Source organism: Cinclus cinclus, chromosome 2 (assembly GCF_963662255.1).
Source record: "Cinclus cinclus chromosome 2, bCinCin1.1, whole genome shotgun sequence".
NCBI lineage: Eukaryota > Metazoa > Chordata > Aves > Passeriformes > Cinclidae > Cinclus > Cinclus cinclus.
The window spans coordinates 28,054,956-28,173,654 of record NC_085047.1 but is presented as its reverse complement, the minus strand read 5'-3'; the positions used below and the strand labels follow the sequence as shown (position 1 = coordinate 28,173,654).

Genomic DNA, 118,699 nt, shown 5'->3' with positions numbered 1-118,699 from the left:
CTCAACATTGATTGGACTATGCAAACCTCATCCCCAGCTGGTGAATTCCACAGGGTGGAGGCAGCAAGCAAAGCCCCAAGTAGAATGTGAACCAGGAGCACAGCCCAGGCATCCCACATTTCAGGCCTGTACTCTTAACACATACCCACGTGAAAGTTTCTAAACTTGGTGCCACCAGATCTATGTTTCTTACTTCCCCAGAGAAGCAATTTCCCCAAAGAGAGAAAATGTAGACCTGTGACACACAGTTACAGTCAATTACATCCATCATCAGTTTTGTATCTGCACCAGGTCCTTGGGGAAAAAAACAAGGCATCAGCTTTGGGAAAACTATTGGGAAAAGTACATAAAATCTACATGGAGATGTTTACTCTAAAATAGCAAATTCAGAAAAGGACATTTGGGAGAATCTATTTGCCAGAGAAGCTGATTTAATCAGACTGATCCAGGGATAAATAAGGTCTAAATGTTTCACAGGCAGAGGAGAAGAGCTTGTTTCCTGTTTGGGACCTAAATTATCACCTAGTGACCTACAGGCTTGAACTTCTCAGGTACAGATGCATCACAAAAGTATACATGGGTGGTAACACATCAGTCAAGGGTAAAATTCCACAAGGCACATTCACTTTTCTACCTCTGCCCTAAAAACGTGAAGGGCAACTTTTCTTTCCCTCCTCACTGCACCCAGCACCACTGCCTCAAACACCAACCCCACCTCCAGCAGCACAGCATGCTCATTCTTAGCAAAGAACCAGCTTGGAGAGTTCTGGAAAAAACGAGAGAAAAGTAGGACAGCCTTTCCCCAAGCACCATGCTCAAATCTGCAGGGATGTAGCACCAGAAACTCAGGGCTGGAAAAGGCTGGAAACAAAGGGCTGTGGCAGGTGCCATGAGTATCAATCCAAGGCTGGCCTAAAAGAGCAGAGGTGCTGTGCTCATCCACAACCCATCCTGAAGCATTTGCTCAGCTGGCCTGAAACAAATATAGCTGCAAGGGAGAATATACATGTGCGGCAACTGAAGTTCCAATTCCCTGAGGAAATGGGTCCTGGGAGATCAAATTAGTTTGTGGCAACAAGAATAGCTAATTTAGCATGCTCAGACAAGCAATTATTTCTTTCCCTAAATACCACTCTCTCCATGCACTGATGCCTCTCTGCACTGATCCACAGCCCCATCTTGTAATATCATTTGTGACAGTCTTTTAGGAGCTATTCTGCAGAGAATAATACGGGTTTGTTTTAGTTAAACTAGCAGAACAAGCTGCAGAAACTGGTTCAAAAGGGTTTCTGGGAGCACATATGGGATTGCAAAACCAGGGCACTGACTAGTCCAATTTCTGCACACAGCATTAGTGCCAAGCTCCACACAACCTGAATGTTTCATGGCCCACACAGGAAGAGCTGCAATAAGAAACACTTAAAATATTTTAAAAAAAACACCATGAAAAAAAAAATACAGTGAGTGATTTTGAGAGGGTGACTGATCATGCGCATAGGCTGCCCAGGGAAGTTATGGACTCTTCATCTCTAGACATACTCAAAAGCCACCTGTACATACGAGGTCCTCGACAACCCACCTTAGATAGCCCTAACTGAGCAGAGGGTAGGACCCAGATGACCTCCAGAGGTCCCTTGCAACCTCAGCCACTTTGTGATTATGTGCAAAAGTTCATCGACTCACTCTGCTGAAGAGTGACTGCAAATGGCCCATATTTACATCTTTATCATACAGGAAAAGAAAGGATGCAGTAGACCTGTTTTTGCTGACTTCACACTGACTGCTTTCCCAGCAGGCAGAGGGAAGTTTTCAACTTCTGTACCAGACTGAGCTTCTGGCATGAAACTCAGTGCCTGGGAAGAAACCACCCCCATTGTCCCTGAAGAATGAGAGTTGTCTGGATCATGAAAGCACGTGCAGGCCATGAAAAAATTCAAGTATGCATCAAAAACATCTTCTTTGCACTCACATCTCAGTACACTGGCAGTAACAACTCCAGAGTCCTCTATACCAGTTGATCTGGGCAGGAAAAACTTGTGCTCTTATAAGAATAAACAGAAAAGGCATCTTAACAGGCATAAGATTCAGTTATGCTTGGTGGTAGATTTTTTTTTTTATTTGGCCCTCTTACAGCAATGAATTTTCCTATACTGCACAATAGTCAGTGTCAAAAATCTTTATCTTACACTTCTTGTCTCTCAGTCACAGGAACCACAGAGTGAAGTGGAAATTCTAGTTACATATATTATAACAACATTCAGCTGACTATTTCCAAATCTGGTACTATTTAAAAAAATAGAAGTTTATTGTAATAAACAAACACATGGTTTAGGCTTGTAGCTCATTAGGGAAAAGAAAAATTAACTTATTGAGAGCAGTCATGCAGACTCCTAAGTTAAATTGTATCATAAAACTTGCCTATTATCCAGTTAGGGCAAATCACACTAGTGGTTTGTAAAAGTGACACCTGCAGCCGAAGTGACACCAAGAAGAAATATCTGTAAGGCAAGCAGTAGTTCCTTTATGGAACTGCTTTGGCCTTGTTTAGCATTTTGTCTTGCTAGTAATTTTAAACCTCAGCCTTCTTGGACAGCAGCACCTTCCATGGTTTAAAAGGATCCTCTGTATGTACACCAAAAGAGTACAGTGGCTGAGTTCCACACACCTTCTCTGTATCCATCTGGTTTAGATATAAAGATCCTACATTTTTGCACTTCCCATGATTTTTAAAGATACAAGACAACCAACAAGTAATTAAGATTTATTCCTGTGACAGAGAAATGTCATCACATAATGCATCTTATTTTATTTATATATCCCATGAACATCACTGCAATTCCAGGAACTTAGAAGAATACACTGAATGGCTGCTTGATTTTACCTTCCTGGATACGCTTCTCTTTACGATCCTGTGGAAGAAAGAACATTTATCATTATCCTACTAGAGAAGGACTTTCCATCAGCCTGGGATAACAGAACAGAAGTTCTATTATTTCAGCATAGACTATACGAAGGTAGCACCATATAGGATTTTAAAGGTCTTTTCCACCCCAAATGATTCTATGAGCACAAGCTGTTTAAAAGATAATAAGGCACTTAAGTTTCACCTACTAAATACCTGCTCAGATTGACCTCATATCCAGGTACTCTCACAGGCCAGCAGAGACCAATTCCTGTAAGGCATTTTTCACCAAACTAGTTGTGTCTCAATTTGTACCTTAGTTTCTACCCCCTCCTTCCGGCTAAATAATCCACCTTAGAGATCCAATTATGGAGAAACTTCCTAATAACTTGCCTAAAAGTGCCTGTGCTCACTTTCTACCCATTTGTACCTCACTCTGCAGTCATGTACCTTTCTGACTGGTACTATTACAGTACACACTACGCTGCAGATCCAGAGTACACTATGGATAATGGCCAGATTCCTTCTGCCGGATAAAAACATAAGATTTACTTAAAACCAGGTAATTTCTCTCCTCCTTACCCAGACACAAAGCACACATTCCTCAGAGAAAAGACTATGACTACCAGGAAAACAAGAAAAATCCCCAAACATCACTAAAGGAATTGTAATAAAGGAAAGTGAATTATCCTGGACACTAATTAAAAGATTTCAGCATGGCAAAATACTGCAGAGGTACTGAAGTCTCAAGAACATTTATATTGACAGGCTCAGCATGTTTCCTAAAACCTGAATTTTCAATTCACCCTAGCAAACAACATTCCCTACAAATATTCTATTAATTTATGTTTGTGCATTGTGGTTTATGACTCTATCTGAAATGCTACTTCTGTGCAAAAGAGGGAAATAAGTCTTTTACAACAGCTACAAATTGTTTATTAAAAGCACCCTCTGTCTGCCTGCTAGCATTTTTTTATGTATGTATATAGCTAAGTTTTTTCATAATGATCTACCATTGCCCAGATTCTGATACTCATAGTTAAGGAGTAACAATGGAAGCAAGATAAACCTTCCAAAATATTAAAACATCCAGCTGAGACTAGACACTGCAATTAATGTAATTACTCTTCCCCATTTGCTTCACTAAATTAGACAAATGACCAAGCAATTGCACAGAGAGATTGCTAGGTCTGTCACCCATCCACTTCCTGTGTATTTTAAGTTCAAAAAACATAGTTAATGCATGTCAGCAGATGAAAACAAGGGTAATTTAGGATTAATTTTCACTCAGTGCTACAGAGAACTTTGTGACCAGGCCAAATAGCCTGATCAGGCAAACTGTGACTGCCGTACCCCCAAGGGTACAACGAAGGGCTCTTAGAAACACAAGACTCTGCAACCAGTAACAGTCTTTGAGACAGCAGGCTCGCTATCAGCCTTCCTTCCCTCGCTACTTTAATGATATTCATCATTCTTAGGTGCATGAGGATCCCACAAATTGAGACTCCAAGCAGATCTACATTTTGCAAGCTGGCGTTTGTGGTGTTCCCTGACGTTCAGCGTTGTGGGCAGACTTACCCTGTCAGCTTTCAAGACAAAGATCCAGAAGAGGAGGGGGCCTAACGCACAAGCAGCTCCTAGAAAGGACGTCTTGGGTGTCGGGCGGAAAGTAGGGTAGACGTTCTGCGACTTCGCATAGGCCCAGCGGATCAAGGCGGGATTTTCCTGGGGCGCAAAGAGAACGGCGGTGAGGCCCGTGGGGCTCTGCCATGGCCCCTACAGCCGAGGACTGAGGCCAAGGCACACCGGGAAGGGCACTAAGGTCACGGGGAGGGCAGGCAGTGTCCTAGCAGCTCGGCCCCGGCCGCAAGCACGGCCTAAGGCGCGGGCCCCGATCCGGGACGCCGCCGGCTGAGGCTGACGAGCCCCGCGCTTCCTCCGCCACCCCCTCGCCCCTCTCCGTCCCCACTCACGATGACGGCGGGAGGGCTGGGGTTGTTGAGCTGCAGCAGGTACTGCCGCTTGAGCCGGGAGCGGATCTCCAGGCGTTCGGCCACGGCGCGGCGCTTCTCCGGAGATGTGTCGTAGGTGTAGGGGTCAAGCTCGGCCGGCAGCGAGACGAAGCGGTTCGGCCGGTACAGCTTGGCCGCCGATGGAGGCGGCGCTGACGCCATCTTGGAGAGCCGGCCGTGGCACCGGCGAGGGGCGGTGCCGGCTCCGCCCCCGCCGCGCGGTCGGCGAGAGCAGCGGCCTCCGGTTACGGCAGCGCAGCGGATCGGGCTGAGGGCACGGTAGAGTTCGTTCTGGTCCGACCCCTCTGCCGTGAGCAGGGACAGTTTCCACTAGACCGGGTTTATGAGAGCCCCGTCCAGGCTGGCCTTGAATACCTCGAAGGTATGGGGCATTCGCACCTTGTCTGTGCTGTACCACGCTCAGGGTAAAGGATTTTTTCCATAATGCCCAACCTAAACCTACTCTTTCGATTTGAACCCATTCCCCCTCCTCCTGACACTACCTTCTCTTGTAAATAACCTTTCCCCATCTTTACTGTGAGTTCCCTTCAGGTACTGGAAGGCCACAATTAAGTCACCTCAAAGCCTTCTCTTTCCCAGGCTGAACAAAGCCAATTCTCTCAGGTTTTCCTCGTGGGAGAGGTGCTCCATCCCCGCGGTCATCTTGTCCTCCTCTGCACTCACTCCAACACCTGGATGTCCTTCCTGTGCTGGAGGCCCCAGAGCCAGATGCAGTGTTCCAGGTGGGGTGTTGTAGAGCAGAGGGGCAGAACCCCCTTCCTTGCCCTGCTTTGGATAAAGCCCAGGACACATTTGGCTTTATGGGCTGTGAGTGCCTACGGCCAGCCATTCATCCACCAGCACACCCCAAGTCCTTCTGAGCAGAGCTGCTCTCGATCTGTTCATCCCCCAGCCTGTGTTGATACCAGGGTTGCCCTGACCCGGGTGCAGCACTTTGCACTTGGCCTTGTTAAGCCTCACGAGATTCCCAGGTGCCCACTTCTCCAACCTGTCTTGGTCTTACGCAGCCTCACCTGCGGTGGCTCAGGGCATGCCAGGGGAAGGTTTTGGTCTCACAAGAACAACAGTCCCAGCAGGTCTATTTTTCCTCTCCCCTGCAATTAAAATGGCCTTCAGGATGAATTATAGGTCAGGAGAGTTGACTTCTTTTGAGTCTGCTGGCACAAGGGGTTGCCATTGCTGTGGGGGTGTTTACCGCCCTTTTGGACAGTATTTCTATGTTCTAAGAAGTGTAGTTAATATATGTCAAACTACTGAAAAAAAGTCTATTAAAATTACAAATAAGTCTATTAAATTACAGGATCACAGAATCACAGAATATTCTGTGTTGGAAGTGACCCACAAGGATCATCAAGTCCAACTTAGCCCTGCACAGAAGCATCCCCAGGACTCACACCCTGTGCCTGAGACCATTGTCGAAACACTTGAACTCTGTCAGGCTTGGTGCTATGACTGCTTCCCTTGGGAGCCTGTTCCAGTGCCCAACCACCTTCTGGGTGAAGAACCTTTTCCTAATACCCAACCTAAACCTCTCCATGCTCAACTTTAGGCTATTTCCTTGGGTCCTGTCATTGTTTGCCAGGGAGAAGAGATCAGTACCTGTCCCTCCACCTTCCTTCATGAGGAAGGACTGCAATTAATTTACACTGTCAGTGCTACAGAGAGCTTTGTTATAGCTATGTTTGAACATATTAATTCATTTTTGAACTGAATAAAAAAATCCCTACATCTGAACAGTATTCCATGTTACACAAGACATGTTGCAGGCAGACTGGTATTTGCAAAATTCTACAGTTTCAAATTGTCTCTTCGATTCTTTAACCAAGGCTGAGCTGACTGGACAAGCTGCCAGGTAACCTCCAGGATTCTCAAGAGGTGACTCAGCACCCCGACAGACGTTATTGACAGGTTCAGGAATCACCCTCTGCTTGGTGAACGTTGGGCAAAGAAAACAGGGGTTTTACCTTGCACTGCTTTTGACCAGCTCTGCTTTTGGCCAGCATGTGCCCAGGTGGCCAAGAAGGCCAGTGGCACCCTGGGTAATAGTAATAGTGTGGCCAGCAGGACCAGGGCAGAGATTGTCCTCCTGTACTTGGCACTGGTGAGGCCACATCTTGATAGCTGTGAACAGTTCTGGGGCCCTCTCTACAAGAAAGACATTGAGGTGCTGGAGCAAGTCCAGAGAAGGGCAGTGGGGCTGGTAAAGCATCCAGAGCACAAGTCCTGTGAGGAGGAGCTGGGGTTGTTTGTCCTGGAGAAGTGGAGGCTCAGGGGAGACCTTATTGCTCTCCACAACTATCTGAAAGGAGGCTGTAGCCAGATGTGGAATTGGTCTCTGGTCCCTTATAACAAGTGATTAGACAAGAGAAAATGGCCTTAAGTTGTGCCAGGGGAGGTTTAGATTAGATATTAAGAAATTTTTTTTCACCAAAAAGATTATCCAGCACTGGAACAGGCTGCTCCAGGAAGTGGTGCAGTCACCTTCTTTGTAGATACTCAAAAGATATGGCATGTGGGGACACTGTTTAGTGACGGACTTGGCAGTGCTGGGTTAATTACTGTACCTGATGATCTAAGAGTTATTTTGCAACCTTAATGATTCTTAGGCTTTGGCGTTAAGAAGTTTCTATCCATATTAAGAACTTTGGTCTCCAGTGATGCAAAGAAATACATGGAAGTTTTCTTTCTGGAAACAAAGTAGCCAGTAAACAAGTTTACTCTTGTGTTTTCTTCTTCCAGTATACAAAATGGTAATAGTTATGCTGATTGGGACCCAGTTAAGTTAGTGTCTGTGCATATATAATTATGGCCTGATTTACACTGTGGTAACTGCAGACTCAGGTAATGTTGGATGAGGGATTACAGTTTCCTCCTAAGCACACACAAAATAATACTGCTGACTTTATTTAAGGTGCTGTGCTTTGGCAATGCAATAATAGAACAAAAGCTCTTCCTTACATCCTACAATTTCACTCTTTTTCCTAAGCACTTGGAAAATAAATTACTTCCTTTTGACCTGAACAGCTAATTAGGAGCTGTGACGTGTTTTCAGCAGGATGAAATACAAGTTGAATATTTCTGCAGTTTGTGTGCCTTGAGCACCCCCACCACAACACACAGCATTAGGTACATTTCCTTCTCTCAAGTGCAAGCCTTCAGTCCTCTCAGAAATCTTACCACCTTTTCCACCCTTATTTTCTTCACGAACACGTGTCTGCAAGTCCAAATGAGCACCAAACTGCTTCATTCATAGTCAGTTCCCAGGGAAGTACTTATATATTCTGTTGCTTTTACTCCCAGGGCTTTCAGCTTGGGTCAGTGGCTCCTATAGCATGGAAAAATATACTCCCTTCCCATTTTGTAATGACTGGATTTAGTGAGCTGGGTCTCCAGCTCCATGATTTCTGTCTCTTCATAACTGGTATGTAGACAGCTGCTTTAGCAGCACAGTACCTATACCAGCAGCACTGCCACGTGGCACTCCTGTGGTACTTCCACCTCAGTGTTCCAAAGGACTTGGCAGCCTATGTCTCCCAGCCCCTGAATGGCTTGCTGCTTCTCAAGTTGCTCCTCCCTGCTCTCTCTTATATCTTAATAAAATGACACGTGCAGCCTTGAAACAGATTGTTTCCTGGCAGAAGCAGGAGTGCAGATTGGATTAACAAACTGGGAAGGGTTAGCTGCTCTGTGGGAAATGGTGGGTCTTTGCTGCATCACAGAGTGGAACAGAAGACTCCTGTTCCTGCAGCTCTCCCAAAGGACTTCAAAACAATCAGATGTCTTTGCCTCAGTCTGCTGACTCCCAAGGCCTGTCTGTAGTGATGTGTTACAGTTCCCATGGGCAGGAGCAGGGATGGTCTTGTGGTGAAGTCACTTGGCAAAGGTAGTGGATTCAGCTCCCAGCCCTGTTGCAGAATCTTTGTGATCTTATCAGTGGAGGTCCAAGCTGTGCCTTCTCCCTTTCCCCAGAGCACATAGCTCTGAGTGTGCATGCTTGGCATGCAAACAGTGCTGGAATTAATTCTACTGGGAGAAAAACAGAAGGTACAAAGCAGCATTTCCATTAACGATGTAATGTACTGTATTAGAAAACTGAGCAGCAAGCTGCTATGCTGAAAACACTGCATTTCATGTCTAACCTCTAACTCATCCTCCTTCCCAAAGGATCAATCCTCCCAGGGAGTCTTTTCTGAGATATGGCGCTTGTTTCATGGGGTAAGAAAATAACTAAATCCCTTCCAGGGAAGCATATTCTCTGACACTGAAGCCTGTGCATTGCAATTTGTTGTTTTCACTCCTCCACGGGTGAATTTGTGCACTTTATTTGTTTTGTAACAGACATGTTTCTAAGTTTTAAACATCCTTCAGCAAAAGCCTGAGTCACTAATAGCGTCTAAACCTTGCATAAAGCAATGTAGGACAAAGATGGAAATGCTGCAGACAAAGCACTTGACTGAAATGAGTGATTGTTTATTTCTCCTGCTGACAAGAACTGCTGCACACAGGGAGAAATGCTGCGGTGACAAACTGTCCTCCTGTGCAGACCTCCTGCATTATCTGCTCCTCCTGGACCTCCCTGTGACAGCCTCTGAACACAGTCTTGCTGCTACTGCAAACTACCTCTGAAACAAAAGATTTTGTAAGAATTAACAAGACCCTTCTTGTCTCTCTTTTGTTAGACAGATCTTGAAGCTCGTTTGGCTCTCCTTCTGTCTGCTAGTGTTGTCCTAAGGCTAGCAGCAGGAATAAAATAGGCTCCAATAAGGGTGGGGCCAGCCTCAGTAGGGCAGCACACACTTGAACTAGAATATGCTGGTCATAAAACCACATCCTTGTCGGCTCACACACCAAGGCTTAACAGGTAAGATCCCAAATGGTTTTTCTTCTTTTTAATCAGGACTGATGTTTATTGACTGTTCAAGGTTAGCAGTATTAAGTGAAATTGACAATTCTCCCATGAAAATGCCTTTGAAGTTTACATAATCTGTTTTCTTTGCCATCAGCAGTAACCAAAATGGAAAGAACAGTCAAGAAAATTAATCTTTGTCCAGAACCCCATGGAGGGTTGGTCTTGACTGACTGCTAGACATCCACCCAGCTGCTTTCTCACTCCTCTCCTTGAAAGAACGGGGGGAGAAAATTGCATAGAAAATCTCATGGTTTGGTAAAAGTGCAGTTGTTAAGAAAAGCAAAAGTACATGGAAGCAAAGTAAAAAGAAATTCACTGCAATCCATCAGCAGGCAGATGTCCAGCTTGGGACAGCACGGCCTCTATTGGCACAGCACTAGCTTGGGAAGACAGATGACGTCACCACAGATGTCCTCACATCGTTCTCCTTTCCTTCAGCTTTTTTTCCTAAGGAGGACATCATATGGCATGGGATATCTCTTTGGTTATTTGGGTCAGCTGTCCCAGTTATTCCCCCTCCCAGTCTCTTGCCCATCTCCAGCCTACAGACCTTCAAATCTGTTGGTGGGGTGTTGGAGAAAAAGCCCTTACACCATGCTAGCGCTGCTCAGCAATACCCAAACTCATGTGCTATCAGTGCTGTTTTAACCACAGATGAAATGCACAGACCCTATAGACTGCTGTGAAGAAAGTTAAGTCCATCCAAACCAAATCCAGTACAAAGGTAGTTTGAAAACTGCCTGACAATGCTGAATTTCAGACCATTCTCATACAAGGTAGCCTGAAATCAGACACACTTCTATGGCACTCTTTGATTGAAGTTGCAAATAACTCCCACCTAGAATTTTAAGTAACCCAAGATACCTTCAGTTTAGAGCTATGTGATTTTGCTAGTGGCTTTTCAGTCATGCCCTGAAATACATAGACTGGATTTTTTGGCTGTATATACAAAGTCACTCTTTTCAGTGTGACCAGACTAAGTGATTCTGTGCTTCAAGTGAATGAGAGAAAAATTAACCTAAATCACTGACCTGTCTACCTACCTGCAAGGTGACTGACCATGCATAATGTTTTAAGAAGAGACAGGTTAAATATGCTGTGACCTCCAAAAATGCTGGTGCCTGTCAAACTTGTGCTGAGTGCTTGCAGTTGCCCTGTTTGAATCAGTTGCCAGGCTGGGTCAACATGTTGCTTGGCTCTGTTGTAAGTTCTCACTGACCTTTTGCAAAGAAAGCAAGCTGGAAAATGGGGGAATCTGACAAAATCACTCATATCACAAGAAGGATCCTGAAGAGAGGCCCCTTACTTCTAATTCCCACTGGTAATGACCAAGAAGGGTAATTTGGCTCCTGTTCCCATTCTATACAAGTGAATAAATATTGCTAAGTGTGTTGGTGACCTTCTTTTAAAAGGGCATCAATATCAAGCATCCATATACATGGATATATCCATGGTAAAAGCCAAATGGATACAGAAGGGGAGCAGTGTAAGAAGCATTAGGATCCAGCATAGTTTATTTGAACTCAGAACGAGTGCATCTAACTGCAGCATAGAGCTATATTAATAAATTGTCCAGATACATGTAATTCATTCTGTGTTAAGAATTGAAGTTCCCAGTATCTTTATCTTATAGTTGTTTAAAGGAAGCCTAGCATGCAAAGGAAGGAGTTAAGATGGTTAGGGGAATTATGAATTGTTAGTACAGCCAACAGGCCACCCGTAAATGTGTATCAAATGTTGAGCTCAGCAGTTCGTTACAACTGCTAGTACTTTTAATGAGTCATGGAGTGCCAGGAATAATGAGACGTGGCATTAAACAAACCATTCCTGCCTCTCCTTGGCTTGTCCAGAGACGATGGCAAGAAGCCCTCTGCTGTTTCAGCTTTTCCTGTCAAAATAAAACTTTTGACTCACATTATATTATAGCCGTGGCTCAGCTGCCTCAGCCAGGGAGCTGGTGCTGCCTGGGTAGCCCTGGTAAGAGAAGGATAAGATGGCAGCCAGCATCTCTTCTCCACTCCTTTCCAGGTCATTGACTGTAGCATGTAGTAGTGTTATATTCTTAGCTCTTCCTCTGCTTCCAGCTCCTTGCACAAGAAACTATTAATAGTCATGTATCAATGAAGAGTGGGAGAGGAAGATGTCTTGGAGTAGGGTGGGAATTTGAAACATACCCTGTGTGTCTGAGGGTAAATCCTGTTGTTGGTTAAGTATTAGAAGTGTTTAGCCAGTTCAGGGCTAATGCTGTTCCTGGACTTCCCCTCACAGTGGCTGTTAGGAACTGGAGTACTCCAGCAAGCTGTCATTGCTCCAACCACCCTCCACCTGGCCCAGGTGCAGCATAAAGTTGAGATCCTTGCCTTAGAGCTGGCCTGAACTGTGTGAGATGTATGTTGTATCTAGGCTTGGCTTGAGTTCCTAGTTGACCTCAGGCCTTCCTTATTAATTTGGTTTTGCCTGGACAACTCTGGACTGCAACTGGTTATGGTTATTGGACTGGACCTGCCCTCATCACCTTGTCTGGCTCCCAGTTCAGTCCAGTCTTGCCATTCCTGGACTGCACTGTCACTCATGGTGAAGTTTTCAACCTCGTGGCTGTGGGGATTCTATCTGGTGCCAAGGGTGAACTCAGATGGCTGCCAGTAAAAATTCACAAAGCAGTTGCTAAAAGGAGTCAGTGAGAAGAAACTCAAGTCTTGCAGGAAATGGCTCACACAGCATAAGGTGAGGCATCTTTTATGGCCTGCTGCTTCTGACACAGACCACCACCAGAAGCTGATGATTCGTTTTGTCCCCATTCCTCTGCAGGTGTTTTGCTCTGGCCACAAAAGAAATTATAGGTCTGCCTCATTCAGTTTGGGTATCAGAAAATTTGGGTGGCAGTGCCTGCTGTGTTCTTTGCCTGCTTCTCTCTGATGTGATGGGGAGAGTTTCAGAGGGTGAGTCCTCTTATCCCAAAACATGTCTGAGAGACTGTGAATCATCCCTCGGAGATTCAGTTTTTCTCCATGTGTTGTGGAAAGAGTTTAGTGTAGCTCAGATACTTCCCAGCTACCTGAGTATCCACTGTGTAACAGAGTGCCATGGCTTGTGTAGCTTGGAGAAAAATGTTACACAGCCTTTATTGCACATGGAGGATGCTCTTGTATGTTCTTCCCAGACCCATGGGTGAAATGCTGGACTTGCTGACAGCAAAGGAGAGCCCTATGAAAAATGGCTCTGGCCCACACAACTTTCAGATTCCCTGCAATGTCTTATTTGATGTTACCTGATGGGTTTAGCTGGACTTTCTTTCACAAACAGAATCAGAATGTAAAGAAAAGCCTGCTGTGTGAAGATCCAACCAGGCGGGGCCAGGAAAACTTTAATCTCCAACAGATATGGCCACTCCTGCTTGTCAAGGCAGAAATACAGTGCCCCAAGAGTTGGTTTGGTGTTAGAGACTTTCACTGTCAAGGTAGAGTCCACTTAAGAACATTATCTTGGAGGAAGCCTCACTTTATGGTATCATCTGGTCCAAAACTTATCGACAGCCTGAAATTAATTTTTAACTCAAAAAAGAAGTAGGACTTTATAGACAATGACTTTTAGAAGTCACAGATTTCTCCTTCATACAGGAAGACACTCCAACCCTGTGTGGGGAAAAAAGCCTCCTGCCTGAAATCTGTGATAGATGAGCCTTGAAGGAGAAGCAGCTCTGTTGTACTGCTATGTAGAAAAAGATACTTTGTTTTTCTTTATATATTTTGTTAGAAGTCTGGAGCTTAAATTTTAAATCAAGTCTTTGGGAACGCACTGTGAAGCAGACCATCACTATGAATAAAATTGGTTAGTAGGAACATGTTGAATTTAGCGTGACTGTTTGGTAATCTCTGTATTGCAGTGGGGAAGGACTTAGTTGTGGCAATGCAGAGTGGTTTTTTACTTTGCTCAAGTAAAAGACAGAATACAAATGAGGCTGTTGCTGCAGAATGCCAGCTAGTGGGAAAGATACACCATGTCCAGACTGGGTATTTCAGTGTTTAAAAAAAAAATTATGGCAATACTAGAACTTTAAACTTCTGACCCGTAGAGATAGAAAGGCAGAGCAGTGATGTCCCTGGACTCTTGTTATCGTTGTATAAATCAGGAACATTCATTAAACAAGAAGCATGCCTTAGCATTGCAGAACCCTGTATCCATCAGGCTTCACCTGCCTTTTTGGGGGGACAGGGTAAGGCAGCTGCCAAGGTTAAAAACTGTTTCCTAAATTAATATTTTCATACTTCTCTAGATAACCTCTTATCAGAGGGGATTGCTCTTTGTGTAAATCACTTCTATTTACAGTGCCATTACTTCCTCATTCAACCAGTGTAATTGTGATTTCAGTCCTTAAAGGGAAGATTTCTACCTGTGGTGTTACCCTTTAGACAGGGTGCAGGACTCTTTAGACACAGTGCTTTTCCTGCTTTCCTACTGCCCCCCACTCCATCCCCTTACATGCATCTGCTTCCTCCCTACTCACCTGCATGTGTTTTAGCCCTACCCAATCCTGTTCTCCCACACTCAGCATTGCTGAGGGGTTCTTTGCTCCCTCAACCTACTTCAATTTCTTCTGCCTCCTTCACTTGCTGCTCAGTCTTTTCCTTGCTCTCTTCTGGACATACCTCACTCACTTTCATCCAAACATCTTTAAAAGTAGATCCATTTGTGGTGGCAGCCACTTGAAAAATGCTTGACAGATGGCAACTGACAACTTTTTGGTACTCTGCTCCCCCATTCTTCTCATCTTTGATTCAAGAAATGTGTACACAGCACATTGGGAGCAGGAGCATTCAAAGTTCTTTCTCCTTTGTTCTTGAATTATTTCAGAATCTTCCTGAGCCTGAAGCTAAGGGAAGTGCAAGCAGTCATCATACTGCGTGCTGGTTCTCCTCAGCACAGGGGGGCTGATCAAACTCAGTTTCTACAACCAGCCTTTTAATTTTACACACCAGTATTATGGTGAAGGGTATGGAGAAGGGCTCATCCATCTCTGTACTAATGCTTTTCATGGTGAATCCTTCCTTTCTTTGTGTGCAACTTACTGTAAGGAAAGAGTTCATCGTGACTCAGGTGTCCCCACCTTCTGTTGCTGTGTTGGTCTTGCTGCAAGCTCCAGGGAGGCAGCCCTCTCCTGTTCCAAACATAGTCCACCAGTCTCTGCAGTGACCAGAGATGCCCACAGCACAAATGGAATGACTCCAAGGGAAATTGTTAAACCTGGTGCTGTTATGTCTGTATCAGTCTTCCACAGCTGGCTGAGATGCCTCTTCTGCTGGACCAGTTAATAGGGAGGCTGCATTTCTCCATAATTTCCCTGAGGACTGAACACTTCTTAGCAACTGAAAGAAAAAGAGTGGTGACTCACCTCTCAACCTGCTTAATTCTTTGCAGGATAGTCCTTCTCATGAAGAATTGAGAATGTGTGGGATATACTCATGAGACAAACTAATATGCTAAAATCTGTCTCAAATCCAAATGAAAGTTTGAAATATGATAAAACACTCACAGCACAACAGTCATCAAAGTTAAAGTGCTTTTTCTTTACAGTTATATTACTTCTCCTCAACCCGGGGCAAGACCCCATTTCCCATCCCTTTGCTTTGCCTTGTGGGGCTGTGTTGACTCCTTGACCCTTCCTTGTTATACTTCACTATAGAAAGAGCTTGAACAAAGCAGGAAAACTGAGCCCCTTATCTTAAAAATCTCCTGCATATTTTTTAAGATCAGCAAAATTAGGAAGCTTTGATTTCCTTGTTCTTAGATATAGTTTTTGCAGAGGCATCACAAGGGTGAGATCTGCTCCTGACAGCAATGCTGCCTTTTTTTCAGGTAATGATAGAAAAAGTCTTGCTGACTTGCAGAGCAGTCTCAGAGCAGAATTACCTCTGGCTCTATCATCCCACCTCTGACATTTGTCATGCAGTTGACAACTTCGGCTGACAGCTTATGGATTTTTATCCTATTTTCTTGCAGCACAACCTCTTCTCTGAGTGGACCTATATTGCATCTGGCACCAGCTTTTGTCTCGATTTTTGACTCTGTTTTGGACAAATTTGGGACAAATTGCCTATCATGTAGCATACTGCTCACATATACTTTTTAGATGTGCTATGCAATGTGCACAGGAGCATGACTGCAAGATGCAATGAGAGATCTCTTCCCTGGGACCTCTTGGAGGGAGAAGTTGTCACTCATTGTATTATCTTGACCTTGTTCAGAAGCAAAGGTGCAAAAGTATTTATTGGTCCCAGAGTCTAGACAGTCACAGGTTTTATCAGGACTGAATTTAAACAGTTTCTCATAGAGGGTACTGCTGTTCTCATGGCCCTAGGGTGACCTTGGGGCACAGCATGCAGAGTGATGTCCCTAGGAGTTTAGGGCTGACAATGTTGTTAGCATCTACTTGTCCTTGCCTAATACGTTATTCTTGGAAGAATGGAAAAGTCAAGATTGGATGTCCCTTGGACAGGACATTAGTTGATCAGAACATAGATATTTCGAGGTGATTTCTTCTGGTAAAGATTACTTTCTTGCTTAAGAATTGCTTGTTGTTTATGCTCTGTGGCAGTGAAAGGCCAGTATGTGATGCAGAAAAGGTGATCTTTAGTTTAGGACTGGAGAAGTGAATCAATAACCCAACAGCTGGAACTGTATTAGCAATATTGCTCAGCACCCTTCTGCTCTTATGGCTTGACCCCGTCTCAGGATTTCAAATCTTTGCATCCAGTTCAGGATTTCTGTAGAAGTCATCAATCTTTCCCAGCAATAAGAAGTAGTGCTGAAAGCACAGTGGGTTAATGATGATGGTGATAAAAATACCAATAAAAACAGTCTGACAAAATTTCCCTCAACAACAATTTTCACATATTTGCTATTTTGATGCAGTATTTCTGGGTTTTTTGAAAGAAACAGAAGTACTTTCTTATCCTTTCATTAAAAAACATTGTTTGTTTATTTTTCACCTTCTTTTCTCCTCTTTATACCAGTTGCTAAGGGAAACAGAGAAGTAAACTAGAGAGGAAAAGTGAGAGGGATAAAGGAAAATAAAACAATTCAGGTTTTGTTATTTTGAATAAATTTTTTCAACCAAACCCAGATATATCATCATGATGAAAATAAAAAAAACCTCCTTTCAGCAAATGCTGCTATTTTTCTGTGCTTTCTCAAATCAATTCCTAATGCATTGTGTCTCCCTGAGTGTAGCAAAGGCTAGCATGAGGTATCCAGAAAATGCTGGCTCCTGACAACATGGTTGGTTTGGTTTTAGAACTGCAGAAATGCAATGGTAAACAGCAAATCTCACCTGTTTTCTTAACAATTATCCATAGCTGCTGCTTCACTTTACAAAGTAATTTTAGGTTGCTCCTTTCTGCACCAGTGAATAAAGCCTCCTGAGACTCTGCACATGCCAGTCTGGTAAGTGTGCTGGATGATGATGATGATGATGATTATTATGATGATGATGATGATGATAACTATTACTATTACTATTACTATTACTATTACTATTACTATTACTATTACTGAGAAACTTCAGCTGCTATTCTTGAGCTGAAATCAGTGAAGCTCAGCAGAAAGCAGGAGGTGAATAGCAGTGATGCAGCAAAACGGTTTCCTAGAAAAAAATATTTTCTGTAAGGTTTCGCACTCTTCTGCAGAGACCAAAAGAGTCAAAACAAGTTTTGTACATTTTTAGGCAGTATCACACATATTTTAGCAAAACTGATGCTCTTTATTGAGTTCTAGACTACTTCTCCACTAGGTAGCAAACAATTATGCTTAGCTGAATGGGGAAGGAGGTTTGAGCAATACTAGTCAAACTAGTAAAATAGCAAAGGGTTCATAAAGAAAGGGATCTCTGATCTAATGCAAAACTTTATATTTTCAAGATATGTATTGGCTCAGCAGTAAAGTAGATAGGATCAGAAATAATTCTGACTAGTATGCTGGGGTCCAGCACAAAGAGAAGTTTCTAAAAGGAAGAAATAAAGTTAATAAAAGAATACACTGAGCAAAATGGAGCTGTGGTAAGTAATGCTTCTTCTACACCTTAATTCTTAACCCTGAGCTGCATTCTGTGGGTAAAAATAGCTGCTGCCAAAAATACTTGTTGCTTTAAAGAAGTGATAGTGCTGTTACTTCTAAAGGAACTTCCTGTTATTAGTGGGTAAAGTGTTAGAATAAGCATCTGGTTCAGAAAATAGTATTGGGGTTGCAATAGAACTCTTCCAGTTGTTGTTAACTTTCCCAAAGAAAACAACAAAGGGGGGAAAAAATAAAACACACAAGCCTTATTTACACAGAGCCCAGTGTAGCAATACTGAATACTTAAGATCTCAAGCCTAGATTAGAGAGAGCTTCAGGGATCTGTTCAGAGGGATTCCTGTCAGAGGGCTCTCAGATGTCTCACTGGGAGTGAAATTAAGGATTCTTCCCCAGAAAGGACAAGCTGGTGTGTTGGCCCTGCACAAAGGCAGGAAGGGCAAAAGGAAGAAGGACAAAAGCAACCATTTGGTCTGGTAGCCAACACAGTTTAAAAAGGAGAGAGAAAGGGAGAAAGAAAAAGAGAGAAGAAAATACACTGCCAGGCCCAAGTTGTGGTGGATTATTAAAAGTCAAAACACCTTGCCATCTGATAAAGGGATTGAAACTCATTCTTACGGCTTCTTCAAAAGGTCCATGCACAACATGTAATGCTACAAAAGGGTGAGTAAGAGCTCTGGGCTGAAGCAAAAACTTATCATGGTAAGCTCAATTAAGGTTCCTCTCTGGTCACTGCAAAAGGATCACAAAGCAGATTCTCACAGGATACAATTCTGGGTAAAAAGAAAGTTTGGCATCTGAGTTATCTAGGTCCTTAGTTCACAAGGTCAAGAGTCAGTCCAGCTTTTTCTGAGTACCTGATTCAGAAGTTTTGTCTAGGGATGCTACAGACCGCTCACATTACCTGTTATTTGGAAATATATACAGAAGCATTTATAGCAAATTTTCACCCAAGGTCAATGCAGTGGTGCTGCAGTGCTGCCAGATCAGAGTCCCTCAGTACCACTCAGTTCTCTGTGCCATTGGCAGAGAAGGATAAGAGCCATTTAGCACTGAAGGACGTAGGTTTAAGAAGGGACAGAGCAAACTTTTTTAGCTGTTTTATGCTGGGCAGGAGACATTGAAAGAAACCATAGATCATATCACAGGGGTTTTACCATGATGATGATGATGCGTTCTCATTGTTCCTGCTTCTTGTGGCAGCACTGTCACAGCCAGGCTGGAGATTGAGCCTGGAGGAAGAGCAGTAGCTGTATTGCATCATGGGCACCTGCCCACCATTTCCTTGGAGACCTTGCATTGGGCTTTGCAGCCCACAGTTTTAGTACCTAAATCTTTTGTGTCCTGTGGGAGGAACTACACCATTCTCCTGGGAAGGCATACCTCATCCATGTTGTACTCTTCACTGAAGATATTTGACTTTCCCTTTCTGAATCTCCTGGGCTGACCTCTCTGGCAGCTCTGCAGCCTTGGAAGGTGCATGTAGAGAGACAACTTGTGAGGGAAAAAGGGTGAAAGCAGATGTAAACAACCTGCTGGTGCCTGCCGGTGAGCCTCATGGAATGGTAATTTGTATGTATTTCTGCTTATATAAAGCTGCTTCTTTCAATTGCCTGGTATTTTTAGTAGCCTAATCATTTGCATAAGAATACAATCTTGGTTGCTTGGGAAAATTATATGTCCTATATCACTGCTTTCAAACTCCTAACCTTTTCCAGCACAACAGGCTCTGATACTTGGCATTTACACATAGCAATACCTTAGGCTGTCTTTTATTTTTGCTTCCAACACTGAATTGCTAGACTCCAATTCAGAGTCTCTTCCAATATCCATTTCTATCTTCAAAAAATAAAAGTAAGTTTTACTATATTTCTTCCGTAATAATATGTGGCTGCTGTGGTAAGATCATGTATGTCTATTTTGCATAGGCTCCATATGAACATAGTTCATACGGATGGCAAATTATAGTTATTTATCTCTCCATACATATTTGCATTTGAGCAATTGTACCGATCTTGTTCTAGCATTAACTAAGGAGAAACAAAAATCTTAGTTCATCAAACTAAACCAAAAAGTTTCACTAAGTTTTGTTGCTTCTGAATTTTAATGTCCAAAAGCAGGGTTTGGTTAATCTAATAATCAAGCTAGAAAATATACCACGGTTGGAGACCAAGCATAGGTGTCTTATGAAGAAGCACAAGCAATTTCCCAGCACTTCACAACCTAAAATGAATTTGCATAAATTCCTGAATGAACACTCATCAGTGAGAAATTCCTCTAGGAAATTAGTCCTGAGTCCTCATACAGCATCAAAAAGGCCATGCTTGTTTGGAAGTGCTTTTCTTAGAGAAAAGGTTAACAGCTTTGCTTCAAGCTAATTTTTTTGCTTCCCAATGGCTGTTGGAAAGCCTCACTGTAAATTGACTTGGTCTGAACCTCAGCTTAGTGCAAATTAGCAGGCATTCAGTGTTTCTTCTTTGTTTTACTGTCAGTGATCCTGATCTCGCCTTGCTCTGACTTCCCAAAGGCATCACTAATATCCTGTATTTTAGTAATATTTTATTTATGGTGAAAAAAAAAGGATTAAAAAGGTTCAAATCTGTGGCTGCTCTGGTTAGATTTCTATTGTCACATTAAAGGAGAGGATATGCTGGTTGTCACACTGTGTTGGAAGTGACTATTGGAGAAGAAATAAAGCAGAATGTGCTATTTACTGAATGGTCATTGCAGAAAAAAGTCGCTGTCCTATTACTCTCTGCCCTGCATCTTGTAGTTCTGAAATGGCTGTGAAGGAGGAGGAAGCATCTGGTTCTCTACCCAGCTTGCTTAGCACAGGTCAAGAGCTGCAGGAAATCTCACCCTCGTGTGCCCAGGCTTTGCTGGATGCCTCAGCGGCTCTGAGGCAGGGCTGTGGCTGCTGCACAAATCTGTAGCACAGTGCAAATGAGGCAGAGCTGAAATAGGAAAACAGGGCCTGTTGGCAGAGCTGCTTCTGAATGGGCTCAACGGAGGAACGAGGCGTGTCAGATGCTTTCTCAAGCCATGCAAAGTGGCTGCCGGCTGCCTTCCCTTCTGCCTCGTCTAAAGTTATCGGGGTATTTTCTTCTTAGACCGGGATTCAGGACCAGCCAAGAGTGTGAAATGCAGGTATAGGGAAGGTGGGAGAAAAGGACATCAAACTTCTGCAGCAGGCAATCCCCTTCTCCCTGCAGGCTGATGTGTCACCTGGCAGGGAGGGCAGCTGTGCCCTCTGGTGGCAGAACAGGAGAGGGAGAAGTTTAAAACCTTTTGAAATATCTAGTCCAAGGATATCAAAGCAGCCTATACGCTCTGACCCCTGCCGAAATATTCGGCCTCTGATTAGGCTTGTACTGCCCTCGAATTTCAGGCAGCTCCCGTGTGAGATGGGGTCTCTCTTTGCAGCCAGGATTCCCTTACTGCAGCCAGAGGCTCGCCTGTGCTCGGGATGCCATTGTCCAAGTGGGATCGCAGATTTTGGAGGAGTCCTCCAGCTCCTCAATGAGAGCATGTTCCCTGCCAAGCACAGCTATTGAAGCTCAAAGTATGCAGCCAGGGCTGCCAGAATTTGAGTGCTTCAATACCTGATCTGTCTCTCAGAGCTTTATAATGAGTCCATCACATGGCAGACTTAGGAAGATCCTAATAGTTAATACTAAAAGATTGGGTTGATTCAGATTCAGATATGTGAGAAAACCAAGCAGAAGATTTTTTTTTCCTGCTTGCAGGGAGAGCACAATCCAGATAGATTTTGACAAAAACACCTGTGATTAGGGTGAGTGAGCTGTTTATCAAACTGTGAATGTGTTGTCCTTGAAGAATGAGTTTCTTACAGTTGCTCTTAACCTAGAGGAGTGTGGCAAAAGCACTTTGTGAGCTACCTCAGTACAGCACCTGTATGATGGTTGAGCAACTGACCATCCCTTTCCATCATGCTACAGATGCAGCGCAGCATAGGTTCATCTACCCCTGTTGGTGATCTTGCAATGGAAATTAGGGCATCCTCAGTTTGCAGACTTCTTGAATCCTGAATAAAGTGATGTTGCTGCTCCTAGGCACACACAGACTCCACAAAAATCCTGCTAACTTCTCATTCTTAATAAGCTTTGCCACTAGAAGAGGTCAGCAACATCCTTTCTCTTGCAAAACTTAGTCTGTTGGACTCTCCCCTCCTTCATCATTATTCTCCTGCATCTTCACGTGCACATGGTTTGGTGCTGGCCACACCAGAGTCGTGCCAGGAATCAGTGTGTGGAACTGGGAAGAGATAGAGAGAGGAAAGTAATTCCTGAGCATCAGATACCCAGGCCTGTTTCCTTATCAGTACAGTGGCAAGTTACCATTAGCTGTAGTTCATTACCTTAAAACCTGCCAACTTTAAGAGGACTTTACAAGTAAAAACTTCACACAGTTTCCTCCTTTTCTGCCTCACCTTCAGCCTTTCACCAGAATGGAGCATTAGTGTGAGGATGCTTTCATCACAAGGCATCTCTCTGCCTTGGTCTCCATTTTCTACCAAAACAAGCCCAGAGCTCAGTACTTGGGATAACTCTTGTTACTGATGCTGGAAGAACATGGAACATATTCATAGATAGCTGAAAAAGCTTGCATATGGCTGTGGTTGAAAAGATATCTCACCAAGTGGACCTGTATGTGCTTGGATATTGTATTTAGGTGCTTGTGAGGATTTTCTATTGTGGAGAGCTCAGGAGAGCTTAGATATGTGTACAGCAATCTTTGAAACAATTAAAACAGCTTGTGTGAAGAGTCTCTATGGTTAGTCACACCTAAAATGAATTACCAAAGAAGGGTGGTACAATACTCTGTTGGCTAAGAAATTATTTCTTTAGCTCTGTGCATACAAGGATGCTCAGTTCACTAAACCCAGTGGACCTGGAAACAATGGTTTCAAATTACAAAAGAATAGATTGAGATTTGTTTTATAAGTGTGCCAGAAACAGTAACAGAGTACACAATCACGGCCATTTTGTTTCTTCACAAGTATAATAAGAGCCTAAAACTGTTGACTTGTTGTCTTAATGGAGTTTTTTATGCTTTATTTTTGCTTTCAAGTGTGATTGCAAAGCCTGACATTTCATCAGGTTCATAAAGGATTTGCCAAAGTTCCAGCAGTGAAATAAGAATGAAATAGGATTTTCAGATCCAAACTGAAAGACCTGAAGTATTCCTTTACTGAAGGAATATAAGAAAAATTATATTCCCCTAATTGTTTGCTTGGCATTAAAAAAAAACTTTTTTAACAGCAAGCAAACAAAAATTATTTTAACAAACTAATAACAATAGAAATTACTTTGCAATTGAAATTTGTGCTCACTGGTATATTACCTGTATAATAGTACTGCTAATTTTTCTGTTGCTTACAGAAATTTTAAGAAATCAAAAATTAGGAAATTCAGAATCATGTAAGCACTAACAGGACAAAAATACTACTCTTTGGAAGATGGCTTTCAGCTTTTCTTTATGCACAAGAAGCAAAAGCTATTTTTGCCATTTGGAAGCAATTTTTATGGATTCTGAATTACTAGAAAAATGTATTCTCAGTTTCTAGTCTACAGTTTTGCATAAATGTTTCCTGTTTAGAGACTGTCTTTTTGTGACATGCATTCAGTACGTTAATCCCTTAAATTATTTATCTATTTCATGATATATTTAAAGCCAGCCTTTTCCACCCAAATAGAATCTGGCCTATGTAGATTCAACTTGCAAAGGGATTTTTTTATAACTACATATTAAAATACTGTCTCAGTTCATTGGTCCCTCCCTGTATTTTCATAACAACAATGCAGTGGCAAAAGATATGGAAAGTCTGTTTCCCTGCAGCTGATGGGGAAACATGGTTTTGTAGATGATGCTTCATTTCTATGCAGTGGAGTGGAGACTACAAGCAGCAGCCTGATGCTGGGAGGGTTTTTTGTCTGAGAGGTGACATGGCTGAGGGTTTTAATATCTTAGAATTCATTTACTTGTAGCTCCCATTTCAGCCACACTAAAACACTCAGTTTAGTGTCAGACTAGTCACTCATGGACAGTCTATTGTATATCAGAAGGTGGTTTAATAAACAATATCTGCACTTCAGGAAAGATTCATGTATTTCCATAGTGTCTGATAGACTATAGGCTCATATAAACTCCTGTATTTTAATGTCCTCATCAGACAAGAGCAAAATGCAAAACTGCTCATCTCAGGTAGCTTTAAATCCTTATTATTTAGTGGATGTTGCAATGTTATGTCATGTTCTCATTCTCAAAAAACACCCTCAAGTATTGGAAGAAACGTCACACAACAGTCTAGCTGAACTATTAGAAGAAACTTCACGTAGCAGTCTAGCTGTTTTCATGTGCTTCAGCTGTAAAAAGGCAAATATTGCACTGGAAACATCAGCTTCAGTCCTTTGCACTGTGTAAATTCCCTTCATGGTTCTTTAGGAATCCTAGTCTAGTGGAAAGTGTCCTTCCCATAGCGGAAGAATTGGAACTGGATGGTCTTTAAGGTCCCTTGCATCCTGAGCCATTCAATGATACTGTGATTCTAAGGGTGAAGTACCTCTTCTTTAAGGACTGTCTTCTGCAGTGCAACAGGATGGTGAGGAGAGGTGTGCAGTGCCAAGAGAGCCCCACCTGCAAGTTCCTCCATCTCCCAGACTGCTTGGCTGGAGGAAAGAGAGAAGTTGTGACTGCTGCACTGGCGTGAGTCTCAGCAATACCAGTGTGCTTCCACCTTTCATCTGCCTCTGTAGTGGAGGAGTGGGCTTAGCAGAGCTGAGGGCTGAAATGCATTGGCAGAGGTTGGTAAAGGAATCTACAAAAGGTCCACCTCTCCTATGCCTCTGCATGAGCAGCTCTTCACATCCCTCAGAGGAGAAGTACATGTACTTCCTGAGTATGGCAAAAGCACTTCTTTTGTTTCCCGAACCAACACTGACTGTGAGGGGAAAGATAAAATTTGAAGGAAAAAGACATCTTTTTGGAGTTGTTCCTTATTTCAAATGTTCTATCTCACTTCCAGTCTTAAACAATGCTGTTGTTCACAAAGCTAGGACATTTCCCTTGCCCAGGAGGGCACTTAGACACTTAAATTTGCAGCTAGTGCTTGGAATATGGTTTTCCTGCTGCATGCAGAAGAATGAATGAAATGAGCTTCGGGCGTCCAGGAGATTTCATGGCATCTCAGCCAGGGATGTTTGTTGTGCCTTCCCTGTGCTGAGTGATCCTGGTTGACACACACATAGCCCTACATTATAAGTTTTAAATTGAGTTAGTTTTCTTTTAAACATGTTTTCTGTTCATTGTTATGGCTTGCTTCCAGGGACATGGTTCTCCCTTAGCTGAATGATCTGAGCTACTAGTCAGTCAGAGCCCCTGCGGAAGTGCACCAGCTGTGTTAGCGGAGGCTTTGTCTATAATGACAGAGTTCAACTTCTGTATGACTTAATGGATATGTTCCCTGGCAACCTTTTTGGCCTGTGACAGTCAGGTCCAGCCTGGAAAAGGACTGGATACCATTTAAATGCGAACTTGGGAAGGAGCAGTCCCCAGTTATTTCCTTATGAATTGATTAACCCTGAGTCTGGTGTCAGTTTCTGTTCACATCAGAGCCCCCTAGACAGGTCTGAGATCAAGACCAGGATTCACTTTTAAGACTCTGAAAAACTTATTGCATGAATATAGGAAGCATCTTTCCTGGTGTTTGGCAGCATCTCTAAGTCTACGGACATACCAATGGGCAAGAGGTGTTTGAATACAGCCACCCTGTTCTGGTGGACAATTTAGCTGGCTTGATATGACTGATGCCCATGTTCTACAGCCCTTGAATCTTTCATACTGTTTTGTTTAATAACAGAGATGCAACCTGACCTGGGGTGGGCCATTGCTTGGCTAAAGCATTGGTGAGGACAACAGGCAGTTCTGTGGCTGAGAGAGACACAACCCTCCTGTAAACTGAGGGACAGTGATGTCCTTTGTTCACCATCACAGAGGCAATGTGGGTTGAGGTAGAAGCCTGGGGTTGAGACAGGAGCCTCATCTGCCTGCCATGCAACAGCTTCCAGCAAGTGTCCTTTCACTCTGTAGTGCCACTAGCAGACATCTTTTGTGGTGGTTTTTGGAAGATACTTTTATTTTGATAACCCTTTGGCCTCCCCAGTACAGATGCAAGTCTCCATGAACCAAACTCTTTATGGTCTGAGCAGAATAAGTTTACACAGGTGACATTTCAAAAAAAAAAGAATCTGCAGCAGATTATGGGATTAGCATTCACCCTGAAGACAAGGGCCAATGATCTTTTCAATGAGAAAAATGGGGGGAAAAGGTGAAATGGAGATCAGATTATGTAAATAATTTCTGCTTCACCCAACTAGAAAAATCAAGCCAGGTAAACCTGCAAGGATGGAGAGCATTCAAGCATAGTAAAGGTTCTTGCTATTGACTGGTCCCAGCTCTCTAACAACCTTAACAAGTAGCGCAGCCTGGAGAAGAGGCTGGTGACAAGGAGCAGTCAGGTGCCATGGTCAGTGGCCTGCCCTCACTAGAGCCAAAGCTGGATGTCTCTGACTGTGGTAGGAAGGCAGGCAGGAAGAGAGCCAGGAGTGAACTGCTGATGTAAGAAGGCTCTCTCTTTCTCCTGCCCCTGTCTTGTTTGGACTTGCTCTTGTTTGAGCACAGTTAATGTTTGCTCTTGTCCCATCTTTTCTTCACAGAGCTTTCAGTAGTGAATCCAGCTATAGCAGCCTGATACTGCTTCACAAAATTAGCCCTCAAAAGTCCCTGGAATAGCTGCTGAAGTGAGAGTCACACCTCAAAGAATGGTACAAAACTTCCAATAAATGAGGTGGAATTGCTACCCATCCACAACATAAGGACACATTGGCCACAGGCTTCCTTGACACAGAGTGGATGCTCTCAGCTCCCAGCAGAAACCATAAGCAGGGGTTCTGTCCTTTGAGCAGCATCCAGCCCAACAGGATCCTGGTTCTCAATTGCATTTCTCAGTTGCATGGTGGCACATAACCAGAGCTTTCTTTATCTGTCTTCTATTAAATGAGATGTTTGAAAGACTCAGAACTGATTTCTTGGTGACTTCTCTTGCATCCTGCCCATGGGGTAGTCCACTGATCTTCACCTGTGCCACTCAGTTTTTTGAGTTTCAAGGTTGTAGCTACTACCACAGTGTTATCTCCCTTGCCTCCAGCTGTTCTGGGCTGTCAGGATCAGATGTGGAGCATAGCATAGCATAGAAGCATGGCACTCTGCCCATTCATACCTTCAAATTCTTCCTCAATCAAGATAAGCATTATGTTGAAACCTGGGTGCCCCAAGAGAGCTATTATCTGCATATTACTTCAGCAAGCACTTGAAGAGCTATTCTATTTTCATTCTACAAGGGTACCTATACTAATCTGCTCCTGGGATGAGCCTTCAGGGATTTCAGTATGCAGTCTGAATTCCTTTCCTTCTGGATACCTTTAGAGATAAAATTTGTCTCTTTTCTTAGTCATGTTTTACCTTGTTTTTATTTTATATTTGGAGGTTGGTTACCTTCCTTTTTGCTGAGATCTCCCTTACAATGCAAATACTTTATTCTGCTTAATGGCCATACTTCTTTCAAAAACACCTCCTAAAGTCTTACAGTGTCTTCAAGGGTGACATCCATTCTAGATGGGACTTTCAAGGAGAGACAAATGCTTCTCTTTATTCAACTCAACACAGAGTAGATGCACCAAATTCCTCACACACTCCCATTTCTTCTGTGGAGGGATGAGCAGATGAAAGAGAATACCTCCCTGAGGATGAACTGATGCTTCCCAGCAGACCAGCATGGTGTAGCAAGGCTGCGCAGTGCCTGTGTGGTACCCAACCCATATTGCAGAAGCTATTCCTGGAGCTTCTGTTCTGAAAGATGAGGAAGGTATTCCTGCCTGTCTCCTGGTATAGACCTGATGTCAACCACTGGCCATGCTCTTATACTAATCCCTAGGTCAGAGATACTTTCTGCTGTACCAGCCAGTCTCTGCAGTGCAGTATTTGTGCAGCAACAGTTCCCCTGTCCCCCCAGGGCTACTACAACTTCAGTGTCCTTTGTCAGGGCTTCTAGGATGGATGTAGTGTGCTGGTCATCCTGCCCCCACCTACCACATTCTCTCTAAGCATCTTTTATAAGAATTCTTCCATTTCTTCCAAGCTAGGGATAAGGGCATAATTTAAACAAACAGACCAGTTTTCATCTATTGCCAGGAGATTTCTATCCTGCTTTACCTGCATGGAGGATTGCAGACCATGTCATCTCGGAAGAAAGCCTTTGCTCTTGAACTGGCTTGGATCTACTGCAAACTGGCCGACCTTCACTGCCCACAAACTTTTCAGATACTGGGCTTCTATCAGCTGTCAAAAGGGTGTGTTGAAGCAGATGAGATTGACCCAGATTTACACAGGTAGGACAGGAAATATCTTGCTTAGGATTTTCAGATTGCTAACTTGACTTTGTGGTTTCAGATCAACCTGCCAGAGAATGACAGATGCAGTGGAGAGAAGGCAAATTTTATACTGGGATGTCACTTCGCCAATCAATTGATCTCCAGTTTAAGAGCAAAGCAATAGAAAGGAGTTTGGAAAGAGGAGAAAGGATAAGTAATCTCTTTGGACTGTGTACAGACTTTTATTAGTATGATAAGCAAGATAAGTTCTAATTCTCCTCCTCCCTTTCCAGTGTCCTTTGAACAAAACCTTGAGATAAAAATGCTTTGGTTCTGTTATCATGAAAATTGCTGCCACTTTTGCTCTGCCTCAGCACTATTGGTGCTGAGCACTCCAGGCTTTTTGGCCTCACATCTGTTTAGTCCCACTGCACATTCTGGCTGTCTGGGTCCTTGATTCCCTGTTGAAACCCAAAGGGAAACCTGCACAGGCGCCCACAGTGGTACAGAGATGTAGGCAATGGCAGATGTGCCTCCTGCTATCATAGCCCTGCTATGGAAAAAGCCACTCAGTGGAAAAACACAAGCCTACAAAGTTGTGGCAGAAGCATGGTAGGTCTCATTTGCTGGACTGGGCCTTTGAGAGCTGGAAACTTTTCTCACTGCAGCCTTTGAATGCTGCTTTCACCTAGCTTTCCAGCCTTACTCCCTCCTAGGGCACAATTTACTCAGCAGGAGTGCTTTGGCCCATACAGGTTATGCTGTTTCCCCAAAGAGAGCGCAGATTTCTGGCCAAAAGGATTTTGTGGCCAGCATAATTCACATTTACCTGAAGGCTTCGCCAGCTTTGCTATATTGGTTGGGACTAGAGAATATTCTGAGGGTAAATTATACTCTTGGAGATAGAGCTTTGACAGAAAAAGTTCTAGTGCCTTACTCTTAACACCTGCCCTCCTGGTTCTGTATTTATGATTATTTTTAGCTTGCCTTTGCAATAGATAAACCCATACCTTTCTCATGAATAATGTGAAATTTGCCAAATTCAGAGTGCACATTTTAATTAAGTCAGTGTTTGCTTGAAAGAAAATTATATTGCTGCACTTTCGTTTGATAATTCAAGTAATACTCGCTGAGTGTTCACTCCTGACCTGTAAGCCCTCATATTTAAAACAAGACTGGAGGTGGGGGATGGGGGGGGGGGGGGGTGGAGGGGGAAGAAAGGCTTTTTTTGGCAAGGAAACTGCTGCCCTCAGGCTATTAATGCATCTTAATCCCAAGCAGAAGATGAAATCACTTTGGGCAGGTGCCAAGCAATACAATGACTTTCCTCTGATTTTAGAGAGCTCTTGGACAGCCTGTCCTGCATAGAGTAAGAACCATATTCTTCATTTTGCTCTGACTTTACACCCATTTTATACCTCCACCAATGCAGTGTTCCATCAGAGTTCCCCCAGATTAACAAAAGAGAAGCAGTCCTCATTGCTGCTGTTATTCATTACTTTTATTATGGCTCAGGGTCTGTGTTACTGTTGCTGACACTGGACTTTCATGCCTGCAGAGCCAGTGGGCACATTTTTTCTTCTGATTGTACTTTTGAGCATAATTACCTCTATATGGCATTTTCTGGTCCCCTGATAGTGTTACTTAGAAAGAAAAATGTCTAAACATCTTCCTGCAAAGCAACAGACCTGTGATAGTCATCAGGCTGCTCAAAGAAGCCAAATAGCACCTCCTTGTCACTGATTTGTTCCAGGGCATGATTCAAGGTCCTGTTTAGCTACCCTGATGCTGTAGTGCTGACAAGAGGGGCTGTCCCACATTTTTTCTGCTCCCTTGATGGCTTCTGGTTACCTCTTAACAAATTTGACCTGGCATGAGAATCTGTGATCTGAATCAGATGAGCTATTTATCTGGAGGTTACCCCAGGAAAATGTCTGTGGGATGAGTATGCTGAGCTGAGTGACTGCCCAGCCATGCATTGATGGGGAGGTGCAGGAACAGGATGGTTTCAGTTGCTGGCAACCGACATCTAAATGTCCTCTGAGTAGTAGCTGGTAGATGTTGATTCCCTCCTTGATGTGGGCAGAAATGCAAACATTGGATAAAAGAAAAGCAGGACATGAGGGAAGGAGCAGATGGGAGCAGAGCAGGGACATGAGGGGCTTCTGGAAAGACAGAAAAGAAGGTTGGCTGGAGGTGGATGTTTTGTGGTAACTGGTGAGAAACTCAGGACAAATGAAAAAAGAGACAAAGCTCAGCAAAGGAAAACATTTCTGCAGAAACAAATATTGTAAAGGAAAAAACCCAAACCTAGGCAGGAAGAGCCCAGTAGTGAGTGGAGAATTGAGGCTTTAAGGAAAATTCTGCTTTGACAGAGAGGAATAGTGTACTGAAGGAGAAGGTTTTAACAGGGCCAAACCAGAAAGGGGCACAAAGAAAATTAGCAATGAAGATCCATTTAGCACTTGAACAGAGGGGACCCAAAGAGCACAGGCATCATCCAGAGGAAGAAGTTGGGATGCTATTACCTCATAAGACGAAGACACAAAGACAACAGAGTGCTACAGGCACTGAGGGAGGAGGGAGGTAGCAGAGGAGGGCCTGAGCCACATCCAGCAGTTAAAGTGGAGAAAGCAGCAGAGGCACATCAGCTGGACATTGGTGTGATGCATTGCACTGTGCAAAGCAGCAAGCAGACCTGGCTCTCCACAGTCCAGGTGAGATCTTGTCATTTGAGCAGATGGAAAGGTGCCTGCCCACACCCACAGGTGTGACTGCAGAGCACCTCCAAGGACAGCAATTCAGCAGCTGTGACATTGCACTCTTGCTGTAGGGCCACTTGATGATTTTGATGGTCCGTTCCAACTTAGCATATTCCATGACTGTATGAAATTCCATTATATGTAAGGCCTAGGAGACACACTAGTGACACTGGATCTTCTCATGGCTCTACTAGCCAGTTACCACCCTAGGATAAAGGAGAAGCACAGCTTGAGCTGTCCTATGAACACTGTTGTGAGGCTGGCAGGATGCAGAGACCTACATTTGGCACAGCAGAGAAATGCAGTGTTTCAGACACACATACATCAAGGTGTCAAGTATCTCCAGTGCTATGCCAGAAAAACTGATCCTGGGACAAAGAACCTTAAGTCCCCAAAATTTGTTAAAAAATTTCAAAATCTGCCTAAGAGAAGAAAAAAACAAATGCTTTCCTGGAATTTGAAGGCATGGGATTGAGAGTTTGTCAGGAACCTAAGTGCACTCTCCCTCTCCTTTTGGTTGGCATCTTCAGATCAGCTAGCTGGTCAGAGCTGGTGAGGAAAAAAGAGCTGGAAGAAGCTTTTGTAGACAATTCCCTGTGAATATCTGCTGAGATATTTTCATGGGGGAGACCCCCCCTCCTTATCCTGGGAACTGTTTGAAGTCACATCTCTCTCATGCTTGGCTCCTGCCTGAGCTGCACTCTGGCCATGTTCCTGCCAGGCTGGTACCCTGCTGATGGGAGCCCTGATCCTGCCACGGGCTCTCAATTTTCTGCCTGAACCTCAGGCTTGCCTCTTCACTTGGGCATTGCTGCTCTCTGCTGTGGCTTTGTTGTGCCTACCAGGCTGGGATGGGGCACTTGTCCAGCAGTGGAGCTGTGCTGCAGCAGATAATGATGGATTTCTCCACTGCTGAAGGAGAATTGAATCAGGAGGAATCATTGAGGATGATATCCCAGGCTTCCTTGGGATTCAAACACAATCCCTCCCTGTTAAGAGAGCAGCTACTGCCTAAAATTATGAACATACACCATGACATCCACCAACAGCAAAACTCAGAAAGGGCTGGGGAGCAGAGCCTGTGCTGCAGCAAAAGACAACTGAGCCAGTGGAGAAAGCACTGGAATGATTTTTCACAATAATCACAGGGAAAGAGAAAAATATCTCTGTAATAATTATAATCTGTAGCTGCAAAGGCTATTGAGACAGAAAGAAAGCAAAAAAACATTGCACTTTACACACCCAAGATGAGATCACCTATCTGCTTTCTACACAAAATATGCTGCATATACTAAATGTTCTGTCTTGGCACGGGCAGTTCAGGCTGGACAAAGAAAGCAGAATGTTAATGACTTTAAGAAGACAGCATTTCAATTTTGAGCCTCTTAAAATGCTGCCTATGCTGGAGATATTTCCCAAAAGATTCCTGAAATAACAAGAAGCTGATGAAGGGCAGGAGTCACTTTTGATGATGTATTTATGAATTACAGACCCGGGGAAAAACATGACAAAACCCCCCAAAACTAACAGCATTACCTACATGAAGCAGATAGTGCAGCCTAAAATTGAATCACAGCAAAATGCAAATCCATGCAAGTGTGAAATATTACATAGAGATTCGTGTCATTATAGAAATACACCATGGGATCAATATAAACAAGAACACTGAACTCAAAGTAAAGCATGGACATGAGACACAGGAAAATATAATGATTTCATTATATTTGTTTAAATCACTTTGCTGTGAATTGTTGGCTTCTGTTTTTATGTATTTTTTTATTATTTTGCCACTATAATTATTAATTGTACCCACTTTTTATGTATGAAGAAAACGCAGGCATGTGCAGACACAAACAGACTTGTTACTGCTGTTACCTGCTTGGTAGGCATGTGCAAGACTTAGGGCATTTGGTATGGCATTAAATGTCAGACTAGTGACTACAGCAGTTTAGGGACATGGTTTAGTGGGACTTGGAAGTGGGAGGTTTACAGCTGGACTCCATGATCTTAAAGATCTTTTCCAAACGAAATGATTCTATGAATTTTCACATTCATTAATTTAAAGAAGAAACTTGCAGTTTCAGATGAAATAATGGAAAATGTGACCTAGCTAGAACCAAAGACTAAAAGACAAAAGAAAAACTTGGCCAACTCCCCTGTTTCTCTGAAAGCCCAGCATGAAGCCTCTGAATTTCCCACACTTCTGTGAAGAGATAAACAAGCATTGAAACAAGAATAGCTTATCATCTACAACAGATGTCAGAAGAGGTAATGTTTTTGTCTTCCCTTTGAACACCACATGATACTTTGCGTTGGTCTCAGCTGTCACCTAATTCTTGGCCCATCAGAGCAAAAATGCATCACTTTTGCAGTGGCAGGAAGATGGACAGTGGGACTGTGCAATTGTCTTCTCCAACCGGAGCATGCAGAGAGGAGAAAAGAGAGCTAATTTTGAAGGTGGACTAACCAACATCACATCCAATATGCATTTGAAAAAGAAGACAAGTCAGTCTGGACTCACCCAAAAATTCCAGATTCACCAACAATATCATCATCTCATGGGATTTAAGATGTTTACAAGGGTCTGTAATTTTAACATTTTAGGACACTGAGAAATATAAATGGTTCAGTGAGATCAAATAATTCTTCCCTGAAACTTGTGCTGCTTTCAGTCCTGCTGTTCTGTCCTTGAAGGGTTGAGCCAAAAGGTAGCAGCAGGCTGAGCTCTCAGAGAGTGGGATTACTTAAATAGTAGGGCTCAGATGTCTCAGGTTTTAGGGGACAGATTTGATAGAAAAGAGGGTCTACAGGGTGGATGTCACCAAGATGAAAGAGTCTAGGATGTCATCCAAGAATGGATGTCACATGGGGAATGAGTCTGGGAACATGCACTTGTCATTTCAGATTATAAGATGTGGAATTTCCTTTGCTGCAATTGTGTCCATTGCTTCTCATCCTTTCATCTTGGACCCCTGTGAAGAGTCTGACTCCCATAACCCTCCTTTAGTCAAAGACAGCAAGTAAGTCCCCAACAACTAACTATACTCCAGTATGAGCAAACCAGGTTCCTCAATCTTTCCTTATGCATTAAGTGCGTCAGATTCCTTATTTTCTTGGTGTACCCCACTCAGTATATTAATATCATTCATACCCTGGGAAGAAAAGAACCGGGAAGAATGTTCCAGATGCATCCTCACAAGTCTTGAACAAAGGGAAATAATCCCTTTCCTTGACTTGCTGTCTTGTTTCTGCAGTCCAGCATGCCCTTGGCCTACATAGCTGCTGAGTGCACTTCTGATTTCAGTTAGTAGCCTTTTGGGACCCTAAAGCCTTTCTGCAGAGGTGCTTCCTGGGCAGTCATCAGCCAGCCTGCACTGGCAAGCACTGCAAAATTTTGCCCTTGTCACTATTGAACTTGATGAGATGTCTGCCAGCCCTTTTCTCCAGCTTATTTAGGTCCTTCTGAATGACAGCGTTGCCCTCCAGAGCACCTGCCACTACTCCAAGTTTGTATCATCTGTCAACTCTTCAAGGTGCTCTCTGCCTCCTTTTTCTCCTGTAGATGAGGATGTTAAATGGTATTAATCCCTTGAGGAATGTTACTCCTAAGTGGCTTCCTATTTTCCCATTAGACTTTGGAATGTTGACCTCTACGAATTGAGTTCACCTGTCCAGCCTGTTTTTTATTCACTTTGTAATCCTCTCATCTAGCCCATGCCACCTTGTTCTGACTACAAGAATACTGTGGGCCAGTGTTCTAGTAATCCAATACTTCATTTGAGGGAGAAATATGCATGCACCTAGACATCAGTAATCAAAGAGTTTTCCTGTATCACATTTGGCCACATCTTCTCAGCTGGCAATTGATCAATTGGACCAGAGTTCTCTGGAAAGTGGCAAGACACAAGGGCCAGAACTTAACACATGGCAATAAAACTGTCATGGAGCTGTAGCAAGTGGCCAGAACCACAAGCTGCACTATGCCAGGCACAGATACGAAATGGTAATTTGTGACATTTTGCACTTAAACCCAAAATCTGAACAGATTTTCATGAGACCAAATTACAAAAAGTTATCTTTTCCTGACTTATGTGCCCTACCACATTTCATAGTCTTGCTACAACTCTGCAAATATTGCAAGAAAAAGGAAAGTCATGAAAGGGTGGGAGGAGAGCTTTTTTATTTATTTTTTTCTCTTAAGGAATGCACCAGGCTGCCAATTTTTAGGAGTGTGAGCTCCTCTGTAAAATCAAAGCAATCAGTATCCAGTTTTAAGCCAAGGTCTGCTGGTTATTTCTAGCAGTTGACCACAGGAATCAGTTAGCTGTACCCCAGAAAGACTGGTATTTGTGCTGATAAATTCAAACAGTTTCCTGAGGGGTGTGATAAGGTCAGCCAAGGATCTGGCAGGAAAAAAAAAAAAAAAAAAAAAAAAAAAAGAGAGAGAGATTGGGTCCCCTCTCTCATCTAAAATTCTTGCTTCAGCTTCTCGAATTTCTACCCTTTTCTGGAATGGTTGAAAAAATAAATCTGCACTGTTAAAGCTATTCTTTTCCCAAGCCCCCTTCAGAACACAAGGATGCTATTTCTGTAAGAATTTAAAAAGGAAATACATGTCTGAGACGGAAAGCAAGAATGGAAAATTTCAGTACAAATAAATGGTGAATGTTTGGCAGCCAGGACAAAGTTTTGTAATACACTGTAAGAGAGAGGTGGCCTTGTTGGCATTACCAGTGGTCAGATTTCTAAGGAAAGAAAATAATGTGCCTGTTGGAATGTTTTTTCTTTTGCAGAAAATGCTCCAAAAGGCTGCTATTGTGGAGAAATAGCAGGTTACTTTCCAATGGAGTCCAGTATGTTCCCCAAAATATGCCTCTCCTCTCTTTCTCTTCCTTTACCTTGTCTCAGCCTAGGCCAAACATTTTAGCCACAAGGTTTTTTTTTTCCCCTCCTGCTGTACTCAGCCTTCCCAGCTCCAGCCCATTTCCTTCTGCCTTTATTTTACTGAGATCAGTCATGCCAGCAGCACAGAAAAGGAAACAAATGGCTTTATCTTGTGTTTTCTTCACTCTGTGAAATGATGGAAAGACTTGGTGCAATCTTATCTCTCCATCAGGAAGGTCAAGTCAAAGTTAATTACCATTATTAGGAATGCAGGACTGCAGCTGCCAGGTTTCATGGTCTTTCTCATCTCCTCAGGAAATGACCCAAGGTTGTACATTTCTCCACAGAGTATCTATTTCTTTTCCCAAGGATACAAATATGGCTGGCTTAAGAGTGCTTTGCTTTAGTGTGTTTCCACACACAAACACTAAAATGAGGCATTTCCACTACAGAGCAGTACTTCTGTTTAAAAGATTATCAACCATGAGAAGGTAAAATGGAGCTGTGTCTGATGAGGGCATGATGTCCATATCTCCATGTCATCACATGAGTTGAAAGCCACTGCTGTGGCCCCCACACTTCCCACACACTGGATGGGTGTGTGGGTACCTGCTTTGATCTTCTTAGATTTGGATGAGGGCAGCAGCATGAGTTCGTTTGCAGGATGGACTAGTTTGCTCATTAGTTTCCCAGCTGGAGGCAGGAAGTCCATTATTTCTGTGCTCTTCTGATGCCTTTGCCAGTTCCCCAAGCAGCTTGGGGAAGGAAAGACGTTTACCTGCAATGCAGAGTGGGGAGGACCAGATGGGAAAAAAATGGATTACGATGGGACAAGCCTCCAGGACCTGAAACAGGGAGAAAGCAGTGATTGTGGATAGTGAAGAGTGGCCAGGAACATGTAGCACAGGAACTATAGGATCTGAAACCCTGAGAGAGATGAGACTGAGAGTGGGGAGACACAGCCAGAAGCAGCCGAGGTGGAGGGGCTGTGGACAGCCTGAGGAAGGAGACTGGGAAGGGTGGGTGACTGGACAAAGAACTAGAGGAAGGAGCCTAGGATCAGGAGACGGATGTTCGAGGCAATGGTGGTGAGAAGTAGAAGGAGGCTGAGCCTCAAACATGAAGGCAGATAGATACTTTGTGGGGCAAGTAAAGAAAGAAAACAGGGAGCAATCGTGAGGAACAGAGGTATTGACTGGAGAGGAAAGAGGACTGGAATGAGAAAACAGTTTTGAGTACAGAAAGGACCAGGACAAGGTAGGGATGAAGGGATCAGACTGGGAAGCTAGGGCTGGGTCACAATGTTGCCAGGAGTGGCTGGGCAGCAGACACCCATCTGCAGCCCACCAGCCTCAGTGGGATGTGCTGTCTGCATACAGGCAGCAGCTTCTCCTCCAGCTGATCCACTTATAGAAATTCCCTCTTAGAAATGGCTTGAACCCCACTACTGTTTTGGGCAGTGATCCATCCAATATCACAGCATAGAAGTTTGGTGTTATTGCTGTTGATTATTTTTTTTTATATTTTTAACTTTATTGCTTTGGAAGAGAGGACAGATGAGAGTATTGCCAAGTTGAAATGCTTTGAATCTGCAGGACATGGAAATAATATGAAACAATGTCCCTTGCATTGCAGTGAAACCCCAAGGGACCTCCTTGCACCTTGCTCTTCAGGATCTCCCTCCATACATGGCATCAGCCTGCGTGCTTGTCAGCTCAGCTGGGGCACTGCTGCTTCCCACTTCCCTATCTCTTCCCTACCCTTTTTCCAGGCTCTGTCTCGTCCACACGGCACACTGTCCTTTTTCCTTGCACAGGTACATCAGAGACATCTGTGTGTGCTTACTGTGTGGTGGAACCACGGGCTGCTCCCAAGCCCCTGTACCTGCAGTGATTGCAGTGTGCCCTCTGCTGTCTTGCTATCTGCAAGTAGTCCAGAGTTTCTGAGAATTACAGAAGCTCAGCCTCTGCCCAGAAGCAGTCAGCTGTGACCCCCCTGCTATTGTACTGCCTCAGCTGAGGGAGCTGCAGCATTTCTTGGCAGACAAGAAGTCAGCATTGCTTTGGGGGAAATGTCTGATCTTTGCTCTGACCGAGCAATGTAACCAAGTTGTTTTAAATTTTGCTTACCTTACCATTGCAGTATAATGTATACAAGAAAAGAATTAATGAGGCATGACCCCCAAAGGGGAGAGAGAATCAACTAGCTGAAGCAATATACCATTGGTTTCAGCTAAATTTGCCAGGTTTTCCTGCTGTTGCTGTATCTGTGCTCAAAAAAAAAAAAAGGCCTTTAACCAACCTTATGACTGATCAGAGCAGGAGAATGGGAGCAGAAGGTGGTTGTGTGCAGTTGAATGCCTATTTACCCACTACTAACAAAGGAAATGCAATAGAAAAGGATTAATGTAGTTATGCATTTTCAGTCAGCATTTTACATTTTTTTATGTTTGTAGCAAGTTTAAACTATTAATGTGTATTCATGCATATTATTATTATTATTATTATTATTACATAATATTTGTATTAATAAAATTATATAATAACAACCATATTTCCTAATTTGTAGCCATAGCCTAAACTGAAACTAATTCCTGATATCAAGTAGAGTATAATGCCAGAGTGACTTCATCAGTGACTCAGGTTGTCTATGGCCAAGATCTGTCCAGGTCCAGGAGATTTCTCAGAGCAGTCAACAGCTCCGTTTCAGACCACTGTTCTCCTACATGTGGAGACCCCGACAGATGTTGAGGAACTCCATGTCTGGGGACATGAGAAGGGGTGAGAGTATGTTTAGGGAGGATAAACACTTGCAGGTTCCCAGTACAGTGGTGTGTCACTGTAACAAGTGCCCAGGGAGGTGGTGGAGTCTCCACCTGCAGAGATCTTCAAGATTTGGTGAGACAGAGATACAGACAACCAAATGAGCATTGGCCATAGCCCTGCTTCAGGTAGGAGGCTGAACCACACACCAAGATCCCCTCCAGGCTGTAATTCCTGTGATTCTGCAGGATTGCTCAAACCCACATATAGTCCCAGCCTGGCAGAGGTAGTCAGCTCATATCCCCTTCACTTTGATAGTCCATGCAACTCTGCAAACAGCTGCCAAGCAGATAGTTTCTCTCCATCTTTCACCATCCAATCGGGTGCTCAGAGCTTATAGGGAGTTGGTGCGACATGCACGTAGGCTAGGATGGCAAAAAGGGAGACACCAGGAATTATGCAACGCTTTTGTTGAAATCTTGGGCTTCCAAGTGAGAAAAAGTCAAACTCATCAAGTCAGTTGAATTTAGGCCCGGTCCAGAAGGTAGGGGTCATGAGCTCTGATCATGGAAGCCAGGCCTGCCTATATGTGTTTGCTTCCCAGAACATCCTGGTAAAATGCAGAGTACAGCCATTGGGAATACAATACCTCTGCTCAGACCTTCCTTGTCCTAAGGCAGTCCCAGCTCATGAAGCGGCAGCATTCTTTGGCATTAGGATGCTGACAGAGGAGTCCTGGCAAAGCTTCCTGCAGCAATGTAAGGTGTGGTTGTGAGTACTTGTTTGACATCTCTGCTGTAGCTTCCTAGAGCTGAGTTGGAGGGAAGGGCACATGTAGGGATCCTAATTTCATTTCTGGACGGTTCTCATCAAGTGCCACCTTAACTTTCTTGCAAACATGAAATAAGGAATTGGAGGTTTTCCTTCTCAAGGTAGATGAGATCATGATGGTTGGAGGAACTTCAGCAGAAGTCTCCAAGGGACAGAATGGCAAGGTTACCTGAGGATGCAGAAAGGGGCATTGTGTGTTCTTCAGATGGCTCCTTCCAGTTTGGTGGCCTCCGCTGCAGCTGAATTCAATGGAACAAGGAATCTGCAGAGCAGAGCCTGATGCTCCTGTAGCTGGTTTCTGTTTGCAGAAAGGAAGCTGCTTGGGTCTGTGCAGTAAGTAGGTGGCCCAGCTCCATACATGTGGGATCCCCAGCAAAGGATGATGTTTTGAGGGGAGTAGTGGTAAGAAGGATCCAAACAGAAAACCTTCCTTGAGTTTCCCCTCTCTTCCTCCAAACTTGTTTGTTTGTTTTCTATAGCAGGGGCAATTTGACTCCCAGACAGAGGCAGCTCACAAAATATGAGTAAGTCTCAGGGGGGGCAACACAAAGGCCCTTTGTACCATACACTGTGGAGTTAATCATCAGTCACTGTTGTCTACCACCAGTCTCAATAGTCAGTTCCACACAGTGTGATTATACCTCATCAGAGTTAATTTACCAAGCTGTTTAAATGCCTGTACAGTACAGTGAGCCTCCTCCCACCACTAGCATCTTTTTCAGCTGCTCCCCTGCTGAGGATGCTTCAGTCTGGGTGGTCCCAGCAACACCCTAAAGCATTTTTCAGTCTTGTCAGCAGCCTGGAATAGGGTCCTTTCTTCTGAGCTTTTGGCTTAGTTTCCCAGCCCCAGTTACAGGAGTCCTGTGGAAAATGATTTGAAGGACAAGAGGCAGCTCTGATAATGGAAAACGTCTGTGAGGGATTGGAACATTGGCTTGTAATCCTTGAACAAAACTGCCTCATTCAGAAAAAAAAAAAAAGGGGGGGGGGAAGGGGGGCAGAGGGAAAGCAGGCAGAACAAAGGTCTTACTTCACTTCATTAAATGAGCACGTGATGTTTTCTCTGGAATGCCTCACTGACAGACAGCCCCTAATTTTCCAGGGACCATGGCTTTTATTTAAGCTCAGACAAGACCATAAATGGCTGCGAAAGTATGTAAACTCACAGTTTATGTTAATTTGTCATTTCCAGGCTCCATGCTAACTCGGAGCCATGCCATTCCCAGGTTTGCATTTCCTGTGGAGTGGGATGATGGAAAAGGCCTCTAAAAGCCCTGCCTCAGATCATCTGGACAGACGTGTGCATCATGTACAGATTTGCATGGGCACAGAATTACAAGGCATGGCTCCATCCAGACCTGCCTATGTCACCCAACCTGTAAGTTTCTCCCACCGAACTGGGATAGGTACCCACAGGAGCCAAAACTGCAAAGCCATTTGTTTTCTTTGGAGCAGATGACCTCATTTCTCACTGAAGGAAGATAGAGGCAGGCTTGTAAAAGATACTGGAGGTCTGGGTTCAGTGAACAGATTTTCTTCAGCACTTCGGTCTCTATCAGTGCTTTGTTAAACAGCTGTACCTCTTGCTGTGGGAAGTCATGGATATAGACATTTTTAAAGAGTCAGAAGTTCAGATCCAGTGAACACACTCCTTTTCTAAAGGTAGGATTTTGCTACTGTTAAAGTCAATGAACTTGTGAGTGTTGGATGTCAGATAGGATTTGAGAAGATGTCACACTTCCACCACAAATGTATCCCCTCCCTCAGCCTTTCAGAGCCAGGCAGACCCCTCCAAATCTGTGCCATTCAGCTGGAACCTGTCCTTTTTTCCAAGCCCACCAATGGTGCTTTCATCCTTCCTTTTTGTTTATGGCTTGCTTTGCTCATGTCTCCCACTCTGCTGTTCTGCCAAGAAAGGTGCTTCTCACCTCCTTCGCCTTGCTTTCCAACAGAGTTCAGTGGTCGCTGCAGTGCTGCCCTGGCCCAGAGGGAGAATGTCATTTGAGATTGCCCATCCATCTCTCTCAGTTTCCATTCTCCTGGGACAACTCATTCGGTTTGTAACCACAACTTCTTATCCACTTTGCCTCCTATCACTAACATTTCCAATTCAAAAGCTTTCTCTCACACAGGTTGAAAACAGTGACCTTTTCCTTTGTTTACAGCTATTTATCCTTTTCTTACATGTAAAAGGTCTGACATAAATCCTGACCCAGTTGGTCAGCTAGGCTGCAGCAATTAAAGGCCAACATGTTCAACTATGGATGTCTAAGGTCAGCCACTTTCTCCATACTTACCACATAATGGAACAACCAGGCACTCAACAACTGCACCTGCCAGCCCCTTTAGTGGGCTGAGGGTGCTTAGCATCTCCTAGGGAAATGATAGCTCTGGTTAAAGACAGGCATTGCTCCTCCGGACAAAGGAAGACTAAAACCCCTTGGTTTCCAGTGTCTATCCCAGGGCTGGGAGGGGAATATATGATTTCATAGCATTGCTAAGCAATGACAAGAGCTAATCTCTAGGGTAAGCTATGTTTACTAACACATTGCACATTTTCTTGCTTAGCAGCATATTTTTTTCATTTTATAAGAGTCCCTGAACTCGTGTTTATGTTTTAGGGCAGCTGTCCAAACTTACGCGGCCAACTCCCAAGCTTTCTCATATACACCATCAGAACAGACATCCTGAATCTGTGTACAGAACATTGCAGCAGTCTGTACTTAAAAACGGCTGTGTCAACCTTTCCTTCAGGTCTCACAGACCCCTGATGATTCACAGAGCTGCTGTTCCACACCCAGTCCCCACTGACCCAGGCACGACTCACATAGCTCAAATGCATTTTGGGCAGCAAATTCCTGAATGCCTTCTAGCAAGTACCCTAGCCTCTGCCACGGGCTGGGACAGATAGCTATATGTCTGTGATCATGATCTATACTAGCAGGTTGCCCATCCTTAGAGGATGAGAATAGCAAAATTATTCAGAGTGCGTGGGAGAACCCAAGAAGGCCTGTCCTCTGGACCATAGAAGTGACTAGTACAGTCCATGAGGTTTTTGTATGTGTGTGTAATAGGAGGGTAAGGAGAAGGTAGCTGCAAGACCTGAGTTTGAGATGTGCTCTGATAGTCCTGTAGCATTGCTGAGAGACAGGATCTGCTGCTGTGGCAATTATTTGAATGGATTGATGGCATCTTGGGGTGCACTCAGTTTCTACTGTCACACAGCTGTGGACAGATTATGCAGATTAGGAGACAACCTTTGACAGAGCTGCTCAGTGGAGGGTCACTTCAGTGGTCTCTGAGGTCCCGTATCTCATAGATGGATTGTGTGGTGTTGAGGCACAGAAAAGCCTCTACACAAAATCTTTGCACACCTCAGTAGGTTCATTAGGTCTGTGTGCATGCCCTTCCCAAGAAGGGGCTGGCTGCACACACCCTAGCACCTCCTGTGACATTCATATTAATCCTTGAAATCCCCACTGGCTCTTACAGTACTTGGTGCTCTGATTTGGTAGCCAAGATCTACAGGTCCCACAGCCAAGCCATAAGTAATGAGCTTTGGCTGCTGAAAAGAGAGTGCCTGCTTCTCTACAGCAGAATGGTAGGTGTTAGCACACCTCCTGGTATTTTTTCTGGATGTTTCATTCAAATGTTAAGCTTGCCCCTGTGTGACAGAAGCGATTGAGAGGTGAGACAAGTGAGTGGCATGTGGAACACTTGTGTTTTGTTGCGATATAATTGACAGATTATAACAGCCTGTGCCTGAGCTCAAGACATCCTGGGTTGATTTCCTGCTACATTCATGAGCACAAACCCCCTACTGTTTCAGCTAATGGAGAAAGTGCTCTTAATTGTGTGAATCAGGATTTGCTGGTGGCAGATAAGCGCTCACTCCACAGCAGTAGTCTGTTTGGGATAGGGTGCCTGGGTTATTGTATGGAATATGACAGGGCTGAGTACATCTTTGTAGCTCAATGATGCAGAAAGATAAAGTAGCTGAAATTTCATCCAGCCACAGAAGAGTCTTGGGTTTGACTCCATGCTCTGACAGAAACGCCTTTAGCAACTCCTCTGTAAATGTGTCTACAAAATGAGGGAGATAATGGGGAAGGGGAAGTGGAAGGCAGTGATGTTTGTTTCCTCACTTTTGAAGAACCGTATCCTAATAACAGTTTGTGCAGTGAAGTGCATGTGACATTAGCAGGTGTGGAGTCAAGCTGGGACTCTGCCTTGCAGTGTTTCTTCATAGCAGTCCATACCTGCATCCTGCTTTGTGATGTAGCATTACACATGAGGAAATCCATATTATGAATTGGATGGGCCCATTCAGCTGCCTATACAACGGACAATTCACCTTACCTTGATACCAGTCCCAAGACTTAATTTGCTAGTTTTCTGCATTTGCCTGTTGCATTATCAAACTGTCTGTGAAGGGCTTTTAGGGTCAGATTCAAATCCAACAAACTGAGGCAGTAGCACATAAGTTAGGACCCAACAAAATAACTGTGGGTACAGATATCTTGCTAGTGACTGCCTCATTTGGATAAAATAATGGCTTTGCTCATCTAAGTGATAAACCACATCTCTTCTGCACCAGGATAGATGTGCAAGGCAGTCTCTATGAGCCAATCTCTGTGACCAGCCATCATCTACACAATGGTGGAAGCACACATATGGCAGCTGGAATATCTCTTACTCCCCATCAGGCTGGGGGCAGCCTTGTAAATGATATTAGATTGCTTGGGAACACTGTTTTCTTCATGCCAGCTGGATTCATGAGACTTTCTTTGTACATAAAGAATCACAGCAATTCTCACAGGCCCGTATCTCCAGATTACAGCTAGTGGACCTGGCAGTTCTGAGCTGTTTGGCCATGGGCAAACAGCATCCTAGGGAACAACTTCAAGGAATTGTACCAAACTGTTTTTGGTTAGGTAGGACTTCTTTTGTGTGAGTGCTTTTAGTTAGAAGGTTTTGCCAAACTTACAGGACCAAACAAGTTCACTGAAAAATTCAGGTTGAAAGAGACCTCAGTTTATCCTCCTGGTCCAAATTTGATCTCTTCTCCAGGCTGAACAAGCCTTGTGCCCTCAGCCTCTAAGGGCACATGCAGGAGCAGAGTCAAAACCAAGAGCACTTAATTTATCTATGCTGCATCCTAGCCTGGCAGCAGTGGAGTGAACTGGCACAAGGAACATGCTGAGACAGAAGCATGCCACACTACTGAGGATAGATTGACTGTTTCCAGACTGAGACTTTGAGACTGATTTTTCTTTCTTATGCCATGACTTGGATCTGAGTGTAGTTCAAGCCTATGAGGTACTGTGAATATCAAGTTAGCCTTGGCCAGGCTGTGGAAAATGCAGAGTAGATATGGTTACACTGACTGGACTTGGGTGCAGCTCCATGCCCACTCCTGATGCACATGGCTTACCTGGGTTATTGCACCTGGGTGCTGGGCTGGATGAATTCTGTAAGGAAATGCTTCCTTTGGGAGCTTGTCTGAAATTAGAAAATCTCACCTTGAATAAGGGATACCAAGGATAAAGTTTAAGAGCCAAGTTGTCCAAGTATTTAGGCATTTTACTGCTCTAGCTAATAGAATATCCAAAAGACTATCAAATGCATTAACCATTAGAGAATACATTTTATACAAACCACGTAGCCTGCTAGTGCCAGACTTGTGTGCCCTTTGGTCAGCAGTGTCCCCAGCACTACCTGCAAAATAAAGACATCTACCAGGGGAGAAAAAGAGGAGAAGGTATAGCACTTTACTACATCAGGTCTGAAATAGAGCTTTAAGGAATAATGATTAGTACAAATACTGCAGCTAGAGCAGGAGCAAGAAATAAGGAAATCACAGTGAAAAAGAAAATTACAAGAGCAAGGGAATGAAGCAAAAAACAAAGCCAGAATAATAGAAAGAAAACCCACCCTGTATTTAGCGAAGTGCAGTCTGCAAAGTAACCAAACTCCAGAAAAGTTGTTATGGACTCAAGTCAGCACTGCCAGGTCAGGGGGATACCTGGAGAAGGCTGCAGTGGGCCTGAGTTCTCAAAGAAGGTGGAGAGGTGTCCATGTGATCCATGTGTTACAGCTCTGGCCTTGTGGTCATCCTAGAGTTCATTTGGGTCAGATGCCCACATATTTGAGGGTACAACCCTGCCCCAGACTTTTCCCTCATGTCTTGCAGTCTTGGCCTATGTCTGCTGTGAAAACCCAGGCATCCTTTGACTCTTCCTCAGGTGCGGGAAGTCTGGTCCATGAGGAGTCACTGCTCACATAGCTCAAGACAACACAGATGTCTCTGGTGCCACACGAGCTGAGCCTTGTTAGCTACAACCTTAACATGTTGGCCACTCAAAGATAATACCGTGCTTCTTAATTCCACCAAATAGTGTTGCTGCAAATTTCCCACTCTTCTGTGGGACAGACTGTTGCCCTGTCATGCAGGCAACTATAGTCCTGTCATGAAAGCCACCTGCCAAACAACTTAGTTTCTTGAATTGTAACCTAAAACACAGTGTAGGCCTGCAAATCATTGACTTCATCACAGCAGTGTGAGCACAACCCCATCCCTTAGGGCAGATGTTTCATATGGCAGGGGAAATGCGGATACAGGAAGGATGTGGGTGGTGGATAAGAGTGAGGTAATGTGGAGAGGGTGATATCGTGGTACAGCCACAAGGGTTGGATGAGGGCTTAAGAAGTAAATTTTGGCATGTTTAGCCCAATTTCCATGGGAAACGAGGCTTACAGTATCATTTTGGGTGTATATGTGTGCACACGCTGTAATAAGGGAGAGGCTGAACTTTCAGAGCAATCCTCATGAGGCGCCGGAGATCCAGGGGAGTGATCTTGACAGTGCCCCAAGAATGGAGAAAGCCTCTGTTAAAGCTTGCGTTTTATTAAATGCAGGAGAATGTATCCACCCATGAAATGTACGCTTGAATGTGTCCAGGCTTCCCTTGATTAACAACTTGTTACTGAATTTCAGTTGTGCAGCCACTTGGGGATAAGTATGTATCTCAAAATTTGCAATCCCATATATGTAAAAAAAAATGTTTGTTTTAGAAATACCAGTGACTGGAAAGTAAGCATCCGCAGAAATGAAATACTGGTATCTGTAATAGAACATCTTCTCTGTAGAGCAATGATTCCCAATTTCTTTGGCCCACCAGAGCATTGCAGCCTTCAAAATTTCAGGCAAACATTGTTCACCCTTATAATAAAGCTTTTAGCTGAAAGCATTTTTATGATACTTTGGTTGTGCAGCCAGAAATGATGAATTACCTTATCCATTATGGCCACAGCTTGAAAACACAACTGTAAATGCATTTGCTTTCCCCTTATTCTCGTGCTTCTGATTCAAGCTGCGTGTTTTGGGTCCATCACAAAAGAGCAAAGATTCCCATCAGATTTATTTGTCATGCACTTAGGTTGTACAAACTGTTCCTTTGCAGTTTACAGTTTTAAATGGTGAAAGTTTGGAATAAAAGTGAAAAGTTTGTTGGATATCATGTATTTGGTTATAAAATGTGTGCATTTGTACACAGCAATAAGGCTCTGGTGTCTGCACTGAGATTTTTTTGTCTTGTGCTCACCCTTTCTGATGCTTGTATGAGATGCTTTTTGGTTTTTACTTCTACCCAATTCCACATGATAGAAACTAACTTGAAGAAACACATTTTCATGTACCTGAATGTCAACACAGAGTGGGAGATTTAATCCTTTACTTTCTGTTCCATATTTAGTCCTTTGAGTACACAGAAGAAAAACCCATGCTCACGGTGACCTACATAATCCAGCGCAGTGCCTAATCACACCTACATGAGGAGGCTGCCAATGGTATCAGGAAGAGAATGTGGGCACTGGAAGATCCCTGTTAGTTCTCTGTTCTGAAAGCTGATATGAGTCACTTTTACTCTCTGGAAATAGAGAGCCTCCTCATGTAACACAACTTGCACAGAGCTGAGTATCAAGCGCACAAAAATTGATGCGTCTTTTAAAATGTATTTATCATTTGCCATTTGTTTTTTTTTCTTACTGTGGCACTCTCTTCAGGGTGACCTAGGGTGAGCTTCTGCAAACTAGAGGCCAGCTGATTTAAGCCATAACTATGCCTGTGCTGTATCATGAGGCAGGGCAATCAATGACTCCAAAATAAAGAGGTACATCATGAAAGGTGAATTAAAAAAAAAACAAAAAAAACCAAAACCAAGCAATGAAAACCACATTGCTCAAGCATCAGCAGTGAAATAATGAGACATCTCTTCAGGATGGATTTATAGACTAGTACCATTCACCAGCAGAAACAGAACTTGCTGGGGAGGATGCTTTATAAATGCAAAAGTAATAACAGTAGTCCTAAAAGCAAACTGAGTAAGGAAGCAGAGCCTGAGAAAGCACAGAAAAATGGCACAGCTACCATGAACAGACCAGATGTAGATCTAGGGTAGCTCTTCCCAGAGTTTTCTCCTTACAGCAGGATGCTATAATACTCTTTGGTCTTTGTGAATGACAGTACACATGCTAGCATCTCCCTTCATGTCAGGCAGACATTGGCATTGAGGGCACAGAATAAAGCAGGAAAATAAGACAGTTTATGGGCATTCTTGGTCAGAGCGAGATGGTATTTTAAAGCCAGCGGTGTCATTTTTGGTTACAACAAACCTCAAAACTCAAGAGAATGCCTTTGACAACTGATGTCATAGTGTTGCTTGCTGTGACAGATTTCTGTATGTGCCTAAGGCAATGGGTCTTTTTGCATTGTCAGAGCCTTCCTTCTAGCTACTGGAGACTACTGATATTTAGAGATGAAGAGATAAAACAAGAGGATCACCAGTATTTATACACAAATGAGGATTTCAGGTGTGATTTTGAGCCCCTGTGCATGGCATGCCTGTTTTGCTCAGAGAGCATTTGGATCCTAACACGTATGGGTCTAAACCCTTATTTTTAAAGCTGCCCACGTCCCAGCATGAGTGACACCTGTAGCTGTGGCCAGCACTTCAGTGGCCTCAGGGGGGAACAGTGGGTAGAGTCGGTGAGTGAGTCCCGCCTGTGGAGAAGCCAGCTCGTGCTCCAGTTTCCCCATTTTTGTGACAATGTGAGGGAGCAGCCGCGACCCCTCGGCGGGATGCTCTTGGCCCGGCTAGCGGGCATCCGCGCCCCGGCACGGCTGTCGACACTCCTCCTGAACCCCCACCGGGGCAGGGCTTGGGGAGCCTCCCCGGACCCGTGTTCTGCCCGGCGGGGCTGTGAACCCGGGCGGTGTGGGGCGGCAGCCGAGTCCTCTGGACGCCCCTCAGCCTCCCGCTGCCTTCAAAGGCCGCCGAGGTCGCCGTGGGGCGCCAAGGGGCCGGCGGCGGGAGGGACGGGGGCACCGTCGAGGGGCGGCGGGGAGCGGGCGGGGGCCGGGGAGGAGTCGGCCCCGGGGCGGGGGTCGGGCCGGGCCGGGGGTGGAGCCGCGGGCTGGCGGGTCGGGGCGAGGGGGAGCCCTTTCCTTCACGAGCGAGCCGGAGCCGGGGAAGGCGCCTCCGCAACTATTCCTGCCCAGCCGGTGCCGCCCGCCGCCCGCAGCATGGTGAGAGGGATCGCCGGGCGGGAAGTTCGGCGGCGGCGGCCGCCCCGCCGGCTCCGGCCCGGCCCGCGCTCACCGCCTTCCCGCTCCCTCTCTTGCAGATCTGGAAAACTCTCCCGTTGCTCTGCGCCCTGCTGGCCGCCGCCCGCCTGCGAGCCGAGGTAGGCGCGGGGCCCCGGCGGCGAGACGGGGAACGGGACGGGACGGGGACGGCGGGGGCGCCGCGGAGCCCGCGGGGGAGCAGCCGGGACTGGGGAAAGTGGCAGTCGGGGTGGAGAGGGAAGTTGCGGGGCCGGCGGGCGCCTCGGTGGGGGCGAAGGGCTGTGTCCCCGCAGGGGCCGGACCCCTGCATCCCGCCGCCGGACGGGCTCCCCGGGGCAGCCCCCTTTCCTCCCTCCCTCCTTTTCTACATCCCTCCCTCTCTCCCGCGCGCTCTTTCCCTCGCTCTTCTTTTCTTCCTTTCTTTCACTGCAATGACATTGAAAACGTTTGAAAGCCCCCGGTTGCAGCCTCCCCCCCAGCTCTGCTGACAGAAAACAAACGGTGCCTGCATTGCCCGGTGCGGCGGCCTCCCTAAAAAAGTGAAGTCAGAAACAAAATATTTGATAATTACGGCAGGGGAAATGTGGAAGTGATTTGAGGAAAATGAACTCAAGCTGGGCTGGGAAGGGAGGCCGAGCCTGCCTTTGGAGCAAAGCGATCCCGTTCGGGGGGCAGCTCGTTCTCTCTCCCTGCATTTTTCTCCCTCCATATTTCTCCCAGATGGCGAGACCCACCCTAGAGCATCGCAGTTTGGCTCCATGGAAAAAAAAAAAAAAGGCATAAACACGTCTGGTTCCCTCTTTTTCTGCCTCTCACCCGTGGACTGTGCTGCCTGGGTTATGGTAAAGAGCGGGGTTTAGGATGGAGCCCATCGCTGTTGCTCTCTCTCCCTGAGCAAAGCTCTTTGTGAACTCCCTGCAAGGGCCAGATGAGGAGCAGAAGTGAGACAGGGTGGTTGTTATCCAGCACTGTTGAGCTCTGGTCGCTGCTGTCATGAAGACCAAAGGGAGTGTGACTGAGCTGTAGTATGGACCAGTATTTCACATCTGCCTGTACATGATAGTATTGTTATACGTGTTCTTCCCGAAGTGTGACATACTTATGTAGTGAATGTTTCCATGCATACTCTCCAGCACTGTCCTGAATAAGCCAGATCATGTTTACTTTTTTTCTTAGGAACCCTAAATAAATCTTAATCTGTTCTGGTCAATATTACCAACACCTCTGTAGGACGGAGGTGCACAGCATCCATAAGAAAAATTATAATAACAGCTAAATAATGATGACACTGGTCTGAGTAAAGCCTTCTGGTATCAGTAGAATACCAGAGAAGCAGCCAAAATATGTTTGACCCTGCATTTGTGATTTCATTGGTGTCACTAACATTGTCGAAGTGCTAAATCGTGCTTTTTGCCTAATATTCTGTAATTTATAGTATCTAGATAGCTTCCCAGATGTAAGTATTGTTAGGTCTCTGTGTCTCACCTGCAAACTGAAAGTAAGAAAAAAATGTACAGCCATCATGTTCAGAACTTAGTTTTAAAGGCCAGTTCATGCTTGAGTGAATAAATGAATTATTATTATGACTGGCTTCAGAGATAATGGTCCAAGTTGCAAACCAGTGAATGCTTTGGTTTGATTCCAGTCTAAGTTCAGCAAAACTTGAGACTGATGACTGAGGTCTGGGTCTGATTTCAGGAATAATGGGCGCTTCAGGTAGCTTTTGTTTTGGGGTTCAGTTTGATTCCTCTTTGCTAGTAGCTGCCAAGCAGTGAATATCAGTTCAGTCACGGGCAGCATCCCACCCTCTGGGATATTTATTCTCATATTTATTCTCATTTCCTAGGGAGTGGGCTGTGCTTGAAGGTGAGCTGCTTGTAATTCAGAGACAGCTTTGATGGTTGCCCAGTTCTAAATGTTTCTTGTTACTACTCTGCTGCATCACTGGCATTCAGTAAGATTAGTGTGGCATTTTCCTGTGTGATTTTCCCTTTCTAGATTTTGGAAGCGATAACCCTCTCTATGCCTTTTGTTTCTGCTACAGCATGCACTTTGTCCCTGTTGGTACATTTGCAATATTAACACTGAGCTTTAAGCTTCTAATCCTTTTGTTAGCAAAATGTATCTGAGTTGTACTGGGGTTCTTGTAAAACATTCATTTCTACAACATTGTTAGGTGCATAATTAGAGACTTTAAAGAAAGAAAGAAAGAAATTGCTTCCTCAAATGTTCCTGGCACAACTTCATGCAGACTGGAAAATCTGAGGCGTGCCAGAACTTGGGAGCTTTTCTTGGCCTGATTCAGTAATAGTCACAAGAGCAATAGACGGTGAACTGTACTCCTCGGATGGAGGCCAGCCACCAGCTTCAGACAGCCCCTTTTATCTCTCTTTTCCTGGGTCAGACTCAATGAGGTTGCTGTTCACTCATATTAACAAGAATGCTACAGATGTGAAGTTACTCATACCTTCAGCTGGGGCTCCCAAAGCATATGGAGTGATTTTTGTGAAGCATCCATCACGATAGAGGAAAAGGGAGAGGCTTGAAATGTCTGTTAAATGTATTAAAAGTCAATCAGTTGTTCACATCCTGCTGGAGTAAGTTACCTAGTTAATGCTGGAGAGGAGTCCAGTTGCTATTTGACTGTGCCCATTGAAGTCTGAAGGGTGGTGTGTGGGACCACTTCCATACCAGCATCATTCTGTGTCCCACAAAGATACTTGTTTCACAATAAGAGTGAGGGGTTTTCTTGTTTTCATTTTTTCTTAAACCTCATTCAGAATCTTTGAGAAAGTTATTTCCACCACGAATTTTAGATGTTAACAAAGAGGTTTACACCAGCATGAATATATTGGTGTGAGCTGTGGATACAAGTCCTTTCTTGAATCCAGCCTTGCCAAGAAGAGAGGTTCGCTGACCTGGCCTGCCTTCTGCTCCTCGCAAGTTTTCTGACCATTCAGAATAATCTCTGGGGCTTGTAGCTTTTCTTCTGAACTATCCTTAACCCATTTCTGGCCAAATGAGCTAGCCTTTGGAAAGAGTTATGTGTAAATAGTTTAATCTGACTTGTCTCATTTTGGCTAAAAAGGGCAAGCAGAGGAAGGCCAGCGACTCCCCTCTTGTGAGGAGATGTACAGGAGACAGATCTGAGGCACTGTAACCCCTGAGCAACACAGTGGTGACAAATATCTGGAGGCAGATTTATAACCTTTTCTGAAAACATGGTGTTTTCAGTATCTACGCCCATTGTAACCTTGGGAAGATTTTTTTTTTCATCTGACCTCTGTTTCCCTCAGTGTAATTTTTCTATATGGAAAGTTGAAAAGGGATGTTAAGGGGAGAGAAAAGGTAGAGGTTTCTGTTTGCTTAACTTACCCTAAGTGCTTCCTCTTGATCTGACTTGGCTACTTTTTCATGTAAGGAGAACAACTCTTCACCCTTTCCAAGACTTGTGCCCTTTGCCATCAGAGTACTTGTGTGCACCAGGGAATTTGGAGCTGGGAATTCAGATGATCTTCACAGGATTTGGTATACTTCCTCCCACTGGGCTGTTCACATGGTGTGGGCCAGCATCAGGAGCTTGCCTTGGTCAAACTTTTCCCATGTTTTTGCAATTGACAAAACCTAAAAACCAATGTCTTAATAAATGAAATGGATTAAATTTTAATTGAGATCCTTATGTAATCACATAGCTGTATTTGGCCCTGAAGCCATCATTTTAAGAAGTTAGCCTTTTGAAATTAAGTGATAGAGACTTTATGAATAGTTCACTGCTTTCACTGATAATTTAGCCAGGACAGTGGGCAGAAAAGGAAGCATGGTGCCAATCATGTGGATTACTCAGGCTGTTTTTAATATTCATTGGCTATTTGCAATAAAACCCAGCAGTAACATATTCATAAAGTAATTTATTAAAAGTGTCTTCCCAGGTCTAGTCTAGGAAGCACATCTTCTAGTGGAAGGAAAGATTGCATCTACTTTTTCTCTTTGAGCTGGTTCTGGAATGATGGGTATCTTCCTTCTTGAAATCCTTCCCTTGAGTGCCAGACTAGGCATTGCTGGAGTTGCATCTCAAGACAATAAGCACCTTTTAAATGGGAAGCAGGGATGAAGCAATTCTTCCCTGGGAGCACAGCAAAAGCTCATCTACGCAAAGCCTGTTTTTTAAGGTGCATGCTGTGCCACCAGGCAGCTGTTGTGCTGCAGATGTCATAGGAATTGGAGCCTGGGAGATGGACCAAGCAGTTCTGTTCAAGGCACCTCATTATGCTGAAGTCACTGGCCAAATACCTCGTGTAAGAATGTTTAAACAACTTCCCTGGCTGTTCTGAAGGGGCTGTAACCTCTGAGCAGCAGCATGTGTGGCACAAGGTCTACAGCAGATGCGATGTCATGTCATGTAGCACTTACATGTGCGTGGTACCCAAATGTTGCTTCTCAGATGGAGCTGCTGTAAGAGACGAGCTGCTTTGTGCAAACGTGCCAGTGAGTGAATGACTTTATCTGCCAAAGTGCAAATTCCTTGCTGGTAATTAACAGGGGGCTGCTGCTGTGGGCTGTCAAGGAGGCAGCTCTGCTCCCAGCACAGGAGGAAGGGACTGACTGAGTCTCCTGTTGCATTTTCCAGCTGCTGTTATTGGTACAGCTGCTTATCCACTGGGAGGCTTTGGGGCACCTTTGATCTTTCTTGTGTGGTGTTACATGAGCTGGGGAGTGTTTCTCTTTGTACAAAAGAGAGTTTGTCACAAATCTCAGCCAGATGTCTCTTCCCAGACTGATGAGACTCCCATTAACCAGGCTGTGTTTCTGCCGTGTATCCTGTGAGCTAGTTGAGATTTGAGATTGGTTCCCAGAAATACCTTGTTTACCTGGGTTGCATCTATCTTTGCAGGGAGGTTGGCTTCTGCTGTACTGTGATAGCTGTTCTAATCTGTGAATAACTAGCATTTCCTTGGAGAGATTTATCTCTCACAGTGATGTCTTTGAGTTTAGCAAGCAAAAAGAGCAGCCTGCTGTTGTGCTGTGAAGCATACTTCCTGCTACAGCTGCATCTGGGTGGTAGACAAGGGGTTATACACATCTGGATTTTACCAGGGGTTGTAGGTTTTTCCACAGCTGTGTACAGTTAGGTGTGAGCTGGTTAAAACAGCAGTGTATTTGCTGTGCGATTCTGATTGCCACTCCTTGGCAGTAAATAAAAAAATGGCAGATAAATCTGGAAGCTTCAATCCTCTATTAAAACACAGATAACTAGCACAAGCAGCGACTCTGAGGCATTTTCTTGCTACTTTTTTTCAAGTGCACTTCAGTGTTGGTATGGGCTTGAGGATGCCAAGCAGCAGTAATGAGTAATGAGTTTGCCTTGCAAACTAGCTACCCAGAAGAGAAGTTCATATAAGTTGCTGTGAAATTTTACTACTGTGCTGTACTTTTGTCGCTTATTACAGTGTACTTCTTGGTTTTGGTGTAGGCCCTCTGGTTGCTTGGGGCAGTGGTTTAGATGAAGGCTGTCTGTAAGACTTGAATAAAAGAAAATTCATGCTCCAGTCTGTAAATGTGGAGTTTCTTGCAGACTTCTTCACCTTGTTTGGAGTGCATCAGGAGGCCTGTTAGAAACAAATTGAAGGCTCCTCTTAGACAAATACCTTGGAAAGAGCAAAGGATTTGGGGTGGATGACTGGGGAGGAGTTTAGTATCTTGTGAACTTCAGCTGGAAGTGAATCCCATATTTCCACTGTTTGACAGCTAAACAGCATCTTCCTTGGCCTCCCTACTGCTGTCCCAGAGATGGACCTTTAACCACTTTCTCAAAATACCTTAATGCTGTGTAATGGACCCCACAGAACCTAGCTTTTCTTGTTCCTTCTCCTTAGTCCCCTTTCTCATTGCAAAGAGCATCAAACCAGCATGAAGGAACAAAGGAAAGCAACAGATAAAAACACCATGACAGAGCCACTGCCTTTCATTTGCAGGAGGAGAGGATTTGCACACCTTATGCTTTAAGCATAAAAGGACTGTTTGAACAGCTATTTGTTGTCCAGTGCTGGTTGTTCCTAGCCAGTACATGTTCCTTCTGATCCCATCCCTGCTTCTTGCTTAGAGTCCTGAGACAGGATCAAGAGACCTTGGGAATATGAATGCTGGTGGAGCTTCCAGTGCTTAATCAGCTTTTTCCCAACAACGGAAGTTTTCAAGAAACAGTGATTTGAAAGTTGTTTTATATCCAGAAACAAATTATTTAGTATTGTATCTGTGCGGAGACCTAGAGAGGTTGTAGAAAGACTTGCTTGGAAGTACCCATGGCAGCAATATGACTCAAACCTGAAAGTCTTCCAAGTCACAGGAGGGGAGCAGAGGATGTTAGTCTTTGATAAGAGAGAAGCAAGAGAGTGGTGGCAGGAGTGGGCTGGCAAAGGTACCTGCCTCTGATGGAGAGATGTACTGGTGAACCTTGTCGTAATGAAGGAGCCCAGGGCCTGTGTGTACTTCATGCCATCAGAAATGCTATCCTTGTCTGCCTTTTCCTTGTCACCCTGCTGCCATGGTGAGATATTTTGAAGCTTGAGTGTCAGAGAGGCAGAACAAAGAATTTACATCCTTCCACCAGGATGGGCTTTGGCAGGCACTGGCCAGCTGATAAGTTGGCCTCCAGTACTGCATTGTACAGGGATGGTTTTGACAGCAGAGCCTGTTGCTGTTTTCCCAACAATGAATCCATTTGGAGGACTGTTCCTGGGAAGGTGCCCCTCCATGCTAGAGCAGCCCCTGCCATTTAAGCAGCAGTAATTTTAGCCCAAAGCCAAGAGCTTTCCTTCTGCATGATGTAACTCCTTGCATATGTACTTGCTGCTCTGAGACTTTCTTTTCCCTCCCAGTTTTGGCCTCTTTTTCATGTTTATGTTCAGGGAAGCTTAAGTATGAGGGATTGGAATTGTTGTCTCATTTCCTATATGTAGGAGGAAGAAATTTCATTGGGGAATTTTTGCAATGTCTGGATCATTTAGTTGTCTGGGTGAGTAAAATTCCTCAGGGACAGCTGTAAAGGTTGTGACCGAGCTCTGGTCTGCAGTTCGTGCATTCAAACCCAGGGCTCTGGAAGATTAAGGTGGCAAGGGACCAAGCATTCATGTTGGAGGCGTTGCCTTCAGCTTGGCAAAAAAGCTGCAGTGGTCCTGTCTGAAGACAGCATTTTTGCTCTACATGGTGCAAGCTCTGGGGTATTCCAGTCCTAAGACAATGAATGCCACATGAATAGTCAGGCAGTGACTGTAATCTTCAGGCAGTGCTCTCCCTCTCCAGTTGCCCTGTGGATAGATGATGGAGAAGTCAAGTTGCAGCAGAGGTTCTGTTTCTCACAAAGCGCTTTTTCTGTCATCCAGAGGACTGGGGCTTGGGCCTGTTTGTACAGGGTGATGTGTAAGGGTAAGGAGGAGCAGGTTCAGAAGGGAGTACTTTTTTATTCTTTACGTAATCAGGAAAACAGGCTGTTTTTTCTACAAGGATCACTGCATGCCCTGGGATTAGTACCTGCTTCTACAAACCATAGCCACTAGTGTCTTGTCAAATCCAGTTTTACACATCCCTGGTAAGGATGCTCCCTTCCTATTCTTTGAAAAATGATACCATGCTCTGAAATATCTCAGAGTTAGTAAGTTTATCTTCACAGTCCTCTTCTGTGAGCAAGTAGACCATTAATCTTTTCGTTCTGTCCCAACAGTCCTAATTACACCCCTGTGTTCCATGATAATCAGTGCCTCCCCCATGCCATTATCTCCACATTGTACACATAGCTGGTTTATGGGACCCCTAAGCTCAGTGCTTAGCACGCCTCTTTTAATTTCCTTGTAGCTCCCTTCCTCCTGTCAATGCAGGAAAGGAAACAGATGTATGTGATATTATTTTCTGTTTGGTGTTACCTTTGAACCTTCTCAAACAACTTTTAAACCAAAAAGCCAGTTTCAGCCATGTTTAGTGAAAGGTATGAATTTCCTGCAGGATACAATGTTGCTCTAAGTTTTGTAAAAATAGGTGCAGTGGTACGGTACTTACTGCCTTACCAAAGGGAAACGCTTGAGTGTAAGATCAGCTTCTGCTGCAGGCCAGAGAAGCAATTTATGAGCAGTTTAATTCCCCAGAGATTGTAGTTCATTCCTTCATAACCACTAAATGCCATCAGCCTCAAGACAGGAATCTGCAGGAAGATGTTTGTAGAACAACTTATTTTTGCTCAACTTTGAACTCAGTGCTTTGTCTTCTCCTCTGTGCACTCAGAGCTGTGTGCAGTCCCCCCAGAGGGTGTCATGGAGGAAACTGAGCCAAAGCATAGCTAATCAAGGGGCACAAAATGTGATTTTTTTACACCTCGTGTGCACCCACACCCATGCACACAGAGCCACTGTGTCCTGTTACTTGCCAGTAACGCCTGCGACCCAGACCTGGGATGGGAGAATGGAGGACATAGCAAAATTTGCAGTCAGTGTGAATTATTTGTGGATTTCCTGTCTTGCTGGGTGAGTGTTAAATCTCACTGTGGTGTGTGAAAAGCTTGAACTCACACAGTGCCAGCAGCATGCCTGGGCCACTCCTGGCTTTGTGCACGTGAAAACCAAAAGAGATGGGAGAACAGCTGGATGTTAACACCTCGCAAATCACTGCCAAGCTCTTCTGCAGTGCAGCAGCACACACCCAGATGCTGGGGTCAGTTAGGCCATCCTGGCTGGAGATGCAAGGTCAGCAGTAAACCAGCATTAAACAGAGACAACTATTTGAGGTTTGGGTGTTTTGGTTTTGTTTCAGATTAGTATTTATTTGCTGTGGGGTTTTGTCAGGGTGGAGGGACTACAGGAGACTCTGAGCATCTGTGGTTCAAACACTTTCAGAGCCTGTGGGCATCAAGAAAATGCAAACAGACTCTTTGCAGACCCATTTATCCTTATTCTTAGCATGATGCCATGATTTGTATGTAGGCTTTGGGTAAGGCACCTTATTCCTTTAAGTTCTGGTGCTCATATCTATAAAACGAGGGTAATGATGGTGTTGTGCCTCATAGCAGAGTTTATAAAGCTGAATGCATTCCAGTTAAGGAAAGTTTAAACTTCCCTTAAAAGTTTAAAAGCTCTCATGTAGAAGGTGCAGCAGGCATTGCAGAGGGTCATTTTCCTTGCCAGCAACAATAACAATAGTAAGAAAAATGGAGGCAAAATGTAGACCAGAGTTACTGGGTGCTACATCAATTTCTTGCCAGCCAGTAAAGATGTGCAAGAAGGGCTTAATATGAGCCACCTTCAAAGTGTGAGCCAGGGGCTCACAGATGGAAAAGTAGTGGTTGAATGTTTGATGAAGCAAGAGAAAAAGAAGCAGCTCATAAAGTGGGAGAGCTGGGGTGTCTCAGAGGGGATTGTACTTTTAGGGTGCATTTGCTCTTGCGGGAAAGCAGCAAGCACCTTTCTATCTTCTAGTATCTTAGAGGAAAAAAAAAAAAAGAGTTGTGCTGCAAGGGGAGCACTTGACATTATGGGGATGCAGATTACCCTGTGTTCTGGTTAAGCAGAGAACCTTGCACAGGGCATTGTCCCTTGCTTTCCCTGACAGGTCTGCCAGAGGTTGACAAGGGAGAGAAGATGTGTTAGTGATTTTCATTGGTTGTTATGGAAACTAATGGAAATCATTCTTCTTTCTTTTCTTTTTTTGTCTGTCTGTTGTATATGAAGATTTTGTTAAAACAACTAGGAAGGATTCTTTCTTTTCCTCTGTCTTTTGTTTTTAACACTTTAATTGCTGACTTCCGCTCTTCAAAAGTATTTTGTTGGCAGAATTTTCCTAGGGAAGTTTGTATACTTGTATAGTTTTCAAGTGCTATAAAGTTTGTATTGGAGGTGAACATCTGAAGTAGGGCAGCTGCTGGGCAGTTCTGTATGCTGAGCTGCTTTCTACCCTGACAGCTTCTGCAAGATACCCATGTGACCATTTTCTCACCAAAAGGCTTAAAAGCAAGATGGCAGGTAGCCTGAGTGTTCCATTTGCCATGTAAATGGTAAGCAGATGATTGGCTACTCTGAAAAAGCACAAGCTGTATGAAAGAGGGATGATAATGCAAATTTATCAGCCAGTGAATTGTCAGGCTTGCTGACATAGTGATGGTAAAGAGCTTAGAGAACTTCAGATTACAGGTGTGGGTGTATCACAACGTATTATTATTACTATTTCATGTAAACATCATAATGTCTTGTTGCTAAAAATATGTCTGTCTACCAACTCCACTGACTCTAAAAGGGCAGTTTTCCCCATAGATTAGTAGATGGTGAGGCCAGAAGGAGCTATTGTGCATTCGTTCTGCCCTCTTACATAATACAGCCCTTATATCTAGGGGCTTTTTTATTAATTCCGTTTGCTCTGGACTCTACAATGTGTCTTAAAAACATCTAGTCTTGATTAAGTAATTACTTCAAATATTACTTCAATGTAATTACTTCACTATGTTTGGTTATGTTGCTGTAGTGGTTAATCATCCGCATGCTGTTACACCTAATTTCTCCTTTGCATTTGTCTAGTCTTGATCTGCAGATGCTGAATCTTCTGTTTAATCCACTAAATAGAAACCTTTAGTCCAGTGTGTCTATTCCCCGCTGCTGTAACAGTGCCCTGCACAACGACTGTGCTCCCAGTCTTGTCTTTGGCAAACTGAACAGTCTGAGCTCCTCAGCCATCCCCTGGCAAGGTGAGTTTCCTGATCTCTTGCTCAGTACTGGGTCTCCATGCTGTGCATCCCCTTTGCCGGTGTGTTACTGCTCCCCAACTCTGTGATGACAGGGCACCTCCATGTCCTCATTAGTGGGAATCCATAAATACTGGGCAGTATAAATTGTGAAAAGAAGAAAGGCAAAACCACTGTGGGCCCTAATTTACTGCTAGGGAGTTTATATGCGTTAACATACACACACCATCAGGAAGCACAGCTGAAGTTTTCGCAATGAGGGTGCTCCCCTAATACACAAATGTGCTGTTGTTGTTACCAGCTAAAGCCTTGGTTTTGAGTTTTTAAAATACATGCTTAAATTAAACGTCAATATTTGGAGGCTTTCTGACCCTCTTGACTTCACAGGTGAGATTTGACTGGTCTGGGGGCCAGGAGGTGTGCTCAGCACAGCTTGTGTCCTGTTGGAGGCAAGGGGCCAAACTGCAGCACTTCAGGCAGCCTGAGCTGAAGCTGGCTGGGGTTCCTGTGCTCCCCAGAGAGTGCCTTGAGCACGGTGTCCCTTTGTCTTCAATAACCTTTGAGTTTAAGTAGGGATGTTGGATTTTTTTCTCCTCTGAGAGAAAGTAGAAGGCTGTCTGTGTTTCTAGTGAACCTCAGGCCCTTCCAGTTCACATCTTGGAAAGACTAAATGGGCAAGGCTGAGGATTTGTGCTTTCATACCTTTAAGGCATCTTCCTGCATGGCAGCCTTTACTGGGCAGAAGAGGCATGGGCAAGCTAGTTGGAAGTCTTTTTGTTGGTGATGAGAGGTGAAAGGAGGTAGTTGCCACTCCTGAGGTGATACTTTCACCCTGTGCTCTGCTGCAAGCTTGAAACTAATTTTTAATAAAAGGCTGGCAAGAGGCAACAAAGCCCTGTTTCTCAGGGCTGTGATTTTTTAGATTTGTAGCCAAACTTCCTTCAGACAAGCATTTAAAGGAGTGGTTACAGAGCACGTGAGTTGATCTGCCTGTGAGCTGCCCTGAAAAAAGCTGAGCATCTCCTTTGCTGCTTTGTCTTTGTGCTCCCTCTTCTTTTTTCTCTGCCCTTAGGCAGCTGAAAACTGAACTCTGCCCCCAGAATAACTCTGGATGTTGGGGATGAGGGTGAACATAGTTTTTAATTTTTTATCTTTACAGGCATGAAAGAAAAGATTGGAAAACAGAGCATAGGGAGTGCAAAAGAGGTGCCTTCCCTTCCCTCTCTGCCCCATCACATTGCCTACAGCCCCTGTAATAGAAGCCCTTTGCTGGGTACCCTTTCTTTTGGATGCAGGAGAGCATTAATGCTTTTTCTGAGAAGCTGTGATCTGTCCCCATGGTTCCTCTCATATAAAACCTCTCCTTCGGAGCCTCCAGCAGCATACAGGTGAGGGAGGATTTCCACCTCCCCACAAGACATTTGCCCATGGTCCCCTGCTGGAATGGGGAATTTGTCAAGTGTTCATTTATTGCAGAGGCAAATTCCAGAGGGCAGGGGGTGAGGTACTCAAGGACACAAGGTATCATAACTGAAGGGTGGATGCAGAAGCATTCATAAGCTTAATTCTGTGTGAGAAGGGCTTTGTCCTTGCTCTCGCTCACACAGTGCATGGCAGGATAGTCATGGAACAAGTGCAGTTGTTGGTGGAAGGTGAAGATGGGCTTATCTGGCAGGACTTGCACAGCTTCCCACAGATTTCCCGTGTGGTATTGGATCAGCACTGAAGAAGAACAGGAGAGTTAGCTTCCTAAATGATGATAGTGGTCTGAGCCTAAGTACTTCAAGGTGGTTGTTTTGGTAGAATTCTCCTGGTCCTGTGTCAGTGTGTGAGACTCTTAAAGGAGAGCTTTCTACCCCATGACCACATTTAGGTGATAATGCAGTGCAGTTCATGCCTGCTTTCAGGAAGCAGCTATCTGGTACAGTGGTGGAGAGTGTGCATACAGCTATCTCAGCTTTCATTCCTAGGCCTTCTTGTTTAGCCAGCATGTGTTCACACAGTAAGTACCAGGAGTCCCAATTTAATTCCTTTCAGCCTCTGTCCCATCCAGCAGCATTATGTGTTCCTAAGAGGTTGTTGAAAGCATTAGGATGTCTCGGGGAGGAGTGCCCATATTTGCATCATTATTTTTTATAGGATTTAGCTGTTAAAAGCCAGGCACACTGCATACTGCTGGCTGCTGTCCCAGTGTTAGTATAGTCTGATCTCCCTGCAGTTGAATGGTTTCCGACAGGGAAGTGGAGAGGGGAGGAATTAAAATGTCTTGGCTCAGATGAAGATACAAAACTCAGGTAGATGGACGTGGTGAAGTCCATGCATGGAGTATGCAGAGGTGTAAAGTGTATGTTTCACAAACTGTTGCTTGGTGTGTTTGATGATATATGAGAAGGTGGAGGAACAAGATTAATGGAACATTGATGTGACTGGAAGAACAGCATCCTTTATAGCAGGGTTGTGCTGGCATCCTGGCATTTTGGAGGATATGAGGCTCATGAAAGTCAATTGTGTTTTGCTGTAACAAAGGACTTGGAGGATTTGGCTTGGACAGCTGAAGTGCAGTGTGGCCATGGCTGCCTGTGGCAGCCTTTGGCCAAGATTGCCATCATGCAGCAGGGCTGACTGGACAGGTCATGGAGCATGTCCTGCAGTTCTTATGGCACAGTGTGCACTGGTAACTGAATGTGGGGCAGCTTTACTGTGGGACATGAAGCTGTGAACTGCAACACCTCAGCAGGAACTGCTCTACAACCAGTTGGGATACCTTTACTGTACAGCATGTATTCATTTCTAAAAGGGAGAAGGAAGCAGCCACAAACAGTGTCCCTTCTAGAGATTTGATTTTCATCCACACCTTGAGCTTAATGTTGCTGACTGAAACATTAAAGGCTTCTTGTATAAAGGTTCACTGCTGGGACTAGACTGTGTTTGTATACATGTTTCACAGTGTCAGGGTTGCCAAGGGCAAGAGCAAGTAATACATGCATGGGTAAGGGGGTCATGGTTCACCCAGTGAGAGTTGGTGTCAAGGCTTCATGAGTGACAGGCTCTTAAAGAGCAGTGCAAATATGGAAGACATTCATGTTCACAGTAGGACACTTAGCCTGTCTTTGGTGAGGACTGTTTTCCTTCTGAGTTGCTGCATTGAAGTGGCTCAGGAATTAGAAATGCTGGAGCACTTAAAACTCAAGGAGGAACATAGAGCCAGCCGCTGGATTTGCTTAGGCTGTGCTGAAGTTGTTGGGTGTTGTGATTGCAGTAAATCTTTCATTACAGGCTAAGATTATTTACTGTATATTGCTTTTGCCATAGGCTGAAGGAGCACACACACACACACACCATCCCTTCAGCTTGGTGAGACAACTTTCTAGGGCTGGTATCTTACCTGTGTCTGACCTGAAGTGCCTATACCCTTAGAGGGTCTGGGTATTTGGCAGGGAAGGACTGGGAAGAGCTTTGCAAGTTTTATTCTAGGAGCACTGTTAGACCTTCACTAAGGAACTTTTGGGGCTTCTTTCGGTAGTGGGGTTTTTTGAGTGGGTATTTTTGGCTTTGTTTGTTTGCTTGTTTTTAGGTTATTTCAAACTGAGCTAACGCAAGTTACTGGGGAGCTGGAAAGTAAAACTGGTTTTCTTTGCAAAGCAAACCAAGAATTAAAAAAGTTCTGTGTTGAGTTCCTGAACCTCTCATTGCACAGTATTAGACTTTCAGTACTTGCAAAACTTCCATAATGGCCTGCAGCACCTTACATTGATTAATTGTGGCTCAATGCATTCCTACATGTATTTCATCACAGTATCACACGCTATTTCTAAAATTGTTTCAGGTGAAACCAATCATGTTATCTTAATAGATTTCCTACAGCCTGCACATTAGTACAGGTAGTGTCTAGTGTAGCTTTGTTAAACAAATCAAATGGGACATCCAGTACATGAGATTTGCATCTACAATACACAATGATACTTTTTTTTTCTCAGTATTCAAAGGCTACTAGTGATTTCCTGGTGTGCTAAAGTCAAAGCTGGCTATAGGGACTTATTTTAATAAATGCTTTGGGTGTGTGAATTTCCTGGGTTTTCTTAAATCTTATTCAAAAAAGAAAACCTATTGTCTCTTCTAAATTTCCAATCTTAATTTCTTTCAACACATTGCATTTTATATCTGAAATCTGCTTTGCGTAGGAGCAGAGAATCTGGTTGCATTGGGAATTGTAAAAATAGACTGCTTGTACATTCAGGTGATGTCATTCCTGGATGGGAGCCCTGGAAGGGGTGGATGGTGTCAGTAGTGCAGGTATTAGGGTCAGGAGGGCTTCATTATACCCAGTTAGGCAGTGGAGGATGCTCCTACTTTTACAGTGGACTCTGAGCTAGTGGGAGCATGAGCAGTGCTGATAACTCTGGCAGACCTGGCTTTACTTCTGCACCTAGAGCTCCCTACCCCCATGGGGAGCAGTAGATAACCAAACCAGCTTTTCCAACAGCAAAGAATGCCACATTAATTTCTCTAGAATAATCGTCTTTCATTAGTTCTTTAGCCCCTTTATTTTTATTAGTTCCTTAGCCTCTCTTTTCTTTCAAGTCTCTTCTAAGCCTTTCATAGCAAGGAAGACATTTTGTTCTGTTCTTATCTGTTCTTTCCCTCCTTTAATATACAGTCTGGGATCTCACCAATCATCAGCAATGTAGTCTAATATGCTGGGCTGCAAACTGTAGTGGCTGAGGCACAAGCATGTGTTTATTTCTGCTGACTTTATTAGAGGAGCTATAAATTCTGGCTGACCAACAAGGTGGACAGCCAAGGCTGGCAGACAGCTGTGCAAGCTAATGTCTTAAACTGCTGCAGTTGGATTTGCCAGAGGCTGCCTTCTGAAACCTTTAGTCTGCCTCTTGTTTGTGTCTATCAGAGTTTATTCTTTCCCCTCAGAAAATAATGGCAAAAATTGGCTTGTCTTCACGTGGGTTCTGCAGGAGAACCTACTGTCCTACAGGGATATTTCCTCTCACCTCCCAGTGCAGCCCCAGCTGCAAACAAGCCACTTAATATCATACATGGACTTTGCCAAAGTTGTTGCAGTAGCTGGAGCTGTCCCATGCTTAATGAAGACTGCAAGAATAGCGTGACCTTCTTTTTATTTAATCACTGCATTCATTAAATGGGAAATTTTCTGTGGAATACCAAAATTGTTTATACTGCATTAAGCAAGGGAAGTTTGCCAAATATTTTATGCTTGTTTAACTTAAAATATGTCCAAACTAAGTGCACTCCCCTGCCTTTGATTTGATTTTGACATAAAGAATGAAAAACGCCAAGTTTAAGCCTGCCACACGTCTCTCTGGTGTTTATATAGATCCACAAACAAGGAAGTTTGTGGAGGAACATGAACTCGGCCATTTCTGCATTGTTGCAAAGGGCGAGCATGGCCACTGCCTTCACCGTATGGAGCTGAGTTCTTCAGATCAGAGGGGATACTTTCAGGTGGTATTAGGCTGGTGCTATGGGCTGGGTTTCCAGTGGGTCTGAAGGTTTTTGTTTCCGTTCTGTATCACTAAGCATTTCCAACATCTGTGAATGTCAGGCTGTTTGGAGAAATGTTCTACCCTGGCAGAAATGCTGAAGCAGATCAGATGATTTTCTCTTTGCGAGAGGAGGTTAAAGGGAGGCATGCAGGGTTGGATACAAAAGGTAAAAGGATGAATGTCAATCTTCTGTAGTATGGTTCCCAGGAGATTGGAAAGCCAAGCTCAGATCATCAGCAGTGTCACCTCTGATTCAAGGATACCAGTTGGGAACCCCAGTGGTTAAAAGCATGAGTCGGGTTGTATTTGCAAGTTGCATCACAGATACTCCCTTTGATTAGGGAGGCTACCAAAAATTCAGTGTCTGGCTTCTTGCTGTTGTATGGGAAAACAGAGACACATTAAAAATGTTACCATTAAATGAGCAAGCACAAAATCCTCGTGGAAATAATCTGTCACTAAGCCAACTGACCTGGCTTTGGTAATTGGCGATTTGTTGTCTCTGCAGAGATCTTGGCTTCTGCTGCAGCTATAAACTTCTAGGTTTCTGGGACATTTCCCAAAGTCTGGAACAATCACCTTCATCGCTCAGGGAGGAGTTGCTGCTGTGTAGGTACCCTTTGCATCTGTGGGGGCCATTGCCTTGTCATGTATCTTTTTCTACCACCTTCATTTTGCCTTGAATACCCCCCCATCCTATGTTCCTGAGCTCCAAGGTGTATATCTGCTGAGCTGCTCTTCCAGCTGCTGTGAAAAATTAATTTTTTGGAGGGGGGAGATATGTGGTGCTTGTGTGGCTGTTGTTTGTGTGATCAGGGCAAATGGTACTTGAAGGTGGTGCCTTGTGTTGGCAGGACCTTGCTGCCCAGAAGGACCCTGGCCCTTCTAGGAGTGAATTACTGTAGGTGAGTGCTGTTCTGGTACTGGGGAGGAAGATACCTGGGACCTGTAGTGCTGAGCTCTGGCTGCAGTTGGTTTGTTATTCCTTAATATTTTTTTCTTCTTTGGTACACAGCATCTATAATTTTATTTTGCTGTCTGCTGCATCATATATCTCAGCCCATTAAAGCATTTAAAATTATAGAATACCCTGAGTTGGAAAGGACCCACAAGGATCATTGAATCCAGCTCCTGGCCCTGCACAGGACACGCCAAGTGTCACACCCTGCGACTGAGAGTGTTGTCCAGACACTTCTTGAACTCTTTCAGGCTTGTTGCTGTGATTGCTTCCCTGAGTAGCCTGTTCAGTGCCCAGCCATCCTCTGGGTGAAGAACCTTTTCCAATTAGCTAACCTTAACCTCCCCTGACATATTTTCATGCCATCCCCTCAGGTGCTATCACTAGTAACCAGACTTTTTTTTCCTGCTTAATTTGCTGCTTAATTACTTGAGCAGCTGTCAAACCTCTGTAGGATAGGCTGTTACTACATCTTTCTTGCTTGAACCAAAGACAAGCAAATAAAATCATCACATCCAGGTGGTTTTCATCCTCTGTCTAGAGATATGGTGTCAACCAATGACTCTGTACTATTAAGAGCACAGGACTATGCTTCTCTTTTGAGAAAATATAAATAAGAAAAGATGAAGGTCAGACATGAGGGTGTGAGCTGCCTGTGTGCTTGGCTCCACAGTGCTTGCTTACCCAGTAACTAATAGGGAATTTTCATGAGTGGAGCAGCAGTAGCTCAGCCACCTTCACAGGCAAAGGGTTTGTATTACCTGTGAATTCAGACTGCAGCTGTACTCATTCAGGCCCTGAGCTTCATCCCACTATGTGGTTGCTTGTTGAGGGAACATAAAGCACACACTGGGATCTGCTGCCACACAGTCCAGGTCCCAAGGGGACTCTAGCTCCAGGGGATAGTCATGTCCTACCTGCCCTGACTCTTCTCTGTGTTCTCAGTCATGTCCTGAGCCTGTCTCTTCTGTGAAAACCATTTGCTGATTCAGTTCTTTGCCCTTGTACTATCTGTCCTGTGTTCTTCTGGCCTCAGCCTTGCTGGCTGTAATGACGGATGACCTGAAAGGGAGATGTAGCCCACCTGCCTTTCATTTCATTGCTCCATGCTGTACTCCAGGAAGCTGATGCCTGCAAAATCCTGCAATCCCACAAGAGAGCTTGTTTGGCATTCCTGTTTAGCTTGTGTTTGAGCAGTGTAATTTGGATCCATGTGCTGTAAGCTGATTGTTCTCAGCAGAGACTGAAGTTTCAGAAGTAAAAAGGTGCTAGAACAGTCACTGTGTAAATTGGTGGTTTCCACAAAAACACATTAAATTGCTACAGTCCTTGAGAGATGTGGCCATCTCCCCACAAGCAAGAGGCACCAGGGTGACTCCCCCACCAAATTCAGGCTCTTGCGGAGGTGCTGAGGTCTTCTCTGTGTTCTGAGTACAACTTTAACAATTCCTTGAACATGGACAAAGCAACTTAATCTTGTTCTTAGAAAACATTGACCTTTTTTCTCTTGACACTTTAAAAGGAAATGTCACTCTGAGGCAAACTTCTGACGTGGAAACATTTCAACCTGAGCAGTTCAGAACTGGCAAAGTTCTCGGCAGTGGAAAAGATATTTCCATAAAAGAAAGTGTCAGGCTGCTTTTAAGCATTGGGGTGCTAGCTGTTACACCCATAAAAGTGGGTGACACCTTGAATTCTGTGAATCTGCTGGCTCAGCTGCTCTCCATTCCTCAGAGAACTTTTAGAGGAGGTCAGGCTGTGAAACACAAACCCAAGTAAAGCTGGAGGAGGACCAGAGCTGCTGTTTCATATACACAGCTTGGCATGTCTTTCCAGTCACAAGGATGTCTTGCAAATACCAGATGTGTGGAAATTATGACTTTACCTTGGCCTTTACTACATTTCCCATCATGGTACTTGACTCCTTACAGGCTGTGGGTGAGATTTGTGGCTTTGGCAATATCTGCATTATTAAATTAAACATGCACAGGATTGTTTGCCAACTGTGGGGCCAAGGGAGACCACAGGCCAACATCTAGGCTGCTGTTAGACTATCTTAGCTCTTACTTAGAGATGCTGCCTGTGAATTACTTCTGGGTTACTGGGGATCTGTGCTAACCCCTAAACCATGTCTGAGAATTTGCAGACCACACCATTGGCCCTATTCTCTGAGTTTAGATGCCTGAGATTTTCCTGCTAGTGCCTGGCTCTCTTGAATTTCCCACGGTGAGCACAACTTTTGAGCCTTGGTGCTCTGTGCCCATCCTAAAACTATACATTTCCTCAGTTTTTCCCTTTGTGGTATTAAGGAGTGAAATGTGCTCTGTCAGCCCTTGGTGGCTTCTGCTGCTGCCTCAGGGTATTACTATCCACAGCTGAGCTTCAAGCAGCTTTGCTGGGATTAGCCTAGACATGGAGGATTACTGAAATATCTGTGATATTTGTTATGAATTCACTCCATTTAGTGCTCTAAACTCTTCATTCTTGCTCCTGGATTATCAGCCTTAGCTATTGCTAACAAGTTTGTTAGAAACATTAGAAGGGAGATGAGCTGATGCTGGTGAATTGACATAGTTTATTGTGTGCTGTGGAGGAGTCTTGAGGTGGTTACAATCTCCAGTTCTGGTGACACAGCTGCAAGTAGCATAGAGGCAAAAGCTTGTGTAACACAGTTATCTGGCATATGGGTTGTGTCTCTGCTATGAAATCTCTATTTCTGAGCAATGGAGAGCTATGCAGTAAAATGAATCTTCCCATGAAGGCTGCTTGTCCCGCTATTTCTTCATGCAAAATTCCTTCACCAACAGCTTCAAGGACAATGCTATATTGCTCAGACACTTAATGCTGTAGAATTTGTCTTGGGAAATAATATAATTGCATTTTTTTCATAACAAAGCCATTATACTGTCAAAAGCCTAATTTTCTGTTGCATTAGCCGACAGCCCGCAGAGATTGCTGGGAAAAGAAAGTGCTTAGCTTAACCTACATTTCTTGCTAGCAAGAAAAATGGAATGAAAACAAAATGAATTTATAATGAAATGGATTTATTTCTGGGCTTTCCTATTGTGCTGTTGTTTGCTTTCTTTGAGGGCATTTAGAGCTGATTAGCAGCCCTGGAGACAGAAGTCCATTATTTACCCAAAGAGCAGCCAAGAATGGAGAGACAACAATGCAGCTTTCCTCCCTCCCTTTTTCTCTATCCTCTGCATCCCTCCTTCTTTCCCAAAACAAGCCTCAAATTTGCCCAGAAGGGAACATTCTTCATCGAAGAGAGGACAACTAAGTCTGTGTGGTCTGCTGCCTTCTGTTGGAGATGCCAGCAGAGGATTTGCTGGAGGTCTCCAGTTCCTCTGGGTCAGGTCCCTGTGCTGGGGAGAAGTGTGAGATGCCTGCCAGTGGGAGGCAAAGGGCTGGCAAGGGTGTCTGAATCCATCTGTGCTTAACCAGCCTTCCAGGAAGCAGGATCACAAGGGTTGTTTGAGGAACAAGGAGGACGACTGTGTGGTCCTGCTGAAGAGATTTTGTAAAAGCCTGCACAAAAAAAAATAGTTTCTTTCTGTGGGAGCTAAAGCTAGGGGAAAAAAGTGGGAGAGCCAGATATGAGCTGGTCTGTGGCAGCATCTCTCCTCTCTTCTTCATCCTTGGGTCCCAGGAATTGTTCCTGATATCACTGCATGCTCTATCTGTGGTGCATGTGCACTTAGATACCTGCAGAGATCCCATGCATCCATGACAATTGTCTGTAGCATGGCATTTTTAATTGCAGGTTTAGAGGCAATTACAAATGATTTGAAACATAGCCCTGGTTTATTGGAGAAGGTTTGCAATGTGAGGAAAACGCTGTCTTTTGTCTCTCAGCTGTCCACTGAGGTAACAGCATGGCCAATAATGGATATAAACTCTAAAACAGTAGGGGATTTAGTTCTGGAGGCAGCTGTTCCTTCTCTGAAACAAAACTAGAACTGCCTCATGTTGTCTTGTTTGTTCCCCAACTATTGTAACCATGAGTAGTAGATCCTTTCTACTTTGTCTCCATCCCTAATCTTGCAGGGCACATCTTATACAGCGGATTCTTTTTCCCTGGAAGGAACAGGAATTTGATGATTATGGCTTACTGTCCTGATTAGAACCTTAGCTAAACTTGCACTGTAGTAAAAATATTAAATTCATTTTTTTAACCTTTCTTTGCCCTCTTCTGGCTATAAAATGATGTTAAACTGCATATTTTCACCTCTGATTTGGCCTGTCCCCCAGATTTCAATGCAATAGGAGATTTTTGGATCTCATACTTCTTCAAAAGTATTGTTGGTAACAATCAAAACAGAGATTACTTTTATATATAAAAGAGCATTATTTATTAAGTCAGACATCTGGTTTTGCTTTCTCTTTTCCTCCCTTATGCTGAGCAAGACAAGGGAATTAAATGCCAGGGAGGGAAATATGTTGTTTGAGTTAAAGTATGGAAGTCATATGCTTAGAGTAGCTAAAGCATAGAATTTATTCCTATTCCAGTGTGAATAAATATGTATGAATCACCCAAGAATACAGTCAGCCTTGACATTAGGGGAAGGTTTATAACTGTAAGACAGTTTTGAGACCAGGCTTTCCATGGGTGTGAGACAGCAAAAAATGACAGCCTTTAATCAGTATAATGTAAATGGAATTGCACAGAGGGAGTGCTGGTAACATGGAGATGGACTTGGTCCTTGAACAAGGAACCTTCCAGCCCTGTGTGCCTGGCAACTGTGTGGACCTGTTAAAGGCAAGAGTTGGTGGTAATGCTGGGGGGCAGGAGGACCAATATGCTGGGAAAATGTGCAAGGAAAGTCATCTGGACAAGTGGAGAGTGGGGTGCTGAAGTTCATCTTACTCCAAAGCATTAGGAAGATATCAAAGACTGTGACTGCCCAAACACCTTGAGGAAATGACGTTTCCGCAAGGACAAAGGACAAGGAGTAAAAATCATGAGAGGGGATGACACAGGATGGGAAGCAGTCTTCAGTTTGACAACACAGAGCAATGAGAGCTGCTGGCTACTGGAGAAAGTTCAGTGCTAATGAACAGAAGGTCTGGCACTCCAGAGAGAAACTAAACAGCCTGTGGACAGCAGGAAATGTTGTGCAGCAGATAGAACACTCCAGGTGAGTGAGTTTATTACCAGGAGCATCCTTGCTGAAAACCCCACACTGCAGTGGTGGTGTGAAGAAAACAACACATTTCTCCTCTGGAATGGTACTTTTGCTGTTCCTGCCTGGGGTTCCGTTGTCCAGGTAAGGCTGAGGGTGGAAAGGACAGTGCCAGGGGGCCAGAAGTTCAGCAGCACTGGGATACAGGGATAGAGCTGTGCTAGCCACAACTCCTACAGCAGCCCTGAGTTGTTTTAGTGATCAGTTGGGTGGCACAAAGCCACCTTTTCTTGCCTTGTAAAAGTAAGGTGGTGTGGGAATGGGGCCATTTGACTGCCCAGGTGATAAGAAAAAAAATAATGGTTTTGGAGAAGTATTAGGAGAAAGGATCTGTGTAAAGAGGACACACAAAAAGGCCACTTCTTTACTCTGGCTATAATCTGTCTCGTGTCCATATGCAAGTGGTGAAGTTTATACATTCACAGAAAGAGCACATGCAATTAATTCAGCCCATGTCTGAGACATGTCAGGGGAGGGAAATAGGGGAGCACTTGCCTCAAACTCTATGATAAACTATACAATACACAACAACTGCAAGGACATTGTTTTTCAGAGCATTCACAACAGGGACAGGCCAGCCCCTCCGACAGGGACTCCCTTGCACAAAGGAATGTGCCAAGTAGCCAGCTAAGGGAATACTATGGATTTTCTAAGAGGTCTCTGCCCCACATCTGTTGGTGTGCCTCTGGTTTGCATGCACAAAGCATGAGGGCATCAAGATCTCCCCAAGACATTGAATCCAGCTGGTTTGTTGGTTACTCTTCCACAGATTCTGGTGGGTTTGTGTTGGGTTTTTTTTTGTCAGGTTTGTGTTTATAATTCCTTATGTTGGTTATGTGAGAGAGAGGGCTGTAGCTTTCACCCAGGCTCTGAACTCATCTCTGCCAGCAGCTGGTGCCACAGGCTGGTGTGATCCTTGGGAGATCTCTTCTGATCTGAGCTATGCCAGCTTCATCCTGTCAGAGCGAAGGGCTGGATTAGGAGGGGTACAGAGGAGGCCATCATTCAGGGAGATGCCTTTTCTTGCTGGTTGTGGAGGGTCAAGGCTGAGCTCCTACACCTATTCTGAATTTAAGTGGGAACCACTGCGGGGACAGTGGTTGGGCTGAAATTCTGCCAGGCCGCTGGCAGAGTCTCCCTTGTAACATTGTGATGGGGCTGAGCTGCATGCTGAGACTATGAAAAAGCTTCCCTTCAGTGTTTGGGGTTGGGAATTTGTTCTGGCTTATGCTAGAGCTGAGCAGGGGAGATGGATGCATGCAGGTCTGTATTGCAGCCCCCCAAGTGCATGCCGTACTGACTGCTTTGGTGTTGCACAAATCCTGAATTTTCTGCCCAAGACCTCAAGTGCTCTTTGAGTTCCCTCCCTATAGCACACATTTCCCAGCTGTAGGCAGTAGTGCTTCACATGCTTGATCTGTGACGAGCTCTGGGAGCCATGAGGACAAAACAGATGAGAAACACATGTTTTTATTGAGCAAGTTTGCGTGCTGATAGCATCATGGCCTCTACATTTTGCATGTCTCCTTAAGGCAGTTGTAACTCTCAGGGGAAGCAAGAAAGCTGCCTTGGTATCTGCTGGGCTATTTGGGGGCCTGATGGGGTCACAGCTGATCCCAAAGCCAGAGGGGTTTGTGCTAGGATCTTTCAGCATACCTGGCAAGCTGTGGTTTGCAGCCCTCTCTCTGGGCTGGGAGGCAGCTGGTCTTCCCTGGCAGTGCAGCTGCAGCTGCTTCGAGGAAAGCTTTCAAGCCAGGAATGCATAAGGATGCCTGCATCTGTGTGCACTCACAGCCTTTCATCTCTGAAATGTGGCCCAGACAGGCCACAGGGCAGAAAGGAAAACGTCCTGGGAAGGGCTCAGGAAGAATTAGAGAATAGCTCATGCTGTTGGAGGTGATTCAAGCAGTGATCCCTCTTCTAGGAACTCAGACTGCAGGAGGCATGCAGAGCCTTGAGGTCACTAGCAGGGCTTGGAGCCCTCTCCTTCTAGCCCAGGGCATTACTGAAGCTCACAGCAAGTCCCTGATGCCTCCTCACTGTCTCCAGCCAGGGAGAAAGGTGAGATGGGCAAGTGCTCAGATTTTCGTCATTGCATGTGGCTGACACTGGTTGCTTGCCCTTACTGGTTTGGGGCCAGATAGCCTAGTGGAGTTCAAAAGCCCTTTGTCTAAGTGACTGCAGTGATGTAATCAGGTCCTTTATGTCTCAGCAAGTTGAGCCACCTCTGGCATGGCAGTGTCTCTTGAAATTACCCTGTAGGGGAGAAGAGCTGGGAAGACCCAGGCACGTGCTCTACAGCTGGAGACAATGCCATGTTGTCCCTGCACAAGTCTTGGGTGCACTCTGGTTCTCCACACAAGCCTTTGTACCTCTGTAATGCACATACCAGCCTCCCATTTGAGTTTCTGCATGCAAACCTCCCGATGCCCATTAGCTTGCCCAGCTGGGTTTGGATGGTGCCTACAGGGCAATGATATCCTCCTCTGCTGACAACTGCATTGCGTGTCTCAGAAGGCAGACAGGGGGTCTGAAGGATGGGAAGCAGTGGAGCAGGACCAAGTGTTTGAGAAGGGACCAGAGCAGAGCAAGAACAGTGTTTGCAGCTACAGTTCAGGCTGGGAGCTGGCCCATTAAATCACTGCTCTGCTGGAGTGACTCAGAGGAGGGGCTGCTTTCCCTGAAGCAGCATCTCTCTGGGTTCTCATAACCACAAAATGGAGATGTGGCCTTATTTTTCTGTTTGTTTGTTTTTCAAAGTCAAGCCATGGGAGTCAGCATCCAAAGTCTTCTCAACTAGAGAGGAAAAAATTCCATGGTTGCAGAGAGAGGGGTAGACAGATGTCTGCAGCAGTTATTCTTTATTTCCAGACAGTCACAAGGAGCTAGATGGAAGGAGATGAAAGGATTAGAAGAATAGGTTGCTTTAGACACCAAATAACAATGTTTTAGGAATGAACCCATTGGAATAACTTCTTGGTGGTTTTATTTTTTGTTGTTGTTTTTTTTTAGGGGGGGAATGTGTTTTTTTTTTAATTTCCTAGCTGAAACAGAGTGTCAACCTAAAAATTGCATTTTAGGTCAGTTGAAATCCATGTTTTATTTCCAACAGAAAAAATAACTGGGCAAATGAAGTTGCTAAACCTACCAAAACATGGTTTTATTTTGCTTTCTTTGAGTTTTAAGCTCACATATGTAGCCTCATAAAATATATTTAAAAATAAGAAAGGGAAAACAGTTCACTTCATCTTAGAAATCATTTTGGAATCAAAGCTCTTCCCTGAACTAGGCACAAATTTCCAGATAGTTTTGGTTTACCTCAAATTGCATTTTCTAATGAATTAGATCTGTCTGAAAAATGTTACCCAGCCGTATTTAGGAGTTATAGGAAATCAATGGTCACTTCTCTTGATTCTTAATCACAGAATTGCCTTTGGGCTGCAAATGCTGGCAAGTCTGTGTTGTCAGCCATGGGGACATAAGGAAAGCTCTGCTCTGGCAGAAGTGGTGGTGATTTGAATCTGGTTCCCTGAGACTACATATGTGGGTATGGGGTGTGCCGTTTCTAATAAGCACAGCCGGTGTTATTTGCTTCATTTTCCTCTTCATTTTATATTTTGCTCCACTGCAGGAAGGGAGATTGTGATTATGACAGGTACGTCTTCTAAGCAACACATAAGCTAACAGGTTGGGGCAGGGGGTGTTGGGAGAAATATCATCCAACTTCCTTACTGATAGTCCACATAACATAGTTATCTCTTGTTCCCCTTCTGTTTAGGCTGTGTTCAATCAGAAATGAGGTGGGGGACCCACGAGGACACATCAGTGTAAGCACAAGAGCTTGCCTAAGAAAAAGCCTCTGTATTTGACCAGTCTTCTCAAGTGACATTGGGTGCAGCAGAAGCTGCAGGGAGCAGTGCAGGGGCAAAGGGGCCACTGTTGGTTGTGGTGCTGATAGCCTGGAGAGACGCCCATCCTTGGGGCATCCATGGGAAGGCTGGAAATCCTCAAACTTTAGATGTTTTTTCTGTTCTTCCAACTGTGGCAGTTTCCATAGTGACTGTATTTTATAGCTTATTTCATAGTGATGCTGCCAGTTTTCTCATCGCCTTCTTGCTTCCTCTTGGCTGTCTCGGTGAAGAGGTCGGTCATTAAGTGCAAGTCAGAGAGACTTACAGAGCTTTCCCTACCACAGAGGGAAGTCTCTTGAGGATAGGCATGAAATGGTGTTAGCACGGCACGGGGATGGTTTCAGGTGCCAGTGACTTGACTGGAGGCTTTCCGAAGGATAATAGGGACAGCAGGAATTGAAAAGAATGTGCTGATCATAAGTTGGGTCACAATTCCCCCTGTGTTGGGTCCCACGTGGCGCAACCTTGCTACTCCCTGATCTCAGTGTGGGGCTGTGGGGTGACTGTCCTTGCAATTTAATAGGATTTGCTTGTGGCTGATCTGATGTTTCTGAGAGCAGTGAACACATGCACATCTCTCCCTGTGTATCTCTGTAGCCTTCCCAATGTCTCAGGTGCAGCGAGGATTTTCACTTAGTTTTCATAGCAGAGTTTTTTCTCTCCTGTTTCCAATACTAATCAGTAGGTGCACTCACCCGCCAGCTGTCAGGTCATCTCCTGAAATCCTAGTTTGCATTTTGCAGGCTGCAGTATAATAGAGCTTTGGCAGACTTGCCTTCAACTCCCTCTGGCTTCAGGGGCACAGTTTAACCTTGGATGGAGCTGCTGATGAGCAGACCACTTATGAGCAGACTCCAGGTTACTTCTGCAGGCTACTCAAATTTTTCCTCCCTTGCAGTTTTGCCTTGCTTCACTTCTATTTCAGTCATTCCTGTTAGTCTGATAACCATTCCCAGCTTTATGATTTCAGGAAGGGGATGGATGCTTCCTCAATACCACAGACCAAGAAAAGTTGTCTGCACAAAATAATGCCTAATACTGAGGGGTTTTCTGAACCTTCCTCGCTGTTCTCACTGTGTAAGGGAGATTTCATGACTGCATGAAGTAGAAAAGCTTCAAAGGAGAGAAATTACTGTGACAGAGCACTGTCCCTTGGGGATTCACTCTTGCAGAGCTGCCTCCAGCAAAGCCATTGGATGGAACAGACCCGAAGCTGCTCTGCATTAACAAGGAGCTGGGCAAATCCTTCAGCAAGGCTAGAAAATGGGAAATGCAGAACTGGCTTATGTCCAGCTCTGTTCTCACTCTCCCACACTGAGGCTGACTCAGTGTTTCCCTCCAATCACATAGTGATTTTCATTGCTTTCTTTGCAATGTGCTGTGGTAGAAGGCGAGTAAAGAAGGGTAAAAGAACAGAGCTGGGAAGAGGGGTCATCAAATCCACTGCAATTGGATTCCCATTCCAGTGAGGGGAACAAAATCACTGAAGACTCTTGCACAAGAAGCTGGAGGCTGCTGGTAAACCTCAGCATTTCCTGCAATCTACATTCCTCCTCTGTATTAAGTTACTGGAAGGGTTGTGGATATGCCATAGGGTTGTAAATTCTAACTTGTCTCCCACTGCTTAGCTCACTCTTTCCTTCTTTCTGTTGGAGCCAGGTGATGTCTGAAAAATGTGCCAGATTTGGATTCCATTCAGAAATAAATCATTCCTGGTCAGAAAAAAAGAGGCAACAAAACTTACTGGCAGGACCAGTAAAATCTACAGGACTTCATACTGTGGGAAATTAGGGGAAGGAAGGATGAAAAAAGAGGGACTGCCATGATACAAAAAGAGTTTCAGGTCAACACAGTTTTAGAGGGTGAAAAGGGAACATTTGAGGTTGTATATGGCACAGACTGCCTCAGATTGGGTAATGGGTGTGGGGGCAGGCAGCTGTATGAGTGCACCTCAGAATGGGGCAAATGAAGGAAGGAGCATACACCTTTGGGGAAATGCATTTGACAGAGAAACCTCCCTTTTACAGTTGAGCCTGGGTGTACTTAGAGAGAGAGGTGATGACACCTATGCTTAGTTGCTAGCAATAGTTTGTGGTGCACCACCCTTCTCTGGTGTGGAGGCCCTGACGGTGAACTCCTCATCCTCTTCCTTCATCCTGCTCTCAAGGGCTTCCTCTGACCACTCTTAAGTTCTGTGACTTGTCTTATGTGCTACCCATATACATAACATCACCCTCCTGTTGGAATTCAGTAGTCAATGCTGGTATTACTCTTATTGTTGTTTTAAACAAAATAGGATTGAGAATTGTGATTCCTAGGATCTCAGCCATGGCAAAATAGAGCCTGGCCCAGGGCACTTGGGATCTGGGAAGAAGAATCATGTCCCAGTGAGGAATGTGACTTGTGTATCACAAAGTGAAGTGGTCCTGGCTCCAGATCAGAGAGCAGAGGGAGCTGAGCTGCTGTCTTCTGGTCATTCTTGAGCAAGTATTGTCCCTTGGGCCTTTCTTTTCCAGTCATGTCATGTGAGAGGATAATACCAGTCTCATCTCTAAGGCCCTGTCAGACTAACTTCAGTTAGGACTTTTCATGTTCACAGCAGCAGAGATGATTCCCTGTGCATGAGGGGTGTTTTCTATCCAAATATGAAGTGATTAGCTGATTCCTGCCTCTAAGAACCATGGTGCAGCAGAGCGTCATGTCCTCTCCTCCTGTGGTACTGATTCTGCCCTGCTTACAGTTGAAGCCTCTTCAGCTGGTTTGGTATGCACAAATCAGTCTCTGAACTCCTGCCTCCATGCCTTGCTGGGAGCCAGCACTAGCAAGAAGGATCCTGGTGGTTGCTGAAAAGCTGGCAATTTCACCACATGATGCAGCAGGAGGGAATCAAGCTCCTTCTTCCAGAGGTGCTGTAGAAATAGGTGGAGGGAATAGTGCTGAGAAACAGTGCAGCTTTGGACCATGACACTTTGGAAGTTGCAAGCATAAGGAGTGTTCTTGCCTGAGCAGCAGAGTGAGGCTGCAGGAGTGAGAGTGCTACCAGATGCAAGCTTTCTTCCTTCTAGCAGCCATTTTCCAGACTTGTTTGCAGGAGAGATTTCCTCTTCCCCAGACTCTCATGTCATTGTTCCCCTAATGAGGCCTCACTGGTCATTGCCTTGTGGTGGAAAATATGAGGTTGTGGGGGACAGAGCACAGACATTCCTTCCACCTTAAAAGCAGAAACAGAGTCCTTGCGCAGTGGAGTCCCCGAGAGGTGTACCTAGCTCCATAACTGTTTTAGTAGCATCATGCCAAGAGGCATCAGCTGTTTGGCAGATGCCTTTCTGGTCTTGATTAGGTTGTGGGGGGAATACCCTTCTTCTTCCCAATTTTTGCCTCCCTTTCTGTGCAGGCACCAACTTCTGCCTTCTCACTGTGGGACATGAGAAAGCCATGGCTGGCATGTGAGGGCTGCTGTTCCTGCCAATGGTCCAGGCCATGTCTCCACAGGGGTCACTGGGAAGGTAGAGCTCTGTATCCATCCTGCCAATGTCTGCAAGGCAATGCTGCCCAGGCAGTCTTTTTTAATAGTAGTACAAGCATCAGGCATCTTCATCTCCATCTCCCTGACAGAGTCATGGACAAATTCCTACAAGCAGGTTTTCACAAGCCATGTTTTTCCATGGCCTCATGTAGAGGTCACTGACCTGATGGGCCCCCTTTATCACAGAGGTCAGTCAGAACCTCAGCTACTCTCCTGCTCAATGTTTATATAATGGACACATCTGATCCATGGATCATGGACTGAGCAGCCAGCAAGTCAGGGAGGATCTTGCACAAATGGGTGAGGTATGGGTTTGCAGAGAGGGAACCTCCCCTGAGCTCTGGGAGTTGCAGTTCCTTTCCTCTGTTGCTTTCTTTTTTCTGCATCCAGATTTTCTGGGAACACACCCTGATTCCCAGAATGTGCACAGATGTATGGTCTGGCTTGTTTCCCATTAGTGAAAGTCACCTGCCATTAAATATTAATCTCAAGTATTCTAAAGCCTTTAAGGGGTTGCACTTGGCGTGATGTTTTTAAGAGAGCTAGTCCTAGATGTCAGTGAGAATAGAAAGATATGGGCAAAGTATTGGAAAGAGAGGTTGGCTGATGTCTAGGTGTGTTCATTGGGGCACATGCTCCTCCATGGCAGGCATCCCTGCACAGGGAGTGCAGTAGCTCCTGACACCGTCCAGGTCACTGTTCACAGCCCTTGACTGAAGCTGGCTGAAATACCCTATTGATGAAAGCTCTGAGGAGGCAGAAGCGAGATGGGGTCTGTCCTCCAACACAAAGAAAATGCTGTAGGGGAAGCACAAGGGGCAGTGGCAGGGAGACAGCAGGCAGCCTGGATTCATGGCAGGGGGCTGGAGTGAGGATCTGTCCTCAGGAATGCAAGCAGCAGTGATGATGAGTCTGTCAAGAAGATGGGCTGAGCCAGAGAGGTGTTTTGTGGGGCTCTGCAAAGGAATTACTGCCTGTTTCCCTAAGGTAGCAAAGCTATGTCAGCAGGCTCTCTGTGTCTGCCTGCCTGTCTCTGGCCTCCAGTGAGTCTTGAATCTATCGGCCTGTTTCCGGCACAGCTGATAAAGCCGTGGAGGCCTCCGAGATAATGGGATCCAGCTGTTTTTTTGACTCTAGGTGACTGCCTTAATGAGAGGGGCCTGCAAAGACCTCCCCTGAGGAAGGAGTCCATGAGCCGCCCTGAGCTGACAGACAGGCCATGCAGAGAGCTGTTGGAAACTGGCCTTCATTAGTTCTGCTGCTTGCAGGATGGCTTTAGGATCTGGGGGAGAAGGAATCCTGCAGTTTAAATGGCACTTGGGCCCGTCTGCATCCAGCACGGACCCCATACTGACACCCTTCAAATAGGATATTGTTAGCAATGGGCACATTGTCAAATGCAGCTGGTCACAGTCTCTTGGGGAATCCAGCCCTGGTCCAGACTTTGCCTGAAAAACATCTCTTATTTTTTAACTAACTAGCTTGGGGATAGCCTGTTTTTGAGCCTTTCTAGCTGCCCAGCAACACCTTTGCTGGTGTGAGCAGCACCCTATGTATCATGTGTCAGACAGGTGGGGAACTCCTGCAGCAGGGGAGGGAGTAGCTCCAGAGGGTGCCACTTTGAGTCCAGATAACAGCAGACTAAAAGAAGTGTACTGCACCAGTGTATACAGCAACCTCTGGCAGCAGGTTTCCTTCCAGAGTAGAGTGTGTATTATTCTTCAGTCTACCATCCCAACAGTGATGATGTCCTGGGATTGACCTGATGATCTCTGGTTTTACTGGAGAGCTGCACTGGGAATCGTGTGATTCAGTCCCCACTTGCTGGGCTTATCTCTGTCTTATTTTTGCTAAATGAAACTCAAGCCTTCCAAGTAAGAATTTAAGATAATTTGCGTGAATTTTCTTCCAACCTGAGACAGTAGCCCAAAGGAAGGAAAACTGTAATTGTCGCCTTACCTCTCTATTTATGGCAAATCCAGTGTCAAGGACTTGTTTCACACTAATCTGCTCAGTTTATGCTGCTGCCAAATTTCCGCCCCATCACATCAGTGTTGGTGGATCCCAGGAGCTGCCACAGGAATTGGGTCAGGTTTGCAGGGAGGAAGGAGTGCTTTGCTTGTTAGTTGCAAACCAGAGTTAGGGGCAAACATGCTGCCAGAGCCAGCTGCACAAATGAGCAAAGGTGACAAGCTGGCTGCTGCTTTGTGCCCTCCAATGAACATGGGATCTGGTCTCCCTGGAGCTCTGCAGGAGGACACTGCTGCCGAAAGAGCTGTTCTGCCTGGAGAAACACTTGGGTAATGGGATGACGTACAAGCCAAATGCTTTCTCAGTGACATCACTGTACAGCAGTTGCTGAATTTTCCTGACTTGCCCCTGAGCTGCTCTGCTGCTCAGACCTCTCTTTTTGAATGTTGCAGCACAATGTAATGCTTCCCCCTCCCAGCTCCACAACAGGAGGGAGGGAGGTTTGGGAGTCAGGAGACATAGCTTATCTCAGCTTTCTGCATCATTGACCTACTGCCTTGTGTTTTCAAATTTTTCTGCATTCAGAAGCAAACATCACCAAGACAACAGCTAGACAAGATGCTATATTCCATGGCTGGATATTGAGTTGGTTTAGAAATTGCATAGGCTGTGCAGTTCATAGGTGGCACCTTGGCATGTTCAGAGATCTCTTACATTCCTACTCCCATGTTAGTTGTGGCATGGAACAAGCAAAAGGGATGTGGATGGGAAGATGTAGGGAGGACTGGCAGAAATATGTAGCTGCACAGCTTATTTCTCTCTGACTGCATGGAGGGGAGTCTGTTGCAAATTGTACTGATTATATCTGAAAACTTGCACCCAGCTTTTGCTGCTGCCTTCCCTGAGGCATGAGAATCTGTGCATATCTTGCAATCCCAAACATCATTTTGGTGCCCTTTAGTTTTTGCCTTACCTGTGTAATACTCAAGTTCATGTAATACATGGGATTGCCTCCCATAGGAACTTTCTGTGCTCCAGCTTTAGAGCACTTTGATTTCCTTGCACATCACGCAAGGCAAAACCACAAAGCCTTGATTTTACAGCAAACAGCACAGAGCATTATGTGAGGGTCAAGTAATTTTATGGATTTCCAGAAAGTGATGCCAAAAGAAGAAAAGACCTGCCCTTACTGCTGATAGCAGAAAAGATTGTTACTTTTATCAATAGGAGCCGGACAGTAGGTAGTATTTCTCCAATGCAGTGTGGGCTGCTGAGAACAAGACTTTTGAGGTCTCAAAGAGGCGATTTTGCATGGAAGGATATGCAGAAAACAAGGCAGTATGAGGGGTTGTTGTGAAGCACATAAATTCCCCATCTAGTAGCAGGGCAATATTTCTGCTTGTTTCCCGGATTATGTGTAGTGGCAGTAAATCCCTGCTGCTCTCTTTGGGCAACGGGACACTGAATCTGCATGCACAGCATTTCTCTGCAAGTGGAAGCTTGTTCTTCCTTACAGAGGTGTTTTGTCACTGAATTGTTCATGGTTTCAATTTTCACAGGCTGACTGGGAAAGTCCCAATTCCCACCAAGGGACACTAGACAGTCATGGCTCAACAGGGCCAAGGGGAAGAGGCAGCCAAGGGAGAGCTGCAGTGGGCAATTCTCTTGCAAAGGCAAGGAGCCGCAATACCTCTCCTCTGTTGTTTATAATCACTTGTATCTCACTGCAGACACTGCATTGTTTACTGCAGGCACAGCACCTTGTAGGACCTTGGGATGCCATGCAGACCTGCACATGGCACTGTGTCGGTGTGTTGAGTCACGTTCGGTCCTGGACACACAGGGGAAGTCGGGGACTTGAAAATGCTCTGGACATCTGTGCTTACTCTGTGATGGGGGTCCAACTCCTCAGCACCAGATGCTGCCAGAGATGAGAAACAGCCCTTTCCATTGCCTAATTTCTTAATTTCAGCTCTCCATCCTGAGGCCTTGCATTGCTGGTTGCCATGGTGATCCTTCACCACTGGCATTGCCTCTGGCTTTCTCACCTTCAGGTGCCTTGGAAATGTCTTTTTCCTCCTTGCTCCTCAGGAGGCAACAGCTGAGGCAGAGGCATTGCATGCAACTCTCTGCTCAGGTCTTCTGCTTAGTGTTTGCCTGCTAACAGGTAAGAACCTTCACCCACAGGATTACACTTCCCAGCCCTCCAAAAGCATTGTGTATACTTGGCCCCATTCGGTAGACAAGCTGGGCTATGCATACATGACACTGCCCAGCTGCCCTGAACTTCTGGCTCTTGAGTTGTTGGGAACAGCTTTCTCCATGGTCTTTGACAGAGAAAATGTCTGGGGAGGTTGTGCCCCTGCAGGGTGAAGAGTCAGAGTGCCCCTGTGCTGCAGCAGACATTTCAAAGCCACAGGGACTCCTGCCCTGGCTTCATACTCGTTGCTTTTACACCTTCCCACTTGCTCTCTGGACAGCAGAGAAGTATATAAAAGCATTGCCCGAGAGAGAGCTTGGGCATCTCAGTCGAGGCAGAAGAGAGGAACTGCCTTGCCAAGGCTTGCAGTGGAAATGCCACCGTGCAGCAATTAATAACAACTCTCTGCCCTTTCCCTTCTGCCTGTCCGAGCACGCTGTAGACTGAAACGGGCAACACTTCCCAAGTACAGGATGACAGAAAAGGCCGTGGCAGCTCTCAGGGACAAAGCAGTGTAAAAGCTGTGATTCCAGCCCCCAAATCCTGATATTAATTAATTTAAGGGCAATGATGTTGAAACACTGTGGAGTCTTTTTATGTTTAATTTAAAATTTCAGAATTTAAAAATTTGCAGTTCATATTTTCAAGCTTTTACAAGTCAGGTGCAAGGATAAGCTATTTAATATTAAAGTGGCAGCTGCCATCCTCACTCACATGACTCCAGCAGGTAAAGCTTTATAAAAAGCAAACATGGCAAGGTCCAAGGTAAGATCAGAGTATCTGTCACAAGAAACCAGTTTGGCTGGTAGCTTCTGGGAGATCACCAGAGAATGGGGAGATTATACAGCCTCATTTGCAGACCCCCACTGTACTCATCCAGTCATCCACCTATGTCCCTGTTATACTCTCAGTTGTGCACAGGAGACTCACACATTTGCTGGGAAGGCAGCCAGGAGCTGCTAGAAAGAGCTCCCACCCTGTGGTATGCCACAGCTGCGTTTGAGAAGCCCTGTGCCAGAGTGAGAGGGCAAGCAGGCAGAGTAGTTTGCTTCCTTCCCTCCTCTGGCTGAATCCTGAAGTAGAGAAAGCCATGCTGGAATATGGCAATCAGCTCCAACCCCCTGCCAGCCTAAGGCAACTTAAAGCAATAAGAAGCAGCAACCAGAAAATTGTGTTGCTTTGATTAATAAGAAAAATTGGAGTAATGTGGCCTTCTAGCCTAGCAGGTGCCAGGGTGTCTTCATAAGCTGTTCTGGTGGTGTCACCTTGCCCAGGTTCCAATGGAAGAGCTGAGGGGTAGTTCTTGGGCTTTAGCACTACCAGGGAGGGAAGCACATTGGAGACCAGGTTTTCAAGTGAGCTCCCATGGAGAGAGGAGTCCTGCAACCTGAGCTTGGGCACTGTGGATGCTTGTTGAGGCCAGCTGCATTGCAGCAGTGCCTTAAGTCGCAGCCAGGAATCAATAGCCAGGTTTGGCATTGGTGGGCATGGACCAGAGGTGGCTGCTGGCAGTCCTGCCTCTCCATGGGAGAGGCAGAATACCAGAGTACTGCCATCTATTGCCAGGCTCCTAGACCTCGCTGGGCGGCCATTCAAAGCCGTGCCCAGCTGTTTTTTTTCTGTCTTTGTTTGAAGGGATTGACAAGTTGTTCAAAACCCCTTAAATGGATCAGCACTTTGGTACCTACAGTGCATTTTAGGTGTTTGAGTGCCCAAAGTCAGACTCCCGCCTTGGACAATTTGGGGTTTTCTTTGTGCATTTTGCAAAATGAGCTATTCTTCCTTCCCTACCCTGAGTTGCATGAGGTTCCTTTGTGCAGTGAAGTACTCCCATTGTTCCATCCCAGCCCAGAAGCACCCAGTTCATTTACCCCAGCCCTCTACTGGAAAGGTGACTAGAGAGAGGTGGATACAGTAGAAGGGATAGTGTGTCACTTGTAGCTCAGAAACAATAAGTGAAGGGAGATGAAAAGGCAGAAGGAGGGTGATGCTGTCTTCACGGGGAGAACAGGCCTGAGACATGGGATGCATTTCTCAGCTAAGACTGGCATGTCCAAATACTGTATTTGACAGAATAAGCAGCAAAATAGGAACACCTGCAGAGAGTACAGAAGATGTTTGTCACTATGTGAACCTGGAGGGATTCCTGCAGTGCTTTGAAAAGACCTTCTTGGGTTTGATGAATTGTGCAGTAGGCCAGTAAGCAAACTATTCTGAAGACAAGGGCAAGGTTATTCAGAAAATGATCTGGCTGTCTCTGTGGGCTCTTCAGTAAACACAGCAACCCTCTGTGAAACTGTTTAAAAGCAAAACAAGCAAAAATTAGGATAAAGAAGAAACAGGAGGAAAAAACATGTTCAGCATTTGTCAATAATGCTTGCTCTGCTGGCAAATATTGTTCCTTTTTCATCATCTATCTTCAAAAGTATTTGATGGAGGTACAAAGATGCCACGTATGAGCAGAGTATAAGAATAATACTCAGATGAGAAGGTGAATAAACGTTTTTGTATTAGAGGGAAGAAACACAGCAGATGTGATCGACTTTTCTCACTGATTATTTTTCGTTCCTCAATCTTCTTTCTGATGCATAACTGTTGCAGAAGCCAGTTGGCTGGCATAAACCAGATAGTCAACATTCAGGTGGAAAATGATGGATTAGATGAAATGAGAGTCACAAAGGAATTTAATGACAAAACAGGGAATTAAGCTGGGCTCTTTGAAGTCTAAACCCCTGGAACTACCTTTTATTTTAAAGTCTATTTAAAAGGGCATTAAATTGATAAAAATGAGTGGTAGTTGTATCAAAAACATTAAACTATGGAAATATTTCATGGTAGGTGTTACCAGTTTACGAATGCTGTGGGACTCCAAGAAAAAAAACAAACATTTGAGTTATGTGAACAACAGTACTTGTGATGACTTTTTCTAGGAGAGAACTGTAAAGAGTATAAACTGTACTGCAGGGCATAAGTCAACTGCAGGCTGTCAGGACCCAGGAAGGAATTTTCATTATGGGGGGGATTACTGGATAATTGTCTCATCCATGACAGTGTTCTTCCTTTAAAGTGTTTAATCTTGACCAGTGAAAGCAAGATAATGGATCATGTAGTTTTGTGACTTTTTTGTGACAAGGACATTATCTGGTGCCTGATGGCAATTTCTTCTGTCTGTTTGCCTTTCTCTAGGGATATGTTCGCCTTCTTCCTAAGTGTCTCAAGCAAAGACATTTCTGCTCCCTACCCTCCACAAAAAGAAATTTTAAAGACAGCAGTCCTTGACATGAGCAAATTATTCTTGCCATTCTTGCTAGACTTACTCTTGCTCATGTTCGCTTCATTTCTCCCAAGTGATTTTATAGGAATAACCTTAAGGAAGCCCTGTATTCTTGGGACTGTAACCCTTGTTCTTGTGTCTGCTCCTTCTTACTGTCTGAGCTGTCCATCTATTGAAGTCATGTCTCTCTTGTTCTGTCATTTCCCCCCCCCTTAACACCATGGTACTTTTTGGTCCTGGTACCAGTTAAATATGTTTATTTTTCAAATATGTTTATTTTTTAAACTGTGTTGTTACTCTTCTGCGCGATGATGTATTTTGTGCCTCTGACTTTGTATCTTGCAGGAAGAGCCAAGGAGCAAATCTAAGATCTGTGCCAATGTTTTCTGTGGAGCTGGGCGTGAGTGTGCAGTGACAGAGAAGGGAGAGCCAACCTGCCTTTGCATTGAGGTACAGGAGCAGCACAGGTTGTGTCTGGGACAGGTGCCACCACCATCACCCCCCAGATGGGTTTCTGTCACTGGAAGGATCCCATGATGGAATAAGGCTGTGGCTGTTTTGAAGCAGCCGCAAATTTACAGTGGCTCTTCAAACAGCAGGACTGTTTCCAGTGTTGTGTGTGGGAAGAGCCCTGTAGGGTAGATATAGTCTGGGACTCACAGATGTGCTGCTTGCAGGACTGCCTAGGTCTGCTGCATGCACAGGAGACTTGACTGGAGGTCTTTTGTTGGGAAAGCCCAGTGGGGTATGGGTATGCAGCTGGCTTTGAAGGGCACTCTGGGGAGTGGTTTGTGAGCTCCAAGACAGCCTGCCCTCACTGAAGTCTTGTTTGAAGAGGTTACAAGCACCCTACTAAAAATCTGCTTTTGTAAAATGGAAATAATTGTGGTAGAGTGCTGTAAGGATGAATAGCTTTATCCAGCAGGGAGTCAGAGATGATTAGAAGAGCCTTTCCCAGCTGTAGAGACGCAGCGTCTCCCTACTCTGCTCTGCCCCATGCCTTCAAAACATTTCTGCCTGGCTCATGTGAATGGCCATGTGTCTCTTTGTGGCTCTTTGTTCCCCCTTCCCTCAGAGCTTGCAGCTCTGGCATCACCAACCTGGGCACTGGAGAGCGAAATGCCCCGTTAGTAGGAAGAGAGTCTATCACTCTGGGTAGGCTTGGCCAGACCAAAAGGGACAGAAGAAAGAAGCTCATAGCCTGAACAGTGTCACTAGTGAACTCTCTCTTTGCTGTAGTCTGTGCTGTTCGTTTATGGCTGATGGCTTATTCTGTCATTTGGTTGCAGAAGGGTGGAGCAGAGTCTACAGAGAGATGCAGTGGAGCCAAGCAAGCACAGATGCATAGACCAGAGGCACAGAAACACCTCTGGGCAGGCATGGCCATGGCACATGGAGCAGCAGTTGCAGGATTATGCTCCATATTTATGCTGAGCACTGATTTCTCTGCAGGGTTCTGCTTTTAGAAAGACTCCTGTCATACTGGTGCTGATGGAAACTGGGATGAAGTGAGGCCTTTGAACTCACACCCACAGACTTCTCTGTGTGGGTTTTTCTGGGGTAATGATGGGTGAGTTAGCCTGTTTCAAACACAGGGGCAAGAGGACTATGCCAAGGACTTCTTTTGAACTGGGCAGATGGTTGGACTCACCTGCCTCCCTCTAGATGTCCCAAGGAGGCAGGTGAAACGCTGTGTTCTCTGGCTCTCCCACAGAAATGCCATCCTCACAAGAGGCCTGTATGCGGGAGCAATGGCAAGACGTACCTGAACCACTGTGAGCTGCATCGTGATGCCTGCCTCACTGGCTCTAAGATCCAGGTGGATTATGATGGCCACTGCAAAGGTAACCCTGGCAAGGAGGACTGGCTACACTCTCAGGGACAAAGAGTTGGAAGGGAAGCATGATAATGAGCCAAGGCAGAGGCTTCACCAGCCAAGACCTTGTCCCACAACTGCTGAGTGGAATAAACAAGGCAAGCCTCTGAACAGTAGCCAGATTCAAGCTAGAGTCCAGATGACCAGGCAAGTTGGCGGTGATGAAGTAGGTCTGAAATCAAGTCATGAAGTCAGGGCTGGTGGTTTTGGTAACCATAATCAGCCAACAGCCAGACGAGCTCATAATGATGCAGTCTGTAGCAGGGCTGAGATCAAGATGGGAACACAATCACCAGGTCAGGGCCTGGATCAACAGTCTATGGAAGAGAGTGGTTGCAACAGAGCTGGAGGCAGGCATGGCTACAACATAATAATCACAGGCAAGGATTAGCAGTTGAGGCATCAGATATGAAGTGGAGCCTCATGGCTCACAGTTAGAGAGTATGGATGGAGGCTCTAGTTGTGGCCAGCAGGGTCATTAAGGCCCTCATTAGTGCAGTCAAAACCCTGACACCTTGACTGTTGTGGGACCTTGGAGCTATTGTCTCCCTAAGCTTTTGGGAGACTGGCACTCAGGAGAGCAGGGCAACCTTTTGCTCCTGCTGCCTCACTCTAAGCTTTTGGATTCAGCCAGGTAAATGTCTCTGTTTAATTGCTGAGGAAAAGTCATGCTCTGAGGATGAACTCCTGAAACCAAGACTATCATCTATGTTCATGGTTAAGGAACCTCAATAACTTGAGGAGTAAGGATTTTGCCTCATCAGTGGGGCTGTTTAACTCCCATACACACACAACAGCTGCATGGTTTTCTTGTGTTTAGACAGAGTTTCATGTGTTTCAGTGTGTGTCCACTGTCTCCCTGTCACTGGATACCATGCAAAAAAGTCTGGTGTAGTCTTCCTCATTTCCTTCCATCAGATGTATAAACATTGATGAGATTGTCTCTGAGCCTTCCATTCTTCAGTCTAAATTGTCCTCAGTATCTCCTCCGGGTCCAGGGGATTCCAGCCCCTCAGTCATGTATGTTGACCTCATATATCCAAAGACTCACAGGTCCCTCTACTTTAACCCATGGTGGGAAGAGATTTGTATTGCTTTACACTGCATCAGAAATGTCCTCTTCTCTCTTTCCATTAACAGAGAAGAAGTCTGAGAATCCAGCTGCAAGTCCAGGTAAGAAGCTGTCTCCTGTTTGGCTGAGGCCTCTGTATGAATTTGTATGCTCTGGGAAATGGGCAGGAGGGTGTGCTGGGAGAGTGCAGACCTCTGTGTAAAAGTCATATCCTCCATGGGCTGTAGGAGAGTCTGAGTTGATAAATCAGCTGAAATGTGATTGCCTAGCTCTTTACCCTTGCATAACCATTCAGACCTCATACATATCCTGGGCTTTTCACTGCACTGGGATGTCTCAGGAACTCAGCATAGACAAGGTGCAATGAAACCCAGTTTGCCCCCAAGGACTCAGACTGTGCTTATCACCCAGACAGGGATGGAGCACTCCTTTTCTCCTTCATTGGGGATCTAAGACCATAACTGTGGAGCTGTCGTCCCCAGCTCCAAGAGCACTCTTTGAAAAGGAAACTTTGCTTTAGGAGTGATGAACCGATGGGTGCAGAGACAGGGAGTCAGGAGGTACAGCTGAACTGCCTCTGTCATCAGCCAACAAGATAATCTTAAGAGTCTCTTCTAACCTAAATGATTCTATGATCACCTAAATTATAAGTCTCTTTGATTCCCTATGCTTGGTTTCTCCCCTTATGTATTGCCATGTGTCCTTAACACTGGATTTTAGGGCCATGATTTGTCATCAGGAGAGCCTTTTCCTATTCATCACCTCTAAGTACTGGAGCTGTATAATCATCAGCTTTAACTTCCTAGGACAGATGAGAGCAAAGCCTCATACAAACTGAAGAGGAAGGACCGTATCAGAGCACAGCCACCACTCTAAGGCAGTTTTTAAAAAGTACAAAATTAAACATGTAGAATCCCTACAGAGCTGTTTTTTTTGTCATCTCTCCATCTGGTTGTGATGATAGTCACTGGATTCAGAAGATCCTTAGTGTGTCTAAGTGACGTGAATGCACTCTGATTCCTTTTCTAGCTTTGCTGACCACTGGGCAGGTGTGGCAGTTCACAGCTAGGCTTTTGGTTTTGTTTCTAAATGCACGGTTTGTAGCACACAAAATTATAACCAGGCAAGCACTGTGAGTGAACAAGCCCAACTTCACCCCCTCTCGTTTGCAGTCAGAGTGGACAAATCAGGGCTTTGAAGAAACAATATTTCCTGAGATAGTAGGCCATAAAATTCAAGTCTTGGAGACAGGAGAGAGTGGTAGAAAGGCTTGGTCAGTCTAGTCTTCACCCTTGTAGGGGATAGAGGTTTTGGTATTTTAGAGTTGACAGCTGAATGACAATTCTACACAGGGTTGGGAAGCCTGGGGACATTGCCAGTTACCTTCCTCCCTCAATCTGTGACTGTTCACACCAAGATGAGTCAGCTCCGGGTTGTTCTTCCACAAGCTTCACAAATGGGAAGGAAGAGCTTTGGCAGGAGTGTTGTTTTCCAGCCGTGCCACATGGTGTCACCAACAGCCTATCCTTTTCAGCACATGACACATCTGCTTGGATCTGGCAGTGATGTAACTCCAAGGACTGGACTGAGGGGCTGCGAGCTGCCATGAAGGCAGGCTGGCTGGCTTTTATTTCCAGTCCTCTCTCTGATCTCCCTGCCAGCTTGATTTCTCTTACTTTTCCATCTGCTGCACTGTCTCCCATTACAGTTGTCTGCTACCAGTCGGACAGGGATGAGCTTCGTCGCCGGGTCATCCAGTGGCTGGAAGCTGAGATTATCCCAGATGGATGGTTCTCCAAGGGCAGTAACTACAGTGAAGTCCTGGACAAATATTTCAAGGCAAGTAGAGCAGCACATGCCTCAGAGCCCAGACAACGCTGCTCGCCTTGTCACTGCATAATACCTGCTGTGCCCCCATCTGAGAGGCTCCAGTGTGGGATGTGCTTGTTGAGCTAGGTACCAGATGGATCTGATAAGTCTTACAGCCTGATGTGTTATGGGCTGCCTGCAGCAACCACTGACTGAACCACTCTCACAGCTTGTGACAACCATATGTGGAGCATCTCTGGCTCCTGGTGTCTGACCTGCCCTGGGGAAAAGAAGGAGGGCAAGCCACATGTGCCTGTAGCAGAGTAGAGAACTAATTTCAGGGGTGAAAAGCCTGAGGAAAAGAGGTGAAAGTGCTGGAAATGAAGGAAGCCATGGCAGGGGCTGCTGATCTTTTGTTCCAGATAGTCCCAAGGCCATGGTGAGATGGGTATAGGGGACACTTGGGGGCCTCAAGGAATATGTCCCAGTTGTGGCTGAGAGCTGGCAAGCTGGCAGTTCCATAATACTCTGGAGCCACTTGAGTCTTGGGCCTTGCAATAATCCTGTTCTTCCCTCCTCCCTGTCAGTCTGTCCCTCAGCCCATCCGCACCCCCTTCTGTAACCGAGCTTCTCCCATGTTCCTGCCACATGCACTGCTGTGTCCCTCCCCCTCAAGCCTGCCTCCTGACAGAGACTTGAAAGCATTCAGGATGGAGCTGGAGGAGCAGGTGGGGAAGAGGGGAGAGCATTTAAATCATGAGCTGTTGGCAGCAAGAGATTAATGGTGCCTGACAGGAGTTCACGCTGCAAGCAAATTTGCCATGGCAATGGCACCCTCTGGTGAGACAGAGGAGCTGGTCTCCTGGCTCCACAGAGCATCCTCACATTTGCAGCCTTTAATGCTTCACTGTCTGTGGAAGTCCACTGCCCTGGGCACTCCTATCAGTACCTGCCATCAGCCAAAAGTAGCAGTGACCTGTATCAGTCCCTCTCCCTGCAAATGTGCTGCCCCCAGCCACTTTTGCAAGGTGTCCCCCGGTCATGGGCTTTGCTGCAATGCATGATCCAGCCACAGGCTTGTTCCACTGTCATCGAACAAGCCATTCACACCTGCCTGTCAGTGTACTGGTGATACCCTGAGGCTGTAGCTCAGAGGCAGGCAGCTTCGTGTTCTCTTTATTGTCCCACTTTTTCTGGAGCACTGGTCCCAGCCACTGGGTGAGAGTTCTCATGGAAAAGAAATACCTCTGCTTGTACCAAAGGGAGAAATTCCATGGCCAAGGTCAACAGTATCAGGTTCAGTAAGGCCAAGTGCCAGCTCCTGCATTTGGGTCACAACAATTCCAGGCAGCACTACAGGCTGGGGAAAGAGTGGCTGCCAAGGGAGATGGTGGAGAAACAACTGGATGTGTGTGGCACTTGGTGCTGTGGTTTAGTAGTGTTGGTGTTCAATCAGAGGTTGGACTCAATGATCTTGGAGGTCTTTTCCAACCTTAATGATTCTGTGATTCTGTGTCAGGTGGTAATCCACCTTTTCAGCTACCTTATTCATAAAGCTTTGAAACGTTTTTAAAGCAGAATTCAGAGTTTGGAACAACTTGGAACAAATCAAGGCAAAGCAAACTAAATGGCTTCAAACAAAAATTTGTGTCAACAAGTGTCTGCTGTCACTGGAAGAATTTTGTCATGCCAAGCTGTGGAGCTTTTCATGCCCTGCATTCCTGCAAGTGGCCTATTTCCTGTCCTGCATGTAGTACATGTATGCATTAGAGGCATAGTTGAAATGAAGCTTTTCCCTTTTCTTGTTGGTGGGGAGGTTTGTAGATATGGCATTGAGCTATTTCCCTCCTGGAAGCCTGATTTGTGGGGCTCACTGGGATGTACTTTGTTCATCAGGCAGGCCATGACCTTGACGGACATTATTTAAAGAGAAGCAAGGCCAGTAGTGGGAAGCTGCTCCATTTTGGAGGATCTCTGTGGGAATGCCTTAATGTATATCACAGCTTTGAAAGGCAAGAAAACTCACTTAACAGTCTGGGTGATTAGGAGAACTGCAGTCATTTTCACAAAAAACAAAACAAAAATAAAACCACAAACAAACAAACAAACAAAAAAAGGACAAGAGGCCTCAAAGTCTAGTGGAAGGTGACATGTGGAGCAGTTATGCAGGATAATTTCCCTAGCCCCTAGATGTTTCTCCTGAAACACATAAACAGACAGTGTCTATTCCAGCATTCCTGAGAGCACTACACAAGGAGCCACAGTTGGGACCTGCCCCAATCACACAGCAAAAATTAGGTGGCAGCAGTCTGTGTGCAGGATTAATTTTCCACTCACAGCAATGCAGCTGTCTCTGAGGAGGCACAGCAGTTCCTGCTGAGTGTCCAGCACTGTGGTGTCACACCTCTCAAACAGGAAAACAAAATGCAATTACTTCTCTGGGAGTTTAGCCAGGATTTTGGGGCTAAAACTACTGTTCTTCAGTGTCAGGAGTCTCATCAGGACCTTAAGAAGTTGATGGTGAGGTGTTGTGCTAGTGCATTAAATTTTTTCCCTGGTATCAGCAGAAAATTGCTTCCTGTGATTTTTCCCTTTTGTCACTGTCAGAATCCAGGCACAGCTTTGGATTTACACATATTGGAAAGCTGACACCTTTAAAGCAGCTGGTCTGCTTTAAGGCAGGAGGTATATAAGAAAGCTAAGAACTGGCTGAAACAAAGAGAAGAAATAGGGTTAGACCCATAAATCAAGCAGCAGGAGGTGAATGAGAGGCAGTGTAGCTTATCTGTGAGAACAAGGTTAGGCTCATATCTCTCTCATTCTGAGGCTAATGTGGATGTGTTGCTGCTTTTCTCTAAGCCCCTTTCTTCATGAAAAAAAGGGATAATGGAACTTGTCTCACTAAAGCTTCAAAATGCTATGTATATATGGAAGAGGAAGAAGGAAGGGGTACTTTTGAACTGATAAATGAGAGCCTCTCACATCTTCCCCTGCAGAGCTTTGATGACGGTGATTCTCGCTTGGACTCCACTGAATTCCTGAAGTTTGTGGAGCAGAATGAGACTGCCATCAACATCACCACCTACATGGACCAGGAGACCAACAAGTTGCTCAGGTGGGCAGTGGACAGGATGCCAGAGGGAGGGCCGGGGGGCAGATGTGGTAGAATGGAACATGGAAATTCACTCATGGTAAATATCAGCTAGGACTTGCACTGACAGAGTTAACTGTGTACGAAGTGGCTTCTTAAATAGGCGTGAGCACCACAAGAGGAGCAGTCCTATCTCTACCCTTCATGTTAGGCATGTATTCCAGCCCTCTTGTGCCTTAAATCTAGCGCTTGTGCAGCCAGAAGGGAGTGAGTTGGGTAAGAGAAGATTTGTCATCTTCTTTCTATTTCCTAATAAATTAGCTTTCCTGGGGACTCCCCTCACCTTTTGCCTAATAGCTAGATCCTGTGCAAGGAAGATGGTGGAAAACACCATTCATATACAGCCTATAGTTTGAGAAGTTTCCCTCTTTATTTGTCTGCTACTGTGTGAAAAAAGGCTCCTTGTGGTTATGCCGTGCTTGCATCTCTACCTGTGTGACAGCATGTAGATGTCAACAAATGTGGACGTCCCATTCCTGCTGTTCTGAATATCCCCCCACTGCCCAGCCCTTTCCCAGACAGAGTATTTTGTGACTGTTTTTCTTCTGTCTGTATCCCATGAGGTTTCCTTAGAGAAGCCACTTCTGTCAGACATCTTGGAGTCTCCCTAGTTCTTAATGTTTTTACTCACCTGCACTCTGAAGACAATAGAGCAGGAACTGGCCTAGCACAGCTCTGTGCAGAACAAGCCTCTGTTTCCTTTCAGGGGACTCTGCGTAGATGCCCTCATCGAGCTGTCAGATGAAAATGCTGACTGGAAGCTCAGCTTCAATGAATTTCTCAAGTGCCTCAGCCCATCCTTCAACCCACCAGAGAAAAGTAGGAACTCCTCACTTATCTTGGGGAACAAGAGGGGTCCTGGGAAGGGAGGAAAGAAAAGAGATCAGCTTCAGACTAGACATTGGGTGCTGTAACTCTACTACCATAGATAATTTTAATATATGCCTGCCTCTCATCCAACAGCATTCTTTGTCCCTGCATTGTTGAAAGTACTGCTTTTACTGTCCCAGAGCTCCTGCAGCTCTTGTTATGAGAAAGGTTTGGATTTTAGAAGCAGGGATGTAGGTTGAGTGTGTATGGTGTGCTTGTAAGGTCAAGGCATGTATTTAACAGTGCAGAGGTCAATCATGTGAAGAGTTCATGGTCAGATAACTTAGGAAAGTCAGACCAGACTAAAGTCCCTGTCTTTCACAGAGAGCTTCCCTGATGACCATCTCAAAGTTCACTATCCTTCCAAATCATTTCCCCAACTTATCCCCACCTGGATCAGAATAACTCAAGCTTTCATTTTAAGGGTTCTTTTCTTTGTATAAAAGATAAGGAAATCCAAACAAATCCAGCACTCAGATTTCATTTGGAATTGAGAAATTGAAATGTGTTCTTCTGAGGAAGAAAAACAAAGGGTTCAACTTTCCCAAAGTATATTTTGGCTGATTTAATTCACCAAATTCAGCATGAATATTTTAGTCATGAGGAAACTTCTGGTGGCTGGGGGAAGGCAGGCTTCCCCTTAAACCTGATCTTCGCTCTCAAGGCATTTCCAAAGTATGTTGTCTTTTGCATGCTCACTCTCTCACAAGCACTGCCCTTGTTTTGTGCCTCTTCAGAGTGTGCCCTGGAAGATGAGACCTATGAGGATGGAGCAGAGACCCAGGTGGAGTGCAACCGCTGCGTCTGTGCCTGTGGGAACTGGGTGTGCACTGCAATGACGTGCGAGGGTCCGTATGCTCTCCAGAAAATTACTGTGTTTGGGTTTGGACAAAAGGAATTCTCACTCTCTGTCCTTCTGAAGGCACCAGCTATCCAGGGTTCTTCTCTCTCCAGCTTTTCCTCAGCTTCTCCATGGGTGGTTTCTGCATAATCCTCATATGTTCCATGTTAGTCAAACCCAAGCTGGTACTGTTCCAGAGGTCAAAAAGTGTATAACTGAGCTCAAGGCAGTGCTGCTGGGGTTTGTAATTTGGATTTGGTGTCATGAAAAGTCAGCACTAAATCTTCCAGACCAGAGCTACTCTGCATCCAGCTGGTGCAGACCAAATAGGTCACTGGTTGCTACTGTACATGTAGGTGTGAGCAAGTCAGCTTTCCTGTATAAGTGTTCATATCCTCACTGTATCTGTGTTTATGGAATTTGTAAAACAGGATTTAGGATCCTGTGTTGATCAAGAGGGGATATAGAAACCTTCATCCAATACCAAGAAAGCACTTTAGTTTCTTGCCACAAAAGCTGTAGAATAATGGTGATGAAGGGAGGTGATGTTCATAGTAAGGCAGGCTTCCTCCTTTGGAAGGCTCTTAAACTTGCACAGCCACTGTACAATTGTGAGAGGTCATGGTGCAGTTGTGAACAACAGCTCTCTGTTTCACCTTCTCACAGGTAGTCCAGGGCCAGTGGAATGCCACCTTTTCCCCTGTGTTGGCAAATGTATGGGTCCTTCCCAAGGAGCTACATCCATCCTTCCCAGCATGGTGCTGCATTTTTCTGACCTTCTTCCCTAGAAACCCAGCCCTTGCTGCATTTTTATATCCTTCTTCCCTAGAAACCAGGCCCTTGCAGGAGCTTTGTTTCAGTGCTGTGTGGGACCTGCCAGGAGTACACTGGTTCAGATCTATAGTCAGTAGCTTGGGCAGAGTAGGAAGGAGGAAAACAGCAGCAGTGTGTACAGGGCTTTTCATGTTTATCTGATCTTCTGCAGCAGAGGCTTAAGGATCACCTCAGCTCAGATTTACCTGTAGCAGCTCACCTGAGAAAAGACAACCGTAGTATTAATAGAGCTGCCAGAGGAGCTGTGTGTAGGTGTCATAGATTAAGCAACAGAATGAGCGACTCTTTCTTGCCTCCCCAGAAACAACCTTCAAAGTTGCTATGCAACACTTGTTCTTGCTGCCTACTTTGTTCCCTGCATCCATGACAGAAGCATGCAACGGGATAACAATTCCTTGACTTGCTGCTTGTGTCAGAGTAGCAGAGGGGATAGAGGCTATTTTTAGAGGAATAATAAAACTGAAGATCAAACACATCACCAAGTTACATCTTCTTTGAGCGAAACTACCTCTTCATTAGATATCATTTACTGTACCTGGGTGGCACTGAGCTTCCGTTTATCCCCTGCAAGAGGCCAAGATGCTCGAACTGATTATAGGTGTTTCTTTTGAATAATACGCATTCTCTTCCATGTGGCTTTATCTGTTACATGGGAGGGAGAGACAGGGACGGGTTGCACACCCACGTTGTGAAGTCCCAGATAGCCACAAGGCCTGTTCTCTCTCTAAGAAGCCAACCCATACTATCTTCCAGCAAAGGCTTCCTAAGCTTGACGGATGCTGTGACTGACCTGCCTCTCTTTGTTCTTCATGGCTCAACATTTGCAATTTGCATCCCCTATCTGTGAAACACTAAACTCCATTTCTGCTTCCAGGGAGGAATGAGAAGGTAGCTGCTCAGAGACACCAACCTGATCAAGATTTGACTGAGGAGGAGATGGCCAGATACGTTCAGGAACTGCAGAAGCATCAGGTTAGCATGAGGCTGGGAAGGTCTGCTTGTACTAAGCCTCCCCTTGCCAGATGGGTTCCTTCTGTTTCTGTCTCTTGAAGACTTTTGGTAGAAGGGGAGCAGAGTAAATCTCTTGCTGTGGGGACAAATACAGATGTGGGGATTTCAGTTATAAGCCAGTGTTGGCACTGCCTGTGGATGGACCAAAGTCTTCAGAGCGCTACCAATTTCTGTGTCAGCACAGAGGTTCACTTCTGTGCTCTCTTTCTCTAGGAGACGGCTGAGAAGACCAAGAGAATGAGCACCAAGGAGATGTAAGGGGCCCCCACAGCGGAGGAGCCCAGGAGGATGGGCCCAGCCTGCCACCCTGTCCTCCAGTGCTGATCTCAGTATGCACAAGTGTCTGCTACAGTTGCCCAGTCACAGATATTTACACATATAGCGATGGGTTATTTGTTTTGTAATACACGAAGAATGGGGCCAGGAAAGGGGAACAGAGCCCACCTGTTCAGGGAGCTTCATTACTGGGACCTTGGAAGGCTGGGAGGGACTTACAGAAGCCTCTGGGACCCTTCCCCAGAGCAGACAGCTTCTCCCTTCAAGAACTAACAGGGATTTCTTGTTCCCCTGGATCTGGGGAAAGGATGGAGGTCACTGCTGGATAGAAAAGGGGGTCTTCAGTCAATACAATTGTCAACACCAGCCTTGGCTTCAGAAATACAGGCCTGGCAGTTTTCTGGCTGAACTCGTGTGCTGCAGGGCATCATTATCCAAGGACCTTACCCTCTGCTTCAAGCTCCTCAAAGCTGGTCAGCCTGGTGTGACACCTGGGAGCTGTGGTGCCATGCTGCTGGCATGAGTCCAGCACATTCCTCCTTGTTTTCCACCAGACTGTCCCCAGCAGCTCCTCCAGTACAATGTAGGCTCCAACACAACATGGTTCCTTTTGACCTCATCTGACTCTTACTCTCCCTGCCCCATCCTTAGAGGTGCTATCATATTTTTTCTTATCACATTCACATGCTGACTCCCCCCCCTTTTTTGTTTTGTTTTGGGGTTTTTATTACTTTATTTCCTATGGTAGTGATTCAGCTTTTGTATGTTTTGTAGCTCTAGGTCTTTCAAGAAAACCCAGCGTGTGGGTTTTTTGTTGTTGACAGTGCTGTAATGTCCATGCACAGTTTGTATTGCACTGCGCTCAGCCGCCACAAACACCACGGGCGAATTGTGAGCCTTGCACTACAGGGTATTTCCCAGCTAGGGATGGCAGTGTCCCTCGTGGGAAGAAGAGATAGGGCTGGATGTAATTAGTTTCACCAGACACAGATTGCCACTGCAGCTCTCTAGTTCTCACTCCCTTAGGTAGCATTGACCATGTGCTCCAACTCTGTGCCTCTCTAAATTGCTCAAAGCTGTCTAGGGACAGAGGGACCAGGCAATCCCATTAGTAGAGTATCTTAAAAAACTTAACTAGGTAGAAAACTGTTTAGTTGTGCTGTTGGCATCATCTTGGGCTTTCCATTTTCCTCTGGGGTTAGGTAGCAGCATTATTATTTGATTCCAGGTATGAATTTGGAGTCAGGGCTGGCAGCCTCATTACTGATGTATTTCTCAATGTCATTGATCAGACCACCTTTGACCACTCTCACATTCCTTCATGGATAAGTTTCATTCTGCATGTTTCTCAGAGCATTGGTCCTAGATGTAAATAAAATGCTGTTTTGTTGATAGTCACCTCTGTAGCCTGAAGCCCAGCTGATTTTCTTATGCAGTTGTCAAATGTACTTTGTGCACACCTGAACATCCATGTTCCGTTTCATGCCTGTGCTGTGCTTCCCAAGCAGTTGCATGTGCCTTGATCAACTGCTTGTGACTTCCATCTTTCTGTTTGAGAGCAACTTCAGCAGTTGTTGCTGTGTATCTTGCAGTCCCTATTGCTTACTCAAGCAGAATTCCACTTGCATCTGCAAAAGCTTGTCTGGTTTGAGTGAAGATCAGGAGGACTTTTGTCCCAACCTTCCCTATTTTGCACAGTGCTTTCCTTGGAGAGGAGGAATGAGTTGGTACCTAGAAGTATAGGAAAAGAAAAAAGCTTGGTTCCTCCTGTGCTCTTTCCCATGAGCCAGATGTGTTAAAGGCTGTCTGGTCTTTGAGTTGTTTTCCTGATGTTAAGCCAGAGGACTTCCACTGACTCTGGTATAGTGCTGCTTTTCCAGTGAGAATAATAATGTACCCTGCCATGGAGGTTTTTGGTGTCATAAATACAGAAGGAGTCTGGGGTGTTTTTTCTCAGGAGGACCTGGATTTGAGCAGCTGTCACCTGAAGATGTGAAGGTGAGAGGAATGAGTCCATATGAGCTGAGAGTAATGGGGACAATGCTCCACTGGGACAGAGTTACTGTGTTCTGGTGGCACTGGAAGAAGTGGTTGGTGAAATAGGAGTACCCATTAGACATACGCTTGCTTATTCCCAAGAGTATGAACGAAAGGGCTTTGTGTGCTGGATCTGGAGTCACAGGAACATTGTTAATAAATGTTTTGCTATATTCCAGCCCGGCTCTAAAAGGTAGTTCGTGCCTCCCAGATCACTTCCTTCCAGCTTGGGTTGTTAAAGTGCCTTAGAGAAAGCACAACAGCTTGCCTTGAAGGCTTTCCCTGGATGGGGATAACATCTTGTTCAGTCAGGAATATCTCCAACTGTGAAAACCATAGCACATGCAGGAAGGGGAGACGAATGCATTGCTTCAGGGCTTCTGTAGGCTGTACTGTGATGTGTTCCCTGTCCCCTCCTGCCTGCTGTGGCTGTGCAGCCATGTGGATGGGAGTGGCTGCTGGGGCAGACAGAGACATGTGCTGGCAACTGAGGTTTACAGAGCTTGCTCTTGCACTGAAGGTGGAGGGATGGTCTCTGGCAAGCCGAGCTCTCCGAGAAGCCATACAACAGATCCCAGGGTAGCTTCAGGCAGCAGGCTGGGAGTGCAACAATAGTGCCTCTGGAAAGGGCTGCTGCCTGTGGAGCCTCTTACTCCTTGTGCCCCCACAAAGGGACACAGTGGAAAGCAAGGCCTGTTCGAAGGGCAGCAGTTCTTAAAGGGGATCAAAACATCTCGGTTCCCTGCACAGAGGGGAAGGGCAGCCCACATTGAGCAATGCTCAGGCTTCTGAAGGCTGGTCAGTCAATAACTCCTGCAGGGTGACCTGGCTGCTGGGGAAGGAAATGCTGAATTTCAGCCATTGCCCTCTGGGATGGTTGCTGTACAGACTACAAGGGGCAGGGAAGGTGTTTTGTTTTGTTTTTCCCAAAAAGCCAAATTTAAGCAACAAACAAAAGACTCCTCCCACTCCTCCCTCTATATTCCCTTCTGTATGTGTGTGAAATTTATCTGTATTCTGTAGGTTTCCTTAGTGCACTTATTTTACTTGATTTTGTAATTTTTTTGAAGCAGGGGCGTTAGGATATTACTGCCAAATAAATGAAACAAAATTTTAAAAATAACATTTGTTTGGTTTATTTTTCACAAGCCACACAAGTTGTCTTAAAAAAAGAAATAATCTGTCTTTGCACATTCATACACAGATCTCAGTGTTTTGGACAAATGTGAGACGTGATTTTTTCTGTTTTATAGCTGGGGAATCAGGTGGAAAGAACCCATAGGCAAGTAAAAACAATAACTGAAGGCCTTGAAAATGTGACTGAATGGTAAAATAGCCTTCAATGGTGTTGTATGACAGGAGGAAGTGTCCTACTGTTCATCTCCCCTGTAAGTGTAATGCCACTGCTGTGAGTGCTTTTGTGCAGAAAATGGTCTGACAGAAGAGAAAGCTGCCTTGCTTTGTTCTACTTGGTGTGCTCCTTCCAAAGCTGTTTAAAAAAAAACCCTAAACAACTCACAAACATTGGCTCTTCCATGTTATTTTTCACACCAAATGGCCTCTTTAGCATGTACCAGCTGCTGCACATGCAGTCTTTTCTGTGGCATTCCCTGCCCATTCACTGCTGAACTGCAAAGTGAGGCTGTTTTATTCCTACAATTTCTACTGCGAGAATTTCCCAGGATTTTAAGAAGAAATGAATGGAAGCGGCAGTCACAAATTCAGCTAGGTGGCACTACAAATGCCTTGCCTTGTGCTCCATGCACATTCACTGAAGCAAAGTGGTTTTGAGGTGGGAGAGAGGAAAAGCAAAAATTCTGTTGCCCACTGCTTGTAGAAGCCTGGGAAAAGCTCTGACCTGTTTATGAAATTAAGCACATCTGAGGATTAAATTGCTGCACTATAGTTACATACCCTTAATCACAATTCTCCAGTGCTGTTAAGCTTCAGGTTGAGAAATAGGCTGTTTAAGTGGTTGATCAAGACTCTGAACTGCATTTGTAAGGTATTTATTAACTTTAGTTCTGAAGATGGGAGCAGACTGATCTATAGTAAGACTCAGTTACTGAACCATGTCACAGGACACACCTTGAGGAGAGCCAGTCTTAGTATAGAAGACAAGAGCAAAATCCAGATGACCTTCTTCTGCTTACATAAACGCTTCTAAAACTGTCCTGGAACAGCACAATGTTTGTAGAGTGGGGAAAATTATGTTGATAAGAAGTTAACAACACTGGTGAAGTGTCTGTTCTGCAGCTATCTCTGGGTTCACATCAGGGCTTATATTTGAATCCACAGACTCTTGGAAAACAAATTAAACAAGTCCAATGGAAACTGACCTGTTCATTCCTACCCGCTATGGCACACTTTCTTGAAGGCTGGACATAGCCCTGACGACTTCCTCCTCTCAGCAATGGGAGCTGTCACATCAAAATATTTGTGGTGGTAAAATCCAGACTTCATAAGAGATCCAAAGGAAAGACAAAGTGGACCATGGGTTTTGTCCACAGTATTCTGGACACTTTTGAAGTCAGCATTGTTGCTACTTCACACATTGTTTTAAATTCTTGGCAGGTACACGCAAACTGTGATTTTGTTTGTGTTTCGTCCAGTCTAAGACGCCAGAGACTTTTGTGTATATGAAGGGTTTTGAGCAGGTGGAAGGTTGCTTTTCCCTTCTTTTTGGCTTCTCTATGCAACACAAGGGAGCAAGTCTGCTTCTTAAGCCTGGACTTAGTTGAGGCAAAAGTTCCCATGGGTTGTGAATTTTCTCATTTTATCACACATAGCTGCTGCTGCTTCTGATGATTACTGACAACTACAACTGCGTCCAAAGAGCAGTGAACTGAAATCACAGATCCTGACTTGTCTGTTTGTACATGTACAGTACAACAGGGGTCACCTCCATGTCGATCAGTGACCAGCATCAGACTGCTTCGCCTGATGGACTAATGTGTTATGGATTAACTCCTGCAATGCCCCAGCTCAAGACCAAAGCTGTCTTTTCACATCCAGGCAAAGACATGCACTGAGGTGCTTCTGGGAGTACCTCCGTTTTGGTGCTCCACAGCAGCAGCTCGGAACGACAGAGTGTTTTGGGTTGGAAGTAATCTCAAAGATCACTCAGTTCCAACCTCCCTGTTCTTCAGGGACCAAAGCAGATCCACCCTTGGACAAAACACCCGCTGGCCAGGGATGCTGGGCCAGGCTCCCCCACCAGCTGTCACAGTGGAGAGGCCATGGGGCACAAGGGCTCAGGCAGCATCTCTCCTTCGGGCTCCGAAGATGACCAAAAGGGACAGAGGAAAGGGTACGGTTTAATTTTACACTTAGCAGCCCTGGTGTCCCAATCTTGGGGGGGGGGCGCATTTCCAGCCGGCGGCTCCGCATCAGTCCGGCAGGCCAGGCCCGCCGGGTGCGGACTGTGGCGGTACCCGGCGGGCGAGCAGCGGGACCGGGGCAGCCGCAGGCCCGGGCAGCCGCCACCGCGGGGCCTCCTCCCGCCCCGCCTGCGCGCCGCCCTCCCGCGCTCGTTCCGGGGCCGCCGAACGCTCCCTCTTCCCTCCACCGCCCAACGGTAGGCGCCCCGCAACCTGCATAAGAGCACTCGCCTCTCTGCAGCCGCCGTGGCCTCGGCCGGCGGCGCGCCCCGGATCGAGCATGACACGGGGGGGGGCGGCGGGGCTATGCAGGTTCCGGGGCGGGGCGAGGCGCGGAAGCCCCCGGGGTGACGCGCGGGGCCGTCGGTCGGTGCGGGCGGGATGGCGGCCGCAGGCGGGGACAGTCCTGAGCTAGAGCCGGGACCGGAGCCGGCGATGGAGCCGGAGCCTGAGCCGGAACCCGAGCCGGAGCCCGAGGCCGAGCCGGCGCTGGCGGCGGAGCTGTCGGCTCGGCGCAGCGGGGAGGCGCGGCAGCTGGTGCTGTCGCCGCGGCGGCTGTCGGGCCCGCTGCCCGCCGGGCTGTCGCAGTGGTTCCCGGCGCTGGAGGTGCTGGACGTGAGCGGGACAGGGCTGGCGGAGATGGGCACAGAGCTGCTGTCCTTGCCGTGCCTCCACACGTTGCTGGCCAAGAACAACCGGCTTGGCGGGCCCGGCTCTCTGCCCAAGGGGCTGGGGCAGGCGCCGCTCGCCCGCTCCCTCCGCGTCCTCAACCTCAGCGGGAACCGCTTCTCCGAGGTACCGCCCGCGCTGCTGCAGCTCCGCGGGCTGCGCAGCCTCAGCCTCGGCGGCAACCGGCTCCAGGGCATCCCGCCCGACATCCAGGAGCTCCACAGGTGAGGGACGGGCCCCGCGGGAGCAGGGACAGCCTCGGCAAGCCCGGCCAGGTTTTCCGCCACACTCCCCCTGGGGGGTTCCGTTCTCTCCAACCTCAGGTATCTCCAGGCACTGCTGCCGCTAACGTGGCTCTTACTTTATCTCATGCTGAGTTACTAAAACTCCAGGACGACGTTCTTTACCTCATACACACACACACACACACACACACACATATATATATATATATATAAAGTATCTAAAGGATGGGTGCTGAGGATGAAGGCAGGATCTTTTTGGTGGTGCTAAGCAATAGGACAAGGGGCAGTCGGCAGAAAATGACGATGCACAGGATGTTCCTCCTGAACATGAGGGAGAACTTTACTGTGGGGGTAACGAACTACTGGAACAGGTTGCTCAGAGTGGTTGTGGAGTCTCCCTCACTGAAGGTGTTCCAGCAGACATAATTCTGTGCAATGTGCTCTAGGGTGACCGTGCTTGAGCAGGGAGGTTGGACTGATGACTTGCTGTGGCCCCTTCCAACCCAGCCAATCCTGTGTATTCTTCAGGTGATGATGGGCCTTCTGTGCTCACAAACTGCGTGACTCATGGCACTGCCCAGTCCCTGGGCTGCTCTGATGCAGTGGTGCTCTCCTGGTGATGGTGTGGTTGGTGAGAGTGCTGGCACGAGGAAGGCTCTCCATAGTTTCCCTCTCATGCACATCTCTGGGTGACAACGAGATAAGCCCCATGTGTCCTGCAGCTCATGGCTGTAGGATGGGTTGCTCAGAAGGATAAAGATGTGTTTGTGGCTCACCAAGCAACAGGGCCTTTCTGCCCATACTGATGCAGTCTCACTGGACCCACTGTCATGGGTGGGGTTTTGTGGTGTTTCTCTCAACCCACTGACTCGTGTAGATCTGACATATTCCGACAGACCCAAAGCATGGAGCCCCAGGCTGTGCTCAGGTGCAGTGGTACATCTGGCTTTGGGGCCAGTCTTAACAGTGGTGGGCTGGGAACAGGCCTTAAGACAGCCCTGGATATTGGCTCCCTGCATTGGGCTGGGCTGCGTACTCTTGAAGCCTGGTGTCCTCCTGGGCAAGAAGGATGCTTATTGTGGCTTGAGTGACACAGGCTCCTCAGTGTGTTCTGCTGGATTCCTGGGCCTCAGGCTGGCCTCTTTGTGGCTCTCTGCTAAGACTTTGGATCTGAACTTTGTTTGCTCCAGCCCCTTGCCAAGGGACTCTCCAGAGGCAGGCTCTCTTATGCAAATTACAGCACCCTTGACCCTAAATACCTGGATTCGCTCTGATGGCTCAGCAGAGCTGCATCCAGTGGAAGCATAGGATGTTCTGTGTGGAGTGGTGTCTCCCATGGATGTAGGTGGGAGGTACCAGAGCTGCCTGAGTGCTGTTGGGGAATGGTTTTGTCTGCTGCAGTACAATACAATTGACTTTGTGGCTTTTGTCCAGGTGGCATAGCATGCAACTGTTAAGGATTTGGAGTGGTTCTGCATTAAGCTCGCTGGGCTGAGAAATGTTGTGAAGCATTTTGAGTGATTGAGAATATCCTTCTTGGCAGGGCTGTGATACATCCTGGTTGGGGCTGTCATGAGAAAGAGGAAGCACAGCTTTTTTCCTCTCTGGGAACAGATGCTTCAGGGATGAAAAAGGAAGTGAGGCAAGGGAGAAGAGGCCAGTGGAGGAGGGCAGTTCTTGAGGAAGATGATTCACATTGTCTTTATAGCATGTCTGATAACATCCAGGATGTGACTGGGATCTGATTGTTGCTCTCACCTCTGAGTCAGAGGCTCCCTGCTTCTGTTTATATGGTCTCTGTGGGATCTTTTTGTTTTTTGGGTTTTTTTGGTGTTTTTTTTTTGTTTGTTTGTTTGTTTGTTGTTTGTGGGGTTTTTGTGGTTTTTTTGGGGGGGGGGTTTTTTTTTGGTTTGGTTTGGTTTGGTTTTGGGTTTTTTGTTTGTTTGGGGTTTTTTCGTTTTGTTTGTTTTTTTTTTCCAAGAAAGCAAACTTCAGCCTTACTTTTCTTCTGTGATGTCCCCAGGAAGGTACTGGGCTGTGTAGCACTTCATGGGGTGCCCCAGCAGGCTGTGACCTGTGCTCCATGCTGCACCTCTGTCACTCTGCTTTGTTCGTCTGACATGCCCTTGTTGAAGCAGGGCTCCTTGTTGTTCTGTCCTGCATCTTTTCATGGACCGGTCATGCTTGAACCCCCAGAAGGAGAAATCGGAGAGAGCAAATGCAGACAAAGCTGTCGAACTGTCTGTTCATCATTGCAAAGTGACGAGTCAGGTGGAAAAGTTACACTTAGACACAGCTTCTGCCCACATCACCACTGCTACCTCATGGAACTTCTGCTAACATGTCAACATAATATAATTGAACTTTAACTCAAGATAGCAAATCTGTGCCCCACCAGGATTGTCAGCTTCTTTACCACTCTGCCCTCAGTGACCTCTGTATCTGGGACTGCTTAAGTAATGAAAGGGAGCTGCACTCATCTTTGCCAGCAGTGGGAGAAAATAACACTTTATAGTGTGTTGTTCCCCTAGAGGGAATCCTGAATCTGTTCATTGGGACCCAGGTAAATGGGGACCCTTGCCATAAACATAGAAACTACATTCTGGAGATAAGCTGCTGTCAGACTCTGTTCCTGCCTGCTGACAAGAGAGGTGTCCTCAGCGTGTGCTTGTTGTGGAAGTGGGTAAAATGAGCCTGAGCAAGGACAGAGCAGAGCCAGCTGTTACAGCATAGCAATGTTCGTTTCTGAGCTCTAGAAGTTGGAGGTGGGACCTGGTCTTGTGGCTTCTATTAACCTCACAGCTCAGTCTGCAAATGCCAGTCTTGCTGTTGGTGACAAGCCAAGACCTTGACCCTTTTTCCGTGCGCAATATCTCATAAAAAGAATTTTTTCTTTTATCTTAGGGGTTCTGAGACCACAGAAGAATGCAGGCAGCACTCTGACTGATCAGGTTCCTCCGGCTGCTACTAGAGTTCCTGAGACCAGCAATTCTCCTCTTCCCATGACCCTGGCAGTTTCCTGTTTTCCAGTTACTGATTACAGAGCAGACTGGAGCTGGAGAAATCTAGAAATGCTTCTTAGATTTCCAGGGAATTTCTGAGCTGTGATGAGATCTTTTTTTAAAAAAAGATAACTCTTGATAACTAAGCTTCATGTCTTCCCTCTGCACCCCATAGTTCCCTGTTTTAGTTCTTGAAGGGACATCATGTCAGTTTTAGTGAAGGCCAAGAATATAGCAGGTAAGGAGTCTGTGCGTGTGGTGAAGCTGAAAGTATAAAAAGCTGATGGGTCTAAGCTGCCAAAGGAGAAGGTACATGGTGGTGACTACGAATGCAAAGGTCTTGGAATGGGAGGTGTGTGCCATGTGTTGTTACACACAGGAAGATCACAAATACACCACTTCACACAAGCTGTATTTGAGTCAGGCATATTGTGCAGAAACTTTTCCCTGGCACGTTCCTGGTGATTTGGCGAGTTATTGAACTTGGTGATAAGAAGCCAGTCCTGCTGCTGTCATGTCTTGCTCCTTCCGGCTTCAGCCCCATCCTTGCCCACACAAATATTTTGTGTACAGTGCAAGATCCTGCATAGAAAGTGACTGCTATGTTCCTGATTACTGGTTATCTACTAGGCTGTTGAGGGCCACCAATATGCTTGAAGCCTCTGCATGACTTTATAATTGTATGATCATGATTGCTCTGGTGATGGCAGTAGGATGATGCTGGTCATAGTAAGCTGGCACCAGGGATAAATAACTTGGTTCATATTTTCCATTAGGAAAAATTCAGTGCTCTTTCATTGTAGTTTCACTGTAAGCATCGAGTGTGACCAGCAATAGTCCATGTGTTTCTGAGAAGTGTAGGTGTTGACCCTGCTGTGGGCTTTTTCTTGATCATGTTGAGGCTGTGCCAGGTCCTTCTGTATGCCCAGTATCCCCAGTTCCTGTCAGCTGATGTGTCAGTACAGTGCAAGACCTGAGCATTGGCTCTTGCTGTGAATTTAGAGTGAGGAATGCACCAGACCTGTGAGAGCAGCCTTCTTTGCATTGCTTTCCTGTTTGTTGCCAGGTAAAGTATGAGTTTAGCATAGGCACATATGGTTGTGCATATCCTCCCTCTGCTGATCCAATTGGTGATGCGCTGTGGGGCAAGGTGAGCTGGAAATGTGGCCATCTACTTGTGCCCATCCTGGCACAAAATTTGCAGGGCAAATCTGGTAAAATGCAGCTCTGATCTTCATGGTGCAGCTGTGAGTTTGGGCTTAAAGGGTGCAAGGTTTGCCCTGATCAGTGTGCAGGCCTGCAAAAGTCCTGTAAAATGAATAATTCTCAAGGGCTTAGCAAAATGCAGCTGGTACTTCAAGCCTCCCATGGGAATTCTGAATTTAGTCATACCCTCACAGTGAATCCTCATGCTCTGTAGAGCACTGGGAGCAGGCAGAGCTTAGAAAAGACCCATGCATGTTCCTTTCCTTCTTGCTGGTATTCTTCTAATGAAGCCTGGTTGTGCAAGGGCTGGGATCAAAGACCTCAAACGCCTAACTGTATTCATCCAAGGTTTGTGTAAAGGCTTAGATGCATTGAAAACCAGAGTGTTTGCTTTCATTCATGAGTAGTATTAAGCGTGTTAGACAAGCATATGCTTAAAGGGCGGCTGTTAGTGTGGGAAAAAGGGCAAGCAGAGCTTTGATAAAAATACAGAATTAGGAAACCTCCTTGCTGTCTTCCTTCTTTTTCCTGTCTTCAAACGTTTTGCAAATAGCGTTCAGATGACTGTTTGATCTTAAATTTGCGTGTCAGCAAAGGCTATGCAGTTCTCTCAGGAATTAGCAAATTGTAGAACAGGGTTAACAGGAGTGTATTGTGGGCTGCTTTGAAATTCCTCCCTTGCATGAGCCTTAAAACTGTCCTGGATATTTCTTGCTAAAAAGTTTATCTTAAAAGGACCTGGAGCTGTTTGAGGCATCATTGTTGGTTTCGGTTTTTTTATATTGCCTATTTAGATGCATCTGTTTGATGTCAGCTGTTAAATTTTATCTGAGGAAGCATCTATGGGGAAACAGGGTGGATTGAAAATTTGAGTACCTCCTATGCCTGAAGACATTTTCCCCTTGATAGATGACTATGGGAGTGCTGTGGTAATTGATAGGATATAAAAAAATATCTCTAGTGCTCAGAGTGGCTCTTCTTATTTACTGCTTTGGGTTTTTTTGATTTGATTTGTGCTATATGATGACCTGAAAACATCAAGGACATGGGCAAGAAGGTACAGTCTATTTATATGTTGAATTTTGCTGCCACTCCCTGAATTGATCATGGTTGTTTGAGCATTTCTCCACTCCTTTCCTAGTAGGTAAAAGTATTTTCATATGCTAGAGAGGAGCACCACATGATGGACTCAGCATGCTGTCTGTGCTTGGCAGCAATTAGGACTGGTTGTGCTGAGCAGGGGGCTGCTGGGTGTAAGGCTCAAAGGGACAGTGTATTATTAATGTATTTGTCAACATTGCTGAAAGTCAGGAGAGAAAGTGTCAACCCTCATTAATAACTCTGTCACATGGTTGTTGGGGTTTTTTTTCAGATTCTGTTGAGATTGATTGTATTAGTGTTTGTCCCCTCTTGAAACTCATTCAGACAGAGTCTGTGTGACAGGTTGGAAGTAAATCACTCATTCTAGCTTCAAAAATTGGAACTGAGCTTATGTTTGTTTGATGATAGTTATCTCTGGCTTTTTGAAGATTCTGGACTTTTGAAAGTGCAGAAAAAAAATCCAGTTCTACGTCTGTGTACATAGCAGCTCACAAGACCTTAGCTGTTCAATCAAAATGACTGTACAGATTAATGATTGTCAGAAGGACTAGGTCTATGTGTGAAAGGTTAGTTAGAAGCATTCACTGAGCTCAGTGCCATCACTGCTTTGTCCTCATGCAAAAACCTGGAGTGAATGTTGTGGATTGCCTTACTGCAGGTTCTTGTGTGAAGAGGGCAGAGCTGAGTACTGCTTTTGCTTGTCTTGTGAAGCAGCAAACTGCCCTGCCCTGAGTAGGACAACTCGAGAGCCAGCATCACCTTTGCCTCCAGATACATGCTTAATGTGAGTGTGACATGCAAATCAGGCCAGGAGCAGGTGAGCTGGGAACAAACTGCATCCCAGTGCTGTGGTCAGTGCTCTTGATAAGAGTCATGACTCTTGAAAATCCTTTCCTGTGTTGTGTTTGCTCAGACAATTCTTGACACTTTAATTTGATGCAGAAATGGCTGTTCTTGATTCCTTCACCTTGCTTAGCCAAGACTAGGCTAGATCTTTCTTCCTAGCAAATTGTACTTTGAGGGACGGGAGTTAGGGATTTTGTTTTCCCACTGAATGGTGTTTCAGTGAAAGCTATAGTATCTTTCCTGTGTTTTAAATAAGTTTCTTTGTAGTTTCAAAACCTCCCCCCTCTGTTTTTTTAATAAATTAATCATCTAATTAATACCATAAGTTGATGTGAAAATTTTTAATTTGCTGTACTAGACTGGATCCCATGAGTTTTTAGTCTACTGACCCAAAAAGGATGGTTCAGAAGAGGAGTAAAAAGAAAACAGTTTTTAAGAAGCATTTTGTTGCCAGTGAAGGAGTTATCTTATTTAGTGGGTTTTTAGTTAGTTTGTATTCTGATGTTAGGTCTTTATATCCTTCCTGGTATGACTGAGTCATTTACAGGCTTTACCAAGAACAGACCTGAAGCTGTAAGGAGGCAGTGGTTTTGCACACTTATTTTGTACAGTAGGCTGCTCTTGAAACATATGCATTTTATGCCTTGAAATGAATTCCCAGAACATTTTTAATGTATAACTTGTGCCCTCTTCTCCTTCACTGGTAGGAGGTGTTTTTATGCCATGTCACTTCACAGGCATTAGTGTCATCAAACACAAAGGATGAGGAGTTAATTATTCACTTTTCCTAGGAAGTGCAAACTTGTACATATTTAAACCTTGTTTAAAAATTGAAATCTACATTGCTAGAATTCCCTTGCCCAACAGATTTTGGTGCGTGCTCCAGCAATGGTATGGAGTTAGGAACTGTATGGAATTGTATACTCAGCAGTTAAGTCCCTAGTGAAAGCCAAGCAGCCTAAATCTACCTCAGGAAACAATGGAGGTTTGAAGGAGGAATTTTGGTTAAAACTCAGGGCTTTGTTAGGGGATCAAAAATTAATTAAAAATAATCTCTCCTCGACGTGGTCTCTGTACCACAGCAGCCTTCCTCCTACCCCCACTCCTCAACATACAGGTTGTGTAAGTAGAAGAGAGATTAATGTAAGTTTGAAGCAGTGGCAATTGCTGGTGTATTTTTGCTGTGCACTTCCTTGTACGTTCAGAGTAACCTCCAAATGTGCTGTCCCACTTGGTTTGTAGTTACTGCCTTCCATATAATCAAATTCAGTTTAAGGCCTAATTTTCTGCTCCCTTTGTCCAACTTCAATTATTTAGCTTGCCTAACATGCTTCAAAAATATAAAGGAATCCAGGGAAAGCTGAGCCTTGTGAGCATCTCCTGGTGTGTTGCAAAGGTCTGTCATTCATGTCCTTCCCTGTCAGGCATGTGCATTTGTGCTGCAGCAAGTGGCCTCTGTAGCCTAAGTGGATGCTGTCATTGGATCTCTGGGGTTCAAGTTTCTTGCAAGAGCTGAGCGAAATAGACTCTTGCTATTGTTCTTCTCCTCCATCCCAGGGGAAATCTCAGGGAGGAACTTCTCTGCACTCCATATATGCTGTGTCACAGAATTTCTGGGCACAGGTCTGGGTGGACCATGGTGTCCCTTGGGTGTGCTCTGTTTCTATGTTTCTGTGCCTGTTGTATCCATAGCATTTCTCAGTTGCTGGGGTGAGATGAAGGTGTCTCCTACTCCAAGGAAGTTACAACCTACACTTAAAGAAAGGCTGATGCAGCCTGGATAAGTTCACTTTCCCTGACCTGTGAGCAATGCTTGCTGAATCAGAGAAGGCCAAGGTGCATTGTGGTTAGGCAACCTGAGTGTGTGTTGGAGATACTGAAGCAGAACTGTGGGATCCACCTTTTTCAAACATGGGAAAAAATCTTGGCTGGACTGTGATTAGCAAGATGCACCCAAACTGAGCCTGCCTTTGTTCCTCTTTCAGACAACATCTGAGAACAGGGAAAGAAAGCTACTTGGGTCTGTGGAATGGGGACTTGAAGCTATTATGTCAAAGAGAAATGCTTGCCAATTTTTCTTCCTAGAAGGGCAGAGATACACAGAAGACACTGGCTGCTCCACCGGGCAGAACAGATCTAGTGCTTCTCTCTGTTCCTGTCTCCAATCCACTGAGTTTTCACAGGACATCCAGTGATTCTTTTATTTGGACCCAAACTGCAGTGAAGCCCAGCAATGGTTTCTGGTGGCTTTGGGCTTCATGACTTCAGAGTAGTGAAATCAGTCTCTGAGTGATTGCATGCATGTATTTGTGTGACTTAGGTGCACTCTGTGCTGTTGGTATGTGAATTGTATCAAAGGGGAATAATGCTGAAAGGTTTCAGTTAGTCACCAAGGAGTCAGATGATTCCACAAAGATCAGCTAGTGCTGGTGCAGGGCCAGGATATCCAGGGAGAGACTGCACTCGTGCTTCACTCCTGTTGAAACTGAGAGCTCTCACTGGCTGCAAAAGGACCTGTGGCAGTGCCGTACAACATGTGTGTGCAGGCTGCACATCCTTGGAAAAAGGAGCAGGAGCTTTGTATAATGGGCTGGTGTAGGAATACACAGTTGTCTGGTGCCTACCTGCAGGTGTAATGGTGACTGTAGGAGTCTGGAGGTAAAGTCTCAACGTTATCTATTGTGAAACAGCAGCTCTGTTGTAATTTTGCTGTGCACCTCAGCTTTTTTTTCCTTGCTCTCAGTAAATTATTTCATATCTGTCAGTTTCCTTTAAGAAATGCAGTAACTATGAAAACTTAGGTGTTAAAGGAAACTTGAAATTAATGAAATAATGCACTCTTTTCTCCTCCTGTGTTTTTCAGTTTAGAGTTCCTGTACCTTGGAGGGAATTTCATTACAGCAATTCCACCTGAATTAGCAAAACTGCCTTCTCTGAGGTATCTAGTTCTGTGTGACAACAAGATCCAGAGCATTCCACCTCAGCTGGCACAGTGAGTATTTACTGTCATCAGCCACGAGCTGTAATTAACTCTTTGAACTTTTTCTTTTGTGTGTGTGGATAAAAGTACCTGGGAAGACATATTTGTCCTTCAGTTTGTTAATGTGACTGGATTTGAAAAAGAACATCTTTGGCATGTTGGCATGCTGCACTGCAGGCAGACCATGAATATATGATCTGTAAAACTCAATGAAAGGGTTATATTGAAAAAACATCACTGAGATTGCACCTTATAGTGAATTAATAGATTTGTGTAGAGGACTCTGAAAACTACCTGGGGAACTCAGAAGAGATAAATTGCTACCTCAAGAAGTAAGAATGGTACTGTTCCATTAGTAATGAATGCTTGACGGGCTTTGCTTTTCACCCAAAACCTTTTATGGTGTACTTTTGTAACATCCCTGTGTTCCCTTGGCATTCTTTATGTTAGGATCTCAGAGTGTTCATGTAATCCTACAGTACAGTTCCAGTGGCTAGGTTACTGCTTTATCTGTTCATAATGGGAGGAAAGAGGACATTGCAGTTCTGTATGTGTAGCCTTAAGATGGGAAATGAAGATGGGAGGTATAGCTGTAACCCTAAAAACAACTGAATGGCAGCGTGGAGTTCTCCAAGTTTGAATTTGATGGTGTAGTTGGATTATTCTTAAAGTACAGTGTAGCTTTTAAAGTTTGGGAACCACCCTGAATGCTGTGCTGGAGCATTAATTTGTGCTTCAGGAGAGGAGAAAAGACTCGTCCAAAAGCAAAAACGTTGCTTGTCCACTGTGCCGCTGCTGGCCTGGCCTGACCTCGCTCAGATCTGGTGGTATCAGCACGAGGTGGTGCAGCTGCAAGCAATGAAAACATGGGGCTTTCCAGGGCTGGCTGCCTCCCAGCAATCATCTTTAATGCATGAGACAGAGCAGGTGACTTACTCAGAGCACTCCATAGGACTGTTCTTGATGCATGCACTGGGTACAAAGAATCGTTATGTTCCCTGAAAGCACTCAGTTTGTACACTTTTGTTCTACCTTTTTTTGGGAGCGTGTGTGTGGAATACTGAGAGGGATAGCAGCATGTTTAAGACTGTGTTTCTTTACCAGGTATTGTGGTACTGAGCCGAGTTTTCTAGTGCATTGTGCATACTGGAGTAAGAGCAGTTCTTTTAGAATGAATTTATGTTTTAAAAGGGAAAAAAGACAAAGAAAAAGAAATTGGTGGGAGTGGGGAGCGTAATTAGGTCTGCTTAATGCATCTGTGGGACAATTTTGCTTGCACATCTTGACAGGGTATCCATCTCCATCCTTAGGCTGCATTCCCTGCGTTCCCTTAGCCTGCACAATAACCTGCTGACTTACCTTCCCCGAGAGATCCTTAACCTGGTTCACCTCGATGAGCTGAGCTTGCGTGGGAACCCACTGGTGGTGCGGTTTGTGCGTGACCTGACCTACAATCCCCCGAGCCTTCAGGAACTGGCTGGACGCACAGTTAAAACTCGCAACATTCCCTACACTCCCAGTGATCTCCCAGAGAGTCTTGTCCGGTACCTGAGCTTGGCCAGCAACTGCCCCAATCCTAAATGTGGGGGTAAGTTCACCTTTACAGCTCTTTTTCCTGCTCTTACCTTATAATTTCCTTTCCCTCTGACTTGCTGTGACTTTAGAAGCTTACTCAGGTTCAAAATGTTACTGCAGCCACATTCTGTATTTCCCTGGCTCCAGGTCTCCTGGAAACTTGTCTTTAAGGAACCTTGTTCAGGAACAGTATTCAGAGCTGTAGTGCTGGTTTACTAGATTTGCATGGGAATTTAAGATAGCTCTTCCGTCAGTCTTTGTAGCTCATCCCAGCACTCCACTGTGGTTTTTATGATCTGAAGTTTCCGATCCATTTGCCCTGAAATAGCTCAGAGTAAGCAATGGACAGCAGAACTTTTGCACACACTCTTGCTGAATGGTGGGCATAATTTCTGGGTGGAAAAGAGGAGGGTGGCTCTAGTGCTTAGCGGTTACCAACAGCAACTTGTTTGTTTAGCTGTAGCTTGGGACCACTAGCCTATAGTTCTTGGAAGAAGAGGACTTCATAAAACAGCCTGGAATACTTGGGCTTAATTTGCCTCAATGCTTAATCTTTAACCAGAGTAAATGATCTGCACATAGAGCATTTAGAAGATTAAGGGGAAAAAAGAATTAATTAGTATTTACCCTGCAGTCATAATGCAAGCTGTTGTCTTCTTAGAGAACAATATCAAAGCATGCTCCACAAGCAAAGATGGAAGGACTGGGACTTACATTGGGAGGGAAAGAAAAGTTTCTTTTTCTAAGAGTTGTGCACAGTTTGGAAAACAGCAGATTTGTTTTTTGCTTTTTTCACTGTGCCTTATGAAGTTGCACAGTACTGCAACATTACTCTACCACTGCAGGAGAAACTGCTTACTGCTGACCAGCTAGGACTTTAAAACACTGCTGGAAGCTTCTGAAAATGTCAGTGTCTAAAATGACTTGCTGTGACAGGAAGAGAACATAATTGTGTGTTGCAGTAAGACTGTTGCCATGGAAAGTAGCATCCAAGCTCAGCATGGTGGCTTCACTCAAGCAAAAGAAAAGTATAGTTGTGAAAGTCTATTTGTGAATGCATTTTTACTAGCTGGTAGAAGAGGTTTCACAGGTTTGAAAACAGAGTGCATTAATTGATTAAACATTTAAGAAGTTTACAAATTCCCAGGTGAGCTTTCTCCCTAATGGTTGGAAGAAATTGCCACATCATTTGGAAGTAACTGCCCTGTGTCTTTACATGAAGAGTGTGCTGTTCTGAATCACCTACCAAATACAGTTTTAGAGGAGTATTTTACCAAGAAAAGAAATTTCACATTTTCAGAGGTGTCCTGGTCCCTTCCCTTCCACCTTGTACTTCTACATATAGTGCAGTGCTGTGGCAATAAAATCCTAATTGAAGGCATATGCTCCAGGCACAAGAGCCCTGTGGAGTTTGCAGGGCTCTGGGCACAGGGTCTCATAATCTTCTTTTCTCTCTCCCTCACAGGTGTGTACTTTGACAGCTGTGTCAGACAGATCAAGTTTGTTGACTTCTGTGGGAAGTATCGGCTTCCACTGATGCACTACCTGTGCTCCCCAGAGTGCTCCTCTCCCTTCAGCTCTGCCTCCCAGAGCTCCACTTCCCAGAGCGAGTCTGACTCTGAGGATGAGGCCAGCGTTGCTGCACACAGGATGCAGAAAGTCCTTCTGGGATAACAGGGAGCCAGAGGGGAAGACGGGAAGGAAAATGGCTTTGAAAAGCAGTAATGGAATGGTGAAGCATGAGCCACTGGCCTGAAGGGCTTGTGAGAAATTGTCCTCAAGTCCATGCAGGGACAGAACATCTTAGCAAGCCTGGACTTGCTTGCTGCAATGCTGCTTAGGAGATCTAACTGAGTAGCGTGCTGCCTGTAGATTGCCTGGGGTTGTTAAAAATGTCTCCTGGCTGGGAGGCACCCCCTCCCTCAGACGGGCTGGGAGAGGGATTTGTTCTCACTGGCGGATTCAGAAGAATTTTAATACATGAAACTTGACTGGACTTCAGTCATCCTGCAAAGCATAGGAGGCTGTCCAGATCCTTTAACACTGTGGTAAATCAGAAACAGGCTAATGATGCCATGTGAGTAGGTATGGACCCCAGTGTTTTATATAGCAGTTTGATTCCTCTCTGTCTCCTTTGATCTCAGTCACAGATTTTGCACCCATCCACTGAAAATGAAAGTTGATTTTTTTTTTATTCAGGACTAGATTTTTAAAAACTCTGGTTGCTCTTCCTTTGCCTAGAGGTGTAGGGTTTCTGTACTGTTACACGTTATAGCCATCATAGAACTGAGCCACCTTTTTTTCTTCCTTATTATATTAAGCTGCTCTTAGTGTCTCCTTCTAACAATATTTGTTATTTTTCCTCCTCCTCCCTCTTCTCATTACACCCGAAGCGTTACTGTCTTTATGGTGCCTTCAGAAAAGAGACAAGTTGTTCTAATTGGTATTACTTCAGACTTGTGGCCTATAAGGGACCAGATGTGATGCTCTGTGTCGTACTTTTGAGTCTCAGTTTACTGGAGCAAATCTGCTTTTACAGCTGTGAATTGCAGGAAGGGTCTCAATTGACATTTTTTGTTTATAACTGCCACATTTCCCCACTGCTGTTTGCTCTGCTGTGCTTGGTGGAGTTACTTTCCATCTTTAAGGTCATAGAGAGTACCCAGAGAAGTGCTGTGGAGAATGTCTTTTTTCATGATTTCTAACAGGAGAGCTGGTAGGGAGGCAAAGGTGTGTTACCTGAGCTTTGTTGCACGAGATGCTTTTGAAATGTCTTCCTTATTTATTTGTTTTCATTTGCTCTTGTGGTAATAGCTTTGGCAGTCTGTTGATGGTTCAAATAACACACTCAGTTATCTTAAACTATGTTTAAAGGAAAGCTGCAGAAAATAGCTCAGAATTTTTACACATTAAGAAATACCTCATAAAATTATTACTGCTAATTGGAAGGTATCTATAAATCTACTTTTTGTGCTTCACTAAGTGAGAGCTGCCCCTTTTATTATTTCATGGTAGACAGTCATTTTGATGCAGTTTCTGATAGAGCAAATCCAGCTGTGCCTTTGAATGCATGAACAGAGCAAAACCATCCCGTTCAGAAGCTGAAATGAGCAAGAAAAACTTTATTAACCCACTTTGGCCCTATGGGGTAATTTAAAAACCTTTGCTTCTCTCCTGCATTCAGAAAACACATGTACCTGTTTGAACATCTTATGGCAGCTGTGTGTTAATGGTCCTGTTTAATTATGTTTGACACTTTATGTATTAAAGCACTTTGATAGTTCTGCTTTTTATAACTAGCTTTAGTGATTTTTTTTTTTAATTAGACTGCAATTTTTGTTTTCATGTGACCTGAAGAACAAGATCTGTGAAACTTTGTATGTTCCACTCTGTCTTGTGTGCAGGTTGAATTTCTTGTCTTGCATTTCCTTGACAG

The 118,699-nt window shown here is 45.1% G+C and overlaps 3 protein-coding genes across 3 annotated transcripts; 2 read left to right on the top strand and 1 right to left on the bottom strand.

Annotated features, from left to right (window-relative positions):
- Positions 1-2,748: 2,748 nt before the first annotated feature.
- NDUFB4 (NADH:ubiquinone oxidoreductase subunit B4) lies at positions 2,749-5,097 on the bottom strand. Its single transcript, XM_062512943.1, has 3 exons — positions 4,876-5,097; positions 4,481-4,627; positions 2,749-2,909 (listed from the first exon to the last, which is right to left on the bottom strand). Exons 1-3 carry the CDS (start codon positions 5,074-5,076, stop codon positions 2,847-2,849), a joined length of 411 nt encoding a protein of 136 aa, XP_062368927.1. The 5' UTR covers positions 5,077-5,097; the 3' UTR covers positions 2,749-2,846.
- A 43,640-nt stretch (positions 5,098-48,737) lies between these two features.
- Positions 48,738-98,204, top strand: FSTL1 (follistatin like 1). The gene is made up of 11 exons (XM_062514875.1): positions 48,738-49,184; positions 49,283-49,342; positions 86,828-86,932; positions 88,197-88,326; positions 89,499-89,531; positions 91,139-91,269; positions 94,236-94,354; positions 95,097-95,209; positions 95,998-96,108; positions 97,810-97,907; positions 98,160-98,204. The coding sequence occupies exons 1-11, from the start codon at positions 48,738-48,740 to the stop codon at positions 98,202-98,204; spliced, it is 1,392 nt and encodes a 463-aa protein (XP_062370859.1).
- A 5,816-nt stretch (positions 98,205-104,020) lies between these two features.
- Positions 104,021-116,937, top strand: LRRC58 (leucine rich repeat containing 58). Its single transcript, XM_062512931.1, has 4 exons — positions 104,021-104,532; positions 113,572-113,700; positions 114,999-115,276; positions 116,729-116,937. Exons 1-4 carry the CDS (start codon positions 104,021-104,023, stop codon positions 116,935-116,937), a joined length of 1,128 nt encoding a protein of 375 aa, XP_062368915.1.
- The last annotated feature ends 1,762 nt before the right edge of the window (positions 116,938-118,699 follow it).

Bases quoted from the DNA above. Each gene is read 5' to 3' on its own strand.
- LRRC58 (XM_062512931.1), top strand. From the start codon at position 104,021: ATGGCGGCCGCAGGCGGGGACAGTCCTGAGCTAGAGCCGGGACCGGAG. The intron at 104,533-113,571 runs GTGAGGGACGGG...TGTGTTTTTCAG, and splicing joins GACATCCAGGAGCTCCACAG to TTTAGAGTTCCTGTACCTTG. The intron at 113,701-114,998 runs GTGAGTATTTAC...CTCCATCCTTAG, and splicing joins ATTCCACCTCAGCTGGCACA to GCTGCATTCCCTGCGTTCCC.
- NDUFB4 (XM_062512943.1), bottom strand. From the start codon at position 5,076: ATGGCGTCAGCGCCGCCTCCATCGGCGGCCAAGCTGTACCGGCCGAAC. The intron at 4,628-4,875 runs GTGAGTGGGGAC...TTTGCGCCCCAG, and splicing joins CCAGCCCTCCCGCCGTCATC to GAAAATCCCGCCTTGATCCG. The intron at 2,910-4,480 runs GTAAGTCTGCCC...TTTCTTCCACAG, and splicing joins TTGTCTTGAAAGCTGACAGG to GATCGTAAAGAGAAGCGTAT.
- FSTL1 (XM_062514875.1), top strand. From the start codon at position 48,738: ATGCTCTTGGCCCGGCTAGCGGGCATCCGCGCCCCGGCACGGCTGTCG. The intron at 95,210-95,997 runs GTAGGAACTCCT...GTGCCTCTTCAG, and splicing joins CTTCAACCCACCAGAGAAAA to AGTGTGCCCTGGAAGATGAG. The intron at 96,109-97,809 runs GTCCGTATGCTC...TTCTGCTTCCAG, and splicing joins CACTGCAATGACGTGCGAGG to GGAGGAATGAGAAGGTAGCT.